The 140,482-nt window shown below is 36.1% G+C and overlaps 1 protein-coding gene across 1 annotated transcript; it reads left to right on the forward strand.

Annotated features, from left to right (window-relative positions):
* The first annotated feature begins 29,413 nt into the window (after nucleotides 1-29,413).
* LOC145694698 (uncharacterized) lies at nucleotides 29,414-103,016 on the forward strand. Its single transcript, XM_081771225.1, has 2 exons — nucleotides 29,414-29,895; nucleotides 96,498-103,016. Exon 2 carries the CDS (start codon nucleotides 96,509-96,511, stop codon nucleotides 99,743-99,745), a length of 3,237 nt encoding a protein of 1,078 aa, XP_081627351.1. The 5' UTR covers nucleotides 29,414-29,895; nucleotides 96,498-96,508; the 3' UTR covers nucleotides 99,746-103,016.
* Nucleotides 103,017-140,482: the final 37,466 nt, after the last annotated feature.

The following is a 140,482-nucleotide window of genomic DNA, read 5'->3' on the forward strand; positions in this document are numbered from 1 at the left end:
ACTTTCATGTAAGACTACAAGAGGTTCTAATGTCCGTACGAAGAGACTTCTTCGTAGAGCGACACAATGAGTTACTCACTATTTGAGAAATCAAAAAATGAAATTTGATACATTAAACTGTACCTTGTAGATCAATGAGAACAAGAATCTTAACATTTCATAGTATCGAAATAGTGTGCTTTAAATTTTCATATTTCATGATATTCGAACAAGTTTTCCATAATGTAGATTCTGTATACCTCGCACACCTAAACTGAATTTCTAACTTCGTTAAACCCAGTGATGTTGCACGGTTTTTTTCTCCCTCCAGATAGAAAGTGACTTCTTTCTTATCAGGTGTCACTGATGGTCCGAAACTCATATTGCAATATACCTAATGACGAAGGGAAGTCCCTTAGCGAATGAGAGTCTACAACAATCTCTAGTGTTTTAAGGCAAGCTCACATCTTTCCTTTTGGTGCCAGAAGGAGTCTCGTCATCGCAAGGTATCTAATTCCACCGTATGGCCTCAATCCGGTAGTGTCTAACCCATAATCTGGGAACTCTTGGAAATGAGGGAAGGGTACGATTATAATTATATCTACCTACTTCAGATTAGGGCTGAAGTACCGCCTGCACTACTAAAGGCAAGAACTTCTCCTTGGGAAGCTGTCTCTTCACACTTGGCTCACCTTACTAAAGAAAAAGGGAGACAATGTTATCGTAGCATTTACTTATACCCTCAACAGTGGCTTATGCAAGAAGTTTCGGGATCAAAATATTATGTAAAAAGTAAACGTTTACTATATTAAGGTAATTGTTGTATGAACACCATAAATTATATGAACTTAGTAGCTTCACCCACTTGAACTTAACCTATGCATGCACCACTGACCCCCACTATTTTTAATTTTAAAAAGGAATGACTCCATAAAATATCATGAGGGACGGAGTTGTGTGACACTAACGCAAACTGAAGGAACTGAGTTGCTGACAGTTAAACTTTTCCAGGCCTCTATCCTTAGATTCATTCTTGTTGCACATTACTGTATTATTTAAGACAGTGGTTTTCAACCTAATTCCTATTACGACCCTCATTTTATCACATCCTCTTGCCAGAGATCCCCTTATAATTTCTGGTTTGTAATAAGCTTATGTGGGATTTTTAATATACCTATTGCGGAGATCTCACGATACACATCTATTTCTATAATACTAGAATCAATTTCTTGTATATAGTGAATACAGAAGAAAATTCAAAATAATATTTAAAAATATTCTCCGTTATTAGATTCTAATTATATTTATCTCTTCCGCTTATCTTCGCGACCCCCATGAAACCCTCTCGCGCCCCTCCTAGGGGTCGCGACTCCCAGGTTGAGGAACCATGATTTAAGTCATAGTATACTATATTAACAACGCTAATTAATAATCTAAGCGTTTACAAGTATATTATATTTATGACATTACCTGCGGATGCGGATAGCAATGTTCCAGTCGTAGGAACCGATAGAGATGCTGCGGATGGAGATACGATATTTTATTTTCCGCGTGATGACGGTGACGAAAGGAAACTAAGTTGCAAACAAAATAGAGCTACTTTTAAAATTAAAAAAAGAAAAAAATCTACTCTCTATTTGGTATCTTACGGATTGCATTAATTTATGAAGAACAAAAGTTACTGAAAGAAGCAAATTGCTCAAAATAAAATTAAGCAACTAACTTTGGATTTTTAAAATATATCTAGTAATAATAATATAGTAATAATAATTAAATAAGTCATTAAGTGTTCCTAAATAGTATATAAACGTTTTAAAATACTTATGTTTAAGAAATTTGAAGACAACTGTAACATTGACATACCCATCCAGGCATCTTTCGGGAATTTGCCGGGCCTGAGAAGATGCCAATTAATTGTATATAGGCCCTCAGCGCCCATGGCCTGCAAATTACAAAGGGGAAAGGAATCTGAGGAAGATACCATTAAGGTAAACAACCGTCGAAGCTTCCTTTTCATAGAGGGTCTTGTTCCGGGGCGCTGTTCCCCTTCCCTCTGTTGCCCCTAAGTAATCTTAGCAGCCAAGTTAACAAACTAGCATATTGATTTAACATTCATGCTAGTTCTTGTAAAATGTTCTTATTCTTATTCCTAGTAACGTTTTTAGTCTCAACGCCACTAGAAAAAAAAGTGGGGATATTAAATATATTTAGGCCTACACGAAGACACTGAGTTTTGCTACACGAATAAGTAAAACTTAACTCTTAGCAACGATTTAATTGTTGGTGTTTTAGAAAAAAAAAAGGATTTGTCATTTTTAATTTTGTATCCTTTCGTAAAAAAAAAAAAAAAAAAAGAAAAAGAAAAAAGTCAACTGTTAAAAGTTCTGAACTATGAAAATGTCCTTTCCAGCGCAAATTTTCAATTTAAATAAAAGTGATTGCTGTAGAACAATTTTAAATAATGCAAATGATTTTCGTTTTACCTTGTGGAACTATGTTAGACTTCTAAACTATTTGTATTCAATGCTGAAACCCTAAATAGATCTTAATTTCCAGTTGACCAGAAATGAAACACGGTCTTCGGAGCTTGAATACATATCAAAAAACATTTTGTCACTATCTTTTACAATTAGTACTACATAGATACCAATATTGAAATCGGAAACTGTCCCATTGAGGAATTCGTTGTCGGCTCGGCATCCGGCTGCCAGTTGTTATGGCAGACCCACCACTGATGTCCATCTTCGGTATGCTAGTCAGAGTTGTAACGATAATATCCTCTGAGCTACCATATCAGGACCACATTAATAAATGCCGTCACGTAGTTGGCTGTCCGCCTTCTTGCCGATATGTTACCGAGATAAAACTACGTTCTGACCACAATGGCGGTTCTAGGACGATGTGCCATAATCTGGACGGCGCGGCGGCCCTTCTTCCCGGCAACGTTGCCGTTACGGAGCTGCCTTATAGGAGTAAATATCCGATAGTGTGTCGTCATGTGATCATCGCCCCACCATGTTTAAGCAAACGGATTTTCTAAATAGAATAGTGGTCTAAACTCGTAATTTGAAGGTTTAGTTGCAGCATGTATTAATTTCATTGTTACATGCACCTAAATTGGATACATCCATGAATACTTCCATCTTAGCAAGATGCAGATCCGTAATAGATTCATCTAATTGCATCTTATATGTAAAATATCTTCATATAACATATGTAAAATACAATTTGCATTGTCGTATAACTGTTACGGTATATCCCATTCCTAAGATTTAAGTACTTATGCATGTATCCATGCAATTATATACACTACGGTCCGAAAGTATTCTTATCCCTCGTGTTCCAGCTTGTTTAGTAACCCAGAACATCAGTATGTGCATCATCATTGTCACCATGTCTTTGTCGTAAATTTGAGCAAGCTTTATGACTTCGTCGTATGTTCTCATCACTCAACTCATTTACGAATAATGACCTAAAAGATTTTAATTCAAGATCTTTTTTCATGTGTGTCAACATAGTCCTTTTAGGAATTCCAAGTTCACAGAGACTTAACTGCAATGATCTTTAGGAGATATCATCATAGAATCCGCCACTTCCGTACATATTTCTTGTCGTGTTGATGACGGACCTGTCCTCTTCTTATTCAAAGTGGATCCAGTTAGGACTCGAAGTAATTGTGTCAGCCATCTGAAAAGAAAATAGATTAGAAATACACATACACACAAACAAAAAGTTGGATGACAAAACTTTCGCACCGCACCATAGTATACACAACAGTGAAATAAATACATACCACAGTTAAATCTCCAAATTGCGAGCTTCGACCACTTAATTTAGAAAGTGCGTCTGCTGAAACACGTCGGAACGATGATCACATGACGACACGCTTTCATATAACCGATATTGTGATATATACTAATTTTTGTACACTTCTGTTCAAAGAAATCTAGGCTGCCTTCAGGAGACTAGGTCCAAAAATTTGAACCTGAATCCTTACGTCCCTTGGGTGTGCTTACAAGGGAAATCTATCTTCCCTTCATCCTGTTACAGACAAACATACACACTCTTTAATACAAATAGTTCATCTGGACATTGCAGCCAAGTGAATATACGAGTGGTATGTAGAAAACAATCATAAAATAAGATTTTAAAAAAGGAGATAAAAGTCAAAAATTGGCATAGGAGATTCAAGGCTGTGGAGGATGCGCCGTCAAGAGAATAGTAACAGAAACAAACGAAGGAAGCTGAGGTCATGCGTTCTTAGTATAGTTGATAGCGTCATCAAACTGTGCCACGGTTCATTTTGGCATAGATTCGAATCCTGTCTACAAAATGTACTTTATTCTTTCTTAGTAAAGAATGTGCGTTTTATTGAAAGAGAGCACCCATGTAATGTGAAATGAAATATTTCAGTTTTACGTCCCACACTTATGCCGGTGAGGCTAAAGGAGACAGTGATGATGAGAAATAAATGAAATAGTGGAATGAATAAAGTGAGAGGAAACAGGAGAACACCGTGAAAAGCCACGCACACGGTGTTTGTCCACCACAAAGTTCATTTCGCATGAACTGGGATGGAACCAAGGACTCCATGCACTAGAGATGACCGCTCTAGGGAGCTTCCATATATGAATGTAAGAAATATATATCATAGCTATGTAATATAGTACATTAGATCATAAATCAGAAATTTGAATACTACATAAATTGTTTCCTTTTCCCCTTTAAGATTCGGAATTTTCGAAAATGCTGAATCAGGTATTTTTAATAAACACACTGTAAAATTCTACTGAAGCAGGTAGAAGGTAAAGCAATTACACATTGGAATCGTTTTCTCCCATTACCAGTGTTTTTTAATGTTCCAGATACAATACAGTTTCACTAAAGAATTACAATGTTCGCTAAAATTTTAGGAAAAATAGGTGTCCCTAGGCTACATAGTCAAGGGAAGGATTCCTTGCAAAGCTTCGCTGCAAGCTGAGTGAGTTGGGGTAGTATTCTCAATGCTTCGGTGCAGGCAAAGAGAGTTTGGATTCCCATAGAGCTATACGGCAAGCTAGGCGGGAAAGGAGAACCACAGAACTCCGCTGCAAGCTTAGTAGTTTTGTGGTAAGGAATCTCTGAAAGCTCCACTGCAAGCTATGAGAGGGGTTCAGTTCCCAACAGAGCCCCGCTGCTAGCTGTGTGGGAAGGAGGCTTCAGAACTCCACTGCAAGTTAGGAGGCTTGGGTTAGGTTAAGGTTGTCTCAAAGCTCCATTGCAAGCTAGGAGAGGGGTCTTGACCAGCCCAAGACTGACTGATGCCCATTGCCGTTATCCTCTGAATTGTATAACTGCTCTTGAATGGCGGTAGCGCTAGTGTTCCTCCCCTTCATATAATTAGCGGTGGCGCTAGTGTTATGTCGTCTGCTTCCCATAGTGGCTTGTAGTAAATGCATGTGATAAATGCATTTGTAGTGAATCAAAATGAGTGACTGTGACTTGTTGTTTTACAAGATTATTATGAGTCTTTAGAGAAATTATCATACGAACGAATCGTGATAGAATATTTGGCGTACTTACCAGGAGCGCACCCAGGAAATGTTGTTGGACGAGTCCAAAGTTTGGGAAGGGGGCCCAATACTAGAAGACAATAAATCTATGTGCGGTTGATACGATGTAATTCTGCACCCGAGAAACGATACGTAATTTTAAGTTCTACTATTATATTTAAAGAAAAAATTTAGAATTAGATTTCTTTTTAAGAAAAGAAAGAGTGCGATGAAGTGTAACAGCAAATCTTTAGACTACATCAGTCATTTTCCTACTAAACAATTGTAGTTTTACAGGGGCGGAGCCAGGACGAACTTCTGGGGGGCGGTGGGTTGTAATACTGCAACTTAGAGCTACTTTTAAGAGCTCCAAACTCTGGGATGGGTTTTATTTATATATATAAAATAAGAAAGTTACCTCTTCTGGGGGGCCGATCGCCCCGTTCGTCCCCTGGATCCGCCCCTGTAGTTTTATTGTGAAAGTGTACAAACGTATGTCGAGTTAAGAAGTTTTCACGGGGGGATCTGAAACCGGTAGATTCTCCGTGAGGGTGCGCCCCTAGTACTCACACTAGTTAAATTCAACATACTTTTAATGTTTATTACAGTTCTTTTACTTCTTTACTTTTTCAATCAGACGTACCAAATATATTACACAATTCAGGTCCACTGCTAATTCCCTTCATATAAGACACGAGTAAAGCAAAACAATATTTTCATTCCATAATCTATCAGCCATTTATTGCTTTAAATCAACTTTGAAATTTCGACACAGTTTAGTTTTAACCTCCAGATGATAGTTACTTTTATCGATTATGTTCTAACTTCTTTCTAAACCTTAGCAATCCGTCAATGCACTAAAAGATGCACAATAGTTTTCAATCGTTGAAAAGAATCATCTATAAAATAGGGTAATGATAAGATTTTTCATGCTAATCTTCCGTATTGAACAAGTCTTAGATTCATTAGTACTGAGAAAGTATTTTAGGAAAACCTAACACTACAAACCTATCGAGGAGGTATACTTGAGTAGCTATCAACCTAATTCCTTTATAGTTCAGCCAGGCACGTAGCCAGGATTTCGTGAAGTGGGGGGGGGGGTCCGTGACATTAAATACTGTGGTCATCAAAAAAGGGGCTCGATCACTCTAAACTATTTTACTGGAACACGTATTGGTTCGTTTAGCCAGGATTTCGTAACGGGGTGGGGGGGGGGGGTTGAGTGACATGAAATTCTGAAGGCCCAGGAGCTCGATCAATCTAAACTACTTTACTATCAACATATATTGGTTTGTTAGGACAATAAAATGAGGATATGTTGTCAAATATTTTAATAACTAACTATGAAGAAATTTCGAGCAAAATAATACAAAAAAGTATTGAAAAAGATTTTGCAATATTTACGTCCTTCTCCTGTTTATTCAAATATAACAATTTTTCTTTCGTTATCACCTCAGTTATTATAAAAAGTACATACAGAATACTGTCTTGTAAACTATCTTCTAATATAAATAAAATAAAGAGTTTGTTTGTGTGTTTGTCTGTCTCTGTGCGGCCTGGGGACCAGACGAGTGGACCGAGTTACCAAATTTTGGTCAGGGTTGCCTTGGCCCAGGCCCCAGATCAAGACGAAGTGTGTTTTTCAAATTTCGAAACAGTGGGGTCTCAGAGGGACGTTTACTGGAACCGGCTTGGGAACCAGACAAATTGACCGAGAGTTATCAAATGTTAGTCACGAATACCTTGGTCCAGGCTCCAGACCAGAGCTAAACGTTTTTGTCGAAATTCGAACCAGGGGGTCTCAGGGGTGCGTTTACCGGGACATGTAAAAGTAGTAGAAAATGGCCGATATTTATTTATTTAACAACCACCAGATACAGGTCAGAGGCCATTTTACATTGAATATCCAACAACATTAACAATGGAAAGGATTTGGGAAGGTATCGGCCAGGGTCTGTTTAGTAGGTGACATCCCGGCATTTGCCTGGTAGGACTGAGGGAAACACTGGAAAACCTCAGTCAGGGTGGTAGGCAGCGGGATTCGAAGCCACGACCTCCCGAATGCGAAGGCAACGCTCTACCACTTGAGCTATTAGCGTCGAATTCATATTTTCGCGGTCGCTGAAATCAATGGTGAAACTCCAGTCGCATTTACTTCCAAATTCATGCTATTCGGCTTCGGGCCGGGGGTCACCGGAGGGGGGATGAGATACCAAGACATAAAAGTAATCCAAAATGACCGATATTAGTGTCAAATCCATAGTTTTCGCGGTCGAAAATCAATGGTGACACTTCCATTAGCGATGACTTGCAAGTATGCGGACCGGGAGTCAGCGGGGGGTGGATACCAAGACATAAAAAATAGCCCAAAATGACCGATATTAGTATCAAATCCATAGTTTTCGCGGTTGCTGAGATCAATGGTGATACTTCCAAATGCAGCCCCTGTGCGAAGCATGTGTATATTCAACTAGTTTTACAATATATGCGTTCCTTTCTCTGTTGAATCAAATGCTAACAGAACTTTCTTTCAACATAATTTTTTCTTTTTATTATTCCGTCAATAGTGTCGGTTCCAAATGAGGTTAAAGGAGCAACAGAAAATTGTCCTTGAAATAACATGTTTGATACTGCAAGGATGCGATGACGACTATGATTAAAAATGTCCACGCTGTTACATAACGGCACTTATGCTTTCGAAAGCTTGAAATCTCTCTGAGTAGTAGCAGGAATTCTGAGAATTCCATAACTTTTCTTGAAATTTCAAATTCCCTGACTCTTCCAGAATACCTCGCTTATCTCGCCACCTGCAAGTAATACAAATCTCATAAGAAAGAGTAAACAAAAGCTTCCTGTAGTTTTCTTTTTAATTTTTAACGCTGAACCTTCTTTTTTTCATTTCATTTTGTTTTATCCTTCCTTAATTTTTTCATTTCTGGTCTCGAAGGGGGGGGGTCCGGACCCCCCCCTTTTGGCTACGTGCCTGCTTCAGCGTATATGTATTAATACTTCAATTGAAAGATGTAATGGAGGTATAAGGACGTGTATATATATTATAAGTTATGGTTTTGAAAACGATCGAACACATACCTACCAAAATTTTTAGCAATACATAGCTAATGAAGATTATGGAAAAGAAGTAATAAATCACTTTTATAAATCAATCAGTATTACACAACGCGTTTTCACTTTTGCCACTTTGAAATACACTGAGATAATAACGTTTCTGCGCATAAAGTACAACCTCCGAAGTAAGTCACGCCCCCTTCCCAAAGAAAAAAATCCTTTCCGAATTTTTTTCAGAAGTGTTACACCTGAACGTACATTATTACAAATACCAATACTCGTCTTTTTCGATGATATTTTGCATGTGTTAAAGATGAATGTTGAATTTAAAAAAAAAAAAAGTTCAAAAATTTCCTTCAAATTCCCATAATACATAAGGTAAAATTTTACCATTGTAGCAATGTTACCAAGTACAGTATGTTTTGATAAGCTATTGGCTTTTCTTACAAACATTCAGTTTATTTAGGCACAAAAACCGTAGCCTAAAGAAAAATCAGATTTTATACGTATTTAAAAAGAAGTCGAAAATAAATTAAAATTTTATTTTCTTCTGCGTTAACTTAAGAATCTCTGGGGAAGGATTCTAAACCTCCCATTCCCCTCGGTATGACCTCGGAAAGTCGTAAATTTGTTTGTATCATTAGTTGATTTTTATTACAAGAAATTGAGATAAAAATAAATGTAGATAACTGGTTGTAAGAATGAGTTATATAGTACTACTATATATTTCTATATATTTTAAGTTGCAGTTCATTCTTTGATTCTGCTTAAAGCGCCACATTACTGGAAATTAGTCAACAACAGCTGTCAACAATGAACCTTCAAATAGTGTTGCCAATTTGGGAGAAAAGTCGCTAAATCTAGGGATTCGACTTCCAAGATAGCAACAAAAAAAGGTTTTTTCCGATTAGCGACTTTTTTTTGTGATTTTTGAATGACAATTTGGCGACTTCCTTACAAATCTAACGACTTTTGTGTGCGAACAACTTGACCTGTAATCAGGTACTATTAGCTCGAATCAGTTCAAATATATGCTCATTTTCCTTTTGCTTACTTGAATCAGCGCAAGTATTAACAATCTGGGAAAGTACATAGCATTTATCTCCATATTCCCACTTTGATTGCTGCTATCTGTTGCTCTCTAACGGGGACCAACTCCAACCTTTTATTTCTTTTAGTTTGCAGAGCTTCCGTTAAGAGGCATAAATAATACATTACTGATAGCAAGCAGATTATCTGTAGAAGCGTGAGTAGAAGGAAGAAAGATTTTTTTGTAGACTTTTACTTTTGCTCGTTTTTCTAAACTCATTTTTGATATATATATGTGAGAGGGAGGCGAAATTCCGCGAATACATTTTTAGCGTTTTTTCACCCAAAATTGGAGTCATTTTATATCCTATTTAGCGACTTTTTGTATCAACTTATTGGCAACCCTGCTTCAAATCTTGATTTGAACATCAGGAGACTGCAGTTCCTCTACTTCGCTGCCCGCGCTTCCCTTCTATACTACACACAGAGTAGTCTATCACGCTCGCAGCTCTGTTCTGAACGTGGTGTAATGATGGAATGCATATACGCAAGGGATGAAACAAGCGGAGAGAAGTATAACGACTCTATAGAAAAGCGTCGTCAACCTGGTCCGTCTGGTAAAATATAAGTTACGAAGCGATAATAACTTTTCTTTATGCAAGAATCAACTCAGATATTCAAAGATCATTAGCCTCACCTTTATTGCTTGATATGTCTTATATATTCCTTTTTAAAACCGTGAAATACATAAATTCACTTGACTAGGTCAACACATAACATGTACATAGCCACAACTATCCCATAATAATCTCTTACATATATTAAAAACATTCTTCTTTTCTGTTAATTTAAAATGAACATTCTACTAAGTATATTACATATTTATGAGCACTTTTTGCCCACGGTACAGGTAAATATTATACAAACTAAAGTATTTCGTTATAGAAAATGTCGCCCGACAAAGGGACTGAATATAAAAGTCATGAGTAGGCTTGGCTTTTATATTCAAGAACCACTGGTCTGATTAGATTAATGTTCGTACATTACATATGTTCTTTATATTTTGATCACACCTCGTATATATCTTCATTATTTTTTTGGTTAACCCTCATATATATATAAAATATTAGTTATTATCATTCACATAAATACATTTACAATAAATCTTTGATTTCATTAATATTTCTCTTTTATTACATTATTATTTATTCTTTATCATTAAAAACATCGTCGCTTAGAAATATAATTAACGAGGGTGAAACACAAATTATCAAGATTACTAGTTTCGATCATTATTACAAACGATGATGTGACAAATAATATTTATTCTTTTCGGGCGCATTGTATAACAAATAAGTTAGATGTTGCAATTGTAATGTATACATAGTAGCACTAAGATGTCATAAATAAAGAAGAATTTCATTCAAGGTAGTTATTGAATAATGGATTTTATAGAATGGATCTTATTCTTAACATAATCTTTGACAATTAAACACAAATCAATCTGATATAAAGTAATTTTTTTGCCTTTAACTAATTATAAATTGAATTATGATTCTTCACATTAATAAGAAAGAATAAAAATTAAACATAACTTACGTTTGAATAATCAAATGGAAGTAAATAAATTTATTTTACAGAAACAAAAGACACCTTTTTGTTATTAAATAAACACATTTTTCATTATTATTGTTATTTTTCATTCTTATTTATTTGATCAAGAATGTTGGGTGCTACTAACTCTTTAACTAGATGCATCCATTTTTCCTTTGTATACGGAGTAGGCTTCCAAACCTTTAACTCATCTATATTGCGAAGTCCAATTGACCTCCCCGTTTTAGCGTTTAACAGTTCGAAGACTTTAGGATATTATCAGCAAAATCAAGGCTGCTTTCGAGAGATTTAACATGTTCAGAAAATACTACATCATCCTTTACATTCATCAAATTTTGTGTCTTTTCCAATCGTTGATCATTTAATTTATCACCTTTTTCACTAATAGAAACATTATTCACTATAGGAGACAGATCATTATATTGGCAAGCGCTATTATCTAATTTTGGAAGCAGTTTTTGAACAATTTTCTGAGGTATACCCGGTATCGTCAAAGTTTGGTTTTTAAAATCAAGCATGACTCGTAATTGGGATAGTAAATCTAGGCCCATAATTAAGTTCTCGTTAAGATCTTTGATAACCAGAATAGGGATTGATATTTCGAAATCTTGGATAGATATTGACACACGGGTAATTCCTGCTACTCTCTTTTTATGTTTACCGGTAAAATCAACTATAATAATGTTCTCAGCCTTTTGTAGCTTAGGATTCGAATAATTACTAGTGATTACTTTCCACCATGAATACGATAATAGAGAGGCGTTTGCTCCCGTATCGAGTAAAGCTTCGGTACTTAATCCATTGACTTTAATAGGTATTTTAGCAGTACTATATGATTTTAAAAATACAAAATTTTCTTCGATATTAAAACCATCATTGACAGTATCGTCTTCAAACCAACAACGATTTACAACAGGTATAAATTGATATTGACACCTGTTAATTGCTATTTCCGAATAGTTATTCACAGAAACGTCATAGGAAAGATCATTTTCATAATTAGCATGAACCGGTAAATTGGAAGATAAATGTTCATAGAAATTATCGCTTAAATTTTTAGATAAATGCTCATGAGAACCTACAGCTGACATGGGTTTAACCCCTACCATATCAGCCGCAATTAGTTTAAATTCATACTCGAGTAGGGTTCCAATAGGGTACACTGTACAGCACAATCATGATTATGTCCTGTATTATTGTTTTGTACAGAAATTACTTCAATACCTGGATCTTGATGTGAAGTGCCATCTCTTATCCTTCCATTACTTCTATCCACGTAGTTCGCTGCGTTGGTGGAATTTCTCCATACATTTCGTCTATTTTTAAACCTATTTTGACTATATGGTCTAACATAGGAATTATTACGATTAATTAGGTTAGGCGGATTCCCTACATAACCTTGTCTATTTTGTTCATTTTGATTGCTAGAGTATACTCGTCTTAGGTTCGGTTCATTATTATTCACACTTCGGATATTCAAATTCCGAACAGGGACCAAATGATCTGAATTATTCTTATTTTTACCCATTCCTGATTGTGTTAGATTCATAGCATGGTATTGAGTTTCGTAGCATTGTACAAGCATTAATAAATGACTGAAACTCATACACTGTGTGGAAAATAAGATCTGCTGTAATTTAAATGGAAGCAAATTGCGAATCGATGCAATTATTCTTGATTCCGATTGCAAGGGATTAACAACCTTTAATTCATTATAGACATTTATAACAAACTCTACAATAGATTTGTGCAATCGAGGATTGAAATGTTGATTTCTAAGAGTGGCATCTCTGTTTGCCAGCAAAAAGTCATTTTCGTAATTCGCGATCAATGCCGCTTTAAATTCCTCATATGTACTAATGTGATCACGTATTGCCTTAAACCATAAGGAACAAGGTGGGAGTAATACATGGGGTATTAATTTCATGTATTGTGATCGGTCGATAGACATTATATTACATTCGTCTTGGAATTTCTCTAAGAAAGAACTAGCATTTTCATTGCACTTACCACTAAATTTACTCATGGCTTTGATTTCGCTCATCTTGACACTTAGCTTTACCTTTCTTTTCTCACTCCTTGTTCTTGTGGTGTGATTGTTCCGGTCCGTAGCGTGCTGTGTCATGATACCATTTATATTTCGTTCATCAGTGATCTTCGGACAATTTTCCTCTAATATAATATCCTCCTCAGATTCCGGCGAAGGCGTATTTATATCCGGTGATTGGGGAAACTCGAAGCGATCACTGCCCAGATTATTGCGATAAATGGTGTCTCTAGCCTGTAACGTTTTAATTTCTTCCTGCATAGTAGCCAACTGGATCTTTTGATGTTTAACGGAAGATTCTATTAACGTTAAATCCTTTTTTACAGCACAGATTTCATGATTTTGATGATCGTGCTTTTCTTGACACTCATCGGCTAACCTTTTTAACTTCTCTTCAAACTGCGAGGATATGTCGTTCATCACCTGGACGATTGTTTGTTTCGTATCGTCTGATTTCAGTTCTATCCGTTCTATTCGTTTACTTAATTCTTCATACTGCTTGCTAGCTTCATTAAATTTCAGTTCTATCTTCTTTTCCATGGTCTGGTTAGCTTCATAGAACTTCAGTTCTATCTTCTGTTCCATGGTCTGGTTAGCTTCATAGAACTTCTGTTCCATGGTCTTGTTAGCTTCGTTGAATTTCAATTCTATCTTCTGTTCCATGGTCTGGTTAGCTTCATAGAACTTCTGTTCCATGTTTGTGTTAGATTCATTGAGCTTCTGTTCCATGGTTTGTTTTATCTCAGTCGTCATTTGCATAATTTGTCGCTGCACAGCTAACAAAAGTCGATCCTCAGATGACAAACTTGGTGTTGCACTAATTTCACCTGGATTACTGGTATTAGATTCCTGTTGCACTATTTCACTATCCATTTTTCTTTTGATGACCTTACCGCTTCGTAATACGGTTAAGTTCGTATTCATAAATGGTAATATCCAAGTAAATTCAGCCCTACTTTCCTTCTTCGGGAACTGAATTTTCAAAAGGTCCCGGGTTTGGTAAACCAAATTTTTATAACGACTCTATAGAAAAGCGTCGTCAACCTGGTCCGTCTGGTAAAATATAAGTTACGAAGCGATAATAACTTTTCTTTATGCAAGAATCAACTCAGATATTCAAAGATCATTAGCCTCACCTTTATTGCTTGATATGTCTTATATATTCCTTTTTAAAACCGTGAAATACATAAATTCACTTGACTAGGTCAACACATAACATGTACATAGCCACAACTATCCCATAATAATCTCTTACATATATTAAAAACATTCTTCTTTTCTGTTAATTTAAAATGAACATTCTACTAAGTATATTACATATTTATGAGCACTTTTTGCCCACGGTACAGGTAAATATTATACAAACTAAAGTATTTCGTTATAGAAGAAACGAAACGACAATGTAATATTATTGTAAATACGTATTAATAAATATCTTAAGGAGCAACAAACAGCGTAGTGGCTCACGTGCTCTTGCGAACTGCATAAGGCGACGCTATTATACAATTGTCTGAAGAGGTTTCGGAGGTTAGTTAAACGAATATAACTAAAGCCTGTAACAAACATCTTGGCATTTCAGGTAAACGAATAAAACGCAAGCTCTGGCGCGACGTTGCCAAGTGTTAAAGGGGTGTGGCTATGACTAAGCAGACAAACTACAGCGCGATCAGGTGGGAGGGGATAGACGTGGACGTGTACAAAATAAACGTGACAATACCGCTGGCCTCTCATTTTCTAGCAGCATTTAAAGGGAACTTGGAGCACAGATGCCAAGATGTTTGTCATGCCGTTTAGTATTCGCCTTTTCCTTTCCAGAGTGAAAACAAATGTACTGATATACAACATATGATTGTTATATCTCCGATTCGATCATTTCCGTTCACAGAAAAGCACCTAGAGAAAACAGAAAACTTTTTCATAGGGGGTGATTGACATGTTCAACATTTCGACCTTTCTAAACGATACAGCTATGTACCGCGTTGATGACATCGATGAGGATTTTATGATATGACAATAACTAATCTGATTTATTCAGATCACAAAAATTATAAAAAATTATTTACTTTGTCTTTTGTAGAATATTATATATCGTTAAATAAATGTGGAATTATTTTTCTCTCTCTCATTTCTTTGATAGTATTTACTCACAATGCAACTCCCACGTATATGCAAGTTTTTTTTTTCTTTTTTAATTTCCCTTTGAACCTCTTGCGTGATATATCAATCCTAACAGTTGCTGCAATTGTTTTTTCAAACATTGTATTTTTGTCCATCTAAAGTGTGCGTTATGCCGTGTGTGCGACGTTATGATATAATAAATTATCTACTTCCAAACACAATATTACTAATCACATAATGATAGTAAAGTTTACACCTGAAATTGTCTTCAGTTTCTTATAACGTTACTCACGGCGGATATAAGAATTTCTGCAGTTTTATACTATGTTTTGTAGCAAATAATTCGAATTTGTTAGTTTGTACCCATGTCAATAGCCCATAAAATTATGTGAACAAGTGCTTCAGGACCCCAATCATAGAGCCCCGGGGAAAACTTGAAAACTTGAAATAGCAATATGAGTTTAGTGATACCTCATTCGATAACTCTTGGAAAATGAAACAACAATCGGAGGGAACATTTGCGATATGGAGAACCGTTTTCAAAATAGCTGCCAAAAATATATATTTCTTCTAAGGAACGAAAAACTACTGGTACAATTAATGATAACGGATGTGGTTTATCTTTCCGAAACCTCATACCTTCTGAAATTATTAGTGATGAGCAAAAGCAAGACCAAGACCAAGACCCGGGTGGTCTTGGTCTTGGTCTTGGTCTTGGTCTTGGTCTTGGTCTTGCACTGGAACCCATGGTCTTGGTCTTGCATACCCACTCTTGGTCTTGGTCTTGGTCTTGCATCAAGAGTCTTGCAAGTCTTGCTTTTAAGAAATCTTATGCTTTTCATAGGTAAATTTTACTCTGGATATAAGGAATAATAAATTCTACAATGCGGAATAGTAACGGAAATACAAGATATGTTTCTAAATGTAATATAGTTTACCTTCGTGTAAGTATGAAGATAGTGTACAATATAAGCGATGACTTTTTTTTCAATGATTGCCTCCCGCTTCAATACTTATAAGATAAATTACAATGTTTCGTAATCTTTTTACATTTTTTAACAGATCCAATACTGCACTTGTTCCCAAACTGGGAAGGCTACCCGTTTGATCGCATATTAAGAAAATCAAGACGGCACAGATTACTAAAATAGCATAAATTGCAAAATTACTTTTACACTCTAAAGGCGTCAGATTTTTTCAACATAATCTTTGTATTGAACAAACTTCCAATTAAACATTGAGATTTTGTTTTACTGATTCCAAAATGTACTCTATGGGGCAGAAACAAGGACATTACACAAAAACGATTAAAAAAAAAACAATAGAGATTTTCGAAACGTGGGCATAGAGAAATAAGAAGAGAATTAGCTGGATTGGACGGAAAACTAATGAGGTGTTAGAAATAGTAGCTGTACGGAAGAAAAAAAGAATTTTAGATATAATTAAGTGGAAGAAAGGGAACTGGTTGGGACATTGGCTGAGGAGGAACTGTATTATAGGGGACGTGCTAGAGGGTATGGTGGAAGGAAAGAGAGGGAGAGGCGAAGTTGAAGGAAGGTATCAAAACAGAAAATTGCTATGTCGAGACGTAGACACTATCTGAGGACCACCGTACATTGACGCTTTTCAGATGCAGCAAGTGGTCTGCGAATAATGGCAGAATAGCTATGATGATGATGATTATATATTTAGCAATATTAGCCAAAAAAGGAGAGAAAAATTAAAATAATATTGATTATAATCAAACCAGGTTTAAAGAAATCTGCAATATTTCAAGTATGCTGCTGCTTTAATGGAGATAGTTCCTGCGCTTCGTTCTTATGCACTGTTAAAATATGTTTTTCAGTTTTGAAGTGCTTCTGTTTTTCATTTTTATTGCCACTTTATTCTTTGATTTTTGCATAGTTTGCATAACCCATAGAGATACTCCCCACTTCCCGTAACAACTTCGAGTTATGCATAAAATTTACTTTTTCGCTCATCACTTGTGTTTTTTATTTTGCAGTGGCGTTTCATCAGTAGACTGAGACAAAGCAACTGAAGGGTGAGAAACAAATCCTTCTTTTGCTATATTTATCCGAGGACGAGCTGACAAACTGTACCAGCTCGAAGGTCGAAGGTTTAACTTTACTCCAGATAACACACATATAGAATAGTGTCTGATTTTCCGGTACGTAATCCTCATTGTTTAACCCACAAACGCCCAAGATCAGTTTTATTCGTTAGCAACTGCATTGAACAATACCGTGTTACATCGAAAACCTGAGAAGAAAACTGAACGAAATTCGTACAACAAGAGAACGGGTAGTATGCCTGAAGTGGAACAACGGGGGTTTGGCTAAATGAATGATAAAGCCCATGTAACGTAGTGAAAAATGAAGTGGGTCACTGGTGGCACAAGGGGCGTATGCAGGATTGCATCGAAATCCAGCAACAATGACACATTTCTTTGCGTGTAACAAGCTTTGCGTAGACTGACACCTATGCGACTTGAAAACGAGTAATAACCACAGAAAACGCGAACAACCGGTTCAGAAAACGATATACTGTAGCTATATGCTACTACTGGGAACACACTCATCCAGTGACATTTTTACTGAAGCCAAGAAATTCAAGTGACAGATGTAGCGATTTTTTTCCTTTTTTACGTTCTATAAAATCATTCAAGTAGTACCGGTACTTGTGCGAGACTCTTGCGCAAGAGTTTTGTCTTGATCTTGGTCTTGCAGGTATGGTCTTGGTCTTGGTCTTGGTCTTGGTCTTACATCGGGATTCCTGGTCTTGGTCTTGGTCTTGGTCTTGCATGCAAGACTCTTGAAAAAACTGCAAGACCAAGACTCTTACGCTCATCACTAGAAAGTTTTGAAACTTTTAAAGGATGGCAGCGGAGACACTGTTCTGACGTTATGCAAGTTTGTGGCACTTTGCTCAGAGCATGGGTTTGTGGCAAGTGGCTACATTATTTTTAAACATGTGATGAAACACTTAATTAGCAACAAATTTATGGGTACAACAAACTTAATTATTTCTTTTGTTTTAACGGTTAGCATATGCCCCTTTTGCGTGGAAGACCCGGTTCGATTCCCGGCGTGAGCTCATGTGGTTCGAATTCCACGTTAATCAGTAGGTCCCGTCTCATATAGACTCGCTGCTGAAAGGGACGTTAAACTCAAAATCATCTCAACTCAGTTGTTTTGTTTTAAGGTGAAGATTTAAAAGTATCGCGGGATATTGGTTGAGAAACAGAGTATGTTTCATCCGCCCGGTGAGAGGGGGATTTAAGGTTGGAAACGAATCTTGAAAGGGTAATTAAAAACGTGTTTCATTCAATCAAATGAATCGTTTTCCATTGTGTTTGATAACTAACAGAAACTATTTTAGTTGTTATAACGTAATGGGAGTACGTAATATAGATTGATTGGCATTCTTGTTATCGTTTTGTGAAAATAAATGTCTGGTGGTAACTTATTCTTCAGCTGATTGATTAAGGGAAATGATGAGATGATTGTGAGCTGGCACACTATCCTTTCAAAGTGCTAATAAGTATTCCTTATGACATATATGTAGAGCCATGGATAAATCTGCATTGCTTACTACTTCGTACCATAGACATTAGTTTCCAAATGCGTTCTTGCGGAGTGACTTCGTAGCCATCCACGTTAAGGTGTGCTACCGCTGCAGTAATGCACAGTTTGTTGGTTTGAATTAGCTACCCTTTTCGTTTGAGACATTTTATTTTTCACTCCGTCTCATTCTTGGACTTAAACGCTGTCGGGATTGTAATAATTAGTCACAGCGATATCGGAAACTATGGATGCGACATTAATATCGGTCATTTTCGATTACCCTTACATGTCAACCCCTTTCCAACATGATAGGGGTGCTAATAGGGGTTAGACTTAAACGGTATCGGGTGCCATCAATTAACTTAGCGATGTTGAAAACTAGTGATTCGATACTAATGTCGATTGCTTTAAATTATTTTTATATATCACCATTTCACCCTGTCCCCCGTGTGCTAATGAGGGCTGAACTTGAAATTAAATGGGATAGGAAGTGTCACTATTTATCTCAGCGACCCCGAAAACTATGGATTCGACACTAATATTGGTCGTTTTCGATTATTTTTTGTATGTTTTTCCCTCCCTTTCGAAGCACTAGGGGTCTTACCCAAATCCCAACTGGTAGCTGATCCTGAACTTAAAGGGCACCAAATTGTCACCAGTCAACTCCAGGACTCCAAAAATTACGAATTCGACACTAATATTGGTCATTTTCATTTATTGCTATATGTTATCTCCCCCTTCTTCACGAGTGCTAATGAGTGCTGAATTTGGGTTTAAACGGCATCAGAAGCGTTACTGTTAATTTTAGCGACTCCGAAAACTACGGAGTAAACACTACTATTGGCTGTTTTAGATTATTCTTATATGTATCTCCCTCCTCATCCTCATAGGTGTGCAAGAGAGTCTTCCTCATTGTCAACTGAACTTCAACTTAAAGGACATCAAAACTGTCACCATTCAGCTCATGGACCCCGAAAACTATAGATTTAACATTAATATCGATCGTTTTCGATCATTTTTATATTTCTCTTCTGCCCTTTTGTTGTAGATGTGTAAGGAGGTAGTCTTACTCGGACAGTTACTCTTTTCCAGACTCAAGTAATACATGTACCGAGTTTAGTTAAAATTGCTCTAGGCGTTCCAGAGTTATGGTGGAACATACACACTAGGGTGTATCGAAAAAAACTTTTTTTCGAAATCCGATTACGGCTAGTGCGGATTTTTGGCCAAATGGCATCAATAAAACGTATAAAAAATCTCAACTCGATCAGACAACTCCTTCTGCTGCCGAGTAGAGCCCAAACATTAGAAAAATCAACAAAAGATTCACTTTTCAACTGATTTTCCAAAAAATATTTTTTAAATATTTCCTATATTTTTCGGTCTTTTAAATTATTGAAATAGCATTGGAAAGGAGAAATAAATACTTAAAACATATTTATTACGGTTATTTCTGTACACCACAAGCATAAAAACCTAGTTAATTATTTGTAACTGATTTTCTGGCGTATCGTACAATTACATTTTAATATAAAATTATTGAAGTCTCTTGAATAACGAAGAAAACACTTTAGTGCTAAATTCTAAGAGCAGTAATAGTATAAATAATTTGCTCCCAATGCCGTATGTATCTGCTTATCACACTAGATCACCTGCCGCCCACCTCTCCCCGAACGCCTCTTCTCTTGTACTTTCCCAGCTGAAAGGATATGTCTTATCAGTCGCCAGTAGTCAACCAGCTGTGTCGAACGTGATTGTTGCTGCTTGAGTTATTTATTAGTGCTGTAGGAAATTTTAACTAAATAATTTGTTTTCGTGTGAAGTGCAGTATGTAGAAGTGAGAACAGTGTTTCAGTTGTGTTAAGTACTTTTTATTAGGAAGAGAGTGACAGATACGCTGACGTTATGGCATCGACAAGTTTGTTCCGGTCTGATGTTAGGAATAGCATTATTGGGACACCCAAGGAATTGGGTAGAACACAGCTACCAACCGTTGAAATGTATTGAGACAATACCGATGGGAGCGAGAAGAAAGAATGAGAATTTCGGGATCCCGGAAAGAGCCTTCAACAAAGGATTTACTTCTATCGTCGCCAGGAAGATTGTAGAAAATTGAGGTTACACCTCAATCAGCAGCGAAGCAATTTTCAGTGTCAGAAGGATTGTTGCAATGATATTGAAGTACCATAATATTGTTTGTGACTTGCAAAACTCAGCAAAGTCCGGTTTCCAAACTTCTGCGAAACGAATTGCTGATTTTCAACAGTCTGCCAAATATATTTCATTTGATATAGCCTTTTGTAAGTGTTTCGATTCTCTTGCCTGCAACTGCGAAAAAGGAAGAAAAGTGCCAGTGATAGAGGCGCCTTTTTTTCTAGATCAAAGAACCACAAGATTGAGGCGTAACCTCAATTTTCTACAATCTTCCTGGCGACGATAGAAGATAAATCCTTTGTTGAAATCTCTTTCCGGGATCCCGAAATTCTCATTCTTTCTTCTCGCTCCCATCGGTATTGTCTCAATACATTTCAACGGTTGGTAGCTGTGTTCTACCCAATTCCTTGGGTGTCCCAATAATGCTATTCCTAACGTTAGACCGTAACAAACTTGTCGATGCCATAACGTCAGCGTATCTGTCACTCTCTTCCTAATAAAAAGTACTTAACACAACTGAAACACTGTTCTCACTTCTACATACTGCACTTCACACGAAAACAAATTATTTAGTTAAAATTTCCTACAGCACTAATAAATAACTCAAGCAGCAACAATCACGTTCGACACAGCTGGTTGACTACTGGCGACTGATAAGACATATCCTTTCAGCTGGGAAAGTACAAGAGAAGAGGCGTTCGGGGAGAGGTGGGCGGCAGGTGATCTAGTGTGATAAGCAGATGCATATGGCATTGGGAGCAAATTATTTATACTATTACTGCTCTTAGAATTTAGCACTAAAGTGTTTTCTTCGTTATTCAAGAGACTTCAATAATTTTATATTAAAATGTAATTGTGCGATACGCCAGAAAATCAGTTACAAATAATTAACTAGGTTTTTATGCTTGTGGTGTACAGAAATAACCGTAATAAATTTGTTTTATGTATTTATTTCTCCTTTCCAATGCTATTTCAATAATTTAAAAGACCGAAAAATATAGGAAATATTTAAAAAATATTTTTTGGAAAATCAGTTGAAAAGTGAATCTTTTGTTGATTTTTCTAATGTTTGGGCTCTACTCGGCAGCAGAAGGAGTTGTCTGATCGAGTTGAAATTTTTTATACGTTTTATTGATGCCATTTGGCCAAAAATCCGCACTAGCCGTAACCGGATTTCGAAAAAAAGTTTTTCTCGATACACCCTAATACACACATACATTCATCCATTTTATATATAAAGATTATAAATAAATGACTAAAAGCCACTCAAAAATTAAATAACACTATATATAAGCAAATAACCTTGAATATTTGCATTCATACGTAACAGAGTATCAACTATTAATATGCATACTATAAATAATAATATCAATAAAAAGTGTGAATATTAGTACGGAAATGACATGTAAATAATGACATGCAAATGAGAAAGGATGTTCATTCTGCACTTTGCAATACACTGTGTTGTAATATTTTTATTCAAATATTTAATATACAGCTGTGACAGGGGCTTTCGCCCATTAATCACAGTGAGACTTACGCTAGCTCAGGTTCACACTCTCTGCAGCTTAGGCCTTAGATTTGCCAGTGTTGATTTCAGTAGACGTCCCGGGTGGAAGTGATGTTTCTTCCCTAGAAACTACGAAATTTCTTCCAAGGTAATATCCTCTATCGTGCTCAACATCGATTTCCAGTATTTTTGTAACAATACTTTACTCTCAGTACAGTGAGCTCACTTGGAAAATTATTACTGAGGGTCACATTAGTCGCTGATTAACATCATTGGAGTTTGAACTTGCACAGACTTGGGCTATGGCTCGCTATTAATTTTATAGAGTTTGTGGTCATATGGGCTTGAACTCAATTATTGAATTCAAACGGACTTGGGTCATTGCTTGCTATTAACTTTATAGAGCTAGTGAACCCCTTTTTGAACAGGTGCAGAGTTGTTTAAAAATCAATTTAAAAGAAAGAGGTACGATATAAAATTAATTAGAAGCGCATATTGAAATACCAGCAAAATACAAATACAACAAAACCTGCATATTGAAATACTAAAATTGAAAGCTAATGAGATACCTAAACATGGTGTGATTTCACTAGTGCGACAATGCCCGGTTCAATCTTCGTGACGCACATTATCAAGTCATGTAAAATACTCAATAACTTTTTGAACAACAAGTTTTTTTTTTTTTTAACCAAACTTAGAAATCACTTTATTTTTCCTTTTATCATATAACCCAAAATTAAGTGAGTTATGAATTTTTAAAATTTTCACAAAAACCTCCATTTTGAAACAGGTATGACGGGTCGAATTCGATATTTGTAACATGAATCATTTGACGAAATTTAGTTTTAATCCATTCGCTTTTAGGGAAGTTACTGTATCCACTATATAGAAGAAATTAATTATACTATTACAGAAATAGATGGATATCGTGAGATCTCCACAATAGGTATATCAAAAATCCCATACACGCTTATTCCAAACCAGAAATTATCAGAGGGTTCGCTCGCAAGAGGATGTGATAAATTGGGGATCGTCAGTGGCGTATTTACGATTTTGTTTCGGGGAGGGGCTTTGCTAACTTTCGAGGGGGAGCTTTGCCTGAAAATGTGAAAATTCTGCAAGATATTTTATATACTTTACTATAGTAAGCAAGAGTTCGAGGGGGGCTTAAGCCCGAAGCCCCCCCTAAATACGCCACTGGGTATCGTGATAAGAATTAGGTTAAGAATCACTTCTCTAGATGATAGAATAAATAGAAACTTTCATGTTAACCGTAATCCTTAATGTAAATACTAGGTGGAAAAACTAACAATCTGGGTACAACAAAATAATACGTAATGAAAACTTGTAAGTTCTCTCAAACTTTTTAGCAGAGGAGAATATATTCGTACAAAAAGTAGGCGTAAAAAGAGACTCTGAGAAGAATGCTTCAAACGAAGACGAAACGAGAAGAACAAAAGAATAGAAATTGCTATAACCTAGTCACGACTGTTGAATTAATCATACGTATAAATGACCGTTTAAAGACCTCTCATCTCACTTTCCCCTTTTAAACAAAAAGTAATATTTTACCTGACTTTTTGAACTGACACCTGGCAACCACAAAATGAAATGTATGTTAATCATATATACATGACAGGTTAATTCTTACAATAGTACTCCTTCTACAGACATGAATAGTACAATTCTTACCTGCCAAGCAATTTCTATCTTCCGGTGATTTTCTGAAGTAGAATGAACAAAACTACCAGGAAATGATAGTATGAAATATTTCGAATAAAAAAAGAAATGAATCGAAGAATACTAATATGTGGGCCAGTTCCGCTATAGGCTACATTATTTTTAAGTGTTATTCTATGATGTTAAGACTGACGGTTCGGAGTAACAGTCGTACGAGCATTAAATATAAATTCAGAAAAAAAAAAAGTATCGCTAATGTATGTTATAGTATAATAGTTTAAAATAATCTATTAATAACTTGCATATCCAATCGGCATTCTCACATTTTTGCAGTGTGTAAGTTTCTTCTTATATCTTTTATTTGAATGTTAACTTATATGTAATTGTTTCTTTTATTCAACATATTAATTAATTTCATTATGCATTCTTATTCTTATTTTTATTTATTTTTTTAAAATTCTACCATCTGTCACATCTGAATGAAATGTCATGAATCATTTGGGTAATGGTCTCCAAGTGACAGGCAATGCATTATAATCCCATTATACTACCGACTAACCAATTCTTTATAGTGTTGTTCTTTGTAGTGTTGTTCTGTTGTTATATATATATATGTTAGTAGTGTCTCTCATGATTCTTGGGAGGGGTGGAGGGGGATAAGAAGGTCAATATTCTTTCAGGAGATGGGGCCGCGGTGGCTCAGTGGTAGAGCGTTCACCTCTGGTGCATGGGGTCCTGGGTTCAAACCCTGCTCCCGCCAAGTGAACTTTGTGGTGGACAAACACCGTGTGCGTGGGTTTTCTCGGGGTTCTCCCGTTCCCTCCCACTTTCTTCATTCCACCATTTCATTCATTACTTATCATCGTCTCCTTTAGCCTAGCCGGCATAACCGTGGGACGTAAAACTCAAAAATTTCATTTCATTTTCTTTCAGGAGATGCTTCGGAGAGACCTATTGTCTATGTCTTCTTGCATTCCAGAAGTTGTGGAGTAGTAGAAAACTGCAACATTTGAATGAAAAAGTATATTTCGTCCAAGAAATGGAAGAAAATAATGCAAATGAAAAGTAAGTTACATGTAAGAAGTACAAGTATTTCAATGTGTAAAACAAATAAGGATGAAAGAAACACTGTGGTACGTACTTCAGTCCTTGTCACTGTTTTCATTTATGAACACACAAAGTTGTCGTGATCAAATATATTGCTCAATATTTGTGCTGGTTTTGGGACCCTCGAAAAATATCTTCCATAACTTAGGTAATAAATAATTTGCAACATGGGAACAAGAGCCAACTGTTCGCAAATCTTTGCAGAGTCGCAACAATACCTATTGACATTTTTGTAACCTTCTGTGTTCTGTGTTCGATGCATCATTTGTACGCCTTGCTTTACGTATGTCTTGAATCACTGTTGTTTTCAATATCTTGTTCTTGTCTTTAACATACTGCATACAAATATTACCTCCTCCATCCAACATTTCAGCCAAATAACATACCGGTATCGCTATATTGAAAGGATTCACAATGCAATCGTTTCAAATCTTTTTCGATTATTCAAGGAAAATCCTTAAGATCGTGTGAAGAAATAGATGTAAACGAAAGTTTTCTTGTTCGTAATTTCTTCCGTTCAACAACGGCTGCGAACATAAATTTTCGTTTCCTGAAGTTTTCGCAGATTTCATGATTGCGGTGATTGCGGAGTAGTTATCATCTAGTGTCACACATTTGAAGAATTTATTGTGTAGAAAACTAGCAATTCTATAATACGGGCCAGTACTAGCTATCATTTCATTGTCAAATATTTCATCCAACAGACGATACTTTTCATTCAGTATTCAATGTGTAGCTTCAACTGGCCAATGGATTCACGTAACAAACCAAGTATCCTTACTTCTGCAGTGGACAGTTTCTTTTTCTTTTTTCTTTTTTTCTTTTTTCTTTTTTCCTTTAAATGCAGGCATAAGAACTTCATAACCTTTATCCTCAATATCCTCAAGTTTTGCAAGGTCTATATTTTAATACATTGACTACTCATTTAATAATATAAAACGTACAATTCTTATGTAGATGTGGGGGTCTTAATCCGAAAGAAAAATCACAGCAGACGCTTCTGGCTGTCAGTATCCCTTTCTTCGTGATAAATTCACACAATAACAATGATTCATTGTTTCGTACTTGTTTTAAGGTGGCAAGGGCGTTCATTCTCAAATAAATTGATAAATGTCAACAGTTTCACTATATTCCAAACTAGGAATAGGGGCACAATAGGCCATCAAATGGGGCCTCAGTGAATCTGGCAATTTTAATTATTTCATTTTATATTTTTATATTTCAATATGAAATATTCAAATATTGCTATAATTTACGGCTTCAATCTAATTTACAATGTAACAGTTTTCTTCTTCTTCTTTTTCTTCTTCTTCTTCTTCTTCTTCTTCTTCTTCTTATTATTATTATTATTATTATTATTATTATTATTATTATTATTATTATTATTATTATTATTATTATTATTATTATTATTATTATTATCATTGAGTGACAAGCTATAGAATGTTTTTTGAAACCCTAGCTCAATACATTTTAAAGTGGACTTTAAAGTTACATTTCTTTTCCTGGTAAACTTTGTTTTTTGACTTCTTTCGTTTTCCTCCTAAAACATTGAATATTATTGATTTTACATTTAGTTCCTTTCATTTTCATTGTACCTTTAGGGTATATAACATTTTTTCTCTTTTTAGTCTGTACTTAAATGAATCATTCATTGTGAATTTGAACATGGGTTTAAACATTTGCAAGTAAATGACCAAATCAACATTAGTTAATATATTCAAAAACATTTTATCATTTATCACTCCAATAAGAAACCGAGGAGGATTCTGAATACATTGTTTCAAAAAATATTGATTTCTAGATAAACCTTTTTTTCTGTTAATATGAATTCAGACACGAGGAAGGATAAGAAACTAATGCTAGAAGTGGGAATTGTGCCTGTTATAGATGAATGAGGAGTGTGCGGTAATTAATACATAGAGTAGGCAACTGTGCAGAATTTCAGCCATATACGGTGTTTGTTGTGAGAAACACAAATGATAAGTCGTTGGAAAACTGATCTCGCGAAGAAGTCCGCTTAGTTATTCGATTTCTCTGGACGAAACATGTAACCACGGCTAAAATTTACCGGCAGCTTGTACAGATTTACGGAGACTGTAATATCTCATTAACATGCCGCAGAAAGGTTTGCGGCTGGTATAGTGCTGCCAAAGTGTCTTGAGCTGTGGCAAAAATTTGAACTAAAGCTCACACCCGCTACACACCCACGCGTTGAGACAATAAGGATTCGGCTGTTGCTAAGCGAGAGAACCTTAGCGAAAGGAAGTAGAATTCCTTCAGCCGATAGCAACGCTTGGAAAGGAAAACTAGGTGTCAAGTCAATATGGTATACCTATAGAGAAAACATTACCGACGAGGAGCGCAGTGGCCGACCGAATACAGCATCAAGAGATTTGAACACAGATCGCGTGGAGGAGCTGATTTAGGACAACAGGAAGCTCATTTTACGGCATCTGATGCACTTGTTCACACACTTGAAGGAACACCTAGGAGGCCGTCGCTTCGCTTCAGACAAGGAAGTGAAACACTTCGTGACAACGTGGCTGAAAAAGCAACGACAGAAGTTTTACCAGAAGGGAATCTTCAAATTCATCCCAAGATGCGATAAGTGTCTCAACGATATGGAGACTATGTCGAAAAGTAATGTAATATGTATTATCTGTTGGCTGTATTGGTTGTATGAAATAATATATACACGTTTAACTGCAGGATTTGTAACCTTATTTTCTGATCACCCCTAGTATTAACACTCCCATTCAATTACTATGTATCTACAGAAATAAAAGTGAAAATAGTCTTGTTTGAAATAGAATCACGAAAAAAAAAAAACAGCTCTGCCAGATATCCAAGAAAAGATTCAAGTAAAGTTATCCAGATAATGGGAGGTTTAATCATACTTCAGGAGAGGGGACAGGAGAGGAGAGGGGACTTCAGGGCACCTGTATGTACTACCAACGAATATTTCAGTTATTCAGGATAAAATAAAGTGCAATGAAATATTTTAGGCTTTATCCTACAAGTTTCTTATCTTCAGAAAATCTAGAACTTTCTGTAAATTTGTTAAGTTGAATTTGAATTTAATCGGAGGCTAATTCAGTTTAGTACGTATGTTTTGCTTTTCATTTAAAATATTCCACTGATTACATTTAACTAACAAATGAATTTGGTATTATACTGAAATTACAGGGCCAGAAGCTTTTCTTGGCATGATACAAGTAGTTAATATGAAATGTATGAGGTGTAAGATCCCACTGGGAATCAAATCCAAGACACTAGCCGGAGATCCTTCTGCCAACCACGAATCCTCCAGTGAACTTTGACGTATTTTTATCTATTCTACTAAGACATAAAGAGTTCATAAGGTAAATTACACGTTTAAAATAAAACACTACACTAGAAAATTGAAATACGTTCTCTGTGGACAACCAAATCTTGTGATCTACTTTTCTGAACATATTTCTCCGCTTAATTCATACGAGTAAGGTGTATTTACTGTCATGATGGTATTGAACAAGATAAAAAACAAAGAAGGAAGTGTGTGCGGTGGGTGGTTAACCTGTTCCATATTTTGTTTTCCATTTCATACTCCTTTCAAATAAAAAGTAATAATAGAAAATGCTGGTTTAAAAGAGTTTCACGAATCTAAAGTAAAAGCTTTAAGTGAAACAACATGAAAAAAGAGGAGAGGCCAGAAAAACAGTGGAAAATATGTTTCCTATGTAATTATAGTTTCAAAAAAAATGCAAGGGAGTCACCTCACTATCTCAGTCTCGTACCATCATCATCTTGTAGAGAGAAAAAGAGGGGGAAAGCGCGAGAGTGGTATTAGTAGTACTGCTATAGTTTTGCAGAATGGCACAGAACATTAGTATAAGAGAAAACAAAGATGATAAGCTAAGCCAAAAAAAATGCATTATGAATCTCCTACCGCCCCCACTGGAAAAAGTTAAAATGTAAAAAAAAAGAGGACGCGGAGAGTGAAATTATTACCGCTTCCATGAGCTAAAGAGCTTGTTGTAGATTGTACGTAGTGTAGTGTGGTATTGTCACTAGACCGTAATAACAGATGCTGTAAGGCACTGGGTGTATCACATAAACGTATCTCGCACTTCTTCTGACAAGAGAAAATTGTCTTCCCTGTGCAACACAAATCTCCAGCACCCTTCCAACTTCGTTGCCTGTGCTGCAAGCGCAAAGCTGTCATATACTCATTTCTTTCATATGTTGTGTGTGTAAACATGTGTTTTTGTGCATGATATGTGTTTTCTCAGTGCTTGTATCTGCGAGATCTAGGACCTGTTTCTTGCTTTATGGTATATATTAGTAGGTCCAAATGATAATACAGTTACTAGTGAAATGATACTTCCAGATCTAATTACTACTGGAGAAGTTTCTGTGGAAATGTAGTGAATCAACTGGAACATTGCTGAAAGAAAGTTTCGTTTTGTCAACATATTGTATCATGAATGAGCTCCAACTGAACACATTCAGGTAAGGGTAAATGCTATACTACTATTTTTATCTACGATAGAATTATTGTGTGTTACAGTCTGAGTGATCTGGTTAACAGAAATTGCATAAAAAAACAAACGAAACATTTAGTCAATTTCAAGTCAGATTCGTATTTGGTATTTTGACAGAACAATTTGGTATCCTGTCCAAAAAAATGTCCATGCGTGAGGCTCTTTCTAAGAATCTTTCGTCTTTATAATTGAAATCTTACAGTTTTGCGTCCCACAATTATGCCTTGATGCTAAATAAGATAGATGGAATAAGAATGGAAGATAAAATGGGAGAACTACAATAAAGTTCACGAACATAACGCTGTCGACAACTAACTTACATGGACCAGGATCGAAATAGATACTCCTTGCACCAGAGGTGAGCGCTCTACCACTGAGCCACCGTGTTCCCAAACTTTCATATTCCGTAACAATTATCTGTTCTAGTATAATCTATCAATGTAGTGTATTCTACCCTCCCTTTTCTTCCTCAGCACGTATCTCTATAAAAGTTCTTCTTATTAAGAGTCTTCATCCCGGCGAAATTAAAATACCGCTAATTTTAAAGTAACTATGTGATATCTTCAAATAGATAAAAGATAATTGAAATATGGAACAAAAGCGCCCTAGACAATATTATTGTGCGTGAGGTACCGTTATCACAAATCACCTAGTGGCTTTCCGTTTTCAACTGTTTAGAAACGCGAAAATAAATGCTGATTTTCAAAATGGCTCGAAATCGAAAGCAGATAAGTGAGTCGTGATAACGGTATCTTATGTAAAATAATATTGTCTAGGGCACTGTTGTTCCACATTTCGATTATCTTTTATCTATTTGAAGATATCACATAATTACTGTAAAATTAGCGTTATTTTAATTTCGCCGGGATGAAGACTCTTAATAATAATAATAATAATAATAATAATAATAATAATAATAATAATAATAATAATAATAATAATAATAATAATAAAAACTAGCAGTGAGACGTGTTCACCACGAGAAGGAGTGTCATTTATATGGAGTGATAGTTTCCCAATTAATATTGGCACTCGAAATAGTAATAGATTTCTACAACTTCCTATTATAGGAGCAAGATTAAAGAGGAGTTGAAATATATTCCTGAGGCGTGTAATTAATTGCAGAGAACCACTTTTCGCTATTATAGTTCTTCTTCTTCTTCTTCTTCTTCTTCTTATTATTATTATTATTATTATTATTATTATTATTATTATTATTATTATTATTATTATTATTATTATTATTATTATTATTATTATTATTATTTTACTCTAGAGCGTTCAACGTTACAATCAGAACTGGTTAACTGCTTCCACTTCCGATTTGAATAGAGGGTTAAGAGAGAAGAGGACACATTCTTACAACGCAAAATCGATTCCACACAAAATCTTTTTTTTTTTTTTTTTTTTCATCTCATCGCTTTCGCTCAATGTAGATCAATACTGAAACTCTATCTCTTCCGGTCTTAGTAGAGAATTTAGGATAAACATAAAACATATTCTTTGGACGCGTAATTGGTTACAGAAAACCGCTTCTCGCTATGTATTACCGTTTTTACTCTATAGTGATCAACGTTTAAAGTAAGAAATGATTGTTTTCTACCACATCCGGTTTGAATATTACCTCCATTATTGGACTCGGTTCCTGTCTTTTGAGCCTCTACATCCTGGTAAAAATTGCTATTGGTCCATCATATGACTCTTCAGATTTCTTGTCTTCTCGACTGACGCGGACAGACATTTTTTGACTTTCAGACAAAGTGAACACAGTCGGTGAATCGAACTCAGAAGTTTCCAGCGTGTAAACCAGTGGAATAGAGCCTGTGTTGTCCAACCGAGCCCGTCCCTGGACGAGCTCGGCCACCAAATACGCAGAAATGATTAAAAACGACTGGAAGCTTTCGAAATGTGGCTGTGGAGAAGAATGGAGGAAATTAGCTGGTTCGAGCTGAAATCCAATGAAACGATGTTAGAAATGGTTGACGATAAAAGAACAATTTTAGATAGTATTAAGAAGAGGAAGAGAAACTGGCTGGAACATTGGCTAAGAAAGAAATGTATCATGAATGACGTGCTAAAGGGTATGGCGGCAGAAAAGACAGGAAGGGGGCGAAGGAAACTACAATTCAAGGGTAGAGAAGCAAAACCTGCTAAATCCATTTTTCAATTTTGTCAGGGAACGAAGAAAAACTCACGCCTTTACGTTTCAGAATTATTGAACAACTTGTTTTGTTCAGTGGTAGATTTCACTCATCTTCATTAATTAGTGAACATTAAATAAAAAAGAAAACGAAAAAAGAAAAAGAAAAGAAAAAAGAAAAAGAAAAGAAAAAAGAAAAAAAGAAATGTTCAACAATTCTGAAACATAAGGACGTCACTTTTTCTTCGTTCGTTGACAAAATTGAAAAATAGATTTAGAAGGTTTTGTTTTTAGACCCCTGAATTGATAGACGATATAAAAACAGAGAAGTCGTACGAGAAGACGAAGAAGTTAACGTAAGACCGTCGAGCATGGAAGCTTCTCAGTTGCGACAAGTGACTTGTCAATAATGGCAGAATACCTATGACCATTATTATTCCTTAGAGAGTGGGCTACCAAAGTTTGTTCGGATCCTACTAGTAGTTCCCGAGAAATAAAGTACCACAAACACACACACGTATACCTGCAATGAAACAATAAACTCTTGTATGTTCATGCAGGGAGCTAATAAAGGAATTTTAATAAAAACAAAGCACTTAAGTTTATTTCCACCTTTTAAACTTCCGTTTTTTATACGCGTATATATATATAGAACGTAAGGATAATTTTAGAAATAAATACCTCATTTTCATGGATCTTGTATCTTTTTTGTTTGTTTGTATATTTAGACTATTCAAAGATGACTTATTAGCTGGGGTTGGGTCGCCTGCAGCGGGGAGCAAAGGGGTAGTATTTCCCCTGGATTTTTGAAGAAGATTAAGTTGAAGAAATCTCACAGAAGCCAGAAACTTACTTGGTCGAGGATCGAATCAGGGACTCCACACACCAGAGGTAAGCACTCTGTCACTGAGCCACCGTGCCCCCTCCAATATGTGAGACATAGACCTACAGTTTATGGTGGAATCCGAATCACTGTGATGTGATCAATACTCTCCCAGCGGGAAGCGAACCCGGAAAGACGTGCATCAAAGACTCATACGCTTAGCCACTAAACTAGCAGGAAATCTTTTAGGCTATTTTGAATTAAAAGATCCAATATATTTCAGCTAAAAGTTTCTTGTACGCCTTATATCTGGAGAACCACGTATAGTGTAGCCAAACCCAAACTATCACTTAACTCAATATGATATGCATATTTTGAAGAAAGAAAAAAAACTTTCGTTTTGGGGGCCGTTCAAAAATTGTGTGGCCAATGGTTCAAAAATTGTGTGGCCAATGGTCCAAAAACTTCAATATATTTCAATCAAAAATTTTCTTGTACGCCTTATATCTGGAGAACTACATACTGTGTAGCCGATCCCAAACTACCATTTAATTCAGTATGGTGTGCTTATTAAGTAAAATAATACGAAAACTCGGTTTAGGGCTGTTCAAAAATTTTGTGGCCCCTGATCCAAACACTAATAGACAAGATCACAATTTTTTGATGCATTTTTCTTGATAATTTCTAAAATTCTTGGCCAATCCCGATCTTTTGATCCATTATTTTTTGAATCATTTCTAAAATTCTTGTTCGTTTTCTTTACACGCCAATTACATTGTGGAATTTCGTATTCCTTGATATACATTTAATAGTCTACTATTTCATTTATAAATATTAACATTATATTGTGCATTACAGAATTTAATTTTACCTAATTAGCAACATACAAATAGATTTGAAAAATAAGTCAGTAAATTCAAACCTTTCAAACCTCCCCCGTTTCAATAAAAGCAAACAAGTATATATATACAGGACCGGATCCAGAATTTTCTGAGGGGGTGCACCAAATAACTGCCATTACATTTGAATTAAATTTGAGTTTTTTGAATGCCTTTAGGCATCTGTAGTATGAATAAGGAATTGCCCTGGAAGTGCTAAGTGTCTGCTCTCAGTCCTTCAATCTTCAGAAAATTGACTGAAACTATTGATTTTGCAAAACTCACTGCTACCTTCTCACTTTAGGTAGTGTATATTTACAACGAAGGGGGGAGGGTGCACGTGCACCTTTGCACCCCCCTCAATGCAGCCGTATATATAAATCAATGCTCTTACTTTAGACAATACAGTGGTGCAGGCACTCAACAAGCTTAACATAATTATGAACTTTAAGAAAGAATTTATTAATAATTACTATTATTACAGTAAAGCAGTTATTGTCTTATGTCTTGTCTTGTAAGAAATCTTAAAAAGAAGAAGAAGAAAATCTTACACTGCTCAAACACCTTGAGATCAAAACAGAATTGTTATTCTTTGTATCTGAAAGTGAATCATTGTTTTCCTTTCGCTGTCCTGGTTGTAACCACAAACAAAATCCCGTTAAAGAGAAAGGACCTCAATCTTCTATTTCATTCCCAGAAACTTAAAAGTTGATCTTGCACTGATTACTAATGACACTTTGTTTTTGGAAGGGAAAACAAATACACGAGGCAAACGTTAGATATAAACATCCGTCAATGATGTCGTCATATTATTCAGATAAAATAAAATATTTGTCTGGGGATCTGAAACAATAATGGTGAAACAATAATTATTTGCGTCCTTAGAGTGCAAAGGTTCTAAGTCCATTTTTTTTTTTTTTTCGAAATTGAGATTTTTATACTATAGATGTCGTATGATGTGCTCTTTCACATGGCAGTAAGAAAGAATACGAAATCGTTATTGTTTACAAGAAATAATGAATTAAATATTGTTTTATGCTCTATTGTCCTCTTATGTCCTATGTCCATTATTTTTGCTCTCCTGTAAAATTTCTAAAATTGGACATAGAACGTTTGCGCTCCAAGGAACTCTCAAATACTGAAATAATAATCAATAATAACCTACGTAACATAAACACAATTTTTTCTTGCTTTTTTTTTTCTTTTTTCGGTTATGTGATATCAGTTATGAAGACAAGTTTAATTTTTTGAGAGGAGAAGCGGAGAAGGCAGAGGAATTTTTTTTTTGGGGGGACAGCTATTTTTTGTGTGTACATTAAAAGGATAGATTTATATTACTTGGGCTACCTAAGAATAAAACATATCTGGGAGGGCAGTGTCGAGGACAGAGCCACGGGGAAGGGGGAATCAGTACCTTGTAATTCTCAGGCATTGTCATTGTGTGGTTTGTGATCAACTCATTTGTTCTCGTCATTATTTGTAGTTTTCGGTATCAAAAACTTGTTTCCAGAATTTTTTCATACGAGGGAGTGGATGCTGAAATTTTTCGAGGGAAGTAGGGTCCACGTTTGATGAAAATTGACGTAAGTCTAATGAAAAAGTGAAAATAAAATAAAATAAAATAAAATCTTTCAGTTTTACATCTCACAGTTATGCCGGGTAGGCTAAAGGAGACGGTGATGATGAAAAATGAATGAAATGGTGGAATAAAGAAAGTGGGAGGAAACGAGAGAACCCCGAGAAAACCCAAGAACTCGGTTTTGTATTATTATTAGGGGTCTATTATTATTATTATTATTATTATTATTATTATTATTATTATTATTATTATTATTATTATTATTATTATTATTATTATTATTATTGAAAATCAGAAAGAATTCCCCAATTGAGTTCATCATTTTTCTTTTTGACATGTTTGTTTTTCGTAATGTCCACAATATAAATGTTTGGAATTCATGTATATTTCGTTCCTTTACCGCCATTATTTTTAATATACAGGAAATTGTTGCTATACACAAGAAAGTAAAACTGAAATATTTTATAAACTAAAAGCTGACTTCGAGTGGTAGAGAGCTATGAAATGAACAGAGCCGTAGCTAGGGGGGCGACAGCGGGGCAGTCGTCCCAAGCGCTGATAGCAAGGGGGTGCCGAACGAGCAAGGAAAAAAAAAAGTGTTGGAAAAGAGTAAACGACGCAGCGCCCCGTAAAGATACTGGCGCCCTATTATGTTGTCGATTTGAAAAGAAATAGATTTGGAAAAACTTTCTTGCTCGCTTCGCTCGCAATTCAAACGTTCCAATAAGCATTACATGTGTTTCCTTATTACTTAAAGAACGTTATTGCATATGATTTGATAATGACGATGTGATACACAGGGTGCTGAATAATGACTTATAGTATACGCAGTAGCGTTTCCAAAATCAGAAACGGTCAACGTCTGAAATACGGGTTCGACGTTTTGATGGTGATGAGCTTTCTTAGTTAATCACCCTTTTCTACACAATCGAATTAATCTCGATGGTGAGAATGAAAATATGAAAATGAGAGGAATGTAGAGACATACTGAAGCTGCTATTTGCGCGGGAATATTAACAATGAAAGTAAACAAGAGGAATAATAATTTTCGAACCTGAAGCAGTTGCAGAAAATGGGGCTTAAGTGGTGAGAACTTAACCCAAAATATTTTGTCTTTTTCAAAGACTGATCATGACCAGTGATTATGTATTTTTCATTGACATGAAATGCTTCCAATTTGAAATAATTTCTCCATCAACTACTTTTATCTCCAGGATTTCTTTTCCGTGCATATGTATTTAGTTCTGTTTTATCTATCTACATGCATACAAAACATGTGTGTTGGTGGGTGGGTGGGTGAATGTGTGTGTGTAAACGTATGTTAATGTATTTTTAATATGTTGATTAATAATAAGTAACCTTAAATTCAAAACTTTCATTCATTAAGAAATTAAGTAATTACTACAATTTCAAACATATGTAATAGCCAAACTATATTTTGGATTTTAAATACAAACATTAAACATATTCTTCACCTCCCAAACGATCAATATTGATAAATTCGCAAAGAAGGCTCCTTCTAAATTTCCGTTATCTATTTGACAAAATATTTTTTATTATAAAAGAACTAACTAAGTAACTCCACGGCCTATGGATCCCGCAAGTTCAATGTCGCGTTCATAAAACTGTTCCAATGACTTTAGTCATTACCCAACTGGATCCAGTTTCTACTTTGTATTCTTATTTCTAGAGATCCATCTTAATATTGTCCTCCCATCTGCGCCTACGTCTTCCTAATAGACGTTGTCCGATTGGATTTACAGTCAAAACTTTGATAGCGTTCCTACTTTCTTCCTTCCTGACTACATGACCTGTCCACCTGAGCCTCTTAGATTTGATGACTCTAACAATGTTTGGTAAACGGTATAAACTATGTAGTTCCTCGTTATGAATTTTCCGCCATTTCCCATTCCCGTTCCTCTTGGGGCCGAATATTTGTCTGAAAATTTTATTCTCAAATACTTTCACTCAGAGTTCTGCGTTCTGTAAGTAAGAAACCATGTTTCGCAATCATACAGAACAACAGGCATGATTATTGTTTTATATAATTTAAGCTTTAAATTCCTCGACAGAATTTGCGACGGCAAAGTATTTTGAACTGAATAATAACACGAATTCCCTGCTTTCAGTCCGCATATAATTTCTTCGTGGATATGATTTTGGTCTATTAATACTGACCCTAAATACTTGAAAGTATTCACTTTATCGAATGTATTATTTGATACTTTGACGCATCCATAATTTGCAGTATTACGATCACAACGAACTTCTATGTATTTAGTTTTCTTCTGTATTTACTTCTAAACCCATGTCTCTGCAAGCGTTTAATAAAATCTCCACATTTCTTTTTTCTATCATCTCTTATCGAATTTACAACATCAGCTTACACGATAACCTGATGAATAGTATTCAGCTATAGGCCCTGGTTGCTATCTTTGATTTCTCTTATAGAGTACTCGAGAATAAAGTTGAATAATAATGTCGACAACGTTTCTCCTTGTTTCAGGCCTTTTTCAACGTGGAAGCTTGTGGAAAAGAATTTTCCTACTTTGGGATTCATTTAAACATATTCTTAATTAATCTAACTTTTTTGGTATTCAAAATTCTACAAGAATATTGTACAATGTTTCTCTCCTAATATAATCGTAAGCCTTTCTAAAATCAATAAATAATTGATGTACAGTAGTATTGTTTTCTCATTTCTTTTCGAGTTTTTGTCGAATGGTAAATGTCTGGTCGATAGTTGATTGATTTCGCCTAAATCTACATTGATAATCTCTAAAATTTCATCTGCGTACATGTAAGAGTTTAATATATACGAGCGAGGTTGATACCCTTTCTTAAATTTGTTTATGTCCTTATACAAGTCACGAATATATATATATATATATATATATATATATATATATATATATATATATATTTGGTCTAGGAATTAATTCGTGCGGTTGGTACGCACACATTGAAGCTGTAGTACAAACACAAAATACATAAATACCTTAAGAAAAATATTGTCCATCGCTAGCCACCACTTTCGCCCATCTGTCAGGCAATGTACGGATTCCGTGGCGAAAGAAGTCCTCATCCTTGGAAGCGATCCAGTCAGAGACCCATGTTTCGATATCTTCTGAAGAAGTAAACCGCTGTCCAATCAAATCGTTGTTCATGCAATCGAACAAGTAGTAGTCCGAAGGAGCAACGTCTGGTGAATACGGAGGGTGGGGTAAAACTTCTCATCCGACATTTTCTAAATAGGTTTTGACCGGTTTTGCGACATGTGGGCGAGCGTTATCATGTTGAACAATAAGTTTATCATGTCTGTTCTCCCATTCTGGTCGTGTTCTGGCCAGAGCTTGCTTCAAACGCATTAATTGCCGTCGATAACGTTCTCCATTCATAGTTTCACCCGGTTGCAGCAGCTCATAGTACACCACACCTTTCATATCCCACCATATGCACAGCATAACCTTTGCACAGTGAATATCTCGTTTTGGTTGTGATGGACCTGGTTCACCTGGTTTCACCCAGGCCTTTTTTCGTTTAGGGTTCTCGTAATGGATCCACTTCTCATCACCCGTAATAATTCGATGCAGAAACCCCTTTCTGCTCTGTCGTTGAAGCAGCAATTCGCAAATGGTTTTTCGTCTTTCAACGTCTCTGTCTTTCAATTCATGTGGAACCCAATGTGACATCTTTTGAATCATTCCCATGGCTTTCAAGCGTTTGGAGACTGTTGTTTGATCAACGCCTAATGCTGCTGCAAGTTGTTCCTGCGTTTGACACGAATCCTGCTCGAGCAATGCTGTCAATTCTTCGTCTTGAAATTTTTTTGGCTGTCCAGCTCGCTCTTGGTCTGCCAAGCCGAAATCACCACTTCTAAACCGTGCAAACCACTTCTGACACGTTCGCTCAGCTAGAGCATGGTCACCATACACTTCCACCAAAATACGATGACTTTCAGTCGCACTTTTCTGCATGTTAAAGTAATGCAGCAGGACACCCCGCAAAAACACTTTATCAGGCACAAATTGCGCCATGTTCACTTAACTACAAACTGGTGTTGTTGACGCTTTAATCCACTGCCCTATACTACGAACGATACGCGATGACAGGGGTTTGCAACACATGTGTGGATACACGGAACTGTGGGACGCTCCGTTCGTTGCGCCATCTCTTGTCCACCCGCACGAATTAATTCCTAGACCAAATATATATATATATATATATATATATATATATATATATATATATATATATATATATATATATATATATATATAACTTTTATCTTCAAGTTCAATTATTTTAGCTTTCAAAAATTGCGTTTCTTTGTTCTAAGCATTTTAGAAGTTTCCCGTCCGTCTGGTATCGACAACATTTTGTGTAGTTACGCGTATATAGTTCGAATTTTATAGCCAATACAGTTTCGCTGTTTTCCCTTCTCCGCTAGTTTAGTACATTCCTAGTCGAACCATGGTTTGTTCCTACCTATTTCCGCGTGCCCCAATTTTTCTCTTGCTGAAATTTTAATGCTATCCCTAATTTGAATCTAAAAAAGAGAATCTATTCAACACTTAATCCTGGTATCACCCTCTCGTCTGGTTCTCCTCTAATTTCTTTAAACTAAACCTCTTCGTTTTCAGATGTTTGAATATTCTCTTTATTCAACGATTGTCTCTCTCTCTCAGTATCACTCTACAGATAATGATCAGCAGGGCCCGGATCTTGTTGACAAGTCAACTTTTTACTGTTACGCATAGGACAAGGCGAGTTCAAATAAAAACGTTATCCGTCAACTCAAGGTTCTAAAAGTATATATTTTTAGGGTCAACTTTTGGTCACTTTTTGCTGTTTTGAAGTTTCAGGTCATTTTTTAATATTTTAAGGTAACTTTCAGGTCACTTATGGTCTTTTTAGTCTTTTTCTTCTACATAAGGAAATTTTAAAATGTTTACAAATCTGAAAAATACAAAATTAGTTTCTTCCCCTGCTTTCTGACTATCGAGATGGAAAACTGCATTCCTAAAAAGCTAAAGAACACTAAGCTGTAGCTGGTTGACGAGGGGTGGGGATTACTAGGTGGCCAAAGAGATGATTTTGGGTTGTTGACCACAAAGGATGTGACACGTGAATAACTAAAAATGAATTAGAAGACGTACAACGATTTTAAACATGGTTTTATCTATTATTCTCGTGTATACAGTCTACACTTGCGAAATTCTATTCTTTAAGTGTGCTTCCTAGTTTCAACTCGGGAGTGAATTGACACTTTATGTATCAATGGACTGCAACTAACTGAAACAAAACTTTTGAAAATGAGTGACAAATGGTAATTAAAATCCAATAGATATTCAAAAAATGTCGATGTTTAACAAAATAAACTTTTAAAGAAAACGCAAATTTTAAGGTCAATTTTTGTGAATTTTAGGGTCATTTTACACTAATTTTAGTGTCATTTAATAGGTCACTTTTTAGAAAATTTTAGGTCAACAAGATCCGGGCTCTGGTGATCAGTGTCATAGTCAGCTCCTCTGAACGACCGAACCTCAATTACGCTAGACTGCCTTCTTGTATCTATTAAAACGTGATTAATTTTATTGTGTGTTCTTTCGTCTGGTAAGGTCCATATGTATTTATGAACGTCGCAATGTGAGAATTTTGTACTCTTCACGATACCCTATTTGTATGTTGCAAAAAAAAAGTTCACCAGTCTAACGTCATTGTCATTACTTTCGTTATGCAGACTTTTATTCCCTATAATCGATTTGAAAATATTATCTCGTCCTACCTTCGCATTGAAATCTCCTAATTGAATTTTCACATGGCATTTCAGGAGTTGGTCAAATATCCGTTCTACCTCTTCTTACATGTTAGTAAAAACTGTCTTTTATATCATCATTCTTATCTTTTGTTGAAACGTGTACTTTTAAAACAATATCATATCACCAACCCTTAAGAGTAACAAGAGAAAGTCTTATCATTAACAAATTCAACTTGTTTAATTGTTGATATTAAAAGAATCAAAATCAAAATGCTATTATACAAAATAAAATTACAAATTACAATTAAAACTTTAGAATTATTACTGGTAAAAAAATAGTGTCACAAATTTCGAACATTTTAAAATTCCATAGTTCCTAATGTATTGAAACTTCATTTCTTATCGATAGTATGAAACGTTGTAAATAGCTGTAAATTTCCAAGACTGTCTCCAAGTTGATTTGTATACAACCAAAGGTAGTTTTGTGCAGTTCAACAAAAAGTCCAAAAGAAGAATCTTGAAAAAAGATCTTACTTGTAAAAGAATACATAATGATTGTTTTTGGAAGTTGCAATGGTTTGTCCAAGCAGCTTGATAAAAATTCAGCGTAGCATAACAGAAGCTGTTTGTCTTATATGCAAACAAAGAATAGATAGGTATATAAAATAAAACGAAGGAAGGAAAAGCTTGGTATAGTAAGTGTAGAGGGCGCCGAATTGTACTTCGCACCGGGTGCCTAAATCTCTAGCTACGGCTCTGGAAAGGAATAATTTAATAAAATTCATTAAACATAGAGCATTGCAAAAGTACTGTATATAGTTGTATTTATAACTATTCTAACAGAAAATTAGATGAAATTTTATTTCATACTGATTTTTTTTTTAAAAAAAAAGATATCCCTACGACATAATCTGAATTATTAAATATTAAAGTTCTACCAAAATCGAATTCATGAAATATCAACATAACAGGAGGTCGAGAGGAGTTGCTACGTTTCATTTTAATATGAAATCTGGCCCAATACTCGGGTTACCCCTACACTTTATATAATTCTTTAGTACTGTGAAATATGTGCGAAAAATCGACTTTATGTTTATATATAAATATAAATTTAAAAATTGTTCAATTTCAAACAGGACAAGACTATTGTTTCTTTGACCCCACTGTCAACGCCCATGATAAGAATTTGTCAAAAAAAAAAAAAAAAAAAAAAAAAACTTTGACCAGATATCTGTTTGTGAGTGCAATGAGAGAGGTATACTCTCACGATTGATCCTCCCTCTCCGAAAACTATATCAAACTAAGAAAATTTAGAACAGTTCCAGACCCTAACACCTAATAATGTGGTGTGGATCTACTAGGCTTATATCAAATTTATACTACTGTGTATATTATCAAGCGACGACAATTCTTTGGAATGGATGCCCTTAAGGGTAAGGAAGATCGATGATAAGGGCAAGTAAATGATGATAGAAGAATTGATGGAATGAGAACGTGGGAGGAAACAGAAGTATCCCGAGAAAACCCATGGACACGATGTTGTCCACCATATACTTACTTGGCCGGGAATTGAACCAGGGACCTACCTGCGCTTTACTACTAAGACACCGTGCCTTTAGAAGATATACTATAGTTATACGCGTATTCACACTTCTCTATTTTACTACTGAAACAGCATTAATGAATAATCTCAAACTCTATTCTGAAATATATTGTTATTAAATAACTTAATTTGTTTTTCGATTGATAGTGTAGCACCATTATCCTTTAAAATTTTGCGACAATAGGTTTCTGATCTTATCACAGAAGAATTGAATAATATTCAGGTTTATAAACAATTTTACAAGTAGTATAGGCGTCACTGGCAGTAGAGACTAAGCAACAATGGATTCAATCTGGTACTACACGGTTTATATTTTTCTTATATAGTACATAAATAATAATAACAATAAAATAATAAACTTTTCCAGCAGAAAAGAAACTATCAACTGCATCAGATTGGCAATGGACGACATAAACCTCACATTTTAACATAAATTTCATTTTTAACATTTTCTCGATAACTACGCATGATAATTCACCTTCAAGATGTCATTTTATTAATCTCGATGTGGTCTATTGACTGGTACATGCCTGATCTTTTCACATTTTTTTCGTTAAATGCTAATAGGATTGTAGAATTTCTAACCGGTTGAGTTTAAAAATATTTGTTTCATTAACAAAGGTATACAAAACGTGGACTTATAACTAGATGTGAGATTCAAACCACATGAATTGTCGCCGAGAATCGAAGCCAAATCTAGTGTATTAAAGAATGATATTCTAGCCATTTATTCATGGAAAAAGTCTTCTAGTGTTATGGGAAAATTGGTGGTGAATCGGTACTATATTAATATCTTTTGCATGTTTAATAAAGCCACTTTCCTTTCTGTCTACTGTGTTACTTTATCAATCATTATATCATTAATTTGGATTTGTGTCATTTAGCCAACATAAAAACATGTTGCTAGTATAAATAAAATAAACCTATGAGGCTTGAAAGCCTTAGATGCAAATGTATTGTTTGCAAATTCCATAACGAAGATGACGGTAGATATTTAAATATCATATACAGTATATTACTAGAAACTAATAAAGTAAAAATGACAACTTTCTGACTCAATACTTTCACATTTGATTGGATAGGCTTCAATAGATCACTACAGCTTCCGAATAGGAAGTCCTGTAGTACGAATATCATTTTAATGGCACTGAATTCACGTCTTGTAGTCACCTCATACTGTTCTACAATCATAACTTTAACCGGAAATATAAAGGTATTCGAAGTTCGTGAAGTGATATTGCTCACAGATTGCTCATCTGAACGAATACAGTAGGTTGCAAAAAAACACCTGATATAATCAATATATAATGGATAACAAACACATATGTCTTAATTAAATGGCTTAATGTCCAATCAAAAGTTTGCATACTAGGTCTACCGTTATGGACCTGAGGGGCTGCGGTAGCTCAGTGGTAGAGCGTTCACCTCTGGTGCATGAGGTCCTTGGTTTGGTCCCAGCTCGCATCAAGTGAGCTTTGTTGTGGACACACACCGTGTGCTTGGGTTTTCTCGAGGTTTTCCCTTTCCTTCCACTTTCTTCATTCTACCATTTCATTCATTTCTTATCATCACTGTCTCCTTTAGCCTAGTCGGCGTAATCGTGGGAAGTAAAACTTAAAGATTTCATTTTTATGGACCTCGATACACTAGTGATCTAATCAACGTCCATATATATAGATCCATAACGTAAATTTTAAAAAACAAATAATTATTAACTTCTAGTACTCTATACAAATCTGCTCGCATTGCCCAAAATTCCGAATTTTTAATTTCCCGGGTAAGAATTGAATTTTCGGGAAAATGAAATATCATTTATTGATGTACTTTTCAATACGAATCGAATGATACTCGTTTCGTCCCAGTCGATAACTGGTCCCCATTTCTCAAAATCCCGAATTTTTGTAAATTTCCTGGGTAAAAATTATTTTTTTTGTGAAAATGCCATACTAATTTTTAATCAATTTGTCAGTACGAATCGAATGACATTCATTTCGGCCCAGTCGACAACTGGTCCGCATTGTCCAAAATCCCGAATTAATTTCCGAGGTAAAAATTGAATTTTCTGAAAAATGCAATATCAGTTATTGATCTACTTGTCGATACGAATCGAATGATACCCATCACGTCCTGGTCAACGACTGGTCCGCCTTGTTCAAATTTTTAATTTTTATTAAGTTCCTGGGTAAAAATGGAATTTCCGGGAAAATGTGACACTAATTATTGGTCTTCTTGTCAATACGAGTCAAATGGTACCTATCACGTTCCAGCCGACAGCTAGTCCCCATTGCGCATGTCGTCCTAAATCTATAGTGCAACAATCAAGTTGCGAGTTTCGTTAACCAGTCGCCAACTATAAGCTCTGTAAAATAATTTCCAGAAGGGGATGGCCAAATTTAAGCCTATGCTTCTAGTTTTTAAATTAGTGATGGTTAGACCACTATTGCACCCAGATCCACAATTGCTTCTGGTGTTTGGTGTTAATAATGGTGGTTGTTGTAAAATGTTGCAGGCAGGTAGCATAATGACATCTGTTCATATGCAATCTACTCTGTCTCTCTCTCTCTTTCTATATATATATATATATATATATATATGTGTGTGTGTGTGTGTGTGTGTGTGTATGTGTGTTTATAAAGCAGATGCCTTTATTGTACTTCTTGCTTTTTCCTGTCTCCATAATCTCGTAGAAACATGTCTTTTCATGTGTTACAAATGGTGATAACCGTGTAACATATAAAACTGCACTAATAACAAGGAAAAAGCATAAACATCATACTTTCGTTGTTTCGTTTATGTCCTGATAACTAGTAACAATATGCTACTCCAGTATTGATTATGTAGAATAAACAAGTGTCATGCTTTGATCAAAAAGGAGAAATATATTCTTTGAAAAAAAAATTGTTGTTAATGTTGAGCTGTAAACTAAATGTGAATTACACTACGTTTACTGGAAGAAAAAAAAATGTTTCATCGCAGTTTTTCTTACAACTAGAGTTCAACTTGTAAAACCTTTGTTGTTTCAATTTGCTGTCCGGTAAGTAACGAATATCCAATCGATAAATTATTTTATTTTAAAAGGAATAACATTTCAAGGTTACTTCAGCCGTCATATGATTGATGTTACCAGTGGCGTAACTAAGGACTTGGGGGCCACCCCGAAGACAACGTGGAATGGGGCCCCTTCTCTACGTCCTACATCACGATTTGGGGCCCCGTAATGGCTTCGGGTCCCCCCGCAATGCGGATTCTGCGGGGCCCTTCTTTACACCCTTGGATGTTACTCATTGCAACGAATTGAAAGAATGAAGTCATTGCATCTCAGAAATGTGTATACATATTTCTACAATAACACGTTGTCTAAGAAACATAGTATGACACGAGAAAAGAAATCGTCAGAAATTGTTTATTCCGTAACCTTCCTGTAATAACGCTGTGAAATCTTAATGAAATCATGAACACTGTCGGTCATAATTCCTAAACTGAGGACGTCCAATCGATACATATAATTGGCGTCATAGTACCGCAGTTTAAATATGTACTTATAAGATCTCTCTAAGAAGAATGACATGCATAATAGAGAAACACTAATCAAAGAAGTTGGTAAATAATCAAAACTTTACCTTTATAATCGTAAGGTACGAATTTCATGTCTAGTCATGTTCAATGAGTATTTTCATGAAGTTTTCTTGAATTCCACCAAACAGATCCCACAATGTACCTTTATTACGTATACTACTTGAACCCTGGCAAAAACCTTTCTTATTTTTAAGTCTTCAATTGCTAATGTAAAATTGTCGTCTATCTGTATCTTTAAATGTAAAAATTTGAGAACAGTAGGCATTTAATTACACAGTTTATATAACTCATGACAGAAGTTATATGCTGTATTTAAAATATTTCTTTAATGTACTTTTAGCATTAAAAAAAAGTAAGATTTATAATAATTAGTCTCAAAGCATATCTATGTAGACCAGGGTTTGATTAACCCATCTGGAGGCCCGGAACTACAAAGAATATGTGGGCCCTGCTGACTTCACCTACTTCACTTAATACATTTCTGTGAAAGTACAATAGGAAAGTTAAGGGAATATGTTTCATATTTTTGGTCATATTTTATTTTATGATGATGATTGTATCTTCATGATCCTTTTTAGATAACCAATTGAGATTTTCATCAGAATGGTGGCCCCTGTCCACCTGGAGGCCCGGGGCTATAGCCCAACTAAGCCCCTTCTTTAATCCGGCCCTGATGTAGACCTACAAACCACATAAAGAGAGCATTGAGTTCTAAATATTTTTAAGTTTATTTTCACCATAAACGTTAATCATTTTTTTGTTGCTAAGTTTAGTCTTGTTTATGACGCAGTACGATGACTCAATGGTTAAAGAGTTAATTTCTAATGAAATGGAACACGGAAAGTTTGATCCAAGTGAACATTACTTCGTCGCATTAGAACCAGAGGAACGTAACTCCAAAAATGTGGTTTTTCGTTTTCTTTATGTTTAGACACAATTTTGAAAGTCCCGCTTGCTGTAAATGGAACATAACGCCATCTGTTCTCCTTGTTGATCATCTGCTGTAATGTATCTCAATTAGTATGTAATTAAAAACACATCTCTCTAAGAAAATAATATTTTTGTTCTCTCGCCTGTAAACCTACGAAAATGGAGTTACGTTCATCTGGTTCTCATGTGACGATTTGAGTCTTTACTGCTGACAACTATATCTAGGTGAGCTTTCGGAAAAACTATATTTCCATATTTATTCAACTTACTGTTTATTGCATCATTATTTACAGTTACTATCCTACCATTTCCTTTATGTTTTAGAATTTTGTCATGTTGATGATACTCAATTAGCATATCCAATTTCGCATTCTTACATCATAATAGGCATGTAGCACTTTCATGTTAAAAATGTTTTAATGAAATCGTGTTTATAAAATCGCATCAGAAGTCATTTCCTGTCAGCTTTTATTGTTTTGCCTCAAACATAGTCCTAACAAGAAATATGTTTCTAAACGATAATTAAATTCACACTAGACCCTGTCGAGCAGGCCTTGCTTAATAGTGACAGTTACCACTTTGGTTCTTCCTTTCAGTAGTTCATATTATCGACATTATTACGGTACCCAATTTTTTTTTTTTACAAAACCTCAGGCGTAGAAATCCAGTGGCGCGAAGTTGAAAGAACATCCAGAACACGTGAAACAATGCCAGCAAACTAAAGTTGTGCTCCATCGTGCTGGAAGGTAGTTTAAAGGTGGTGTTTCCATGGCCTCAATTTTGGGGAAAACAAATATTTCCAACATGTCCAGTCCAGGTACGAATTTGCTCTTCGGAAAGTCATTGTACCACAACAGTGCCTGCTCTACCTGCAAGCCATTCATGATACAGCATCAAACTATATGGTGTATCATTCAACCACCCATCTTGCTCCCGAAATTAGAAGATTTTATCCGTTTTCTGGAACTTGTTATTCAAATTCATCTATTTCAAAATTAATTTTCCAAAAATCACTTTTAAATGTTTTTTTCGTATCTCAAATCCTACCTAAAACGACTTCTTGCGTGAAATACAATTTCATTTATATGCCGTATATCAAAACATATGTATGCAAATTTCATAGCTATAAGCTGAGTCTTTCAAAAGAGTTACTAATAGTAGGCCTGATGGAAAATCTTTGAATCAACCTACATATCATTCGGAACAAAATTATTTAAAACACCGTCTTACACACAGTTTAGAAAATATGGAAAATATTTGTAGAAAATTTCAATTCCTAGAGCAAGAAAATGTTTAATCTCTTTTCCCACCCTGTTCCATGTCGAGTTTCAGAAAATTCCGTCATGAAGATATAGTCTACTCTCTGAGAAGAAAATTTGTACGAAATTTCAGTTTCCTCCATCCAAATCTTTCGCAGATCTATTGAACATCAAAATGAGGTCCAAACCTACCACAACATTCTGTCATAATATCAAGCTAGGGCTCAATAAGGAAATTTGTACATACGTTTTCAAGTCCCTACGCCAAATGTTTCGAAAATCTACTGAAGAGTAAGAAAAAGTTCAAAGTTTTTTTCTCTCATCTTGTTATCAGCGTATTGTTCAAGGAGAACGTTTTAACAAAATTAAAGTTCCTTCATCTAACAGTTTTCGAGACCTGGAGAACGGTGAAGAATTACGCAAGCCTCCTTTCTTCTCATTTAGTTATGTTCGTAACAGAACACTGTTTTGAAAATATTTGCACAAATGTTCAGTTTTCTGTGTCCAATTGTTTCGGAGATGAACGGTAAAAAAAATATTTTAACCCACTTTTCTCTATCCTGCGCACCTAGAATTCCTGGCATAGAATTTCTTAAAGATTCATTCTACTTTCAACCTACAGTCCAAGGTAACATTTCTATAAAATTTCAAGTACCTAAGTGGAAATTAAGCCTCTTTATTAAGCACACAATTCGTAAAATTACATCTCACTCTGAACTTGGGATACGTGAAGAGTATTTATACGTAGGTGTAAGAGTTTGCATCTAATAGTTTCGGATATTTGGTAAACGGCTAGAAAAACTCTAATACACTTTCCTTTCTTGGGGATGTAGATCTTATGATCAACCAATGGTAAAGGGAAAATATGTGTTCAAAGTTTCAAGGTTCTACATGTTGATTTTGGAGATCAGGCGAACAGCAAAAAAAAAGTCATTCAAGCACCTATTCCTCCTTAGGATACGAATTTTGCAAAACCCCGTCTTATCTACAGACTATGGGGATGTGAATAAATTTATACAAAACTTTAATGTTATTACGCCTAATAGATTGGGAGATGTGGTGAACTGCAAAAGCACATCCTGGTCCCCATTCCCCTTAGGATTCACATTTCGCAAATCCCGATGTTATCTACAGAGAACATATATATAAAATTCGAATGTTATACGTCTAATAGGTTTGGAGATCTGCCGAACGGCCGAAAAATCATTTAAGCCCCTCAGAATAAGAATTTCGCATAACCCCATCTATCTTTAACCTATCGTGCAAGGAGAAAACTACTGCAAAAATTTCAATGTTCTACACCTAATAATTTGGAGATCTGCCAAAAGGCAACCCATGCTAACTCCCCTTAGAATACACATTTCGCAACAACACCAACAACAACAACAACAAAAAGCTCTTATCTATAGTGTAGAGTGCAAGGAGGACACTTCTTCAAAATTTCAAGGTTCTGCGCTTAGTAGTTTGTGAGGTCTGTTGATCAGTGGACTCTTTTATATAAATATTGTACAGATAGTTATCAAAATAACAGAAATACCTATAATTGAAACATTTCAGATGTCTGGGTTGACAACGGTGAGGATTTGATCGCAGCACCGGACTGTTGGGGATTATGTGTCTACGTGATAAAACTCTGTACTACGTGAGGAGCATTAGAGCAGAAGTGTACAGTGAACTGAGCAGAGTGTAAAATGGGAGACCTCTATGCTTTCCAAAGAGTGCAAATTGTTGGCGCTCGGTTATGTGATTCGAGCGTGACAAATGTAGTAAATGTAGTGAGTGTATCGGGAAGGACAGCGTCCCAGGTGATGACGGCCTACAAAATTCACAGCGAAACCACTTCAGCGAAGGGAACAGTAGTCGGAAGAAAAGCGGTGGTGAAAGGTCCTGCCGAGCATTAAAAGAAATTGTCACTAAGAACTGTCGTACGACTGCAATACCAGTGACGGAGGCAATGCAAGCAGCACTTCTCACATCCTGTGTAGATGATTATAGTCCACCGCGAGTTGTGTTGCTATTAAGGGAGAAACCACTAATAAGAGATAATCAAGCTTTAGCATGACGCCAATGGTGCTGTGAACACATGGACCGCTGATGACTTTGAACGTGTGATATGATCGAATAAGTAATCGTTTACCTTATTTAAACTACGGAGCGTGTTTATGTGTGGTGGACGCACAAAGAAGCTTATGATTTGCAGTGTCTCTGATGTTTGTTTTGTGATGTGTGAACTGCAAATATCCTGGTTATCATTCAATACTATGCTGACTCCTACCGGTCGCGTCACTGTCCATGATTGTGTCGCCATTTTAGGGGGCATGTACATCCTATGATCCAGACGTTGTTTCTGGTCAATGAAACCATATTTCAGGATAACAATGCGCCTATTTACATAAAAGAGCTGTTGCGGCATAGTTTGAGAAATATCGAGATGAAGTTGAATACCTCCCTTGGTCCGCCCAATTCCCAGATGTAAACATAATTGATCATGTGTAGTCCGTTTTTGAGGCACAAATTTCGCACAGATTTCCGCCCCTACTCTCTGTATCTCTCTTTCTCTCTCACACGAAACTGAATGATACACTGCATGCGGAATGGTTTAATATTCCACTCGCTACTATTTAGATCTTTATGACTCAATTCCATGTTGCATCAAAGCTGTTCTGTGGACAGAAGGTGGTCCACACTTCCAAATTAATCTAGTGAAATGCACTTTTTGCAGATGTCTCTATTATTTTCATAGCCATCTGTATATACAATAGACTACAAACTCACTGGGGGCACATTTTTACTTTATTTCTTATGTAATAATGAGGTGTGGTGATTGTGTATCCCTCGGCACTGTGTACCTCCCCTCTAACTCAACGACCGCAAATGTTCTCTCTCGGCTTTACGAATTTGAACTATTTTCAAGCAACACCACACATAACAATACCGCAATTTCACTGACGTAACTAGGAGAGGCAAACTGAGCTTGTGCTCCGGGCGGCGGATTGGTGTTCGCAAAACTGGGCAAAGATTTATTTTCACTATAAGGCAAGAAAACAGTTTTAGCAAACTAAAGATCATCATAAAATATTACCTCAGAAACTTAACACGACAACAACGACTCACCAACCTAAGGATCATATCCATAGAGCATAAGTTAGCTTCAAAGCAACCTTTTGACAATATTGTTAAAACCTTTGGAGACAAAAGAGTTCGCAAAGTGAAAAGTTAAATTTTAGTTCCGGGCTTTTGTGTTTTCAATTAACTCACATTAATTTAAGAGATTTGTAAAATGCTCGAGTATAATACATAAATATACAGCTTGACTGTTTGTCATAATTAAATATTATATTTTAAAGCGACAAATTGTAGATTTATTCTACACATATGCACATCACATCGTGATACGTATAGTTCCAAACACATTGTGATTTGCAGTTACTATGATAAGACAATGAGAATATGTCAAGCATGGTATTCTCAGATTATTTGGCAATCAAATACTAATTAGTTTGGTGTTTTATCTTGTACTAAAAATTAAATTATGTACTGCAATTTTGAAATCAAGCTTTACCACTTAAAGGAAAAATGGAATAGGAGAATTACTGTGAGATGCCAATATCAAATGTAGTCAGGAGGCGTTTTTGTTTAATTGGTCAGGGGAGGAAGGGGGGGGGGGGGGCGCTAAGTCGAGTTCTTGTCCCGGGCGACAACTAGCCTAGTTGTGTCTCTGCGCAATTGTCGCATACTCTTATCAATATAGTCCATTGAACTATTTTATTACATGTTGCCATGGAAAGATAGATGTTTGAATTGGATTTTAACGTCCCTTTTCATCATTGAGGTAAATGAGACGTGAATAAGCTTTCAGTGGAGAATGAATCCGTACGTCTTTCTTCAAAGACACTTGTAAAATATAGCCACGAGGAGAATAACTAAAAGTAAACGAGACAATATTCCCCCCCCTCTGGTTCAGATCGTTATGAACATCTTTAAAATCCAAAGATTTCTTTTTACTTCTATTTTACTACAATACCGGCTTCATTAACCATATAATAATCTTAGAATATGATGTGTATCAAAATTCTGGTCCATACGAAAAATGGAAAGACATCGAACTTGTTGGAAATAGATGGTTTTCAATCTAAAATGGTAGATTTTACCAATCGCACCAGCCATTTGGGGTCTACACTGATAACAAGACTTACGGTAAAAGAAAAGTTTCCAGTGCAGTAGGATGTTCAAACGGAACTTACGGGCACGTAGAAATGATACAGGGAGTGTGCACATTGTAATTGAGGGAACCTAGAGCACCTAATCAATTTTTCAATAATGCTGCATTGTTGATATAGTGAAGACACAAGGGAACAGGCTGTTGAACTGACAGCTTTGCTTTCTCATTTAACAAAAACGCACCTTACCAGTGTGTAGCCCCAAAGGTGGTGTGATTGAAAAAAATCCACCATTTTGAATTAAAAACAACCCTCTTTTTCGATTATTCGTTTCTTTACTCAGAATGGAGTAGACCTATATTTGCGGACTTTTCATACATCCTGTATAAGTTCAAGATATTGTAAACCTGTTTTTTTTTTAACGTAATTATACTATTTCTTAAAATATATAATTACGTAAGTGGTTTGTAAATTACACCACCTATTCCTGTTTCTTCCTTTCTAACTCTTAATATCTGTATCTTTCCTTTTCTTCCTAACACAAGTTCCGAAAAAGTATTTAGAAAAGTAAGTAAAGCTTGTCGTTGGTATATGAGAAATGTTATTTACACAACACAGTGTGTCTTTTTCTTTGTAATTTTTTTCGGTCTAGCGGTAGCGTATTTAGAACGCCTCCATGATGGAACCGCCGTGCAGGTGACACCTGCTTGCTTACTGACACTTTCACTTTGTTCAAGCACCTGCTACATACAATCTTCCAGGACAAAGGTCACGCGAAGAGAATTCTGTAATGATGCCGTTTCATGTTTGCTGAGGTTTTAATCCACATAATACATCCTTATGGTGCGGAAGCATATTCATACGACACGTGGCATTTTTGCACAATGGAGACGAGTTATCTGATGATATTTTAAACAGAAGGAAGGAAATTCACGAAGAACTACATGCAACTTACTTTCATTATGACAGATGTGGAAAATGAACATGAATAAAGGATTGTATATACACATTTTTAGAGTATTTAGGTGTTTACTGCCCCTTATTTAATAAATTACCATTATAAACTCCCCGCCACGAAAGCCTCAAAGTGCTTAAGCCGACGGTCTATGATTTCAAATCACTGTTGTTAGTTTCATAACAGCCAATTTCCCGTTCGAAACCATGAAGCTTCCCGATCAGATGCAAAAATCTCCCGCCTACTAAAATAGATATTTCTGTGGCTTGGGTCTAAAAAGACCTATGTCACTTTTGGACGAAACTGAAATGTTCGGCAAATTTTAACACCTATAAATGGATATTTTCTTGTGCAAGAAAAGCAAATGTTAATATGAATATTGTGTGTTGACATTTGCTTTTCTTGCACAAGAAAATATCCATTTATAGGTGTTAAAATTTGACGAACATCTCACTTTTGTCAAAAAGTGACATTGGCCCTTTTAGACCCAAGCCAGAGATTTCTTCTGGTCATTGAAATATTGCAGCGACGTCTCGTGTGAATGCCAAAAAGCAAACATACGAGATGATTATGTCCAGGAGCGTAGCCAGAAACTCTTGTTGGGAGGTGTCCAAACTTTGGCGAGGTCCAATACTAGAAACCACTACATCTATGTAATATTGAACGGGTATTATTCTGGACTCGAAAAGACGATAAGTAATTGACAAGGTTTCCACCTATATTTTCAGGAATAATGAAAGAACTAGATTTCTTTTGTAAGGGAAAGAGTACAGACGAAGTGTAAGATCAAATTTTCGTGCTACATCAATTATTTCCCTGTTAAACAAGTATAGTTTTATTGAGAAAGGGCACAAATGTATGTTGAATTACAAAGTTTGAGAGGATTCGAGCCCGGTGATCCCACGTGGATGCGCTCCTGATTATGTCCCCACTTGATTCAGAAATTACAATTTCATCGTACGTACGTATACGAAAGAAAAGAGGTAGCAGGTTAAATATTTCTGATGTTCATTCACGGTAATTTCCCAACATGGTTTTAGTCCTTTCTAGTTTCGTTTTGTATCTTCTGGTTTCAATCTAACTTCCCTCCTGTTTCGTGAGGTTAGATGGATAGAAACTACACTAAACTTGAGATATATGCGTGTATGTCTGAGTATGTATATGACAAAAAGTGAACAAAACAAATGAACAAAAAACGCGAGGTAAACAAGGTTAAGAATGTTAGATTTTTCCATTTTCAGTCCATTTTAAATAAAAATTCCCGTATTGCTCCCAATGTTCAGAATTTGAGATTTTACGAGAAATTTATCACCAACTGACAACACTGCCTCAAATTGAGACGTGAGTTCCGTTGCTGGGTTCTTGGTTGCAGTTCTCTAGTTCTTTCTTTAAGACAATCCTCCAATTATCCTCACGAATCTCAATCAAGTCACACAGCTAATGCCATCTTGATTCCCACAAGAGTACCCATCCAGATGTGGGTTAAGAGGAACAACATGGAATGCTTAAGGTTTTGTTTCAAAACAAGTAGCAGAATCATATATAGACAATGAGAAGGAATTTGGTTTGTATGGTGTGATATTTTCTCAATTAATATTGAAACCGGAAGTGGTAGTAGATTTCCACCATTCCTGGTTTCAGTAGAGAGAATAGAGTGGAGATGGGATATACTCATGGGAAGCTTAATTAATTGCAGGAAACCGTTTCTCGCTTCTATTGCCGTTTCAACTCTATAGACGTCAATGTAAAAACCGGAAGCACTGGATTTCTGTCACTTCCGATTTTAGTAGAGAAATTAGAGTAAAAATGGAATATATTCTTGGGACGCTCCAGTAGCGTAGCCAGAATGTGTGTTTGGGGGGGGCAAGTGCTGTTATAGGTACATATAGAAAAATTACAAACAAAAAAATATATACACATAAAAATATATAAAAAATTACAAACATCAAAGTACCAAAGTACATTGTCGGACCTCTTTGGGGGGGCCCGGCCCCTCTGGGCCCCCCGTTCCCTACGCCACTGGGACGCTCAATTAACTGCAGAAAACTGTTTTCATCTGTCGGTTAGTATTTATGCTCTAAATCGCTAAAACCAAAAATGGTTGATTTCTGCCTCTTCCATTTTAGCAGAAAGACTAGAGTGGAAGTGGAATATATTCTTGGTATTTATGGCAGACAGCCTCTTCCTGCTATTGCCATTTCTGCTGTAAAGTAACCAATCGGAAATGGTTGATATCTAACACTTCCGGTGGATGGATCAATTCCATCAACAAAGTCGATTACTAGCTTTTGATCCTTTATATCTTGGCTACAATCGATGGTGATTCATTAAGTAGTTCTTGATTTTATTTTGTCTCTCTGATGGACGGACACATGGGCAAGGTAAATATACTACATTGTATTGCCATTCGTCACCGGACACACCTCAAAAAATGCATGGGATCGTCTGTACACATTATACAGCATATAAAATGCATCATTGGTGGTTGAGAATACACACATATCAGCTACAACACTCAATATGAACAGACGACGCCAACTGAGCGAGGCGGAAAGAGGGATGATCATTGGAACCCACAGGTTTGGACATTCGACCCGTGAGATTTCTAACAAATTTCAGATACCCTGGTCAACAGTGGTGATGTTATCATGAAGCAGAAGGAAGAGGGCCCATTAAAGCTAAAACGTTAACAAATCGTGACCGTCGATAATTAAAACGTGTGGTGATGTCAAACCGGAAAGCGTCGTTAGAGATGGTGGCACAGGAATTTCGACCGGCTTCAAATAGTGCTGCCAGTGATCCTACCGTCCGCCGGGAGATCACCGCACTTCGGTTTCATGGTGGAGCAGCAGTTCAGAAGCCAAATGTAACAGCCTGCAATGCTACCCGTCGCTTATAGTGGAACAAGGAAGGCCACCATTGGACTCTCGAACAATGGAATTCCGTTCTATAGAGTGATGAATCGCGCTACCAGATGTGGCGTATCTTCGTACTTATAATGAAATTCAGTGAAGTTGGAATCATGGTGTGGTCTTGCTTTTCGTGTTATGGTTTCGGTCCTCTTGTTTTAGTTCCAGAAAACATGAATGCCGAAGCATAACAAACGATTCTAGACAATTCTGCGCTACCGACATTATGGGGATAATTCAGTATTCGCCCATACCTGTTTCAGCACAACAATGCCCCATGTCACTATAAACACGGCAGGCACTATAAACACGTCGTTCGAGGATATAGGTGTGGAAAAACTTCAGCCCAAAGTACAGATCTCAATCCCATTCAATACTTTTGAGACAAGTTAGAACACCGGCAATGCCAGTTCAAAGCCAGGCAATGCCATCCAAGAGACACCTCTGATCTGTTTGCAGTTTTGCAGGATAAATGTGGCATGATTCCCTTCAGCATGTATCGCAAATTGGTGGAAAGTCTTCCTCGAAAGGTTGTAGACGTCATTGCGGCAAAAGGTGGCCATACAAGATACTGATATGGTGCTGAGGGATTGGGTTAACGTAATGGTATAAGTGTTCAGTGAAGAATAGCAACGTAGTATATATAAAAGAGTTTTGGTAAAATAAAACATCCCGATAAATCTTTGATGTTTTTAGATGTGGCTCTATGGATATCTACACATTGAACTCTTGAAACACTGTCAGAAAAAATCATCTCTGCCATAGGATGTACCTGGGCACGTAAAATGTCTACATACCAAGAAATAATACTTTGGGATAATAATAGTACTAACAAAATACCATAAAATTGCGATGCACATAAGACAGAGTGATAGTCATGTTTAACTATAGTAGCAAGGCAGTCCGGGCTCGCCTGTTGAAAACAAGGGCAAAGATGAGTAATCGAACAATATAATTCTTTTCCAGTCATAGTTAACAAGGGTAGAAAAATATAACTCGTGTGTTTTATCGCGCAGGTTATGCCCGTGAAAACATTCGGAGTTCATTGAAAATAGTATAACCAAACTGAAGAATGGTAAACTTGGGTGGAGAGAGGTTGATTTTGGGGGTGGGGGCACAATGGTGAATTGGGAGCAGAATGGTAAATTTTGGGAGGAAGAATGATACGTTTGGGGGATGCATCCCCTTAGGAGGGGATAAGCATACATTTGTGGGATTGCACCCAAGCCCTTGGGAGGGTGATGGACATACGTTTGGGGGACTCACCCAAGTTCTTGGTAGGGGGATGGACATACATTTGACAGATTGCACCCAAGCCTTTGGGGGAGGATGGACATACATTTTAGTATTGCACTCAAACCCTTGGGAAGAGATCGACATACGTTTGGGAGATTGCACCCAAGCCCTTGGAAGGGGAATGAGAGTACATTTGGGGACTGCATCCAAGCCCTTGGAAGAGGGGATGGGCATACGTTTGAGGATTGCACCCAAGCCCTTGGAAAGGGGAATGGGCATTCCTCTTTATTTAGATATACTTGCTGTGGTTGACGCCAAAAACTGAGGAAAAGTTTACTTTTCTGGGTGCATTGTCCTGTTGTGAGATGTAAGGTCTGGACGTTGTGAGGATTTTTGTTACGGACAGATCCTACAAGATTAACATACTAATCACTATTATACAATACAACATACACACACACACACACACACACACACACACAAACATACAAACAAAAAATGCTGTCACAGTCTAGGAGTGTTTAGTGTTACTAATTTATGGGAATTACATGTTCCAGTTTGTTGGATTTAAAGATACTGTACGCAGTGGCGTCGCCTTGTGCAGTTCACAAGAGCACGTGAAGCACCAAGTATCGTGGACTGTTTGTTGCTCCTTAAGATATTTAATAATATTTAGAATATTATTATATTGTCGTTTCTATTCTTCGCTTGCTTTATCCCTTGCGTATATGCATTCCATCACGATACCATGTTCACAACAGAGTAGCGAGCGTGATAGGCTGCTCTGTATGTAGTACGCAAGGGAAACGCGGGCAGCTGAGAGGAGGAACTGCGGTCTCCTGACGTTCATGCCAAGATTTGCACGGGCAGCATTGACAGCACTGTTGTTGACTTATTTCCAGTAATGTGGCGCTTTAAACAGAGAATCAAAGAATGAACTACGTTGATAGCTGTTGTTGACTAATTTCCAGTAACATGGCACTTTAAACAGAATCAAACAATGAACTGCAACTTAAAATATATAGAAGAATATAGTAGTACTTTTTCTACATTTGTTTTTATCTCAATTTCTCGCAATGAAAATGGAACAAACAAAATTACGGCTTTCCGAGCTCTACCAAGGGGAAAGGGAGGTTTAAAATCCTTCCCCAGAGATGTTTAAGTTAAATTAGAATAAAATTAAATTTTAATTTATTTTCAAGACTTTTTAAATATATATAATCTCTGATTTTTCTTTAGGCTATGTTTCTTTCTATTTAAATAAACTAAATGTTTGTACTGGTAAGAAAAGCGAATAGCTTATCAAAACATGCTGTACTTGGTAATATTGTTACAATGGTAAAATCTTATCTTCTGTATTGTGCGAACCTGAAGGAAATTTTGGAATTGATTTTTTTCAACATTCATGTTTAATACATGCAAAATAGAAAAAGACTAGTATTGAGATTTGCAGTTACATTCAGCTGTAACCGGAAAGATTTTTTCTTTCGAGGAGTGGGGGCGGAACAGTAATGAAGTGTCTTGAGATAACAATGCAAAAGTACATGGACAAAGCGTTCCTAATTAAAGGTACCTCTGTAACTATCATAATAATTTGATATATTTTATGTTTCGTGTATACTGTTAACAGTTCACTAAGAGCATACATGGCAATTGAAATATACGAATTGAGTTGATTTTGAGTTTAACGTCCCTTTCAGCAGCGAGTCTATGCGACGGGACCAACTGATTAACGTGGAATCCGAACCACATGAGCTCCCTACGGGAATCGAATCTGGGTCTCCCATGCCAAAGGTATTTACATTAATAGCTTAGCCACGAAGGAGCTCTTCAAATATACGAGATAGCAGACGATTGCAGTCTTGATACTAATGGAGATTACATTTAGTATATTGTGAAATTGATGGTGAATTTGTAGAAAGAGAATGGCATCCAACAAAATTCGTGAAAATCATAGCAAATAATCCGAAGTTGACTTCAGAAGCTGAAAGTTGTGTTACCATATTAAAGAATAGGAAAGCATTTAAAGGAGTACCGTAACTCAAAATAGTCTCAGTGCTTTAGCTACAGTATTAACAGAGAAAAACAATAAAAAAACTAAACTTCAGAAGAGCTATTGACAAGTTAATTGCCCAGAAGAACATGAGAGGTAATTTCATATACGAATAAAATGGAGCATTAGTTTATAAATTGGTACTTTTTATTATGTGTAAATATATATATATATATATATATATATATATATATATATATATATATATATAATCATCATCATCATCATAGGTATTCTGCCTTTTATTGACAGGTCACGTGCCGCAGTTGAGAAGCTTCCATGCTCCACGGTCCTCCGCTAACCTCTTCATCTTCGCGTATGATCTTTCTGTTTTAATATCATCCATTAATTGTAGTCTCCTACGCCCCCTCTCTCTCTTTCCCGCCACCATACCTTCTAGGACGTCCCTCATGATACAATCTCTTCTTAGGCAATGTCCCAACCAGTTTCTCTTCCTCTTTCTAATACTATCTAAAAGTGTTATTTTTCTCACCCACCATTTCTAACACTTTCTCATTCGTTTTCCGCTCGACCCAACTAATTCTTTCCATTCTTCTCCACACCCACATTTCGAAGGCTTCCAGTCGATTTTCGTAACCTTTACTGGTTACTTTCATTGATTATTTATAGTTTTTCATAATTAGAATACTGAAATAATTCTAGAATAGAATTTTCTAATGACTATGAACTACCGAAAAAATTATGTCACGAGACGCCACTGACTGTATGTAAAGTAAAACATATTCAGAAATATAGAAAAGTGGTACATACTCAGAGGATTAGTGGTTTCCATGAACATTCTGTGTAAAAAGTAGGGTTGAGAGAAGCACTGAATGTCGGATTTTGAGATTTTGTGTGTATATTCACATTATATTCATTTGCGAAATTTGGGTGTAGTTATATCCTGTATGTTGATAAGAGACTCTTCAGTGAGAGTTCTATTAGCAATAAAGTTTATTGTAAGACTGCGGAGGTCAATCCTTGATTATTCTTCTCATTAGTAATTGTGCTAGTATAAATCTTATAGACAGTTCATAAGTGTTTACATTATTTTGATCATTGTCTGCATGTTTTTTTATATATTCTTGACCGCTCAGAAGATTCAATGGCTGTGGCATTTTAATATTGGTGGTACTCTTCTGTTTCTCTACCCACATATTTTTTTTATTTTTTTTAAAAAACATACATAATACAACCTAATGACATAATATAATTATGATAGATGGCTCTTCACAGAAGCTTTCGCTTGTGAGTGAGAGACCATCTTCATAAAGTATATATAAGTGAAATTTTATCATTTTTTCCTCTTTTTTCTCTTTTTCTTCCTTCTCTCCTCCATTTTTTTCTTTTCCCTTCCCCTTCTCTATTTTTCCTTTTTTTTAAAATAAATAAATAAAAAAAATACCCCCCAGTAGTTGTAGATAAGCATATTTCAAGTGACTTTAGTCGATTATTTACTAATTTAATACATTAATTTAATACGTTAATTTAATACGTTAACGCTCTTAAGTCATCATTCTTTATTTCCTTTAACCAATTAGTTATTAGTATTTTTAATCTATGCATTTTTCCTTCTTCCCTAATTTCTTTTGGAATATTATTATAAAGTTTCGGAGCCAAATAATATGTTTGATTTTGTGATATACCCTTATTTACTTTTATTGTTTCAAGATCTTTTTGAGTTACTTTTCTTGTTCCATACCCATGAGAAATTTTATTCCATTCATTTTCATGTTTTTTTACATAGAGTAGGACTGCTTTTATATATAATTTTTCAACAGTTAAGACTGAAAATTCTCTATACAGGTTTTCTAGACTGTCTTCTTTGTTTTTATTTAAACATATTCTTATAATATTATTTTGCTGAACTTTTAAAGGTCTTATATGCGTCTCATAGGCAGATCCCCAACTTAAGATACAATACTGTAATATATTTTGTGTTAGTGCATAATATACCATACGTAAAACTTTTAATTCTAAACACCCTCTTAATTGTACAAATTTATACAGCAATTTTCTTAATGTCTTGGCTACATGTTGAATATGCGATGTCCACTTTAAATGATCAATTTTCACTCCTAAATAATTTTGTTCAGTTACTTTATTTATTGTATTACAGTTACAGTCTAAAGTATTAATACAGTTATGATATTTTAAGACAAAATTTTGTGGCTGTCCGGTTATTGTTGGTGAGAAAGTAATATATTTTTTTTTCGTTAAGTTTAGTACCAAGGAATTTTGTTCAAGCCATTGTTTTACTTTCTTTACTGTTATTTCCGCTTTTTTATGTTTCTTCCCACTTTTTCCCTGTTATTGTTATAGTGGTGTCGTCTGCAAAAGATTGAATATAGCCATCAATGCCTATATTGTACAAATCATTTATATAAATTATAAATAAAATTGGACCTAATACTGATCCTTGTGGCACTCCATATTTAACCTGTGTTAAGTCACTCATAACATTTCCAATTTTAACAGCTTGCAATCTATTACTTAAATAACTAGTAAACCACGAGAGTACTACACCTCTTACTCCATAATGTTCTAGCTTAGTTAACAATATATTATGAGATATTGTATCGAATGCTTTGGTTAAATCCAAAAATATTGTTATTACTTTTTCATTATGATCCATGTAATTTGTTATTATTTCCGTTAGTTTATAAATTGCATCAGATGTACTTCTCCCTGAAATGTTCACAGGTATATGTACTATACATATACCCAGTGGCGTATTTACGATTTTGTTTCGGGAGGGGCTTTGCTAACTTTCGGGGGGGCTTTTCCTGGAAATGTGAAAATTCTGCAAGATATTTCATTTACTTTACTATACTAAGTAAGATTTCGGGGGGGCTTAAGCCCGGAAGCCACCCCCCTAAATACGCCACTGCATATACCTGTAAACATATCTTTCTATCTATCTATTTTTTCTTTTCTTTTCTCTCTTTTTTTTTCACAATTTGTAAATAATCTGATAAATCTACGAAAGTAATAAGTCAAAAAACTTTGCCATTATTATAAATCATAATGATTGCTTTTGTGTTTTTATATGACGGCAGGTCGTAACAAGCGATGGACAGTATTGGCAATTCCACAAATTAATACAATTCACCTAGGTATTTACTAATCTTATGGTGACAGCAAACCATAAAAATATATAAAACATTTATAAATCCTTTACAAGCTTAAATTTAAGTACTGTAGGTCAGTGCTATATTTTTTTCTTTTCTTTCTTTTCTCAACCTCGAAGACACCAATAGCCATTCCTTTTCAGAAAAAGCAAGAATTTCGTTTGATGCAAATTCCATATGTTTTGTTTTGTTTTTGTTAAACAAAAGCAGCTAGGAAACAGTAAATCTACATTATACCTTCGTTTTATGTTTTGTGTAGGTCTGTACGTATTTTTGCAATACCTTGTACTGAAGTATTCAATATCACATGGCTGATAATATAAGCAATATATTCATTCCTTTTAACCGCATCAGATGGCAATAATTCTCTACAGCTGGCCGACTTCCAAGTACCTGACGAGGACCCATCATTAATTGTCAACAGAACTTAATAAAGCGAAACGACCAACGTTCAATGCTGTGTACACATTAATGTGCAGCGCCTTTTCAGACATTATATTGATTCTGAGGTTCTTTTTCACTTTGTTAAGAGTATGCATGTAATGTCAGTTTCCGAAACATGGTTGAAGCCAACTCTTTGTAATGATCTGGTATTGTTAAGTAACTTCAAAATTATCCGAAACGATCGTATTAACAAAAGTGATGGTGGAGTTGCAAGCTTCGAATCTGAGTACATTATCTTTGAGATATATATATTGAGAACCAGAACTTACGTTTGGCTTGTGTGTACCGCCCACCAGGAGCATCATTCAAAAAAGCTGAAGGAGATATTTCCAATATCTCACCACTTTATATACATAGGATGATACTTGGAGGCATGAACATTGATTTATTGTCCTCTAAGCGTAAAGTAGAAACATTCCGCAAAGTTATTTTATCATTAAATTTTTCCATCTGTCCGCTCGAAGTTACGTTTCATACCACTATATCTGATTCACTTCTCGATTTAATCTTAACTTCTGACATTGATAGAGTTCTTCATTTTGGCCAATTTTCTGTACTTTGGATTTCGCGTCATGACTTTATCTTTGTTTGGTATTTTATTAAGACTCCCAAATTCAAGCCAAAAGTCGTTATATAGAGAGATTTAGTCGACAATAACAATGAAGCACTCTTGCGTGATGCTGCGTTATTGCCTTGGCATCTAACAGATTGTTTTTCTTCCGTGGATGACCAACTATCCTATTTAAATGAGTTAATTTTACATCTCTTCAACATTCATACCGACTTGAGAGAAAAATATGTTTGTCGCCCTGGATTACAGATAAAATTCGAAGCTTAATGGCTTGTCGTGACGCGCGTAAATTAAATCTACACAATTCAAATGACAAATTTGAGGAATATAGGATCCTTAGAAATATAAATAATCAAGCCGTACTAATGCGAAATTGAAATTTTCCTACACCCTGACCGAGAATAAAAATCCCTCCCATCTTTAGAGAAATTTGAAGTTACTTGCAGTTCGTAACAGTAAAGGAGGCCAGCCTGATGTAGTTGCCCCCCTTTATCTGCCGATTATCTCCATAATTATTTTCGTAGATTTGATACCTCTAGCTTACAGATCAATACAAGATTTGAAAAAAACTGCACAAAACCCTAGTTTTGAAGAAATAGTCTTTTCTTCCATCTGTGTTACTCCATATAATGTACTGAATGCGATTAAGAAGATAAAAGTCCACTGCTATAGACACAGATGAGATAAGCATAACTTTGATCAACTAAGGATTACTTTTCGTCCTCTCCCCAATTACCAATTTGTTTGATTTTTTTTACCTTTTCCGGCACCTTAATTACCGGCACCTTTCCTGCCTTGTGGAAAATAGCACGAGTTTTGCTTCTTCCTAAGATTAAGGATGTTCCGTCCGCGGAAGACTTAAGGCCTATTTCAATATTACTTGCCCTATCTAAAGCTCTTGATTATATTGCAAGTGACCAAATATATGAACACCTTCCAAGTTATAACCTTTTAGACTCTTTTTAATCCGGGTTTCTAAACTTTGCCGAACTTCTTCAGCTCTTACCAGTGTTACTGATTATATACGCTCTGCTTTGAACAAGAGGGAGACAACCATACTTAACTTACTGGATTATAACAAGACATTCCAGACGATAAATCAAAACATTTTGCTTCAGAAAGTTTTAAAAAATAATTAGCTTTTCTACTTTAGATGCCAAGTGGATTCAAAATTATCTATGAGACCGAAAACAGTATATGGTAGTTGCCAACTTAGTTTCTAGTCAGCAAAACCCTTCTTGCGGGGTTCCTCAAGGTAAAGTTTTATTACCTATTCTTTTCTATCTTTATGTTTACCGCAATCTCTAAGTATCATGTGTATGCAGACTATATTCAATCATTTTCTTCACCAAGGCAAATAGATACACGTATAACAAAGATGGACGAAAATTTGAGTAATTTGGCTAATTGGTCAGCAGATAATTGTTTATACATAAATGCAGTCAGTAGTAAGGGCGTTACTTCAGGAAACTTTTTGGCCCCTGGGTCCCTGCCTCAGGACCCATGGTCCCTGGCCGGGGTCAATGACCTAGGGGTACATAGGACCACCCCCTCTAAATTTTGGCAGGGGTACCATGGCCCACCCCCTAAATTTTGGCAGGGGTACATAGGACCACCCCCCTCAAATTTTGGAAATTGCCAAATCTAAAAATTTGGTATGGTAGGGTAGGACCATAGTATGTACCTCTATCAGTATTGGGGGTCTATGTCGTTCCCTTTCATGGGTAAAAAATTGCCAAAAAGTCAAATTTCGGGGGTTTTTGACCTAATTTATCCCCTTGGATGAGGTGTTATTACCCTATATGGTTATATGGGCGTATACAGGGGTCCATTCCCTTTCATAAGACATGGGTATATTAATGCACCCCTTGAAAAATTTGGGAGGGGTACCTTGGCCCACCCCTTAAATTTTGGAAATTGCCAAATCTAAAAATTTGGTATGGTAGCCTAGGACCACAGTATGTACCTCTATCAGTATTGGGGGTCAATGTTGTTCCCTTTCATGGGTAAAAAATTGCCTAAAATTCACATTTCGGAGGTTTTTGACCTAATTTATCCCCTTGGATGAGGTGTTATTACCCTATATAGTTATATGGGCGTATACAGGGGTCCATTACCTTTCATAAGACATGGGTATATTAATGCACCCATTGAAAAATTTGGGAGGGGTACCTTGGCCCACCCCTTAAATTTTGGAAATTGACCAATTTAAACGTTTGGTATTATAGTATAGGACCCTAATATGTATTATGATAAATTTGGATGGTCCACCTCGTTCCCTTTTAGGGGTACCAAATTGCCAAAATATAAACGTAAGCAATACGTAGTACCACGTGTTTGGTTTTGACCTAATTTATCCCCTTGGATGAGGTCCTATTACCTTATATGTTTATATGAGCGTATACAGGAGTCTATTACCTTTCATAAGACATGGATATATTGGTGCACCCCGGGAGGGGTACCTTGGCCCACCCCTTTAATTTTAGAAATTGCCCAATTTAAACATTTGGTATAATAGTATAGAGCCCTAGTATGTATTACTATAAATTTGGGTGGTCCACCTTGTTCCCTTTCATGGGTACACAATTGCCAAATTTTAGTACAACCACGTGTTTGGTCTTTTGACCTAATTTATCACCTTTGATGAGGTGTTATTATCCTATATCGTTATATGGGCGTATACAGGGGTTCATTACCTTTCATAAGATATGGGTATATTAATGCACCCCCAGGAGGAGTACCTTGGACCACCCTTTAATTTTGGAAATTGCCCAATTTAAACATTCGGTATAATAGTATAGGACCCTAATATATATTAATGTAATTTCGTTCCCTTTTAGGGGTACAAAATTGCCAAAATATTAAAATTGCCAAAAATTCAAATTTCGGGGGTTTTTGACCTAATTTATCCCCTTGGATGAGGTGTTATTACCCTATATAGTTATATGGGCGTATACAGGGGTCCATTACCTTTCATAAGACATGGGTATATTAATGCACCCCTTGAAAAATTTGGGAGGGGTACCATGGCCCACCCCTTAAATTTTGGAAATTGACCAATTTAAACATTTGGTATTATAGTACCGGATCCTAACATGTATTATGATAAATTTGGATGGTCCACCTCGTTTCCTTCTAGGGGTACAAAATTGTCAAAATATAAACGTAAGCAATACGTTGTACCACGTGTTTGGTCTTTTGGCCCAATTTAACCTCTTGGATGAGGTTCTATTACCTTATATGGTTATATGGTTATGTATAGGGGTCTATTCCCTATCATAAGACATAGGTACATTTGTGCACTCCTTTAAAAATTTGGGAGGGGTACTTTGGCCCACCCCTTAAATTTTAGAAATTGCTCATTTTATATATTTGGTATTATAGTACTGGACCCTAACATGTATTATGATAAATTTGGGTGGTCCACCTCGTTCCCTTTTAGGGGTACAAATTGCCAAAATATAAACGTAAGCAATACGTTGTACCACGTGTTTGGTTTGACCTAAGTTATCCCCTTGGATGAGGTTCTATTACCTTATATGGTTATATGGTTATGTATAGGGGTCTATTCCCTATCATAAGACATAGGTACATTTGTGCACTCCTTTAAAAATTTGGGAGGGGTACTTTGGCCCACCCCTTTAATTTTGGAAATTGCCCCTTTTACATGTTTGGTATTATAGTATAGAACCCTAATATATATTACTATAAATTTGGGTGGTTCACCACGTTTCCTTTGATGGGTACGAAATTGCCAAATTTTAGTACAACCACGTGTTTGGTTTTGGCTCAATTTATCCCCTTGGATGAGGTCCTATTACCTTATATGGTTATATGATCATGTATAGGGGTCCATTCCATATCCCCTTAAATTTTGGAAATTTTCCAATTTAAGCATTCGGTATCATAGTACATGACCTCAACATGTATCATGATAAATTTGGGTGATCCATCTTGTTCCCTTTCATGGGTAAAAATTACTAAAATATAAACATAAGCAATATGTTGTACCATGCGTTTGGTTTTTGGCCCAATTTCTTCCCTTTGATGGGGTTCTATTACCTTATATGGTTATATGGTCATGTATATGGGTTCATTTCCTATCATAAGACATGGGTACATTGACGCACCCCTTGAAAAATTTGGGAGGGGTATTTTGGCTCATCCAGTCGGTTTTAGAAATTGTTTTAATATAAGCATTTGGTATCATAGTACAGGACTTCAATATGTACCACTATAAATTTGGATGGTCCACATCGTTCCCTTTCATGGGTAAAGAACTACCAGAAATCGAATTTCGGAGGTTATTGACACCTATTTAGCACGTTATATGGTTTATTACCTTTATATGTTTATGTTCCCTTTTAAATTTGGGAATTATCAAATAACAAAATTCGGTAAACGTTTTCTAGGACCCATTGGTGTTCCTCTTATGGCCAAATATTCAAAATTTAAATGTTATTGACCGGTTTTATTATTGAATAAGTACAGGATTTATTACTTTTTTTTCATAAGACACAGGTGTATTTGTGTACCAATCTTAAATTTTGGGAGGGGGTACATTTCTTATTGTCGTATCAATAATTGGTAATTGGATAGTATATCATTCATTGGGTAAATCATTGTCAAATATGAGTATGATCACGTGATCAGTTATTAACCTATGATGGGATTAGGAGTCCAGGACATTGGTACATTAAAACTTTGTAGTATAATTTAAGAATTGTCAAATGAAATTACGTCATTGGTTTTGATTATTCACGCCAAATATAAACGTAAGCAAGACGTTGTACCACGTGATTGTCCTTGATGAGGTAGTGTACAGGGATTCATTTCCTTTGTTGTGGTACGTCTTAAGTTTGAGTACACACACTTCTAGAAAACAGTTGGTTCTACTCAGGTAAACAATTGACGGACATTATTGACCTTATTGAACATATAATAATATGATTAACTCTAAGACTTAGGTATATCAGGAGAAGTATTCTTTAAATTTGGGAATGGTGATAAACAGAATTTTAACATAAGGCGCGAAATTAGAAACAATACATTGAACTTTAGTCACAGCTCATAGCCTAAGATCATTGGTGGTGATTGATTTGAAATCTGATAGCTATCCTTATTGAATCTTATGACTCATAGACGAAAGGCAATACATGCTACAACACTGGCAAAGTTATTGTTAATGCAATTTGATTGGTTGATCACTATCTTTCCTGCAATCTGATTGGTTGATCACTATCTTTCGTGCAATCTGATTGGCTGATGATTTTCAAATCTTTGCTGTATTCAGTTTTAAGTTTTGTTTAACATTTAAAAATCTTGGTTTCGTTCAACATTTTGCAGTCACTGATAAATATGATCAAAACCGTTTATTTGTTAATCGAATAGTTAAAAACCGGATAAAGTTTGACGGTTAACCGTGAAACGTAAAATTTTTTTAGTTTGAAATTTTTTTGCTTGAAATTTTTTTTGTTTGAAAATTTTTTCGTTTCCAAATTTTTTTGTTTCAAAATTGTTTGAGATTTTTTCGTTTGAAATTTTTTGTTTGAAAATTTTTGTTCGAAAATTTTGTTTAAAATTTTTTGTTTAAAATTTTTCGTTTCCAAATTTTTTGTTTGAAATTTTTTGTTGCAAAATTTTGTTTGAATTTTTTTTGGGTTTGATATTTTTTGTTTGAATTTTTTTTCGTTTCAAAATTTTGTTTCAAAGATTTTTGTTTGAAATTTTTGTTTCAAAGTTTGAGTTGACATTTTTAAAAGTTTGTGCATTTATTAGTAAAGAACCGGAACTGTTTAGAACAAAAACCTTTGACAACATTGTGGTGCAATAGTACACGTCAGAACCTGGGGTTGTACTTGAAATGAAAAAACACAATTCATTGAAATGGATCATTTTATTACACTCCACATACATCCATACCAGATAGTGGTTCTGGATATTGTCGATACAATGTATTTTGAACTTTTTGCACTAGTTTGTCTTTAACATATAATTTTAATTCCAGTTGAAGTCTTTTAAGGTCTAATGCAATATCAATTGGTGGAAACTCAATGTCCATTTGATCACAAATAAACTGTTTATCAATACAGGTATGCACCCACGAACGATGTTGACAACCATCACAATATCTAGATACATGTTGTACAATATGCATAACACATTTTTCAAAATAGTACTTTTTCAGGAATATACTAGTTTAGTTGCACACTTCCACTGCATGTTTCACACATTGAAATACGCTGATGAATTTGTTCCATTCAGTTTGTGTTAGATACACCATATTGCGAGGGACATGGAATGTACTCTTTTTACGTAACAGCACCATCTTCTCTTCGAGGACCGTACGCAACACCACTTCATGATTTGAGCCTAATGATTTGACTATGGTCACATTTAGCTCATCATGAAAATAATCGTTCATTTGGTCGATTCGTGAACATAATATTTGCCACTCTTCACAGGTCAGTTGTACACCAAATTGTTCTGCTTTGCCCAATCGAATCACAGGTTCAAATGTTCTAGCACTGATACCAATCATCACATGTTTTGTTTGAAATATATTTATTGGATAATAGCTTGCGAAGATGAACTCTTTATCGTTAGAAGTACACATCTTTCCTCCTGAAAAGCACTTGCTCAAATGATTTCGTGGGATGACACTGTATTTGCTGGTTTATAGTTATTGCTGACGTCATTGGTAAGGAATGTGCTGACGTTTGAATTCATGATTTCATCACAGTTGCTGACGTCATGCCGACCAACCAAATTCATACAACTACGGCTGACGTCAAAGGAATGTGCTGATTCATGATTTCATCACAATTGCTGACGAATCTGGCTGTGTACTAAATTCAAATTGATGACTTCGACCCAAGAATCCTTTGTAACATAAAGATACAGATCCAGTATTTAAGAAACGCAGCAGTTCTTCTTGTTTTGATGCTTCCATGGGTAAATATTTTGCTGGTAAAATTATATTCTTATCATTTTCAAGCTTCACTACGATTCTTAATCCAAACTTTGTAGGGATCATTTGGCTAGCTAAGATTCTATAAGGTACATTCTGTTGTAAATCAGTAATCTTGGTAAATGATTTCATCACATCACGTGTGTTTAGAAACTGCAGACAAGTAGCCATGATGACGTTATCATGAATACTAACTCGAACGATACTTATATATGATGCAAAACTGATGACGTTGCATTATTATGTTCTGACGTGTACTATTGCACCATGATAAACAACGTTGCCAGATGTTTTTGTTCTAAACAGTTCCGGCTAGTGCATACCTGTATTGATAAACAGTTTATTTGTGATCAAATGGACATTGAGTTTCCACCAATTGATATTGCATTAGACCTTAAAAGACTTCAACTGGAATTAAAATTATATGCTAAAGACAAACTAGTGCAAGAAGTTCAAAATACATTGTATCGACAATATCCAGAACCACTATCTGGTATGGATGTATGTGGAGTGTAATAAAATGATCCATTTCAATGAATTGTGTTTTTTCATTTCAAGTACAACCCCAGGTTCTGACGTGTACTATTGCACCACAATGTTGTCAAAGGTTTTTGTTCTAAACAGTTCCGGTTCTTTACTAATAAATGCACAAACTTTTAAAAATGTCAACTCAAACTTTGAAACAAAAATTTCAAACAAAAATCTTTGAAACAAAATTTTGAAACGAAAAAAAAATTCAAACAAAAAATTTCAAACCAAAAAAAATTCAAACAAAATTTTGAAGCGAAAAAAATTTCAAACAAAATTTTGAAACAAAAAATTTCAAACAAAAAATTTGGAAACGAAAAATTTTAAACAAAAAATTTTAAACAAAATTTTCGAACAAAAATTTTCAAACAAAAAAATTCAAACGAAAAAATTTTCAAACAAAAAATTTCAAACGAAAAAATCTCAAACAAAATTTTGAAACAAAAAAATTTGGAAACGAAAAAATTTTCAAACAAAAAAAAATTTCAAGCAAAAAAATTTCAAACTAAAAAAATTTTACGTTTCACGGTTAACCGTCAAACTTTATCCGGTTTTTAACTATTCGATTAACAAATAAACGGTTTTGATCATATTTATCAGTGACTGCAAAATGTTGAACGAAACCAAGATTTTTAAATGTTAAACAAAACTTAAAACTGAATACAGCAAAGATTTGAAAATCATCAGCCAATCAGATTGCACGAAAGATAGTGATCAACCAATCAGATTGCAGGAAAGATAGTGATCAACCAATCAAATTGCATTAACAATAACTTTGCCAGTGTTGTAGCATGTATTGCCTTTCGTCTATGAGTCATAAGATTCAATAAGGATAGCTATCAGATTTCAAATCAATCACCACCAATGATCTTAGACTATGAGCTGTGACTAAAGTTCAATGTATTGTTTCTAATTTCGCGCCTTATGTTAAAATTCTGTTTATCACCATTCCCAAATTTAAAGAATACTTCTCCTGATATACCTAAGTCTTAGAGTTAATCATATTATTATATGTTCAATAAGGTCAATAATGTCCGTCAATTGTTTACCTGAGTAGAACCAACTGTTTTCTAGAAGTGTGTGTACTCAAACTTAAGACGTACCACAACAAAGGAAATGAATCCCTGTACACTACCTCATCAAGGACAATCACGTGGTACAACGTCTTGCTTACGTTTATATTTGGCGTGAATAACCAAAACCAATGACGTAATTTCATTTGACAATTCTTAAATTATACTACAAAGTTTTAATGTACCAATGTCCTGGACTCCTAATCCCATCATAGGTTAATAACTGATCACGTGATCATACTCATATTTGACAATGATTTACCCAATGAATGATATACTATCCAATTACCAATTATTGATACGACAATAAGAAATGTACCCCCTCCCAAAATTTAAGATTGGTACACAAATACACCTGTGTCTTATGAAAAAAAGTAATAAATCCTGTACTTATTCAATAATAAAACCGGTCAATAACATTTAAATTTTGAATATTTGGCCATAAGAGGAACACCAATGGGTCCTAGAAAACGTTTACCGAATTTTGTTATTTGATAATTCCCAAATTTAAAAGGGAACATAAACATATAAAGGTAATAAACCATATAACGTGCTAAATAGGTGTCAATAACCTCCGAAATTCGATTTCTGGTAGTTCTTTACCCATGAAAGGGAACGATGTGGACCATCCAAATTTATAGTGGTACATATTGAAGTCCTGTACTATGATACCAAATGCTTATATTAAAACAATTTCTAAAACCGACTGGATGAGCCAAAATACCCCTCCCAAATTTTTCAAGGGGTGCGTCAATGTACCCATGTCTTATGATAGGAAATGAACCCATATACATGACCATATAACCATATAAGGTAATAGAACCCCATCAAAGGGAAGAAATTGGGCCAAAAACCAAACGCATGGTACAACATATTGCTTATGTTTATATTTTAGTAATTTTTACCCATGAAAGGGAACAAGATGGATCACCCAAATTTATCATGATACATGTTGAGGTCATGTACTATGATACCGAATGCTTAAATTGGAAAATTTCCAAAATTTAAGGGGATATGGAATGGACCCCTATACATGATCATATAACCATATAAGGTAATAGGACCTCATCCAAGGGGATAAATTGAGCCAAAACCAAACACGTGGTTGTACTAAAATTTGGCAATTTCGTACCCATCAAAGGAAACGTGGTGAACCACCCAAATTTATAGTAATATATATTAGGGTTCTATACTATAATACCAAACATGTAAAAGGGGCAATTTCCAAAATTAAAGGGGTGGGCCAAAGTACCCCTCCCAAATTTTTAAAGGAGTGCACAAATGTACCTATGTCTTATGATAGGGAATAGACCCCTATACATAACCATATAACCATATAAGGTAATAGAACCTCATCCAAGGGGATAACTTAGGTCAAACCAAACACGTGGTACAACGTATTGCTTACGTTTATATTTTGGCAATTTGTACCCCTAAAAGGGAACGAGGTGGACCACCCAAATTTATCATAATACATGTTAGGGTCCAGTACTATAATACCAAATATATAAAATGAGCAATTTCTAAAATTTAAGGGGTGGGCCAAAGTACCCCTCCCAAATTTTTAAAGGAGTGCACAAATGTACCTATGTCTTATGATAGGGAATAGACCCCTATACATAACCATATAACCATATAAGGTAATAGAACCTCATCCAAGAGGTTAAATTGGGCCAAAAGACCAAACACGTGGTACAACGTATTGCTTACGTTTATATTTTGACAATTTTGTACCCCTAGAAGGAAACGAGGTGGACCATCCAAATTTATCATAATACATGTTAGGATCCGGTACTATAATACCAAATGTTTAAATTGGTCAATTTCCAAAATTTAAGGGGTGGGCCATGGTACCCCTCCCAAATTTTTCAAGGGGTGCATTAATATACCCATGTCTTATGAAAGGTAATGGACCCCTGTATACGCCCATATAACTATATAGGGTAATAACACCTCATCCAAGGGGATAAATTAGGTCAAAAACCCCCGAAATTTGAATTTTTGGCAATTTTTATATTTTGGCAATTTTGTACCCCTAAAAGGGAACGAAATTACATTAATATATATTAGGGTCCTATACTATTATACCGAATGTTTAAATTGGGCAATTTCCAAAATTAAAGGGTGGTCCAAGGTACCCCTCCTGGGGGTGCATTAATATACCCATATCTTATGAAAGGTAATGAACCCCTGTATACGCCCATATAACGATATAGGATAATAACACCTCATCAAAGGTGATAAATTAGGTCAAAAGACCAAACACGTGGTTGTACTAAAATTTGGCAATTGTGTACCCATGAAAGGGAACAAGGTGGACCACCCAAATTTATAGTGATACATACTAGGGCTCTATACTATTATACCAAATGTTTAAATTGGGCAATTTCTAAAATTGAAGGGGTGGGCCAAGGTACCCCTCCCGGGGTGCACCAATATATCCATGTCTTATGAAAGGTAATAGACTCCTGTATACGCTCATATAAACATATAAGGTAATAGGACCTCATCCAAGGGGATAAATTAGGTCAAAACCAAACATGTGGTACTACGTATTGCTTACGTTTATATTTTGGCATATTGGTACCCCTAAAAGGGAACGAGGTGGACCACCCAAATTTATCATAATACATATTAGGGTCCTATACTATAATACCAAATGTTTAAATTGGTCAATTTCCAAAATTTAAGGGGTGGGCCAAGGTACCCCTCCCAAATTTTTCAATGGGTGCATTAATATACCCATGTCTTATGAAAGGTAATGGACCCCTGTATACGCCCATATAACTATATAGGGTAATAACACCTCATCCAAGGGGATAAATTAGGTCAAAAACCTCCGAAATGTGAATTTTAGGCAATTTTTTACCCATGAAAGGGAACGACATTGACCCCCAATACTGATAGAGGTACATACTGTGGTCCTAGGCTACCATACCAAATTTTTAGATTTGGCAATTTCCAAAATTTAAGGGGTGGGCCAAGGTACCTCTCCCAAATTTTTCAAGGGGTGCATTAATATACCCATGTCTTATGAAAGGGAATGGACCCCTGTATACGCCCATATAACCATATAGGGTAATAACACCTCATCCAAGGGGATAAATTAGGTCAAAAACCCCCGAAATTTGACTTTTCGGCAATTTTTTACCCATGAAAGGGAACGACATAGACCCCCAATACTGATAGAGGTACATACTATGGTCCTACCCTACCATACCAAATTTTTAGATTTGGCAATTTCCAAAATTTGAGGGGGGTGGTCCTATGTACCCCTGCCAAAATTTAGGGGGTGGGCCATGGTACCCCTGCCAAAATTTAGAGGGGGTGGTCCTATGTACCCCTAGGTCATTGACCCCGGCCAGGGACCATGGGTCCTGAGGCAGGGACCCAGGGGCCAAAAAGTTTCCTGAAGTAACGCCCTTACTACTCAGTCAAATCAAAGTCAATTTTCATTGCTTCTAAACTTAAGACTCGTTATTAGGTTCTTCATTTGTTCCCAATGTAACTTCAGACAGTGTAGGCATTCCCTTCTCTTCCTCCGTGAAAAATTTTGTCATTATATTTAACAAATATTTAACATGGTCTGATCAAATTTACACATCGTGCAAAAAGGCTTTTGGCGTTCTTCATTCTCTCAGTAAGTTGAAAAATGGATCATCAATACAGTTAAAAATAACTCTTGTCCAACTCTAGTGGTAGCTGTACCAGCTCTGGAGTACTGTAGCACCACCTTAAGTGACACTGATATACATTTACAAAGTCGTTTGCAGCTGGTGCAAAATGCATGCATAGGTTTTATTTTCAACTTAAAATTCTCTGACTATGTAACGCCGTTCTTTGAAAAGCTACAATGGCTGAAAATACAGCAGCGGTGTACATTGCATTCGTTGGTACTGCTCCATAAAATACAAACATTTACAAATTCTTACCTACTAAAATACCGTATTTTTTTAAGTGATTTCCATAACAGAGACACAAGATCACGTTTTAACGGCCAGCTTGCAACCCTCTCCATAGATCTACTTATTCCTCAAAATCATAGAAAATTTCAACCTGTCGTGATCGGAATGCTTTGCCAGCCTCGACACGTGAGTCAAACTCTGTATAATCTTTCAAAAGAGCATTTTATTTAAAAGGATTCAATGTACACAGAGGCAGAACAGCTCATCCAATTAGTTGTATGAGTATAAGGGTATAATACTTAAATTACATATTGTAATACGTATGTAATATAATGAAATGAAACGAAATCTTTAACTTTTACGTCCCATTGTTATGCCGGTTAGGCTAAAGGAGACGGTGATAATGAGAAATGAATGAAATGGTGGAATGAAGAAAGTGGGAGGAAACGGGAGGACCCCGAGAAAACCCACGAGCACGGTGCCTGCCCACCACAAAGCCCACACGGCACGAGCTGGGATCGAAGCAGGGACCCCAAGCACCGAAGGTGATATGTAATATTATAGTGTAGCACTATAATATTTGTGTGTTGTGTGTGTGTGTGTGAGAGAGAGAGAGAGAGAAAGAGAAAGAGAGAGAGAGAGAGACATAGAGAAAGTAAGTAAGTAAGCATCTTTTTGTTTAAAACATGCATAATAATTTTCTATTTTTACTTTGTAATTTTTCTTATTGGAAAATATTGTCTTAACATTTTGTATTATGTTTAGGTGCTACATAAGGCTTCATACAGCCTATAACCTCGATATGTATAACAAATCGAAATAAGTAAAATTTTGCCTGATTCTGTGATTATGTTCCGCTAAGCAACTGAAAATTTCTAGAGAGCACAGTCAAAAAAAAAAAAAAAAAAAAATGTGGTTCATTATTTGAAGCTGTTCTCATTCACAATGAGTGTTTGCTGAATAAGTCTATTTTTCATTAGGAAAGAACATCTCACATCACGAGGGCGAAGATTGAATGGACTTTCCTCCTATTGTGACATAATGAAGTTAGAAACTCTGATAAAATTGGTATTCGCCCTATATATCTCCCTACCCACATTGTGCAGAAAATTCCATGTGTCCATCTCAGTCAAATCCATTCATTCTTACCTCCCTGCAGTCCTTTCTGGGGCCATAAAGTAATAGATTTCAGAGTGCGAAAGAGTGAGTGGTACTCCAGAAGCTTGAACATCAATTGAATCAGTCATTTGTGAAACTCAACTTCTTCAAGAAATAGCTATTTTCATTTTATGATGTAAATACAAGGGACATTTCATAAATAATGCACACTAATCTTTTGTGACTTATACGTTTATTATTTGGAGTGTGTAAGACCAACAAGGTGAGACTAGCAATGCCAAAACACAAATTCAAAACAGTGACGACGCAAGATTTAATTTCTTAGGGGGGCATAGGAGGTGCAGAGACATTTTTTAATGGGGGCGGCTATTTTTGCATACCAAAAATAATAGTTTTATGATGTTTAACCTACATTACAATACAACGTGTGTTGTTTTATTGTTTTCAGATTATATAATCATAAATTAACATATTTCAAGTAAAATTTTCTACTAACAAATAAGGTAACGTCTACATATGAAATATTCGATTCCCGATAGGGATGCGTACGAGACGAGATGAGATAATTCCTGACAAAATTCGAGTCGAGACACAGCTCTTCCAATAGACAAATATACATTTTTCGAGTCAAGACATCACTTTCACAGCACATTTTCAAGACAAGACAGCCTCAAATCTTGTCTTGCGCATCTCTAATTCGCAGTGGGATATATTGACATTTGAACCTATTATTACAATGGTCCGAATTCCATCTTAAATGGTCTATCTGCATTTTATATAGCCTTGATGCTGAGAAAGAGGCTAAACTCCTATCTAACCAATCTAATTGAAGATGCTTTAGTGAACCTAGATTTAACTGATTACACCACCTCTATCAGGGTTCAAAAAAATTCGAATACATTTTACGTATGTTTCTCCTAGAACCTGAATCTGCAAATTAAATGATAGGGTTCCCATATCATTTTTCAGTTTACTCTGTCCCACTCTTAAGTAGGGAAGTGTGAGGCTAATCTATATATATAAAAGAGAACGTACAAATCCTTTGTTAGCTCATCACGCTAATACGGCTGAACCAATTTCTTTCATTTTTGGGGGGTTATTAAGATTTGGACCCTAGATGGTTTTTATCATATCACTTTAATTTTCAATTACCAGTGTCTTGAGATAATTGACCATTCAAGTGTCCATAACGTAGAAATCCTTTGTTAGCTCATCATAGCTAAATCTAAACGTATTTATATGCAACCCACATGACCGTGTCACTCGGCGGGTTAACATAAATGACAGGCGATATAATGTTAACATTTACTGCAATCTTCTATGGTTTTTATCATATCACTTGAAAGCGAAAAAGTAAAAATTATCTAAGTAACAAAGTTTATTGCGTTCCGGGGTGACCCCAGCGAAGCGGGGTGAACGCTGCTAGTTTTAACATACGTAAATTTCTTCCTGCAAAATATAACTTTTTATTTCGTACATTTTTTCGTCCGATGCGTGTTTCTCAAGATATTTTGAAGTACGAAGTAACAAAATTCACCATATATCAGGGCGCAAAATTTCCGGTCACCATTGGCGACTAGAAATTTAGAGTTGGCGACCACTGTTCAGTAGGAATAGTTTTACGCAAACTCACAGGGCTGCTCAGTTTCTGTTTCGCACGATAATAATTGTCACTGAGTAAGAAAAAACACGAAATGTGAAGTCTTCACAACGGACATGGAAAGTCGTCGCATGAGAACCAGAGGAACGTAACTCCAAAAAAAGGCTGTTTTCGTTTTCTTGACGTTTGGACATAATTTTGAAAGCCCCACTTGGTGTAAATGTAACGTAACGCCATCTGTTCTCCTTGTCGATCATCTGTTGTAATGTTGCTCAATTACCATCTTATTAAAAACACATCTTTCTAAGAAAATAATAATTTTTTGTCCTCTTGCCTATGAACCTACGAAAATGAAGTTACGTTTCTCTGGTTCTCATGCGACGAAGTGAAGTCTGCACAACGTTGTAATTCGCCCCTCCTTTCCCACCCTCAATCGAAAACTTCATTACGAGATTCTCAAATTTACAATTGTCACATTTTGTGCAATTTTACCTGTGAGAACTGCTTCATGTGAGAGAGGTTTCAGCAGTCTCATAGAGTTAAGACTGCCTACAGGAATTCACTGAAGACTGACACACTGGATGATTTGCTGACAATTTCCATCAAGGTTCTTCACCTAAGGACCTTCATCCGAAAACTGCAGTCCACAACTGGTACTTCAGTGCAGAGAGATAGCATTACACAAACGTGAAGTTCTAAGATAATATATTTTTAACATGGATATGAATTGTCCAGTTCAAAATTGATTATCCAAAATCTAATTGTCTGCTTTTGAAATGTTATACAATGATGTAATCTCTTTGTCACACCAAAGGCCGTGGAAATGGGCCGAGACCTCTCATAATTTTACGTGAGAGATACTGACAACCATCGTTTTTGGATTGGCGAGTGCGTCTGATTCTGAAATTTTGCGCCCTGCCCTATATACACATTCTCACCCATCATTTTAATGGACCTCCTCCATCTTTTAAGTCGATTATAAAGGGAGCATGAGTGGTCAAATGTTTCCGATTGTCAGTAAGTTCCTGCAGTGAGTAATATCCACTGTAAATATTTGCCGTGGCTAATATCTACAATTACATTGCGAAAGAAAGTTGAATTGTACAGCAAACACTATTAATCAAGCGTAATATCCAACCTGGCCGTGTAAAATACCAGATACGCTGTATATATACATTATACGATAATAATTTCAACATTTTTGGTTTAAAATAAGGACTTTCAGACTGAATCGGCTCCTCCAGAGTTTATGTGTCGCTTCCGAAATTTAGTCAACTATTTGATTTTTAAGGTATATACCCTGTATGCTGAATAAAACGCAAAATAATCATAGAAAAATTTGATTCGCTCAGCTCAATTAAACCACGTAGGATATTTATTATAATGATAACTTCTTTATCATCAAATCATGAACACAATGTCATCATAAGTAACTATATGTTTTAACATGTTTGTCCTTTAAAACATTTTCTCTAATTGCATTTCATTGCCTTGCGAGAATTTTCCGAAAACGTTGACAGATATTCTCTCCTTAATACCAGTCCAAATTTGTCTCAGCGAAATCTCTAGAAAAGATTCCGAGTCTATACCAAATTTTATAATATTTCTTATGAATTTTTAACTAAATAATTGAAACTAGAAATATTACTAATTTCTTATTTTTGTTTAAAGAGGGAAATATTTATTTTTCTCCTTTTTTATACAAAAATTTAAATTGGCGGGTGGAGAGAAGTCGACATTTACTTAAGTCATGGAACTTCTTGGGTTTCATGTGTGCCAACCAGTGAATTTCACTAACGACGATATCATAGCTGACATTATTATTATTAGGGGGTCTATTATTACTATTATTATTATTATTATTATTATTATTATTATTATTATTATTATTATTATTATTATTATTATTATTATTATTATTATTATTATTATTATTTTGTTTCACTAAGGAAAGTCACCGAAGTAAATTCATGAAGAAATCAATGCAACACTTTGGGACTCTCCTCCGTCAAATGCAGTGGTGAAGAAGTGAGTGGAACAGTTTAAACGTGGTGATTTCTCAACAGATGATGCTTTACGTCCAGGATGACCAAAAGCAATGACTGTCCCCGAAATCATGGATGAAATTCATGACATTATTCTTGAAATTTTCAGTTTCAGCAAAACGTGTATCAGAGATTGTGGGTATTTCTCTGGAACACATTTGTAACATAATTTATAATGACTTGGGCATGCACAAGCTCTCGGCATATTGGGTTCCCAAAAATCTGTCAGAAGATCAAAGGAGTGAAAGAGTGACGGCATCAAGGGAAGTCTTCTCCCATTTTTAACGCAATGCCGAACAATTTCTGTCACGAACAATAATCATGGACGAAACATGATTGTAGCGTACCACTACAATCCTAAAACGAAGCAACAGTCAATGGAATGAACATATTTCCCTTGCCCCAAGAAGTTCAAGAGACAGAAGTCTGCTGGAAAGGGTATGCAACATTCTTCTGGGATAAGGATGGAGTCATACTCATAGACTATCTGCCAAAGTGTCAGGCATTAAGTGGAGAATCTCTGCATCACTCACAAAACTGAAAGACAAATTGAAAGCGCAATGCCACGAAAAATTTAAAAAAGCAATATTCTGTTTCTTCAGAAAAATGCATCTGTATATCAAGCACTGAAAACACAACTGATATTGTGTGATCTACGGTTTCAATGTCTAGATCATCCTCCTTAATCCCTAGATTTAGTTTCGTCTTACTTTTTCCGCAAACTCAAAATACACTTGAAAGGACGCCATTTTGGATCTGATAAGTGTAGTGCTATGAAAAGTGGTGCGGAGAACAGTCTCTAGATTTTTTGACTGGTCTTCAAAATTGGAGCACCGTGCAAGGAATCATTGAACTTCGGGAGGAGAATGTAAAATAACTAAAAGAGTACGGCCAAGTTTAGCCCCAATTTTATCTCCCGATGAATTTGCCCGAACGTGATTTCAATCGGTAGCTTTCGATGCGTAGAACACGCATGTGAAGGAACCAGAGTGGTCAGATGCACCGTTCCAAAGACATCGCGTTCCAAACGTGTGAGATGGCGCGAGATGGCGCGAGCATCGATTGTAAGATCGACTTGGCACTTTAGTTTATGAAACTCAATGAGAAATATACTCATCATCGGAAGGATTTTCAATGCGAAGAGAAACGTTGGACAATCGATGACCGGGCACAACAAACTCATGGTTGTGGCCGTAAGAGAAGTATCAAATAATGATGGCCACGTGTGAACAACAATGTACTGTACGTGCTCCAAGTAGTACGGAATGATCGCCGCTCTACCTGCCTTCGTCTTGTCTATCAACACAAATATGTAGTACTCGATTCGATTGCGATATCTCGACTTCACTTTTGCCTTGATCAGAATGAGCTCAGCAACGTCGAAGTCGCTGAAACCAATCTGAACACCAAGATAGAAACAACGAGCTTGATCAACGAGTTTAATACGATGCAGAGTTATGTCTGTGACCACTATAACGCGTTAGCTTCACACTTTATACAAATACCCTCGGGGCGTAAAGAAGCGATCTTAAATCTGCGCCTCGACACTGACGCCATCTAGTGGCATCCCACACCTTTGGAAGGCGATGTCGCAGGAACGGTGCATCTGACCGCTCTGGTTCCTTCACAGGCATGTTTTACGCATCGGAAGCTATCAATTGCACTCAAGTTCGGGCAAATTCATGGGGAGATGAAATTGGGGCTCCTGGCTAATGCCTTGTTGGCCGCACTCATTCTTCATTTCACGTGCACTACTTCTGGGTTGGGCTACAATTTTTTTTTTAGCATCTCCTCGCACATTTCTGCTCAACATGGCAGACAATATGTAGACGTGACGTACCGTCAGTGGCGGCGATTGGACGTTAAAAGTGGGGGGGCAAGATGTGATCTGAATATTTGTATATCAATGTTAGTTTTCCTGGTTGTTTCTAACACTTTGTTTGATGAAATGTTGTATAACTAATAGGATACTGTCTTTTTCAGTTAAAATACCGTATATCGTCATTTCATATTTAATTAAGTAAATTGACAAGAGCAACGCACATTAGGTACTAACCCTTGATTCCTTGCTCATGAATATCATAAAATTCTGTCTGGAAAATTGTGTGATCAGATTATTTAATAACATATTTGCAAAACAAATAAATAGAAAGGATAATATTAATCGTGCAAATGAATAATGAGGCTTGCTTTGTAGAAGTTATATTGAAACTGAGGATTAATAAACAACTTACATTTTTAATTCCACACTTGCCATTAAATGTATGTCATTACTTTTAGAAAATGAAAGACAGTAAATACTACAAGCATATGCTACTACGCAATTGTAATATTAATTCCTTTGAATTTCAATTAAAACGCAATTCCTGTAGCTGTCTTAACTCCACGGGAAGACAAATAACCAATACCCACTTACGCAACGACAAATATTATATGGTACCATTTTTTTTCTATAAACCAGTAATATGTGCAAAAACTTTACATTTCCAAATTAAACTATATACATTAAACATTTTAAATTATGGCTTTTTAGAGGTAAATTATTGAATTTCAGTCAATCAGATATAGCATCATCCCTATTTGTCCTAGGATCATGGTCAGTATATCGTTCTCTTTAGAATAGAACAACCTTTCAAACGGTTCCATTTACGTTTTCCTATCATGTTCCTAAGGCGGGAAATTTGAGGGAAATATGGATTTTTTCTGATTTTTCTCAAACTTTGATCCCTCTGGACCCACTATATTAACGCACAGCTCTCAACATCAACTGAAAAATTTGAAGGGGTGTACTAAATGTGTATAAAAAATTTCAGGCTTCTATCTTGAAAACTAAGTGCGGGAAAATGTTTACCAATGAGCTAAAAACATTCCCACAATGACACAGATGTAATATAAAATTTTCCTGAGACATCCCTATTTATCCTAGGATCATTGTTTGTACATCATTCCCTTCAGAATAGATCATACTTTCAAACGGTACCACTCACATGTCTCCATCTTGTGCCTTAGGTGGGAAAATCATGAAAGAATGGATTATTTGTTTAAAACATATTCATTGTTTGTACTTTTTTGCCCCTCTGTACCCCCTGTTTTAACGCAGAGATCTGAAACAAATCTGAAAAATACTAAAGGGTGTACTAATGTGTGTGCAAAATTTCAATCTTCGAGGTGCAAAAGTAAGCCCGCCAAAAATAATATCTCTACAATACTCCAGATTCTCGTATAAAAATGGATCTCGTATAAAAATTCCCTGAGACATCCCTATTTATACTAGGATCATGGTTCGTACATCATTCTTTTCAGAACAGAACAACCTTTCAAACGGTACCACTCATATGTGTCCATCATGTATCTGAGGAGGGAAAATCGTGAAAAAAGGGATCTTTGTTAAAAAGATAACTTTTTTTTTACCTTTTTGCCCCTCTGGACCCCCTGTTTTACCGCAGAAATCGGAAAGAATGTGGAAAATATTAAGGGGCGCACTAAATGTGTGTGCAAAATTTCAATCTTTTAGGTACAAAAGTAAGCCCAGTAATAAGTAATAAAAAAATGTCATAACAATTTTTTTTAAAGTTATGACGTCATCACACTACATCTCGACGCAGAAAGGCGTGAAAGAATATGTAACGTGTTCTACAATGCCTCCAGGCTTAAGAAAAAACAGAAGTAAAAAGGAGTAACAGTATCACAGAACAATAGATGATATAATTTAAAAGAGTTAAGTGGTCACTTCAAAAAAGTGGGGGGGCAACTGCCCCCTCTTGCCCCCCCGAATCGCCGCCCATGCGTACCGTATATATATAACTTTTAAATAGAACAAAATGTGTAATTGAAAAACTTCAAATTTGGATAAACACAAACGAGTTATAAACACAAACGAGATCCGATTCAACTGAAAACAGAACTTTCATTGTGCCTAGCAAACAACAATAGTAGAGTCAGTCGACTTGTTTTCTTGGCATTAGATCACCTTCGTTTAGAAACAAAAGAAAGATAAAACCATTAATTATATTATTATTAATGTAATTTATTTAATGTATACAATATAATTAATGATTTTATCTTTCTTTTGTTTCTAAACGAAGTTGATCTAATGCCAAGAAAACAAGTCGACTGACTCTGCTATTGTTGTTTGCTAGGCACAATGAAAGTTCTGTTTTCAGTTGAATCGGATCTACAATACGAGTATAGTCAATTCTTTAAAAAAAAAAAAAAAAAAAGAAAGAAAGAAAGAAAAAGAAAAGAAATCGTATTCTTATTCTTACTGTTGGAAAGTAAAATTTATAAAAAAGAACTATAACTAAAGTTTAACGGAAAAGCGATATATTAGAAAACTGAAATATATATGTATACCCAGACACTCAAAGAAGAAAGCTTGATCAATAATCCGCCGCATTGTAAGTGCATGTATAATACAATTTGACAATGAGATTGACTATGATACTAACGTATAAAATACTATATTTAAAAGGTTTTAAGATTGTACGAGTCTGGGGGAGTCAGGGAGGGAAGGAGTACTACCAGGGTTGCACTCGCCCTCTTGCTCCCCTCTGGGGTTGTCACTGATCCAAAATATCAGTAACAAAAGCTCGAAAATTTTAGAACATTGAACAATCTATGTAAAAATATTAATGCCATTTCTGAGCTATTTGTAAGATATAGTTTACATCCATTGCACTAATTGTATTTTATTCTAAACTAAAAATCCCGCTCCCTTTTGGTCAGTTAATAATTAACATTTTAGAATAAAGATTTTAGGAAGATGCATTAATTTATTTATTCCCGTCACACCTCTGTCTCACTCAGCAGTTTTCATTGCTGATACTTATTTAATCCTTCTTCTCCTCTTCTATGCATTACTGTTATAAAAGTGAAGTTTTACACTTTTACTTATTAAACGTATGGTTGGAAATGAGTAACAGTTGGAATTTGAAAACTGTTTCGTAGTGTGTATTATTCCGCACAATGTTTCTGTTGCCAGTTTGTTTCTTAGTTTTTAGCGAGCTGCCTCCAGACAGGGGCGGATCCAGAACCGACTTCTGGGAGGGGGTTGTCATACTGCTACTTTTAAGAGCTCCAAACTTTGGGATGGATTTTATTTATATATATAAAATAAGAAAGCTGCCTATTCTGGGGGCCAATCGCCCCGATCGTCCCCCTCCCTCTGGATCAGCCCCTAGCTCCAGAAAATAACACTCTTCAGCTGCACTTGAATTGGGAATGCCTAAAATGCACCATACAAGTTTAAATAAAAGAGAAAGTATTTGTTTTTCTGTTTCTAACACTGATCATAAAGTATTGTGCGCTATTACCCACTGAAATATTATATCTGAGGATCTTCACCTTACACCTATCTGTTTAAATTAGTAAATATAGGCAACACAAAGTCAAGAAATTTTAGGTACTGTAAAGTCCGTTTCAAGGATCTTTTAGTCTCTAAAGGATCATTTCCGCAGCCAAAAGCCCATCTTCTACGGCTGTTAGTCAAAATATCAGTATATTACGAGTTGTTATTATTTTAAAAATCCATCAGTGGATCAATATGCAAGTTGAAAATTCAGTAGATCTATTGAAATATCACTACAGCTGGCAACACTGTGAAATACGTTCGCATCAGAGCCCTGCAAACCCAGGCCCGAAGACAGTCCGGCCCGGCTAGATCTGTATTCTGTGCCCTGCTCGATCCGATCTGGCCCGGCCCGAATCTCGAGCCGGGTGGAGAACGGGCTGGATCCTAAACTGTGCGGGCTCTAATCAGGCCCTGCTCAAACGGGCAGGGCATAACCGGCTTGAGAACAACCAAGTCTGATAAGTCAAATCGATCTTTCAATATTCAATGGAAAATGAGAAATATGTCGTCATAACAGTGGAATATCTATTTGTCCTTCTCGAATGGGAAAATCGTGTGAAAGGTTACCCAAGGTTTGCTTTCTAGATCCCTATTCTGTCTGTCTATTTTTTATTTGTGCTTGCTCTGTCCAGCCGTGTTTATTATATAATAGAGCTCATGCACGTAAAAGTCTTATACTACACTCAGTGCGTTACGAGTAACAGAGAAGATAGATAAAACTGCTACACCGTATGTAGTACTAATATTACAACTACTACAAGTAACACTACTATTACTATTACGATTACAAATACTAGTGCTAATTCCACTACTGCTGCCGCTACTATTACTATTACAACAACAACAACAACAACAACAACTACTACTACTACTACTATTAGTACTCATTACTATTCTAATACGACAGCAAATACCACTACTGCTATTACTAGTAATACAAAAAAGTACGACTACTAATACTACTACTAATACCACTACGTCTACTATTATAGTACTACTGCTACTATTACTACTGTTGTTACTAACAATACGACTACTACTACTATTACTACTTCTACAATTACTATTACTATTAGTACTACTACTGCTAGTATTACTGCTGCTACTACTAATACTATTACTACTACTACTACTACTACTAAACTACCATGAAAAATACTATCACTGACACTATTTCTACTATTACTACTATTTTGTGTAACGCTTTTCAATATAAATTCCTCCGAGATGAGCTGCTATCAGTAAAAAACCTTTTTGATTGCGTTAATAAGGTAGTTACATATCTCAAAAGGTCTGGATTGGTAATCCGGCTGCCTCACACTGTTAACGAAAACACTAAGGTAAGATGGGACACTAAACTCATCATGTTGAAATCTGTGGATTTGTAGATCGTCGACATCCGGCGGATACTAGAAGAGTACAAAGAAGATCAGCGCTTAGGTTGCCTTGATGAATCCTTAATGAAAGAAATTATTGCATTTTCAGAAGATTTCTACGGTGCCACCCCAAAGCACTGGAGGCAAAGAAAACTGTAACGATGCATTTGATACTGCCTTGGTTTGAAAGAATAAACAGACTTTGCAAAGTTAACAGTGGAGTTGATACCAATGATATGTCGCAGCTGAAGGTTTGGGTGGAACAGTTTTGCAATGAGAAGGTCGACATTAGTATGGATCATAAAGTGGAGACCTTCAGCCCCAACTACCGTCATCTCCGAGCAATATCTGTAGAAGAGGGATTATCTGTCCATACAGAAGTACGTCGTCTCATTTCGTGAGAGTCATCTACAGCAGTTGGCTTCTTTGATTCCCTTGCTAAGGATAGTAGCTCAAGCAGACACGATTTGGAGCCATCCACCAAGAAGAATAAATTAATGGAATGGGAAGATGGACCTTCACTTTCTAATAAATTTGACGATGAAGTAGACATCTACCTCAACATGTTATTATGTCCAAAAGAACTAGATATACTATAACGGTGAAAACAACAAGAAGAAACACTTCCGAAATTGTACAAATTAGCACGTCAGTATCTGGCCATCCCTGCTTCTAGTGCGTCTACTGAAAGAGCTTTTCGTACTACAGGCAATATAGTTCAGCAATGAAGAAATGCTCTAAAGCCTGAGACTGTTGACTCTATGTCCGTGCTATTACAAGGAAGTACAAGGACATACAGTAAAGCGATCTTCATCTTGCACTATTAGTTTCGTAGGGGGACTTGTATTTTTATTGTTACTATCAACTATCCCTTCTATTATATGTGACGTTAAGAGGCAGTTTCGGTAACTGTTATTTATACATTTATCGTTCAGGAGACGTTTGTTGTATATTTCGTTTAATAATGTTATGTGTTGATTTTATTAGATTTACTTCCTCACATTCCGCCATAGAGCTCTTTTACTTTCTTGTTATATTTGTTATTGTGATACAACTGTACCAGGAACACCTAATCGACCTTGGCGTCTTGGTGATTTATTTGGTCATTATATTTTATCATATTTGTAGCATCATACTATAAACAACACAGTAACATGTAACACCATTTGGTATCTACCTTACTAATTAAACATTACAGATTGTGTTCATCTTATGAATACGCCAGTTCATGGTTTCGGACTCCGTCGTCTAATGGTAGCGTACCAAATTCTACTTAGTAGTCCAAGAACTGACTTTATCATACGTTCTATAGGTAACTACGGCTCAGACCGTATGGGAGATGATAGGATAAATTGGTGGAATGAAAACTGTGAGGAAATGGAACCACCCCAAAACCTCCCACGCACACGGTGTTTGTTCACCACAAAGCTCACAGAACATGAGCAGAGATCGATCCGACGACCTTTAGCACCAGATGTGAGTGCTTTACCTCGTAGCCACCGTTGCCCCTCGTAGATCAAGCACCGGTTCACATTCTACGCAGACCGGCCATAATGACTAGTATTTCTCCGATGTTTTCTGTACGGTACTTAACAGGAAAATTTCTGTACCACCAGACATGTCAACTCTGACACGAAGTCATAGTAGTTGTAGTAGTATTAGCAGTGGTCGTAGTAGTAATAGTAGAAGTAGTAGTACGAGTAGTAGTAGTAGTAGTAGTAATAGTAGTAGCAGTAGTAATACAGTACTTTACAGTCTTGAATAAAGAGTCAGTTTCCCAAACACATTATATTACGATTAAGAAAGGCTGATAGTATTAGTTTCTGACCCGTCTTTTACAGTGTCCGGTCCGGTCCGATTAGGGCCCGGTCCAGTTTGATATACTTGAAACGGGTAGGGTCGGCCGGGCCGGGCCAAACGGGCGCGCTCGGCCCGTGCAGGGCTCCGGTTTGCATATCTGTTTATGATTTCGTTATGCGTAGTATAACATCATTGTCTTCCAAATTCATTTCCGAGGATGAACTGGAGGGTGTGAAGATATAATTGCAAGTGACAGTTATAGTCACATTAGAATAGCTAAACTGGGCGGAAAGTGAAAACAGGGGGAAGTAATGGGTATATTGCAGTTAGCTGTAAGTAAAGTGATTCCATTATTTCGGAGTAGAACTCACAGATTAAAATTACATAAAAAGAAAAAAACAGTGGAATTTGACAACAGACTCTATCTTTTTATTTCTACACATGACTTGTAGGGCAAAACAATCATCTCCGGCAGAGATGGTACAGTTAGTTTCTTTTGAAGTACACCCCTTCTTGTTTTCTAAGAAATAAATATAATTCTGGAGATAATTAAAATTCGAAAGAAAATATGTTCATTGCATGATGAAAGTATTTTCGTCACTTTTCAATACTTGACCCCCACAGGACTATCGTCATTTAAAGACCTTGTGTGTATGGAAGAAATTCTCAACGTTGAGTTTTACGGTAATGCTATGTATGAAGAGTATGGTGTTTTAAAATCAGTACAATTACATAATGACACTTCATACATTACCAGTTGAGAAAAATAGATGAGATGTTTTTAATAGAAATGTTACTGCTCCAAACATGCTAAATCTTGTAAAAAACAGAGTTGTTCCACCTAGGACGAAGTTTCAGGTTGAAGAATACTTCATGGACAAAAACTAGGATTTGTATATATTGTAATATAATTTCATCTCAATGTGTATTAAAACTTCCAAAATTATAAATATAAAAGAAACAAACAGGATGAGGTTCCGTAAACGAACTTTCAAGAAAATGAAAGTGAAAATGTCCAAATAAATAAAAACAAAATAAGGTACTGCATATAGGTGAAAAGCCAAAAACAGAGTATATAAACGTAAGAAATTGTAAACAATGGGGCAGTTTTTGGTCATTCATTGACAGTCAGTCAGAACAGACAGAGTCGACCATTAGAACCTCATCAGGATGGACCTCAGCCTGTACCGCTGTAACCTTCTGTAAGTACTTATTAATTATGCCGAGAAACAACGCATAAGAAGTTCGTGCATGGAGGTCTTCTCCATGACAGGCACATTTTGTTAATCTGTAACTTCTATATTATTGTCATGACCTTTTTTATGTACTACATATTATTGTCATAACCTTTCTTTATGTACCTTCATTAAATTATCAAATGCATCAAAATAGTATTATCTTACTACCGAGTATAACAAAAAGCAATCTCCCATAATCACTTATTCCAAATAGTAACAAAAACGATTATTTTAAGTTACGAGACAATATATATAAAAGTTTAGTCACAGCTGAACTCTTTGTAAGGCTTAATTAGGCAATGTCTGGTGCTTAATGCGTAGAATGTGTGAAAGTAAACTTAACTCCTTTATTATCAGACTATCATCTGATTAAAATTTAGTTACGGATTCTTACATATACAAAGCACGTTCAGAAAACATAAAGAAGATACAATGACGCTGAAATATCTTTTTGCCACACATATACAGGACGATTCATGCCCATTTGGCATATTCCCGTTTCGCTTACTGACCTAACTACATATTAATCTCATTATCTCCATTTTATCATACCTTTAGGCGGAACTGGTGTTCCTGTTTTTCCTATGCTCAATCGAAGATTATTTTTTTAAAACAAACATTCATCAAGAAGATTAGATTTATTCCTCAACGTAGACAACAGATCTGATGTGATTGGCTGTGATTTTAGCCAACAGTTGCCACTAACCGTTTCAGAAATGCACTACTGTGATAGTATTTAATTTTAAAGTGGCAGTTGTTCATTAGCAGTTAACTCCTCGAAATGTTAAGTTTATGTTGCAGATCTTTTTTACCTATAGATAACTTTTTACTAGCAAAAACAGTCATATTTAGAATATTTATTAAAAACTCATTTTTCAACGTAATCAAACGCAGGTGTAGGTACTTGATAAGAATTGTGGTTAATTGAAAAGGATTTTTGTATTTCGTCATAAAATTTTTATTCGACTCCGATGACATCTCATATACTTAGTTTCGTACGGAAGTACTTCCGAACGTAGATGCAATTATCCATTACACAACAGTTAGCAGCATAATTGGAAGGTTGTGTGTCAGAGTGGTCTAAAAGCAAAAATAAAATTTCTCATTAGGTCCACGGATCACCACTATGCCATTACTTACCCAAGGAGACATGGAACTTATCGAGAAATATGGCTTATTCTGTGCTGACAAGTAAAGGGTCCAAATGGATGAATCGTGTTGCGGGATGAAACATAGTACACCTGATAGAGGATGTGAAAATGTGTATGTGCAGTTATAGCGGCTGATCGCCATAAGAAACAAAGGGGAAGGGGTCAAACTTGTTGGAATAAGGGTTATGCTAGGTTATAGAAATATATCAAATAAACTGTTGAATCGTAAAAATAGTAAAAGATAGACAATGCAAACGGTGATAGTTTTACATATTGGCAAAAGAAAAATTGGCAGAGTAGATCACTAACCTCCGCAGCCATATAGAAATCCAACATTTTGAGATCTGTGATATTTTTTGAAATGGAATGGTAGTCATGCGGCATGTGTTTTGATCAGGAATGCAATGCTGCTATTTATTTTTTTCATATCGTTAACCGTTGATGAATTATAGACTGTTTTATCCGTTCGGATACCATCACAACACATGTTCGAAATGATCACCCTGTGAAACAATGGGTGTGCCACACGCCTCTTCCACTTCTCATGCACAACCAGCAATGTCTTCGGATGCACAGAAGCACATGCATTCTCAATCCACTGCACGAGATGTGGTAAATTTCGGATTTTGATGGAGTATACTATGAACTGAAGGTGGCCCCACAGGTCGAAATCTGGAGAGTGTGGTAACCAATCCACCGGTCCCCGACGCCCGTTCCATCTCCCAGAGAACTGTTGATCCAGGTACTCCCAGGACGCCAAGTCCGTAATGGGGAGGGTCTCCATCCTGCTGGAAGAACGTTGGATATGAACCATCCTCCGACAACACTGATCGCAAGATATACCCGTCCAGAACCGTCCCATAGGTATTGGTTGAATTTCAGAGTGCCATAGATGAAGAATGAGCCAATGACTCTCGTGCCAAAAATACCACACCATACCATAACAATCTCTGATGTATCACTCCAATGAGAGTTATTGTCACTCTAGTAGCGGTGGTTTTGTTTCTTTGCTTATCCGCTGACGTAAAAATTCTCCTCGTCGGAGAACAGCATAGTCAAGGGGAGATCTGGATTGGTTGCCAGTTGTGCTATTGCCCATTGTGCAAACTGCACCCGACGGTCTGGATTGTCCTTTGTTAGATGCTTGTGAGGCTGGAGTTTGTATGGGTGCCACTTGTTAATGGAAAGTATCCTCCGAATGGAGGTTCGATTAACTCCACATTCCTGGGATGAACACCGTGTGCTACGTAGAGGGCTTTTACTGAAGGATGCGAGGACAGCGACAGTGGTTTCCTTATTTGTAGACGTTTTCGGACTACCACTACGATGTCTGTTGTCCACATAACCCATCTCTCGGAATCTACTCTTGAGTTTGGCCACACCATTGTGGAATATGGGCTCCCTTTCGGGGTGTAGCGCATTCAACTCCACAGCCACCACACGCGAGCTGCAATTTCCACACACCAGGATGATCACAATACGTTCGTTGGTCATCAGCATAATTGGTCAGTCACCGGAATCTGCAAAGATAAAAGAGGCCATAATTTATCAACGGTTAGTGATATGACAAAATGAACAGCAGCTTTGCGTTCCCGATCAAAACACGGTCTTAAAACATGTTCTGCATGACTACCTTTCCATTTCAAAAATATCACAGATTTCAAAATGGCGGATTTCCATATGGCTGCGGAGCTTAGTGATCTACTCTGCCCATTTTTCTTTTGCTATATGTGAAACTACCACCGTTTGCATGATGTATCTTTCACTATGTTTACGATTCAACAGTTTATTTTATGTATTTCTATACCATAGCATAGCCCATATCCCAACAAATTTGACCTTCTCCCCCTCCGTTTCTTATGGTAATCAGCCGTTATAACTATGCACATACACATATTTTCACATTTTCTATCAGGTGCACTGTGTTTCATCCCGCAACTCGATTCATCCATTTGGACTCTTTACTTGCGAGAGGGCAGTGATTACTTGTTAAGCTGTTGAAACTTATGTACTAGCTGAACTTCATGTCAAATTTTCCAGAAAGCGTGATCGTGGTACATAGACTACTCTGGCACTCAACTCTTTAATTGAGCATCAAAAGTTTACATGATAACAATGAAACACGCAGATGAGACGCACATATAAGTCTGATTAATTAAATTTGACGAAAGTGATATGGTGCAAATTGAAAAATGCACAACTATGTGCAAACGCTTATATTAGATAGTTTTATATATTATTTGTAGCCTATATTACCAAACAGGTCTGGACACAGTAACAACGAAATAATAGAACTGGGATCAATTGAGTATTACCTACCGCTGCAAGACATGAGAAGCAAAACAGAGAAATTGTGCTTATTATGCTTATTATTATACTTCCAAAATATGCTTGCAATCGATTCATCGCCCTATGGAAATGTTTCATCGAGGGATTAACCATCTATTCAAACGTGAAGTGGTAGAAATCAAAGCGTTATTTCACAGTCAACTCAGCGTCTTAAGAGAACATGCCATCACCACCCGCAACAGTCTACCAAAACTGGAAATGGTTTAAAGGTACTAGTATTTCCGGTTTCAATACTGATTTCTCTAGAGTAAAAATGGTGAAAGATCTGGAAAGCTGTTTCTTGCAATCGATTCAGCGTCCCGAAAATAGGTTCTATCTTCTTCGTTCATCCTTTGTTAAAACCGGAAGTGATTGAGATATTAACAAAATCCCGTTTTTACTTTTATTGCCATAGAAAAAATGGTAATAGATAGCAATAAGCGATCTTTTGCAATCGATTCAGCGTTTCAAGAAAACCCACCCGTACTAACACCTGATGTGGTTCAAATTTACAAGTACTTGCCGCTTTAATATTGATCTACATCGAACGGAAAGTATAATAGACATTGACAAGCTATTTCTTGCTATCGATTTATTCTTCTAAGAATAAGTTCCACCTCTGAAAATCATTTTAAAAACAAGTTAAAATCTCTGTAAATATGGTTCATGTTCTATATATATAAATATATTTTTGTATTTTTTATTTTTTATTTCTTTTTGTTATTTCTTATATGCGGGTCATTCCATGTCCAATCACTTAGAGCACTGTGCTTCCATGTCTCAGATTCTCTTCAAAATTTTTTCATAAATAAATACCAATGAAATTATGCTAAATTATTTTTTCCGGTTTTTTGGATGAGAAATGAACCGGAGAGAAATTTTTGAAAAATGTGAATTTTGCTTCAATTTCACTTTTTGGCACTCAGCATCATGAAACTAAATTACCATAACTTCCTTTTTTTTTAAGTTATTGGGCTCATCCAGGTGTCAAATCAAAGCTCAATTTTTGCTCTTTCAGTAGATCTTAAGTAACCTTGCAAACGGTTACACTGTCAAACATTAAGGGGCATACAAAGAAATTTTTGGATTTTTACAAATTGTGCTGTTGCTCAAAAATTACTACTACTATGAAACTTTTGAAACTTTTTCTGTACATTCATCTTAACACGTACATAGTATGGTTAAAAAATAAGGAGGATGTTTTTTTTTTTTTTTTTTTTTTGCATTTTTGTAATTATTATTTTTTATGTACAGAAATATACTGTTTTAAGTGTTGTTACAAATTGTGTCATTGCTCGTAAGTTACAACTATGAAACTTTTGAAACTTTTTAAATAGAATCATCTTAGCACATACATGATATGGTTAAAAAATAAAAAGGGTGCAACTGAATGACAAATTGGCAATACAGCTAAAGTCATTCACTTCTTTTCCTTAAGCAAAGGGACGGTTACATCCACCAGAGGGTTGGCGGGGTGGGGCCGAATTATATTTCCCATATTTTCCGAGGGCATAGATGAAATAGACAGGCTCTAACTCTCTATTCAAACTGAAAGTGGTTAAGATTTTCCATTTCTGGTTTCAATATTTATCGCCATAGATCAGAAACTGTAATAGATAGCGAGAAACTGTTTTCTGTAACCGATACAGTATCTCAAACGTATACGTGATAGCAATACTTTACCGAAACCGGAAGTCGTTGAAATTTAGTACATCTAATTTATATAATCTTGAACAAGAAATATAAACTGAATTGAGAAGAATATTGCTTATTACTTTAATGTAGTTGAAATAAGATCAATGTTATGTAATTTTTGTTTATGTTATACATTATTATATATTGTTATATTAATTATGCATACTATGATTATTAAGTATATTATGTATTATATACTATGATGTTAAGTTTTGTTCACAAAGTACAGATTGCGAGGTTAGTTTGTGTTGAAACATTATCAACAAAATGGGAAAGGGAGTAATGAAGAAAATAATGGAAATGTAATAATAATAATAATAATAATAATAATAATAATAATAATAATAATAATAATAATAATAATAATAATAAATATATTTTCAGGTGATCTGATAATGATCCTTTGGCACATGGTGTTCATCTACGTTATTTCCTCTTGCCTGAGTCAAAATATACCATTATCTGAGCCAGACATATTCAAATATTGGAAGCAGTCATCGTCTCCAAATGGATTCATTGAGCGAGATATTTCACTTGTACCAAAGGAAGATGGATACTACGATGAAACAGTGGAAAGTCTCGAATCAATCGAAAGTCATATGTCGTCATTATCTACTTTACTTGAAAGTCCGGATGATAATGTTCTCCAAGGATACGACCGGGAAAAGAATTCGCGAAGAAGAATTATCCGCAACACAGAAACGAAAAATACTCGTACAGTTACATCAACTGTTCGGCCATCTTTATCTAAATATTTCAACCGTTTTCAAAATAATTTTCGCACCAAATCCAAAGTTAGTGATAAATCATTTGAGGAAACATCACCAAAGGGAGTTCGTAACTTGACAGATACTAATATAAACATAAAAAGAAATGCTACGAAGGTAGTAAATATATTTATAACCATAAAAGATGAAAGACCTGCCTCTTCACAAAATGTAAAACTGAACTCGTTGTCGGTAGCTTCTAAAGGAAGAGTTGCTGAACCAAATCATAGTGAAATCAGTGAAAGTTCCGAAGATACTTCAAGTCCCTCAAGAAGTATCAGAATACCTCACCAATTTCGACAAAATCGGCCTCCTCGAAGACCCGTAAAAGTTGTCGTTCGTGGTGTCCGTCCTCCATTAACTCACTTAGTTCCTCCACCGTATACGAATGTCAATAACTTTCAAAGTTTTGACTCTTTCTCTGAAGCTTCAGACCAATCGTTTTCCCAAGTATATCCTGAGCTCCAGTTATCCACATCTACTCCTTTAGAATACACTGGAGCTTCGTCTTGGTATAACCCTTATGTACCACAACCATTTGACTATTTACAGGCACCACCACCTAGTCCACCATTATTGTATTATGGTGATCTTGAAACACAAGAATCCGAACTTCAACCTAGCGTGGCCTCTTACTACGACTGGCAATCCGTCAGTGAGTACCTCCAACCCCCTGGAGAGTTTACATCATCCTACTCCAGTGACTATAGACCTATTTATGAAATTCAAGGATCATCTAGCAATTACTATGAAACGCATACAAACTACGAACGAATACCTGGTGCACGCTTTAATGCAATAGCTAGAAAACCACGTCCTCCTAATAACAAACCCCCAAGGCCGCGCCCACATCCACGACCCCGTCCAATAAAACCACCAAGGGACATCCCATCTATAACAACATCAAGACCAATAATATCACAGATCGAAATAGATCCATTTGAACATCTTATTGAAGAGCCCTTTCCTAATTTTGGTCAAAACAGCATTTTTCCTGACATGAAAAACATAAGAGAGAATCCATTCACAGGAATGTTCAAGGGATCAGAGTTTGAAAAGTCAGATTCTTCAAAAGCTGAGACAAATACTCGAATTGTAACTTTTAACCAAGAGAGTCATATTAAAGTGAATATTAAATCTCAAAATGATCCGAAAGTTCATGTTCATGGAAATAAATTTCACCATGGAGAACCTCCTACAAGTTCAGGATCAACTCCTTTGCAGAAAGGAACACATACATTGTCTCACGGAGCTACAGAGCAAGTGAATTCAGCATCATCACATCATCATCATGTCCATGGAAATCATCCAGCCAACAGTCATGATATTTCTTTAATATACATTACCACTGCTGCTCCTCCCCTTTCAAGTCCGAGTCACTTTTCATCTTCAACTTTCGATAATCAAAATTGGCCTCCTGGAACAAGTTCTTTTCAAGAATCACATTTCAATCATCAGTCTTCTCCACAAGCTATGCCACTTCAACAACCAACCAAGCAAGATGTTTCATCGATATATTTAACAACGGACCATCCTGTACCAGATCATTCAACTCAACCACAACAACCTGCTTCAGAAGACCAGAAAGCTTCTACAGTATCTATATCTACACCCATATATTTCACAACTCCTCATCCTCCATTGGAACATACGATTCAGCCTCAACAATCTTCCTTAAGGCAGCAAGCCTCTACAATATCCACACCGACATACGTAACAACAGCTAATCCTCTTCTTGAAAATTCAACTCGATCTCAACAAATTCATGAACCTTCACATCATGAACCTTCCACAGCTTTCAAAGGGAAACATAACTTCCACGAAGAGCCAGTTACACAATCAGTATCTAGTTTAACGTCTGCACAAGCACTTCCTGTGAGGCAAACTGAAGGCAAGGATATATCGTTGATATATTTCACAACAGTGTTTCCTTTGCTGACGACAAACTTCACTTCTTCTGATGTAACAAATGTGTCAAAAACTATTAACCACAAAACTAATTTTAATCCTATAACTGATTCTCAAACCAGTTCAAGTGAAGTTACACCTAGTCAAACTAGTACTTTAGCACCAGAACGAAATACTATAATCAATCAAACTAAGTCTGGTACTACATTAAACTTGACTTCTAGTATCACCACTTCGAAAGTAAATTTAAATACTACTTCACAATCAATCTCGAAACCAGCAGGTGCTTCAACAGTTAATCAACCCAATCGTGAAAGCGTTTCGTTGATATCAATCACTACAGCTCCTTCATCAGCAAAAAGTGGATTGTCATCTTCCTCAGGACAGAACTCAACATCATCTCAATTGATACAAAATGACTTTATATTACCAGACTCTGAAACAAGTGAAAATGGCTACTTTCAAAATTCTTTTCGTTTCCCGCCTTCTAATCTGAACAACAATTTACCCTCTCGACAATTTCCCAACAATAACAATGTACAGATTGATACTCACATAATCCCTCCTGATGTATTTGAATTAAAACGAAATTTCACAAATATTATTAATTCTTTTCCAAATGTTATTAATCAGCTTAATTTCACTATTCAATCAGAGTTAAACAAACATACTCCTACCAAAGACATTCATAGACCACCATCTGTTATCAGTCAACCCCAAATACCACCTCCTTCACCTCAAATACCACATCCTTCACCACTAATACCACCTCCTCCTCCGATACCATCTCCTTCACCTCCAATACCACCTCTATCTCCTCAAATTCCACCTCTGCCACCATCAGTTGTAAGCCCGGATGTTGAGAACCAAAACAAAGAAGTACACGCTGGAGTTCTTCCTCTTCAATATGAAAATCCAATTATAGAAGCTTATCCACCTCTTTATAATCAAGGATAAATTTCGGTAATCAGAGATAATATCAACGTTTGTTATGTTTCCAATACGAATGTCAACCCTAACACCTGCCACTAAAAGCTAAAATAATGTTTAGGAGTTTGAAATAAATGTCTTCCAACAAGATGGTTTGGCTTTAAATTGAATCTAGAATTTGCACGGAATCTATTTAATAAATCAAAAGCTGTTATTTAGTTGTCTCTTGAATGTGTTCGTAATACAACTATATGCCCAACTCGGTTAATTAAGATGTGGAATATATGCAGCTCAAATAATTTCATATTTTAAACTCAGAAATTGACAAGGGTCTCGGTGGCTCAGTGGTAGAGCGTTCATATCTGGTGTGTGGGTTTTTTGATTCTATCCCAACTCGCACGAAGTAAACTTTGTGGTGGACAAACACCGTGTGTGTGGGTTTTCTCGAGTTTCTCCCGTTTCCTCCCACTATCTTCACTCCACCATTTCATTCATTTCTCATCTTCACCGTCTTCTTTAGCCTAGCCGACATAACCATGGGACGTAAAACACAAAGATTTCATTTCATATTTTCAGAAATTGCCAAAAGTGTAATTAGTTAGTTGAACTAATTACAAACATTGAGAAACGATGCAAAATATTAGACTTTTTTGTCCATGACTTATTTATTTCATATCCACGTAAAATAATAAACCAAGTAGTAATAATAATTACATCAATTATATTATTATTATTATTTGAGCTACCTGAAACCAGTGAACTAGTTATGCTACCTGTTTACCGATTTATCGGTTTAAGCATGAAATCATTTGAGTTACGGATATTCCACACCGAATCTTATGCAACAACAAACTAAGTATAAAAACTAAGTGGTCATGTGAAGCTTATTCCCCAATAGCAGCAGTTCGTGTCAAGTTGTCTCTTCTCCATAAAAGTTTATTTCTCACAGCACGAAAATGAGTTAGAAAATTTTGGTTTCAGACAGCATATATGAGGATTACAGTTAAGTAATATTATTCTTGATCCTCTAAACTTTAGTGTAGTTTGTTGTTTATAGACTCCAATTAAATTTTTCATGGTTGCAACTGTGAGGACGTTATTAAGACTAGTAAAAACATTTAGAAATTTGTTAAAATATTACTTTTATTTTTCATAAAAAAACTAAAAAGTTTTAAATGTTGGAGGAGCAAAGTATCATACCATAGAATACAGTGGAACCAAGATTATTGGGACAATTTGAACATGAAACAATATGGATAAATGAATACCTAATGAATACCTACGCCATTCTTAAGTCATGTAAACGTACAGTATATAGTACCCTCTGAATCAGCTTTTGAGAAAACTATTGTAAACACAATTATTAGGTTGAGTCATAAATAACTTCCGTTATTTTATAAGACATTTATTTTGCTTTTTCTAAATAACAAAATTATATTTATTTATAATGTATTCACCACTGCTATGTATGACCTCCCATCTTCCTGGCAGCTTATCAATTTCTTTCTTGTAAAATGTGGTTGGTTTAGCCTGGAAGAAATTTTCGGCAGCATGGCTGACTCGCTCTTCACAACTGAAGGTTTTCTCATTCAAAAAAATTTGTAAGGAACAGAATAGGTGGTAATATGTCGGGGCAAGATCCGGAGAGTAAAGTGAATATGGTAAAACAGACCATCCAAGCTCAAGATTCTTTTCTTGAGTCAACCTTGCTGTATGTTATTAGGCATTTTCGTGCATAAGAATGACGTTTTTGGGATTGATGAGTACAGCAGGACTTTCACGTTGAACGTATGTACCCACATTAATCGTTAAATTTGACTAAAAGCTCTTGATGAATTATACCTCGACATTCCCATCATACACAATTAAATTCGTTTTTTCATGGATGTTTGCTTTCGGATCTGGTAGGAGTGGTTGATCCTTATCAAGCACTGTCTTTTGTGGATGATATTGTCATAGGTAATCTATTTTTCATCGCCTGTTATAATCCTATCTGAAGGAAGGCTCAATTTTTAACCATGAGAGCAGACTTATGTTGATTGACATGCGATCTTATTTATTCCTTTAACTGAGATTGTGAGGTACCCATACTCCTAACCTGCTGACTTTCCCTAATTTCTTCAGGTGGCGGCAAACAGTTGATTGCAATGTATTTATTCTTTCTGCTATATTTCTTGTTCATTGACGTGGATTTTGCTCCAATATTGCCTTTAAAAGGTTGGCGTCAAGGTCGGAAGGACTTCCCACTTATTTCGTTTTTAAAGGTTATATTTTCAGAACGGAATTTGGAAAACCAATTTCTAACTCCCAGATCGGATATTAGTCCTTCACCGTATACACTGCATATTTTTTTCAACTGTCGTCTTAGCACTTTTGCATTGTATATATTCTCAGCGTATCACATGCTGCATATGTACTTTTCCACTATCTATTTTAGGGTTTAGGAACAACAGTTTAATGTAATGTGCACCTCACAAAATAGTTGTCAGAAGACTAACTGAAGCTTTAACTATTTGGTGAAAGAAAAAAAAATATTTGCTCCGATAACTCACTGTGGTTAGATAGGAACAATAGATTTTACCTAACTGTATCGGAAGTTATTTATGACTCCACCTAATAATTTAGATGACAAAACACTATCATTAACATATATTTCAGGGTATTTTAAACATGTAATCGATACTTTTACACAATATTGGTAAAATGAAAAAGTATTATAAGATACGCTAAAAATCTACGTAATTGACAGTTTGAAAAACGAAATTCCACTGTACATAAAATAATTATGTTCTGTATTTTGAGGGCAAAAATGTTTCACCTCTAAAAACTAATGTTATATGCGAAACGCACAACGAATTATTTGTGCTATACTGATATTAACTTCATACAACAGTTGATTAACTCAATTTTAATTTAATATTTCATTATTGTTTCAATAGTTATTGTATGAATCAATGGTATTGCTCTGTATTATTTTCTTTAAATGATTTTAAGTGAATGTGGAATTTGAAGCCAATGGAAGTAAAACTGAGTTAAGAATCATATAGTTTTCTTGTATTTATAAAAATACTCTTAAAATTATGAAGTTTAAGAAAGTATTTTATTTATTTGCAAATTATTTTATTATTTATTTGCACACGTAAGAAATTTGAAGAAAATTATAGATAAGACACAAATTTGAAAATACGATAAATAGTTGATAGTAGGAAAATTAACTATTGTCTTTTTATGTACTACGACTAAAATTATTAAGAATATATCAACTATCATAGGTATTTTATAATAAATTCAAGGAAACATATATATATATATATATATATATATATATATATATATATATATATATATATATATATATATTAAAATTTTTGAGATGAAACACAGAATTCAGAAACCTTACATTAAATTCTACAATATTGTAGTAGTTATATACAGTCAGCAACAAATAGTTATTATTTTAAGGAAAGTGTAGATCTGCAAAGTAGAAAACAACGTAATCACAGCTGATGCTGCATGTGAAACAATGCATGGATAATTATGTTTCAATGCGAATGTATCCTGATAATTTACTATTATGCTATACAGTTTTGCAACAAACAAGGAGAATATACATTGCAATTTGCAAGGTACATAGGGATGTTTCCTTCTATTTCAAAAGTTGTTTCCCATTAACAAGCTCTTAAGTAGGGGCTTGTTTTTCATTAGTGACAGAAGTATGAAAACGATCAGCAAACAGAGTGTAATGTTCAGACATGAAAACAATTGATCAACTTTGTAAGGGATATAATTTTTGTTGTTGAGTGTGCTACTATTGACTATGATTACAGAAATACTGTTCCAAAAATTTTGATCCTATTTAACTATAGCATGTGAATGTTTGTATGTACATATTATAGTAATGTATATTATGATATACTATTTGAAAAGTCTATGAAAATAAATTGAAAGGAAAAGCATAAATGAGAATTATTTTTATAAATTGTCCTTGGATTTGAAATATTAAGAAAACGCAGTAATAGATGACAAGATTATTAACTGTAAAACCAATGAAAGTGTTGATTAATCTGTTCGTTTAAAAGAGATGATTAATGAATAACAAGTTTGTATTCCAATGAAGGTATGAGAGACGGATTCTGCTATTAAGGTGGAATCCAAAGTGTCACAGGGTTTTTGCTCATAATAGGGTGGAAGGCTACTGTTTGCAGAAACTCGTATTATTGGGAACGCCTCTTTGCAATACCGATGACACTGCACGTACGTAATCTAATCCGAACCACTATTCAGGATATCACATGGAAGTACAGTTGGTTGCTCAGGAGATTCAAGTTTACGGAATTCAACCTGGTTGACCCTCCCAGTTGAGTTTCTTCTCCCATTCTCAGCTATGACGAATTTTTACAGGGTTGACGGTCTTTCTAGAAATCATAGCTCAGAGAAACGAAAAAGATGTAGGTGACGAAATAATCATTTGTGGTTCGAGTGACGAAAAGATTTTTTTTAATAGTTTTCTATCATTATTATGTTTGTATTTTTTAAAAATATTTATTATTTAGTTTCAGATGACACTCAAACAGATGGAATGGCTCTGTTCGCGAACTGCGGGCAGTTATATGTCAGGTGTCACTTTGCTTTTTCTTACCATAGAACTGTACGAATGGGGCACTCGAGTTGCCGGACGAGATGCATCACATGTGAAAGAGGATGTAAAAAGATGTCCATATGCAAAATTGTAGCGGCTGAGGCCAACATGGACGAGCGTGAGAGGCGGAAGAAGTGGGGCCTACAGTGGGACTTAATAACACAGAAATATGCAGAATCACCCGTTTCGCTCCCGAATGGTGAAAGAAATGCACGTCAAATGTATAGGAAGTGGAACATGAGAAGAGGTGCTATATTGTGGGGATATGGACATCATGGGCGCCATCTTGAATTTGAATTCAAAATGTTAAATGAAAAGTAGGGCATGTTGTATATCAATTAAGAGTGAAATTTTACCAGAAATTCATTGGTGTGAAAACTGTTATTGTAACTGTCTTGCGAATTACAAAAAACGAGCATGTAAGAAAGAGCACAGAGATGGGTAAACAAATGTCACATACCCATGAAATAAGCCTTAAGAATAAAAAATCCAAAGGTAATTAGGTTGAAGCTGACGACAGTTTCTGATTCGTATGTATTGTTTGTTGCATTACAAGCATACAATGATGGAATTTTGGCACGTAGGGGTTTGAACACTGGACAACACAAAGAATGTCGGAATAAGTGACTGATATTATAATGCTGTGACTTATAGACTTAATTGGTTAATATTATAACATATTGCAATATAAAATATTGTAAATGTGGCTTTTTGTTGCATTACATTTCAATTGCAATGTAGATCATTATAAACTCTGTGGCTAGATGCAAACTAGTTGTGCGTAAGAAAAAGAAGTTACAAACGATAGAGGTCGGACCAGGTAGTACAGAGCCATCGACAACATTCTGTGCTAACAGAGAGAGACTGCGTGAATGACTGACGTGCGTTAGCAGCAAGTAGACGAAAATATAGAGACAAGAGAGTGACTAGTGCGAAGTTTAATGTGACCTAAGTCGTTCACTTCCTGGTAAATAAGTGCTATAAATTGACGTTTTGTGTTGTAGTGCTTGAAGTGTAGAAGGTATTTGGGTCCTGTTCTTGAACATGAATCCCCAAGTTGTGGTAGCGTTATTAGTTCGTGAGTTTGGGACGTCCGATGATAATTCCCGTCGAGAAGATCGTAATGCTTTTGAACGCATCAGACGCTCATTAGTAAATAAGGATACGGTGCTCGATGAATATCAAACGTTAGTTATAGACGAGTGTTTAGCAGATGAGAATGAGATTGACAGTGAGAGTAGTGACAGTGACCATCGCGAAGAATCTTGTGTAGCGAATGCGTCAAATCATTCTCCAAAAGATAGCAGTTGTGAGCAGAGTAGTAGTTCGTCATACGTCCCTTCTCCACCAAAACAACCTACGAAATGTACGAAGGAACAGTTAGAGAAAGCCTATAATTACTGGATTGAGACAGAAAAAACATCCGGTAAAAGAAGAAAAGCATCGTCTGCATTTTCACGGTACAAATTTCTACAGGGGAGTCTGAAGCCCCTTCGTACTTTTGAACGCAACCTCAACAAAGAGTCCGTCAGCAGGTGCTATTATGTTTTAAACGAACGCGGGCCATGAATGGAATAATTCACGATCGGACAATTCGAATGTGGGCGATGAATGTAAAGAAAGGCATTGATTCAACTGACACTCGTTACTTAAAGGCATCGTCTTCCTGGATAGCAAAATTTAAAAAGCGTAACAATATTGTGTGACGCAAAATTACGCACTCCGTGTCCAAATCTGCCAAAAATGAGCAAGAATTACAGAGAACTGCAGACGTGTTTGTCGAGGAAACAAAGGCTATAATCGTGGAAGAAAACCTCAATTTAGGCCAAGTGGTTAACAAAGCTCAAAGTCGATTTGATAAGGAACTGCATTCAGGCAGAACACTGGCAACTAAAGGAGTCAAACGGGTGTATTCTATCATTGGATCACCGACAGCAGTTACGCACTGATGATAATGCCGATTATCGCGATGGATGGTAAACTGTTATCACCATTATTTTTCATATCTGCTAAACCTACAGGTAAATTCCCCGCGAATATGCGAGACACTCCTTCGAATATCAAGGCATTTGCTCGAAGAACTGCAAATATGAGCAAGAATGATCTGAAGTTATTTCTCCAAGACGTAGTTTGGCCAACTGTGACGGAAAATCGCCTTTTGCTGCTTGTTGATTCGTGGTGTTGTAACAAAGATGCGCAATTGATACACTCTACTGTTCCAGATAATGTCCTTCACAAACAACTCATACCCCCCAAATGCACTGGACTTATTCAACCTCTAGACGTTGGATTCTTTCGCACTTACAAGCAGTATGTGCGATTTATCACGGACGCCGCATTGAACATTGATGGGTTTCATATCTGGCATCGAGACAACTTCATCCGTCTCCAAGCTTTCACTCATTTTCAATTTCGTGCTTCCCGGTTCATTAATTTCATTAAGCCTGCCTTCTATGTAGTTGGATATCTTGAAGAACATCCAGGAAAATTCCAAACTCCAATTACCTTTTGTTTTGATTCTGGCATAGCAGCAGATTGTCAGGAAGATCAGTGTACTAATCCCAGCTTCGTCAGGTGTGCACACTGCGAAAATGTCTTTTGCTTCCAGCACATTCTTGTCGATACAATCAACTGTGTTTCATAGACTGGTACGGTATCTTTTTGCGCCTATATTTAATTGTAATTGCCTATGTTGTGATTCATGTTATTGTATTTCAAACGACTTACGGTGTAATGAAACGTGTTTTAGGCAAGTACGTATATTGTTCAAACACAGACAGCAATCTTTATCCCCTGCAACATTTCCAGTGAATTGCATGTGAACACACTTTTTGTACTCTTCTTATAGAGGTGCATCAGTGACTACATTCTGCGATTGGTTTAGATAATATGGTTTTCCACACGATCACTGTCATATGTGTACAGTATATCTTTTTGTCATGTATTCTTTGCTGGACAATTGACTTGTACCTTAACAGGACTCAAATGAAACATTGGTTATGTTGAATATGTCCAAATATCCCCTTCAGACGTTGTTGCATGTTCGTATTTCTCAACTCACAATAAAGAAACTATAAAATTATTCACATCAATGCATTTCCGGTAATATTTTAGTCTTAATTGATATACAACATGCCCCACTTTTCATTTAACATTTTGAATTCAAATTCAAGATGGCGCCCATGATGTCCATATCCCCACAATATAGCACCTCTTCTCATGTTCCACTTCCTATACATTTGACGTGCATTTCTTTCACCATTCGGGAGCGAAACGGGTGATTCTGCATATTTCTGTGTTATTAAGTCCCACTGTAGGCCCCACTTCTTCCGCCTCTCACGTTCGTCCGTGTTGCCTTCAGCCGCTACAATTTTGCATATGGAAATCTTTTTACATCCTCCTTCACATGTGATGCACCGCGTCCGGCAACTCGAGTGCCCCATTCGTACAGTTCCCTGGTTAGAGGGATAAAGCAGTGATGAAACAGTGGTGGTGATAGTACAGCATCAGTTCCCTACTTTGTCACCTCAAACTTGTGTGCAACTTACTATACATACACCAACTGTGGTAATATGTATTACTGACAACAGTGACGACGCCAGCTTTAAGTTCTTAGGGGGTCAAAGGAGGGGCAGATACATTTTCGGGGGGGCGGCTTTTTTCCACACCAAAAATGACATGTATTATGTTTGACGTACTTTACATTACATTGTGTATTTCGTTGTTGTTTTTATATTAGACCTATATGATTTCAAGTAAAATTTGTAACTAAAAAATAAGTAACGTCTGCACAACTAGTGCAACTTTTGAAGCCTAAACAAATTGAATTACTTTCGCGTATGCTACAAGTAACACACAGCGACGACGCCAGCTTTAAGTTCTTAGGGGGACAAAGGAGGGGCAGATACATTTTCGGGGGGGCGGATATTTGCCATACCAAAAATGACATATTTATTACGTTTGACTTATTTTACATTACATTGTGTAATTTCGTTGCTGTATTTTATATTAGACCTATATGATTATAAATTAAAGTTCTTTCAAGTAACAAATAAGTAACGTCTGCACATGAAATATTTTTCAATGAAACTTTTGAACCCTAAACATAAATTGAATTACTTTCGCATATGCTACAAGTAACACATTCGTCTAGTACTATGTGCTAGAGAGAGAGAGAAAAGATTTACGAGGAGCTGTTATAACATTTTTGTTCCACCAAGGAAAGTCACCGAAGTATATTAATTAGGAAATCAGTGAAACATCACGGGACTCTCCTCTATTAAATACAGTGGTGAAGAAGTAAATGGCTTAGTATAAACGTGGCGATTTCTCAATAAATTATGCTTTACATCCAGGATGATTAAAAGCAATGACTCTTCCCGAAATCACGGATGCAATTTGTGACATTATTCTTGAAAATTGCAGCATTTCACCCAGTGGTGGATATAGCCCGGGGCCGGAGAGCCTAGGCCACCCCAGTTTCTGAGTGACAAAAATAATTTAAGCTATTATTTATATAGTTTTTAAAGTTTCTTCATAGTAAACTCACGATATACTTATTATAGTCTGAGGTCTGGCTGCACCCCGCTTTCTCAGTTTTTACCTTCTCAGCAAAACTTGTGTCAGAGATTCTGGGCATTTCTTTGGAACTCGTCGGTGGCATAATTCAGAATGGCTTGGGTATTCTCAAGTTCTCGACATAATGGTTTCCTAAAAAATCTGTCAGGAGAATAAAAGAGTGACGGCATTAAAAGAAGTCTTCTTCCAATTTGACCGTAATGCTGATCAATTTTGCTGACGAATAGTACCCATAGATGAAATATGGTTGTACCACTATGACCCGGAATCGAAACAACAGTCAATGGAGTAGTAGCACTCATTTCTCCATCGCCCCAAGAAGTTCAAGACACAGAAATAGGTTGAGAAACTGTTTGCAACATTTTTCTGGGATAAGTATGGAGTCGTACTCATAGACTACCTCCGCAACGGTCAGATATTGAATCCAGAATCTCTACATTACTTACAAAACCTGAAAGAAAAATTCAAAGTTCAACGCCGCAGAATATGAAAAGAAAATAATTATGTTCCTTCAGGAGAATACACCTGTCCATCAAGCTCCTGCGAACACAACTGACATTGCATAATCTAGGATTTCAATGTCTAGATCATCATTCTTATTCCGCAGATTTAGCTCCGTCTAACTATTACGTGTACTTATTTCCCAAACTTAAACAACACTTGGAAGTACGCCATTTTAGATCTGATAGAGGTAGTGCTACGAACAGTGGTGCGAGGAAATCTTCAGATTTTTTTTTTTTTTAACTTTTCTGCAAAAACTAGAGCACTGTACCAAATTTCACAAAATTAAATCCCCACGTTAAGCGGGTTTGCATATCCAGGCTCCTAACTATGAAAACATTTACGCTCAGCCCAACCTCAATCATTTCACGAATTCAACCTGTTTTACGTATGTTATTAGGACATAATATCGATTGTGATTTATTCTAAAAACACTTTTATACATTGCAAGAGCTGTAACGTCCAAATATTTACTGAGAACTCATATTCGTATCAGAATAAACAAAAGCGAGTATGGAACAGTAAACTGATTTCACAAAAGGAAAAAGAATATGTGCAAAAGGGCTGCAAAACGGTCGAGTGGTTTGGGTCGATACACTATCAATCACATGGTTGTGAGTTCAAACCCTTTAGCAAGTTGTTTCTTTTTTTAAGTGTCTTCCTATTTTCACCCGGAGGCTGAAAATATTTCTTTGAGTAACTCATTGAAAACTTCTTTTGTTTCAAATTCGATTAAAACGGAACATTATATGAATTGCGAATCTTAAATCCATAGCTAAAAAAAAAATGAAGTATACTCACTACTCCATTATCCTCTGATTTGTAACGAAAAACTATTTATAAACAGTGGTGACTTCAGAAAATTATTTTCGGGGGGAATTTCAATATGCGGGTGGAGGGCAAACATTGGTAGTCCACATTGAGCGCGATCGAATATATAGTCCTGAAGGCGGAAATTTCTCAGCTCGAGAGGGGTCTCAAATTCTCCCTCAGATCACGTCCTGAAAACATCATTGCTTAAAAGCTTTTCGTAACAAATATAATATTACACTTGTTTCTCGTTCTACATTTAGAATTGGTAAAATCATAACTTATAGAGGATTATAATAAAAGCATAAAAATTACAATACCGATCATGTATAAATTATCCTGTAAGTTACCAACTTTGGGTCAGATTAAAACTCAAATATTTGTTTTCGGATTGCACTTAGAAGTAAGTCCTCTCTATATAATCCTGATTGGAAAGCCATGTTTAACAAAAATCAATTAATCAATATTTATACTAATATTTTTTTTATTTTACTCGTTTTACTATTCAGTATTATATACACTTCATTTCCAAAATCAAAATCTCGAAAATGTATATTGTACGAGTGCAGACTCATAAATAAATGATTATTTATCATATATATTGGTCTCTATTCGAAATTCTATTTAATCGAATCCGACAAGAACACAGACAGAAACATCGAGAACAGGTGAAAAAAGATAGAGAGAAAGACGTTGTACCCGGCGGGGACTCGAAGTAAGTTCGAATGGTTCTTTACAAGCCGAACGCCTTAGACCACTCGGCTATGGTAACAACTAGTGAGTGTAGCAAAGGCTTCGAGTAGTAGTTTTTATTACAGAATAACATTTTCTATTGCCTAAAATTTAAACCTAATTTACTTTGATATAATATATCTATTAATTTGTTTCATGAACGTTTTCGTTACTTTGATGAATGATGTATGTTGTTGATATAGATTCTATTACACATTCTTTCGTAAATATTATAGAAAGTATCAGGGTTATTTATGATCTTTCATGGAAATTGACTGGCGCATGCGCAGTACACAGACAGTTCAATTGGAAGGCGAGGAATGAAACGCTTACACACTGTTTCAATGTTTCTCTCGCAAGCAGTAGTTCCCAACCGAGGGACGGCGGGACGCACTTCCTCCTCCTGGGGTGGTGTGAAGGATTTACGAAGTCCCTTCGTTGTCTTATATTTCTTGAATAATTATACACAATATCCAGTCACATCTTCTACACATTTGGAAGTGATAAATCGTAGTATAAATAAACCGTCCTCTACATACAGTGATTGTTGCTTTTCCAAGATTATAAACTGAAACACTTTTTATTTCAATAGAATATAAAAGTTTCAATGGGAGGGGTTACAACCCCCTCAACCCCCTGGGTCTTCGATATGTCACCGCCTAAACTGTAACTTTCAAGTTAGAATCGAAAAATGGAGACATGTGACCTACTAAATATATTTTTAGTTAGTTATACATTTTCATAAATAAAATATCCACAATTACAATGACAATAGATGCTAAGTAATTATTGTAAATCTTTGTACTTTCATTTTCCCTCTTTCTTCTCAACTGAGCTTGAAAAATGTAAAAATGGGAGGTTAAGAACTTCAAATATTACGTATATTACGAAATTATATTTAATAGAATCCGGTAGGATCACAAACAGAAACGTCAAGAAGAGGGAAAATCAAATTGTACTGTGGTGGGATTCGAACTACTCTTGAATGATGCTTCAGAATCTCTAACCGAATGCCTTAGTCCACTCGACTAATGTGACAAGTTGAAAATTGTTTCATGTTCAATCTTTTGTTACAGTATGAAATTTATTTTGTATTCTCTGAAGTTTAAGCCTATTTTGCCCTGATTAATAGTCTGTTGAAATTGTTTTATGTTTACGGTATTCTTTACTTTGACGAATGATGTTAATATAGGTTCTATTACGTATTCGTTCATAAATATTACAGCAATTGTCAGGATTATTTATGATCTTTCATGAAAATTGACTGGTGCATGCGCAGTAGAAACAGAAAGATGCACTTTACCGACATTTGTCATACACGCCAGAACGCAAATTTCTAACAGGTTCTCAAAATGCCTCGCTCTAAAGGCTGTGGAGAACTGTCTGTTGCTCTGAGAGGAGAAATCATAGGCCGAGCAAAAATGGGACAAACTGTGCCTCAGATTGCTAGAGATCTGGGATGTGACAAGAAAACGGTGAAGAAATGGGTTCAGCGACATGAAGAAGGTGGTGAATGGTTCAGGTCTCGGTCAAGAAGTGGAAGGCCAAAAGTGACAACTTCAGCTCAAGATCAAGCTTTAGTTACAGAAGTAATCAACAGACCTCTATGCCACACGTCAGTCCTCTTGGACAAAGCCAGAGAATATAATTGTTCTCACGAAAGAATAAGAAGAAGATTATTGGGGCTGGTCTACACTGTTCAAGACCCGCTAGGAAGACTCTCCTGACTGAAACTCACAAGGCCAGACGAATGGAATGGGCACAGAATAACATAACCCAACCTCAGTCATATTGGGACTTAGTCATCTGGACCGACGAGAAGGTTTTTAAGTGTAACCAACAAGGCAGAGTTATATTGTATAGACCGCGCGGAACCAGGTATGCTGAACAAAATATTATCAGAACTTCTTGTTCAGGACGAATATCAGCACACTTTTGGGGATACATGACGGCTGCTGGTCCTGGAGATTTAGTTGCGGTGCCTGAGAGAATGAACAGCAGTGTTTACATTAATATTCTCGAAAATACGTTGTTACCGTCCTTAGAAAGAAACTTCCCCGAACAGGAAGAATATATATTTATGCATAACAACAGTGCTGTTCACACTTCCCGGCAAACACGAGAGTGGCTAAATGAACATCCAGAGTTAATTTGTATTGAGTGGCCCCCTATATCCCCAGATTTGAACCCAAATGAACATCTGTGGGCCTACATGGTGCAAGAATGGGAAGAGAGACGTGAAGACAGAGACCAAACGTTTCTTCAAAATCATGTTATGGAACTGTGGCAACATTTTCGTGACACACCGTCGTATTGCTCGAGACTTGTATCTAGTATCCCCTCCAGACTTCAAGAAGTTACTAACTCTGGAGGTGACTACACGAAGTTACTGACTCTGGAGGTGACTACACGAAGTACTAGTGTGTTATTTTTGTGTAAACATTTATTTAAGTTTCATTTATTTATTATATTTTTTTCAAGAGCAATACTTTCGTTCTTCATTCTTTTCCTTTGCTTGTTTACTTATTAGTTCGTTAAAACGTAAAGGAATAGTAGTATATCTTCAAAAAGTATTTGTGAATTTACTTTGAACGTTTCTAAGAATACATTTACTTTTTTTCCTTACTCTATATCATGCCAAATATTACTTTCATTTCAGTTAATTAATAACTTTATTTCACATCTCGGAAAAAAGTATTATTGTCTTTTTAACGATTTTTTCCTTTTGATTGTGTAATTTCTAGTTTCATTGAATTATCTCAATTCTAATGAATAAATCACATTTTGTTTATTGTCCCTTCCTTAGCTAAGTTCGAATTCGAGAACAGTTTGGTGTAATATATGTTCTTTATTCTTCATATTGTGCAGTAATGACAATATTAATTATTTTTCATGAGTCCAGTTGATTAGTGAGAACTTGGACAAACATTAACCTGGTGATTCTTTACGCAATGACAAGCGTAAAATACATTTTAGCTATTCTTTATACTTCATAGCGATGAAACATTCTAACAGTCTGTTAGCGTTTCCTTCCTCGTCTTCCAATTGAACTGTCTGTGTACTGCGCATGCGCCAGTCAATTTCCATGAAAGATCATAAATAACCCTCATACTTACTATAATATTTACGAAAGAATGTGTATTAGAATCTATATCAACAACATACATCATTCATCAAAGTAACGAAAACGTGTTCATGTAACAAATTAATAGATATATTATATCAAAGTAAATTAGGTTTAAATTTTAGGCAATAGAAAAAATGTTATTCTGTAATAAGAACTACTACTTGAAGCCTTTGCTACAATCACTAGTTGTTACCATAGCTGAGTGATCTAAGGCGTTCGGCTTGTAAAGAACCATTCGAACTTACTTCGAGTCCCCGCCGGGTACAACGTCTTTTTCTCTCTCTTTTTTCACCTGTTCTCGATGTTTCTGTCTGTGTTCCTGTCGGATTCGATTAAATAGAATTTCGAATAGAGACCAATATATATGATAAATAATCATTTATTTATGAGTCTGCACTCGTACAATATACATTTTCGAGATTTTGATTTTGGAAATGAAGTGTATATAATACTGAATAGTAAAACGAGTAAAATAAAAAAAATATTAGTATAAATATTGATTAATTGATTTTTGTTAAACATGGCTTTCCAATCAGGATTATATAGAGAGGACTTACTTCTAAGTGCAATCCGAAAACAAATATTTGAGTTTTAATCTGACCCAAAGTTGGTAACTTACAGGATAATTTATACATGATCGGTATTGTAATTTTTATGCTTTTATTATAATCCTCTATAAGTTATGATTTTACCAATTCTAAATGTAGAACGAGAAACAAGTGTAATATTATATTTGTTACGAAAAGCTTTTAAGCAATGATGTTTTCAGGACGTGATCTGAGGGAGAATTTGAGACCCCTCTCGAGCTAAGAAATTTCCGCCTTCAGGACTATATATTCGATCGCGCTCAATGTGGACTACCAATGTTTGCCCTCCACCCGCATATTGAAACTCCCCCCGAAAATAATTTTCTGAAGTCACCACTGTTTATAAATAGTTTTTCGTTACAAATCAGAGGATAATGGAGTAGTGAGTATACTTCATTTTTTTTTTTTAGCTATGGATTTAAGATTCGCAATTCATATAATGTTCCGTTCTAATTGAATTTGAAACAAAAGAAGTTCTCAATGAGTTACTCAAAGAAATATTTTCAGCCTCCGGGTGAAAATAGGAAGACACTTAAAAAAAGAAACAACTTGCTAAAGGGTTTGAACTCACAACCATGTGATTGATAGTGTATCGACCCAAACCACTCGACCGTTTTGCAGCCCTTTTGCACATATTCTTTTTCCTTTTGTGAAATCAGTTTACTGTTCCATACTCGCTTTTGTTTATTCTGATACGAATATGAGTTCTCAGTAAATATTTGGACGTTACAGCTCTTGCAATGTATAAAAGTGTTTTTAGAATAAATCACAATCGATATTATGTCCTAATAACATACGTAAAACAGGTTGAATTCGTGAAATGATTGAGGTTGGACTGAGCGTAAATGTTTTCATAGTTAGGAGCCTGGATATGCAAACCCGCTTAACGTGGGGATTTAATTTTGTGAAATTTGGTACAAGGTAGTATATTGACTCTCGGGGGAAATGTAGAAGAAGTAAAACTTCACCATTCCACGTGCACTCCTTCTGGGTTGGGCTACGAATTTTTCAGCAGTTCCTAGTCAATATGGTAGACATCACGTCAGTACTTTGAAACAAAATAAGTAAGGGGACACTAGTATAAACCAATTACTAACTAAAGATCAGCACTCTGAAAATACGTTTTATTGGGAATCAATTCAATTTCATAAATTTATTATTATCATTTGCAGGAAGGGAAAACACAACTCTTTTTATCCCCTTCAAAAAATTAAGTCCTGGTAGTTGCAAACTAAGCTGTTATAACCACATCCTCTGAATACTGAAAGTCGAGAATAATGTTTCAGAAAAAAGAAATATAGAATCTTTAAATAAAACAAAATATGAAACTGAAAACTTCAAACCTGGATAAATACAAACAAGTTACGTAACTGGTTTTACTTTTCTGTTGATTACAATCGAAGTTGATCCAATGAGAAGAATACAAGTCGACCAAATCTACTGTTGTTCGCTAGGCACAATAATTAAAAATCATAAAAAAGAAGCATAACTAAAATTTACCTCAAAAGGCGATAAATTAGAAAACAAAAATATGCGTGCATACCCAGACGCTCAAAGAAGAAAGCTTGAGGACTAATCTGCCACATAGTAAATGCATGGAAAGTAGACTACAATTTGACAATGAGATTGGTTACGACAATGATATAAAATACTACATATAGAATGTTTAAAGATTGTAGGAGTCTGGGGGGGGGCAGTCTAGGTGGCAGTCAGGGGGGCAGAAGTAACTACAAGGGGGGCGCTCGCCCCCCTTGCCCCCCCTCTGGCGTCGTCACTGACTGACAATAACTTGATGATGTGTATGCTCGATTTCTATAAATATCTTTTTAAAGAAATACTATTGTGTGAGCAAGAAACAAAATATTGGATATAAAACTATTGAATCAGCAATGAAATATTGAATCTGTCACATATGTGCGTTATTAGATTCCATCCTGTGTAACAGCGCTCTTACTTTAGTGAAGAAATAAGGGAACATACTCTTCAACAAGTTTTACTCCAGCTCCCTCATGGCTTTATGATTAACGTACATGCCTTTGACGCCGGAGATACAAGTTGAATTCTCGACGGAAGTTGATGTGGTTCGGACTCCTTGGTAAGATGTGGGCCCATGTCTCATACACCCTTGCTGCCGAAAGGGACGGTCAACTAAATCTAACTAACCAATCGAGAGTTTTGCTCAGTATAAATGTTCAGCCTTACCTTTAAATAATCAACGAAAACTTTAAAAAAGGTATTCAACTTAAATATTATTCGAATACACTCTTGCCGTTACTCGAAACTGTACAGGACAAAATTATTTTCCAGACAATGTAACTTAACCTGTAGGATATGAAAAGTATTGGGTGAGAAACGCCTGAAGAAAGATTGCAAACTATAAAGAAAAAGAATAGAAAATGAAAACTTTTAGTTTCACGTTCCACAGTATAGGATAAAGGAGGCGGTAATGATGGGAATAGATGAAAAAGTGGAATGAAGAAAGTAGGATGAAACCAGAGAACCCTGAGAAAACCATGCACACGGTGTTTGTCTACCACAAAGCCGTTCAATTGGCTCGAGCTGGAATCGAACCAGGGAGGTGAACACTCATGCACTGGAGGTGAACACTCTACTATTAGGCTACCGCACCCCGTAAAGAAGAGAAACATTAGAAGAGGTAAAGTGTGACTCTAGTTTAATAATAATAATAATAATAATAATAATAATAATAATAATAATAATAATAATAATAATAATAATAATAATAATAATAATAATAATAATAATAATGTAAATAACCAGACAGCAAGATGGCATAACAAAAGTAAGTACGAATTACTATTCTGGATAGAATATCCGGAGAATATGTGAGATCTGGAGCTTATACAAGTAATGTAATAAGTAATGTTGTCCGAGAAGAGAATTGGTGAGATAGTAAGGAGTTACTGGGAAAGTGGTAATGGCTAAAATAAACAGAACAATAATTTAAGGAGCCTTGATGCAATTGCGGCATAAAGAACAATCGGTCAATCTGTTGGTTAAGCATAAATATATAATTATTAACTACAAAATTAATAAAAGAGTAACATAATTATGAGTTTGAATTTTATAATTTAGTTTCTTTTCAGAGGATATATATAGATAGAGAAGAAACTTCCGAAAGGGTGACGTAGTAAGATTTGTCTCATTCACAGCATTATTATGATACGTGATTTGCGGTCACTTGCAGTTCTTTTTTCTTTTCTTTTTTACAGAATGGAGAACTTGAATTGCGCCATGGGTCATCAGGTAAGTTTTTATACTTATTGACGTAGGAATTATTAATATTAATACCTTGCATCAAGTGGAGTATTTTTCACCTTCTTTGCTTTCTTTCCATTATACACTGTATGACGTCTCTTAGGATTCAGTTGTTTTCTCTCTTTTTTTTTTACCTCTCCCCAATATTATTAATTACTTCTTAACTAATCAAACTTCTTATTAATGGTTTTCCGCTCGACTCTGTTCATTGTCTCCACTCTTCTTGCCACTTAAATTTCGAAAATTCGTAGCCATTTTTTGTCGCTTTTCGGTAATATCACTGTTTGTGTTGTGTGACAAAAATTCATAAACCTCTTTCGCGTAAATTTTTATTTAGGGACTCACAAAATAGACTTCCTAAAAGCTTATTTTGTCATTCTCATCCATGCTTTTATTTGTCATTCGTCATTAGATTCTTTATTGACGAAATTACCTTTGTTATCGAAATTTGTTTATCGACTGGGTGAGAGAAAATTCGTACCTTGAAATTTATTTTGGGCGTTTTCGAGCGAGCACTTGTATAGCAATCTCTATTCACCTTTCAATGGACATCCAGCCGGTTTGTTTCTAAGTTTGGTCCATCCACGTTATACATCATACCTAAGTTGAGGCGACCAGAAACAAGTATAACCTAATATAAATTTTCATTTGTCAATAGTCTCCCATCGAGCCCTGAATACATTTTAACTTGTATTCAAATACGTATATTCAAACATAGACTTTTATTTTATTTTATTTATTTGCAATTCCAACAAATCATAAGTGCAAGATTAAAATCGTATAAGCTTAATCGTGTCCAGAGTGAGAATATCAGTGAAATGAAATTTCTAGTTTTACGTACCTCGTTTATGCTCTTTAGACTAAAGAATGCAGATTATTAATTAAAGTGAATGTTTTTCCCTTACCAATACTGACCAGCCAGAACATTATGACCATATGATCGTACTTAATATCTGGTATGTCTTTCTTTAGCTTGCAGGACTGTTGCAACGCGGCTTAGCATGGAAACAATGAGACATTAGTAGGTGTCTACAGGTATGGCACCACACCTGTACACATAAGTAACTTAATTTCAGTAAATTCTGCGGAGGGAATCTGATGTTCAATGTCATCTCAAAAGTATTCAATTGGATTAAGATCGGGTGAATTTCGGGGCTATTGCGGCAATTGAAACTTATTACTGTGTTCCTCAAGTCGTTGCTGCACAGTCTTGTGACAACCGTTGTCATCCTGAAAGATTCCATTTCTAGTTAAGAAATATGACCGCCAAGGGTGGGAGTATGTAACCACCAATGACCTGCCAATAGTTAGGAGCCCTCATGGTGTCCTTCACACGCACCATATGGTTTATTGATGACAATATAAAGAATCCTCAAATCATTATAAGGCCACCATCAGCTTGTCGTCGTACTGTTCACGTCTCAAGTGGCTGTTCGTCTGGAAGACGACGGATTCTGATTCGGCCATCGATGTGATGAAGGCAATAGACTTATTAATCGAATCATGAAACGTTTTGTCATTGTTGATTACGTGCCCATTCCAATTGTTATCGTTGATGCCATGCGGTTAACATTGGTACATATATAGGACGTCGGCTGTAGAGTCTCATATCTAACAATGTATGCTATGTGCTCAGACACACTTGTGCTTTATCTACTGTTAATGTTTGCTAAAGTATCCTGTTAATTGTGCTACAGTTTGTGCCGATTACTGTTGTACCAACATCGATACTCTACAACGTCCAACATCTGAAATGAGGTATGGCCGCTCCATGTTTTGTTGTTTAGCGTTGGTTTCATCGTCTTTTCCCCTCCTTTGGAAGACATTAACCACGGCAGCTCGAGAACACCCACCAAGTTGCACCGTTTTCAAGATGCTCGTTCCCAACCGTCTGGCCACTACCAAACTCTGATATATCACCTGCCTTTCCCATTCTACGCACAAGGGTCAAATTGACTGATCAAGTGAGATCTCTGTTACTATTTGGTGAGCTGTTATACTGTAATATATACCTCTTACGTTAACCCAACGTCTTCGTTCAAAAACTAGCTGGTAGTCGTAATGTTTTGGCTGGTCAGTACACATATATACATTAGAACGTGAGTGTTTGCGTGTTTGTCTGTCTGTCATCAAATTTTGTATGGAAATGAGTCCTCTTGAGCCACTAAATTCATACACAGATAGATCTTCATCAGATCTAATAATGAACGAAACTGTTTCTTCAATTATCGACTCGAAGGGAGAATGTGGGAGCTCACACGTTCTGTAGGTTCAAAAAGTATAGAGTATATCGGAATTCCACAAGTTAGATAACCCATATTATTCTACTGTGTTCCAAGTTGCATACAACTGAGTTCATCCTAAGAACGGATACTTCTGCTAGTATAAAGTAAGTGGCGAAATTAGAATGTGAGAAGAAACAGGAGAACCCCGAGAAAACTCACAACCACGATTTGATTCTCCACAAACCACATTCCTTAGGGTCACCACACCACCTTTTCCCATTAGTCGAGACATCCCTAATTAAAAAAGAAAAAATCAGCGTTGTGAATTGCACCTACGAGGAACGCTATAACTTTATGTTGGGAGCCCAAATTATCCAAAACAGTTACAAAAAAAGCGACATAAATTGTAGACTGTATATAAAATCCATGCTAAGTGCCAAAACGAAAATATTGAGTAAACAGCCCAGATGTTACTTCAGAACTGACGGAACACATAGGCACGCGCGTTCTTCTGTGGATTATTTGAACTACTCCCACAATGAATATTAGATAGCCAATTTTTCACTGAGTAGTGTTAGGCACTTAGGCCACATTTTTACATTAAACCGAACTTTTCCATATTTGGCACTTAGCACGAATTTTATATTCAGTCTACAATTCTTAGAGACATTTGTAAATTTCAATATACAGTGTGTACCTATGACATCGGAAGTCGATATGATTCTATTGCTACTATTTTTCTTGTTAGCAATAGCAGTGCTCCGCCAATGACGTTATTCTTTGTTTATACCATTTCAATAGTAGGCCTACATAACTTCTGTTTAGCTAATTGCCAGCAAGATGACGCTACTAGTTTTCTGTTTCCTATGTTTTTGGTTTAAATTTTGGATGGAATTTTCATTCATGGATATAACATTTTCTTTCTATTGTTCGTAATAGATTGCTCCATGTACACATTTGAGTATGAACCTGTACATATTCGATAAGTATGTCCCGTTTTTGGCCTTACATGACATGCGATCGAATCAGAGACCTGTCGCACCAGAGCAGAGTCACACGATGGGTGAAAATTGATAAATGAAAATTCGTAAGCCTATATGTTGTATCCACTTCTGGCCAACTCGACGTATGGTGTGTAACATGAATGGATTCTTTTTTTTTTTTTTTTTTTTTTTTGGCTAATACTTAGACCTACTTCTTGATACGTTATAAGTTCGAATCATGTATCTTCCGTAGGAAATGAAGCCCAGTTATCCCTTCTATACCCCTCAACTAATCTCCAAGACGTTAGTAAGCTTAAAAAATGTTAAAATAGAAGTACTGACAACATGTGAATGTACTAGGGCCTATATTTAAACTCCAGAACTTTGTAGAAAACACAACGCTTCTTATCAACGCGTATGCTTATTCTTGCTTCTTATCAATGCGTATTGCTAATATTTTAAATAGAAAATAGGCCTATATTTATATTAAAGGCGTGCAACTTATTACTCATTTTTGTTTTCACAGTACATTAAACAGAAAATAATGTTAATTACAGGTTTTCGAGTGTTATTTTATTATCCATGAACAGGATACAACGTAATAATCCAACAATTGTAACTTGTATATTTATACATTTTAAAAATGATAGTGGTCTTTCCTGATGTAATCTACTAGTTTCTGCTTCGGGAAAACGGAACTTGGTTGCGAACAATACTGTTCTGTCTTTTCCCAGAGATGATAACACAACCTGACACGATCACCCGCCCACTCTCACTATATTGTCACATCCTTTTTGTATAGATAACATAAATATACAGAAAGAGAAAGAAACGGAGTGACAGGAGAAGGTTTATATTTGCTGAAGATGTCACGATTTCGCACGGGGGTAGTTCGTCTGGAACATTTAGATCCGTGTTCTTACAACTACAGCGTGCATTTTCGCTTTTTCTTCTTTTTTTTCTGCAGCCTAGCAATGTTTTCAAAATATGTCACAGGTGACGAGAATCACGGAACCTTAACGTCACCGGCAGATTTACTTTCATCACGTTCTTTTTTAATATAAATAACAAAAAAAAAAAAAAAAAATGGATCAAAAGATTGCGATCTTGGCCAAGAATTTTAGGAATGATCCAAAAAATGTATCAAAAGATTGTGATTTTTGCCAATAATTAGTTTTTGAATCAAGGGCCACAAAATTCTTGAACGATCCCTAAATCCAGTTTTCGTACCTTTTACAGAATAAGCACATCATACCGAGTTAAGTGATAATTTGGATTTGACTACATTATATGTAGTTCTCCAAACATAAGACGTACAAGAAACTTTTGGATTGAAATTTATTATAGTTTTTCAATCAGGGGCCACAAAATTCTTGAACAGCCCCTAAATCGAGTTTTTTTTTTTTTTTTTTTTTTTTTTTTTGCAGCGAATACATAATATTGAGTTAATTGATCATATTCAGTTCATATCATATTGAGTTAACTGATAGTTTGGGTTTGGCTATACAACGATAAAATTATCCTCCACTGGTTCTTTATATAATAATTATTTTACTATTGAGCCCTTTAAAAATGACGAACTCATCTACCATAATTCTTCCATTTTATCATTGTATCTTGTTTATATACAGATGGTGATCAGAAAAATGGAAACACTTGTAGTTGGCAACACGTCAGATGTATGGGTTGGCAGTAGAGTCGTGGCGCCCTCAGCGCCGGACCGCTGGTGGTGGTGTGTTAGGTCGGTCTCCATACTACGTCAGGCGCAGTGGAACAGCAATGTCCAGTGGCTACAGCAGACGGAGGTAGTGTAAAATGGGAGACCTCTCAGAATTTCAAAGAGAATTGTTGGTGCGCGGTTATGTGGAGTGAGTGCGACGGCAGTGGCTACTGTGTTAAGTGTGTCGCGTGGTACAGTCTCGAAGGTGATGACGGCCTACACAACACACGGGAAAACCACATCGGGGAAGCGGAACGGTGGGCGGAAGAAAATCATGAGTGACAGGTCACGCCGGGTATTAAAGCGCATTGTCACGCAGAACCGTCGTGTCACTGCGGAGCAAGTGACGGAGGAACTCAATCAGCACCTCCCCCACCCTGTTTCGACAATCACAGTCCGCCGCGAATTACATGACATGAACTTACGGGGTCGTGTTGCACGGGCCAAACCGCTCATCAGGGACCATAACGCTTTCGCACGCCGCAAATGGTGCCGCGACCATGCAACTTGGACTGTTGAGGACTGGAAACGTGTGATATAGTCGGATGAGTCATCCTTCACCCTATTCCCAACCACCGGCTGCGTTTATGTGTGGAGAACGCCCAAAGAAGCTTATGATCTGCAGTGTCTCCGCCCAACTGTGAAACATGGCGGCGGCTCGGTGATGCTGTGGGCCGCCATATCATGGTTTTCATTGGGTCCTGTGGTCACACTTAGCGGACGAATCACTGCCAACGATTATGTCGCAATTTTAGGAGACCACTTGCATGCTATGGTCCGAATATTGTTCCCGGACAACGACGCCATCTTCCAGGATGATAATGCACCCATTCACACAGCTGGCGTTGTTGTAGCGTGGTTTGAGGAACATCGAGATGAAGTTCAACACCTCCCCTGGCCCGCCCAATCCCCAGATCTCAACATAATTGAACATCTGTGGTCCGTCTTGGAAACACGACTCCGGCAACGATTTCCACCTCCATCCTCTCTCACAGAACTGGCCGATGCCCTGCACGAGGAATGGTGTAAAATTCCATTTGCTATCATTCACGACCTGTATACCTCCATCCCACGTCGCATCAAGGCTGTTCTGAAGGCGACAGGTGGCCCGACACCATATTAATCTGGTAAGTTGCAATTTCGTTCAGGTGTTTCCATTTTTCTGATCACCATCTGTATATTGTCTTGCCAACAACGTATTAACAACCTTATTATTTTATGACATATGAATATCTTTTTTTGTATACTTGACATATTATTTTTAACTAACTTCTTCTTCATAACCTGGGTTAGTACATATAAAAAAAATACTTATTGCCCAAAAAATATAAAAATATACAACGTACCGTTGTAGCTACACTATATGTAAGGCCTACAAGGAAATTTTTGCCTGAACTATATTGGATCTTTTGATCCAAAAAGTGTGTATACACCTAGTCAGCTAGTATAGGACGCTTATTGATACAATATTTTCTCGATTTTTATATTTAATTTTTTGGCCTTTTTATGTTTGAAAAACGTTGTCTACATGTGCTGTCCCTGAATATAACTAAATGATATTACAAAAGAAACTAGACATATTAAGTTGGTGCAAATGAAATTTCAATAACAAGTGTGTCACTTGCAAAGACCCAAAACATGTAAACTATATTACGTGGCTTATCAAAATAGTTCTCCCCTACAAACATACACATTTGTCATCGTTCAGCTAACAATTGGATATCGGAAGGAAGGAAGTTTGAAGTCTGTGATATGAAGACGTTCTCCGTGCATTCTCTGTGGTACTCTTTCATATGACTCTCTTCAACAACGCACTGTCTCCTGATTGTATGGATACAGCCTGTTAGTATACTGAATTTATTTTCATTTTTAAATTCTGTTTGTTGGCCTAGGATCTACTCATAGAGATCTTCTCACCCTCGTCCCTTGCAATGCTTCCTGAATTTAAAATTGGAGAACTTAGATCATCTTCTTGCATCTTAAATTCTTTTTCAATCGTCTTCATCTAGATTTTCTTCCATAAAGTTTCTACACATGTTTCTTCAGTCGCTTCGTATTTTGTTCTTCTCTTACGAGTACGTTTAAATCTTCTGTAAATTCTCCTTCAACAAAACCATTTTCTTATCGTTCTGGAGGCTTTTCTTCATTCACTTGTTTCCTATCTTCCATCACATTTTTTGCATTTATTGTTAATTCCTATGTTCCTTTAGCTTTCCAATTTCTACTAGGTTCCTAGATTGCTTATATTCAACGTCATTATTTTCTATTTTGCGTTGTCTTAAGTAGCTAATACTTTCTGACCAGAGCTTACTACACTTATATATTACAACTAAAATAAAGTGTTAACAGTTTCAACAATTTAACGTTCTCTTTATCAAACACCTCATCTCTCTGATGAAGTCTGCCTGTTAAGTTGTTGAAACTGTTAACACTTTATTTTAGTTTTAATAAAAAAAAGTTTATTAAGCTCTGGTCAGATAGTGTTAGTGATTTATGTAATAAGTTCCAGACTCGTAATAGAAAGTTTCATATGTTGTCTTCTACACTAAATCTAATATTTACTCTATTGTCCAGAAGTTACACAATATTTCATATTTATTCATACATATGTATTCACTGTTGTTATGGTACCTATTTTTTTTTTTTTTTTATTATATGATTGTTGTGTTCAGTGATATGCACGTAATTATTTCTAATTTCTTTGTCCATCTGAGTAAATGTCTATTTAAAATTAGTTCCGATAACTTTACTCTGACTCCCAGTATTTCATGTTCTGTAAGCTCTTGAAACTTTTGCTCTCATTATCAGACGTAACTGACACTTTTATTAGCATTAAATTATGATCTACTTCGATATAGTACATAAATGTATCTTTTTTACTTCTATAGGGCTCATGTAGTGTTGTGAAATTAATTGGACTGAACTTAATTTCTGAGTTTGTTCAGCAGTGAGGCTACGTAAAACGTGGACCTACAGCTGAACATGGTATCCGAACCACATGAGACCCCGCCGGTAATCGAACCCGGATTTCCCCACCATGAGCACATACGCTATCTTGTCGAATTAAGTTAAACCTATCTGTTTCTGGTGCGATCTACTAGTTTCTTCCAACTATAAATATGTGCATTTGTTTTTAACTGCTGAAAATGAATATTTGTTACCACAAGACTTTTATTCCTAATGGGTGTTTTCCTTGTCTTCAATGATAACTGCATTATAATCTTCCATGATAATTACATCATTCTTATTGAGCACTTAGGGTAGTCCAAATGAGTGGGGGAAATGAAATGTGTCAAAGCGTGTTTATTTATTTAGGCATTTGTGCTTTCTTTAAAATAAATTGACCTTTTTTAATATACAGGGGTAGCCAAAAAAATCTAAAACGTTTCCAAAAATGTGAAATCATACCTAGTATGGTGTGGGGTCTACTTTTGCGTCCAAAACAGCTCGGACCGACGTGGAATGGACGTATACAGCTCCTTAATCGTGGTGTGTGGAATTTTGTACCATTGTTCCTCCAAAACATGCTCCAGTTCCTTAAGAGATGCTGGTGGAGGGTAATAAGACCGAACACGCCTTTCTAACTCAGACCACAATGGCTCAATGATGTTCAGATCTGGTGATTGTGGGACTCAGGGGAGGTGTGATAGCTCCTGGTCATGCTCCTTAAATCAATGTCCGTTTTTGCAGTGTGACAGGGTGCCAAATCATCTTGGTAGATGCCATCACCATCAGGGAACCATATTTGGGCCATGGGTAGAACCTGATCCCTAAAATGGCATCATACGCCTTAGCATTCATCATTCCATGCAGGGCTATGATGGGACCTGTAGAAAACCACGATATCACTGCCCATACTGTAACAGAACCAGCCCCATGCTTTACAGTTGGGAGCAGACAGTCTGTATCATAGGCCTGCGACGGTATTCTCCGTATGTAAACACGACCGGTTGTTGGAAACAAGGTGAAGGTCGATTCATCGGACCACATTACGTGTTTTCACTGCTCATCAGTCCACGCCTTGTGGTCCTTGCACCACTGGATACACCTCTTCGCATTTACTACTGTGACCAGGGGTTTGGCGATAGCGACCCAACCATGAAAATTCATTTTATGAAGTTCCCAGGCTTCATAACTGAAGTTTCAGTTTATGAAGTTCGATGAAACCGGGTTCTATAGGCCGGAATTGAGTTCAGACGTAATTTCCATTGCAGTGGTCTTCTTTTGAGCTGCTACAATTCGTTTTAATGCCTTCCGGTCTCTATCTGACAGGATTGTCTTTCGTCCACTGGTGTGCTTTGCAGACGTCGTTTGTCCATTAATTGTGTATGCCATCGTGACATTGGACACAGTGCCTTTCGATACCCCAACAATGTTTGCCATTATCGCTACAGAAACTTCAACCAGACGGGCACCAACGATCATGCTTCTTTGGAAGTCTGTCAGGTCGACCATTTTACCACACCACTTTCACACTACGACATTCACAGGTGAACTGGTTACTGCTGACGAAAGAGGAAGGTCCACATGGGACATTGAAAACAAAAAACGATCGGCAACCTCAACACGTGTTGTACAGTGGAGGGCCAAAATTACGTGTCCTATATGAAGTGTTTTTAGATTTTTTTTGGTCCAAACCCTGTATATGGATTATAAAGAAATGTGTTATGTAGTGAAATCTTCCTCTGTTTGCAGCGAGTGGACATAGGTTCAAGGCAGACGGGAATGCATTTTCTTGCTTCACCGTCAATCTGAGACAACTATAAAGCTACTTGAATTAAGAAGTAATATTAAGTATTATTATTATTATTATTATTATTATTATTATTATTATTATTATTATTATTATTATTATTATTATTATTATTATTAAGTAAAATATCTTACACAGGAGTTCATATGTCAATCATTCATTGGTGCGAGCAGTCCCGGATTCGATTCCCAATTGGAACATTGGTCAAAAAATTTTAAAGCTTTTTCAGGCCAACCATCCTGAGTGAGGTTTTCCTGGGCTTTTCTCACTCACATTAGGCAAATGCCGGGTAGGTATCTAACATATAGGTCCCAGGCCCCTGCCTTCCTTTCCCAATCTTCCTTCCTTTGCCTTCCTCGGATAGTGTGATCGTCGAGGGACGTCATCCTTCATATGTGACATGGCCATGGAAGCCGAAAGCCCAGAAATCTAATGCCAAATCCTAATTCTACTCCTAATCATTCATTATCCACTTTTCAAGTCCTCCATGAACTGTAATACCAGAGTAATTTACAATTGACTTTTGAGTAAATATGAGGTATGCCTTTTAGTTAAAATTCCTGCAAATAATACCAATTGGTATGGAAAATTTTCGACTAGTGATATTCATATATTAAGGTATAAACTATTAAAATTTCATTAAATATTATTTAGAATTTGCCAACGTAATGACCCGACAAACTTTAAACTTAAAGAAAATACGGAGTAAATTGGTTACGAAGTTTAGCATTGGGTTTGATTTTATTTTAGCATCCTGTTCAGCAGCTAAGTTATATGAGACGTGCACCTACAGTTTAACGTGGTTTTCCCACACGAGCTTCTGCCGGGAATCGAATCCCTGTCTCCCACACCGAAAGCGCGTATGCTAACCTATTAGCCACGAGCGAACTCACAGTTAAGGAATTGGGTACATGGTATAGACTATGAACAAAGCAATCAGTATTTATTTACTAATGTGTAGAGCAGTGATTCCCAACCTTTTTTCCCTGACGACTCTGTTTACTAAAACGCCCACGATGTGGCGACACATTTACTTGATTTTTTTAATTAATAACAATATAAATTATGACAGTAATTCTATGTAGTACTGAGCATTGTGGCTCTTTTTGGAGGCTGTGACTGGAACACTGTTCTAAAATTGATTTTCACTAATTTTTAAATGCATCATCATTTTTATAATCTAAAAATTTCGAGACATATCCTATGCGACTGCGTGACACACTAGTATGTCGCTACACACCGATTGGGAACCACTAGTAGGGTCTATAGAGTACAACATTCTCTCTTCTTAGTAACTGCTTCTCATACAAAGTGAAAGATCATTATATCAACCAGAGAAGTAGCTATAGGGCTATGTTTCTGTTGAGGAGTTCTCAAAGAGTAGCTGCATTGAAAGACGTTCCATCACGTGCTCTAATTCGTAAATTTAAGACTCACTCTCTTTCATAAAATAATAATTATAGTTATGTGTACTAATTTATGGGTCATGAATTAACGTTTTCACACAACAAGACGTCTCTCGTTTCTTAGTCTTTGAAGCATGTTAAGAACGAACACAACTCCTTTTCTTTTTATTTATTTCTTTTCATATGCTTTAAACAAATCGCTACTTAATTGGATACGTACTACCTCAAGTTGTTAGAAAATCATATGTATTAGGATACCGAAGCAGGTACGAACAAAAGCAAATAAAGGCGTTACTTTCTGACTGATCAGGCTACAATTTTGCCATTAATTATAAACACACCGAATAACAAATTAGCTTAACTTTACCTATATCTCCTTAGACCTTGCCTAATATCGGCTAATATTGCTTCTGGCCTGGCTGACCTTTAGATCATGTTTGGAAGTGACCCCATGAAGTGATTCAAGTATGATTCATCGAAATGAATCTACACATTCATGGTAGATCCCGTAGTTCTACCCAAAAATGGATCTATTTCTACTTTAAATAGTCGAATACAAATTTTCAGTTGGATTCAAATAGGGACCTTGCAGGTCCAAAATAGTGCAACAGAGTATTTGGATATTTCTCAAACTACGTACAAACGTTTTGGACCCTTCGAACTTACCAGTGCTGGAAGATGAGAGTTCAGGTGCGAATTACCGAGATAATGAGAGGAATTTTCTTCCTCAATCACATTTTGAAAACTCCCAAAGAAACATAGCCCTATCCCTGCATATCCCTACCAAAAAAAAAGAAAGAAAAAAAGATGCTTAATGATAAAAAATGTGAGTATATTGTTATATTCCACTGCGTTTTGTCCTTTTGTGTACAAATACAATGCAAGACATTTATTGATTTAATAAATTTGTTTATATTTGGAAGATGCCTGTATGTTTGCTGGGAAAGAGGACGTCTTATTTTGAATTATTGCACCTTCAGACCACCGTGTCCTGTTGAGTCTCATTTTATCCCCTTCTCCCTCCCCCAATGGCCCAATGTCAGTAACCCAATTCACACACTGAGTGTCCACTGTCCCTATTCATCGTAAGATGCTGGACAAATGGCAACAACTTTTCACTGAGAATGTTCAAATAAACGTGTTGGTTCATGTTTACATTTACCTATATGAGTGGGCTGAAGTAATGACATGAAAAAATACTTCCAATAAAATTACAGAATAAAACGATAATATGTAGACTACAAGTTACTAAGGACAATGGTCCATAACATATATAATTTTCCTTTATGGCCAGATCTGCCTATGTATGTTATTTAGTTTGGACCAGACATAAATATCTATGCTTTTTACAGTTAGTTTAGAACATCAAAGTTACGCCATTGTGAATGAGTATATATTCGTATATAAAGAATATATTTTATAAAAAGTTAAGACGGTAAAAACATAAATTCGCATATATCGTATTCCGTGTTATATCATTTTGAACAGTTAATTAGTAAATTACGTTTCAGTAATTCTTTACTATTACATCAAAACGAACTTAGGGCAAATATATAACGAAGTATGAACTAACTAACGTTAGACATAAGAGCCACTTAAATCTTTAACTACACATTGTGAACGAAATACTTCATTGACCTTTCGGAGAACTCGACAACTTACTCGTTGGAATACAAACAGAAACGCAACTCGTCAAATTTCTCTACAAGTTTTCAGTTCATTGTCTGTGTACTCGACATTATTGAAAACGTAACTTTATGTGCCACAGTGAGCAGGGCTGGATTAACCCATCTGGAGACCCGGGACTAGAAAAAATTGTCGCCCCTGCTGACTTCAACTAATATATTTCTGTGGAAGTATTTCTACAGTAGGAAAGTTAAGGGAATATGTTTCATATTTTTGGTCATATGTTATTTTATGATGATGATTGTATCTTCATGATTTTAGATAGCCAGTTGGAATTTTGATTAGAGAGGAGACCCCTGTCTACTTGGAGGCTCGGGGCTATAGCTACCCCAAGATCCCCCTTAATCCGGCCCTGACAGTGAAAATGACTTCCTGTAGTACTCCACTCTAAATGTCTATAGCATGAAATGTGGAGAGAACACAGTGTCCCTGCGGCACAGTGTTCTAGTGCGAAGAGTCTTTGGTTGGATTTTAGCCTGATGAATTTGTGTTGAACAACATCGTGTCCTTAGGTTCTCTCGGGATTTTCCCATTTCTTCTCAATTCCCATTCCATGAATCCATCAATCATTCATTTTCATTAATCATCTACCTAAAGAAAGTGATCGTTGGACACAAACATTTCATTTCATTTTTTTTTTTTTTCTGTTGATCGTATGAAGTTCCCTTCGCAGTATTGTTTCAAAAATTGGTTGGGATGGATCTGTATTGACGGACTGCAGCATCTACCATCGAGTTTGAAAACAGTTTTCCTTAATGAGGTGTGAAATTTTTCTGCTTCCCTCTAGCCTACGATGTTTTTTTCAATCCCAGACCTGACACCGTTTGGCATTCACATACTTGTTCAACTATTTCTTGTACAGTATATACCTACATTCATAGTCCCTTTGATACACCAATAAGTCAGGCAACTTCATTTACAAAGTATCCATAACAGGGGCGCACCCACGAGGAAAGTATTTTACAATTACCTATCATCTCTTCGGGTGCATAATAACACCCGTTCAATACTACGTAGACGTAGTGGCTATTGGTTCCCACTCAACAAAAATGTCTGGGTGCGCGCCTGATCCATGGGTACTCCCAATCTCAATCGCCCCTTTTTACTATTCACTCATACATTTGCTTCGACCTATCTTGACGAGCTGTTCCTATACAGCGGACTGGCATTCAGTTAATTGCGATAGTCATCATCACTGGTCCGATGTAACATATAGCCGGTGTGCTTGTCATAACATCATGATATAAATGAAATGTTAGATACTAAATCCTAATGGACAATCTATGTGGCCAAAACTGATTATTTCTGTTAATATACCAATATCTACAAATATTTCGGCTGGCTGACATAGTCCAGAATTTAGGACATAAGGTTAGTGACCTGATATCAGAGTTCAAACTAGGGATGCGCACAAGACAAGATTTGTGGCTGTCTCGTCTCGAAAATGTGCTGTAAAAGTGATATCTCGACTCGAAAAATGTATATTTTACTATTGGAAGAGCCGTGTCTCGACTCGAATTTTGTCAGAAAAATCCTGTCTCGACTCGTCTCGTGCGCATCCCTAGTTCAAACTTAGCTCAAAAACTGACATGAAAATTTTAGTTTAACGATCGACGAATATGCGCCGAGGCTAAAAGGGAAACAGTGATAACGATAACGAATGAAACGCTGGAATGAAGAAAATGAGAGGAAAGAGAATTCCTAGAAAATCCTCGCACACGAACTTTGTTCACTTGCGCAACCTGAGATCGAACCAATGATCCATGCACCAGAGAATAGTATTGTAGCACTGAGCCACTACATCTCCCTTAATCGCCCTCAGGACATAAATGTTATACACTGTTCTTTCACCTAGTAGCGTCATTCCAGGTTTTGTATATATACAGGGTGTTTCAAAACAACACCGACAACGTTTGGGAGGGATTCCTGACACCAGGATTAAAAAAAAAAGTATAGACCAACCTGGATACACAAATGCTTCCTTTCGGAGTTATAGGTTGCCGAAAACATGAAAAATGAACTTTAAATGTCCATAGCTCCACAACTATGGGACCTATTGTAGTAGGTCCCATAGTTTTGAAGCTATGGACCTTTAAAGTTCTTTTTTCGTGTCTTCGGCAGCCTATAACTCCGAAAGGAAGCATTTGTGCATCCAGGTTGGTCTGCTTTTTGTCTTATCTTGGTGTCAGGAATCACCTCCCAAACGTTGTCGATGCTGTTTTGAAACACTATGTATATATATATCAAGCTTAGGGGCACAATCCGCACCCCCTGCCCTTCCTGCTTCCCGAATCACTCTTTTGCCTTTATCATTCATTTCTAATACTTTATTTATGAAATATTTTAGTTTAACGTCCCATGAATATGCACCTTTAGGGCACAAGAAACAAATAATTAAGGCAAGTAAATGATTATGGAATAATTGGTGGAATGAAAATGTGGAAGGAAACAAGAGTAAGACGAGAAAACAAACAGATACGATGTTATCTACCACAAACTGAACCCAACGCACCAGAGGTAAGCACTGTACTTAAATCCAAGTAGCCATATGTACCGTACCTGCTAACGCACTTGGGTTTGGTGCGAGCGGTCCTAGGTTCAATTCCTGGTGGGGACACTCGGTTGTAAAAAAAAAATAGAAGCTTTTACGTGCTAGCCATCCTGAGTGAAGTTTTCCTGGGGTTTCTTCATTCAAACCAGCCAAATGCTGGCATGGTATCTCACATAAGTCCCAGGTCACTTCCTTCCTTCCCCATTCCTTTCTTCCACCTCAATTTCCTGTGCAGTATGATCGCTGAGGAACCTCATCCCTCATACGTGACGGGCTAACATGACTTTAAGATGACGAAAGCCTAGAAATCTAATTCCCTAATCGTGATCTACTTTTGGGGCCGCAGTGGCTCAGTGGTAGAGCGTTCACCTCTGGTGCTTGGGATCCCGGGTTCGATCCCAGCCCCCGCCAAGTAAACTTTGTGGTGGACAAACACCGTGTGCGTGGGTTTTCTCGGGGTTCTCCCGTTTCCTCTCACTTTCTTCATTTCACCATTTCATTCATAACGCGTCATCACCGTCTCCTTTAGCCTAACCGGCATAATCGTGGGACGTAAAACTCTAAGATTTCATTTCGTGATCTACTTTAGCTCGAAGAGCAAACGCATGGATCGTAAAACGCAAGCACACATACATAAATATTTTCCTTGCACACTGGTCAGGTATAATTTCCTCTCAAACTTAGATTTTCTTTCGGCAACAATTTTGAAATGGATTTACCATTTTCTTAATAGACGAGATCACATTAAATTAAAACCTTTAATCTCCATCATTCACTTTTAACTCCGTCACAGATCAGGTCGATCTATTATAGAAACTTTGAAAGTAATCCCAAAACGTCGCTTGAAGACATTGCATGTAATAGTTGCAACACAGGAAGGAAGATTTAAGACGATGATGCATAATTTCTTTTGTTGTGGTAAAAAGCATATTTTGTTAAGGACGACCTTGCTTGTATTCTGGTCTATGTACAGTACAAGGCTACAGCGTTTGGTGTGAATACAGAAAAAAACAAAAAAGCTTTCACGTGTAATTTTCCAATTCCATTCCCATGAATAAATCGTTTTCCTTTGTTGATGTTATACAAGTTAGTCTCTTTGAGACCACAATTTGAAATCCGGTAGCGAACAAAACAAGATATCCACTAATGCAGTCATATAGTATTTCTTATCTTTCCTCCCCTCCCCTTGTCTTTACTTCCGAATGAGTTCTGTGATGTCATGCTGAATTGTGGTGGACAGAAACACTACATCCGGGTCAAGCACTTCCCTTGCATGGTTTGATGCGTTTTACGTGACGTAAGCTTGTAGTATGTCATTTCTCGGCCAATGCTGTTTATGATCTTGTTTGAAAATTATTTTAAAAGAAAATATTATTGTGCTTTGAAATTTTTCCATAAGGCAAAGCAGTGGCGTAGCGGAAGAAGCGAACTAACAGAATTACTCATCTCTTTCTCAAAACCACTTATGTTTGTAAGTGAAATGAAATGAAATCTTTAAGTGTTAACAAGTGTTTAAATGTTTCCCATTTTCCCATTTCTTTTCCCCATTTTCTTCATTCCACAATTTCATTCATTTTTCATCCTCACCGTCCCACTGTTATGTCAGCTAGGCTAAAGGAGACGGTGAGGATGAAAAATGAATAAAATGGTGGAATGAAGAAAATGGAAAAAAACGGAATAATCCCGAGAAAACCCCACGCATACGGTGTTTGTTCATCACAAAGCTCACTTAGCGCTAGCTGGATCGAACCAAAAAGACCCCATGCATGAGGGGTGAAAGCTCTACCACTGTACTACTGAGGCCCCTACTTGTTGTGAATAGGCAACTCCTACGGTGTTTGTTCACTACAAAGTTCACTTGGCGAGAGCAGGATTGCGTGCATTTGACGTGGGAGTCCCGAACTCGATTCCTGGCGGTAGCTCATGTGATTCGGGTCCCATGTTAAGCTGTAGATTCACGGCTCATATAGCCTCGCTGATGAAAAGGGACGCTAAATCTAAATACATGCAACCAACCCCACGCACCAGGGATAAATGCTTTTACCACTGTGTCACCACAACCCAATTCCATTTCTAGTGCAAATGCTCTCTGATTCAATGTTAAACAAAGTGAGTTTGTGGTTAACAACTCATATTTGTGGTTTTTTTCAGGCTTTTACCGTTTCCTCGTCTCTTCTGTTGTCATTTACTTAGTGATATGCAGAGAATTTAACCTATGTAGAAGGAGGGTAATTTAGGCACTCAAGTTCATGTCGTTTTAACGCACGCGCAACATTTCTATCCATATGTTAACATCGTATTTTTTTTATGTTTCCATATCTTGTAGAAGATAATAAAACTCTCCACTTGCATACACCACTGTTCACTAGCAATTGTCATTCATCTCCTTCAACCTATAGGGCGCATACCTAACAGCACCAAATTTAGCATCAAGATCTTTCGGAATAATTTGTGGCAATGGAATTTTATACATACACCCTCTTCCCATCTCACAAGAAGGCTTTGAACTTTCACTCTCTCACTCTTCCTTCCTCTTTTTTTCTAATTTTATTATTTTTAAAAATCATTATTGTCCATATTTAATAAGCACATTCAATTATTGTTCACATTTACATAGGTTTCTGTGCTGCTTCTGAATAATTTCCTCAGGATTTAACACTTCTTGTTGTCGTATATCACAGTGGTGTCCAATTATAATGAGCCTGAGGGCCATAACCATCTGTACTAATAAGATGGAGGGCCGCAGCTAATAATAATAATAATAATAATAATAATAATAATAATAATAATAATAATAATAATAATAATAATAATAATAATAATAATTATTATTATTATTATTATTATTATTATTATTATTATTATTATTATTATTATTATTATTATTATTATTACAAAAGAAAAATTTAAAAAAATGTATTTGAAATATTAGGTACATACCTATGCAACGTGACAAATGAGGGTGATTAACAGTGTTTACAAGGGCTGGGATAGCTACATCCATTTCTGTTGTTACGACCCGCAGAAGATATAAAAGAGAAGAATCTCCAAGGCAGCTTCTGAAGTGATTCTTCAAAATTTTTATGGTGGAAAATGCACTTTCACACAAATAAGTACTACCAAAGAGTGACACTATTTTCCGACCAAACTCACAAAATTTAGGGAAACTTTCGTTAGAAAGTAGCCTAAAAAAATCTACTCCTTTCTCTATCCTTGAATGAAAGAATGGATCAGCCTGAAGGTCACGAAGTTCGAGTTGTAAGTTTGGAGGTTGTTCTTCGATGTCCGTTGTCAATGGATTTGTAAATAATGCAATGTCGCTTTATAGTTTCTCAGAATCTGAGAATCTTACATTAAATTTATTCATGATACTCTCGATGTCTCTACAGAACTCAGAAAAATCAAATGCTTCCTTTCCAAAATCTAATGTCAGACGATTGCAACTTGGAAACTGTTCTAAATTATTTTTTCTTCTAGGCAGAGTTCGATGAAGAAAGGTCTGCTTTACAAAGCTAGATCAAAGTTATTGGTTTTGTTTGGTTTATTGAAGTAATCGTCCCTTTCAGCAATGATGTCTTGCCTGTAGTTACATTACTGACTCTAATGTTGCTGTGGATGCCTTTTTGTTGTATAGCAGCGCTAAATGGATGCCTTATTTCGAAAGAAGAGTGGAAACATTAAAAGCATGAATAAATATAAATGAAAATAGTATCAGTAATAACAATCGTTAATCGTGAGAGCTTTGTGAGCTGCAGAAAATGGCATGCGGCCCGCGGGCCGCCATTTGGACAGCTCTGGTATATCATATGACTCGATATGAGTCATCATATGAACCTTGGACCTGGTGTTCATCTTTACCCCATATGTATTTACACAGGGTATCGAATCCGAATCTCTAATATCAGAGAATAGAATGTCAACCATATAAGAACAAAGAAACTCTACAAAACTCCCGTGCATACAATTTTAGTCAAGAATGTGGTGTACAGGAAGAATTCATAATTTTCCTTATTTCAATATCATGCAATAGGAAATCGTAATTGGATCAAATGATGAGGCTGAATTTACAGGTAGTGGCAAAGTTAATGGAGGTCAAACAAGTATGAATTATTTTCTTGTGCTGCGAAGATATACGTATATTAGGTACGAGTTGAGTGGGCCTTCTAGTACGTATTAACAACACAATCCTACAAGGCAAACTAGCGTCATCCTAACAAGTAATTAAGGATTAGTAGAGAACAAATCTTTATATATACAATGTGCGATAATAACTTCAGCTTTCAGTTATCACTTTTACACTTCCAAACTATGCTATGTATAAGTATCGGAAGTATTATGGAACAGCTTTTCCGTCTGTCGACAGGTATCAGAGCAAGAATGGTAAGAGGTACCGAGATACGGGTTTTTGCAGGTCGATTCAGCGTTCCAAGGATAGGTTTCATATTCTCCATTAACCTTCCATTCAAACTAGAAATGGTTAAGTTAGTAATTTCAGGTTTTAACGTTTAACGCCATAAAACAAAAATTGTAACATATAATGAAAAGCGGTTTATTGCAAATGATTTTGCGTCCAAAGACAATGTATACTATGACTATCCCGAATATTCTAACAAAATCGCAAGTGGTTCAAATTTAATATTCTTTCCGTTTGAATACTGATTTCCAAAGAACAAAAACGGTCAGAGATATCGAGATGTGATTTCCTGCAATCGAACCAATGTCCCAAGAATAGGCTCCATCTTCTCTATTCAAACCAGAAGTTGAATAGAGTTCTCTCTTCTGACAGAGAGAAGCGGTTTGTTTGCAAACGATTCAACGCCTCAAGGCAACGTACCATAACTGTCTCGAATAATCTATTAAAACTGAAAGTGATTCAAATTTACTACTACTTCTGTTTTCAATACTGACTTTCATAGAGCAAAATCGGTAAGAGAAATCGAGATGCAGTTTCTAGCAATTGATTAAGCTTTCTAAGAATAGGGTCAGGCTTTTTCATTAACCCTCTATTCAGACCGGAAGTAATTAAAATTAACCATTTCCGGTTTCAACACTTATTGCAATAGAACAAAAATGGTAACAGCTAGAGACAAGTGGTTTCTACAATCGATTTAGGGTGTCAAGGGAATTTATTATCACAACCCACAACAATCTAGCAAAACCGCAAGTGGTTGAAATTTACTACAACTTCCAGTTTCAAAAAATGATTTCCGTAAAGCAAAAATGGTAATATCGAGATGCACTTTTTTGGTAATCGATTAAGTTTCCCAAGACAAAGTTCTAACTCCTTCCTTAACTATTTATTCAAATCGGAAGCGGTTCAAATTAATAATTTCCAATTTCAACTTTTATCTCATAGAACAAAAACATTAAGGCATAGCAAGTAATGGCTTTCTGCTATAAATTCGGCGTCCGAGGAACAGGTTCTATCTTTGACATTAATCTACTGTACTTGCGGAAAAAAAGATTAGCTTTTGTTTTCTGTGACAAAACTTAAGTTTTTGTTATTACCAAAATATCGTGTAGGTTACTATTTCTTAAGAAAAAAAAAATCCTTTACTCATAGAATCGCATGTTAAATCGGCCAAGCAATCATACTATTTTCTTTTTGTTGTTGGCTCTTTTAATCTTTTCGGGCAGCATGGTTTGAAATGAAATGAAATATTTCAGTTTAGGTAACGTCCAACTATTATACCTTTTAGGCTAAGGGAGACGGATAATTAAACCAAGTGAGTGCTGATAGAAGAAATGGTAGAATGAGAAACTGGGAGGAAACGGAAGTACCCCAAGAAAACCCACGGACACGATGTTGTCCATCACATACTTACTTGACCGTGTATCGAACCAGGAACCCAACTTACCAGAGGTAAGCACTCTAACACTGAGACACAATGGTCCTCCCCCCCTGCAGCATGGTTTGAGAATCTCGGGTCTACAAAATATAATATTCCATTTAATTTTATTGCTACATTTTATGATTAATTCCCCCTCACACACACACATTTTGTTTACATTCTTGTGGCAAATACTCTTCTGCGAAAGGAAGGAAATGAAGCTGATAACTTACTATTCCAGTGTTTCATGACTTCGTATTTCTTACGGGAAATTACGAGAATATAATCACTCACATGTCTTCAAATAAATTTGTTTCATCATTTTCTTAAAGTTCAATGTACCATCTTACTATTGATTAAAAGTGAAATGTAACCGGTTTCGCTCCCTTCATGGATCGAGTCCAACACCATACCTACATAAAACAAAGGCTTAAATCAGTTACATTTTTTGGAAGTCTATATAATTATATATGAACCTCTAACCAGAGATGTCCATTGGCAGGTTTCAGGACAAAGGTTGTGCTCATGAAAATTTTTGAGGGAATATAATGTATCATTGAAGATGGCAAGATCAAACTTGAATTGTATAATAATTATGTTATATAAGATCACTAACTCTAAATGAGAATATATATGAATAACATTTTAAAATAATTAATTATTATCATATCGAGGAATGAATTATTTTTTGATTGAAAGAATAAAGATGCGGCGGAATATGTATAGACTGATCCTGTTTAAGAGGAAGGTGTCACAGGTTTCGAATGAAGTTATCTCATAGATGTATATATATTACATTCAAATAAGTGTAGAAGCATTCAACAAGATGAGAAAAAAGAACATTCTTAACTAGCAGGTTTAACATTGGACTAGGGAAGAAGTTGGTCAAGTGCTATATATGGAATATTGAACTGTATGGTTCAGAAACTTGGATATTTCGGAAGTTAGAGAAGAAATATTTAGAGAGCTTCGAAATATGGTGTTGGAGGAAGATGAAAAAGATAAAATGTACAGAAAGAGAGTAACAAACGAAGATGTTTTTAAAAGAGTAAGAAAGATGAGGGCGCGTTAAGGCCAATTGTCTTATTCATATCACCATAGAAAGAAAGGTGGAAGGGAATCGTGGAATAGGAAGAACACAACTGATTGATGCTTTGAGGAATACAAGGAAATATTGGAAGCAGCAGAAGATCGAGAAATGTGGAAGAAATATTTCCAGGCCCAAACTTTAAAAAAAAAGTCCAGGGGCTACCTAAATGCAGAATACTTAATAATAATAATAATAATAATAATAATAATAATAATAATAATAATAATAATAATAATAATAATAATAATAATAATAATAATAATAAT

This window comes from Thermobia domestica, chromosome 1, assembly GCF_964235325.1.
Source record: "Thermobia domestica chromosome 1, izTheDome1.hap1.1, whole genome shotgun sequence".
NCBI classification, from domain to species: domain Eukaryota; kingdom Metazoa; phylum Arthropoda; class Insecta; order Zygentoma; family Lepismatidae; genus Thermobia; species Thermobia domestica.

What these genes read in the sequence shown, in the direction of transcription:
- LOC145694698 (XM_081771225.1), top strand. Translation starts at nt 96,509, where the DNA reads ATGATCCTTTGGCACATGGTGTTCATCTACGTTATTTCCTCTTGCCTG.